The 116,550-nt window shown below is 37.7% G+C and overlaps 2 protein-coding genes across 3 annotated transcripts; both read right to left on the reverse strand.

Annotated features, from left to right (window-relative positions):
• Positions 1–14,488: 14,488 nt before the first annotated feature.
• Positions 14,489–53,675, reverse strand: klhl4 (kelch-like family member 4). 2 transcript variants are annotated; one of them, XM_066648890.1, is made up of 11 exons: positions 53,484–53,675; positions 31,526–31,693; positions 30,852–30,988; positions 30,159–30,355; positions 28,158–28,370; positions 27,686–27,872; positions 23,861–24,085; positions 21,376–21,538; positions 19,273–19,485; positions 17,124–17,295; positions 14,489–15,705 (listed from the first exon to the last, which is right to left on the reverse strand). In XM_066648890.1, exons 2-11 carry the CDS (start codon positions 31,666–31,668, stop codon positions 15,646–15,648), a joined length of 1,710 nt encoding a protein of 569 aa, XP_066504987.1. In that variant the 5' UTR covers positions 31,669–31,693; positions 53,484–53,675; the 3' UTR covers positions 14,489–15,645. The 2 variants fall into 2 exon arrangements, with proteins under 2 accessions (XP_066504987.1, XP_066504986.1); XM_066648889.1 differs by lacking the exon at positions 53,484–53,675 and adding an exon at positions 49,321–50,083.
• Positions 53,676–53,947: 272 nt separating this feature from the next.
• On the reverse strand, positions 53,948–92,708 carry ahnak (AHNAK nucleoprotein). Its single transcript, XM_066648908.1, has 6 exons — positions 92,447–92,708; positions 83,293–83,348; positions 78,561–78,624; positions 77,831–77,987; positions 77,495–77,700; positions 53,948–76,565 (listed from the first exon to the last, which is right to left on the reverse strand). The coding sequence occupies exons 4-6, from the start codon at positions 77,985–77,987 to the stop codon at positions 55,074–55,076; spliced, it is 21,855 nt and encodes a 7,284-aa protein (XP_066505005.1). The 5' UTR covers positions 78,561–78,624; positions 83,293–83,348; positions 92,447–92,708; the 3' UTR covers positions 53,948–55,073.
• Between the last annotated feature and the right edge of the window lie 23,842 nt (positions 92,709–116,550).

Genomic DNA, 116,550 nt, shown 5'->3' on the forward strand with positions numbered 1-116,550 from the left:
ATTAAAACTTAATGAAACCTTTTTGATCATTCTGAGAATTTCTCTTGGTCTGCCTTCTGTGAAATCTTCTACCCTAAACCTAGCTCTGTGAATGTGTTTAAATGATGCAGAATGAGACAGCTGAGTTCTCTGGAAATCAAACCTGTTATAGCTAGAGTACAATGTCCTGTTTTCTGTCTTATAATTTTGCTCCTGAATATTACAGTGCTGTTGGCCTAGGCTCAAATTAAAGCTGCACAGAGTAGAACAATGTTGTAACTGCACATTCTTTTTTTCCCTCACAATGTGTGTGGTTTTGTCCTCTCTCTGCACTGGAAGAAAACGATTGTGACAACATGTACAGGATCAGAATATGAATCAATGTTGCCATCTTGTGGAATGCTAATATCAGACATGGCCAGGGCTCCAGTGTATGATATGTCCCACATATATTCACAATGACAGATAAATATGTTTGAAAATCCAGCATAATGCATTGTTTGATAATGATGATGATGATGATACAACAGTAGTATGTATTTAGCTAAAACCTAAAACATAATCCATAGTGCATTGTTTCTTTGCAGATAAAGATAAAGAAAGAAATGCCTATAGAAACCATAGGTTGCAAAATGTACAGAGCAAATATATATGTAAAGATAAATTTAACAATTATGTCATCTGTCATCTCATTACTGATGGTGTGTGTGTGTGTTTTATATATATTATATATATATATATATATTCCTGTCACCACTTTTGTGAGTTTTTGTGACCTGAACATTTATTTTAAGCTTCTTTTTAAATCTTTAGCACACATACTAAAGACATTAGCTATTAAATTATACTATTTTCTAAATTACTGTATTTAATAGCATGATGTAGTCAAGCTTATGACCTGACCTGGCCTTCTAAACCTGCTAAACAAAGTACTAATAATTTTACCAGCCCAATTCCCATCACTCTAAATAGACATAAATATGCCTCATATAAGTGTGTTGTAAAATCTTAAGCAGACAAGTGGTCCTGATTATTTCTGCTGAATTTTTGAGGGGGGAATTCAAGCATCAGTCCTATTTATAGCAGCAGATTTTGTTTTGTCCTGTTTGTGAATCTTGCTCTTATCTTGAGAGAAGTGGCCAGAATTGCTCATGGGAATCCCACGCATTTTCACGTTGAAAGAAGGCATTTTTTTCTGTAGCTGTAAAGCAACATTGTTCAAAAAATAAAAATAGTAAGAATAAAAAAAAAACAACTGCTAGATTGTGGAAGTAGTTCCAAGTAATGCTGGCTATTGTCGATCCCATTTTAAAACTTTCAGTGCATGAGATGCTTGCACTGCTTTTGGCTGCTTCTGCTCTGAAGTCTTCTGATCACTTTCAGAGCTGCTGTGTGTTGGCTGTACAGAGAGTGTGTAAAGCTTCTGTTATCATAGTCAAACAGTATTTAGTTTCTCGCTGGAGATTTAGGGTGGTGTGCATTGTCTTGTGGATGATGCACAGTAATCAGCTCCTTTGAGTCTCTCCTTCTGAAAGCTGCTGCACCAACTTGTTGTGTCTTTATGTTACATCATTCTCCACATGGCACTTTATTAAGCTTTTGGGAGCAGACTGGAAGAAAGCCTCGTCTTCAGATTTGTCTTTGCACTAAGCTAATATTGTTACAAGAGCAGATGAATCACAGGCTGACCAGCCCAGCATATGCTGGGGGAAGCTAATTTATGCCTGGCTTTGGAGCACAGAGCACGTTCTTAGCATTGACAAGCCTTGCATCGCTGTGATGTTTCCCTTTTGCATGTCATATTAATGATGGTAGGGTTTGTTTTGTCAGGGACATGGCTTTCCAAACAGAACAAAAGCAGCAGAACGGTGCCTGGTGCCAAAGGCTTCGCAATCACTGCTCCAAGGCGGCCGCCTGAAATTCCAAACAGGTGTGATGTCATGGTGATACTTAGTTATGTGCCGGTATTTAGAAGGGCCACTGTGGAAGATTACAATTACTTAACATGCTGTACTGGCCTCTCTTGTGGTTTTCTTAGTCCACCATTCAGCTGAGCTGAGCACGGACACGATGCCACTCCTGCAAACGGTGTGAAGGACATGTTTAGGGAGGCTTAGTGCTGAACACACAATGAAAGTGGCTTTTGTATCATAGAGGCTGCTGCTCACTATTGGTCCCCTCCCTGTGACAGGACTGGGACTTCAAAGCTCTGGCAGAAGACACTGGTGCTGTGGAAAAAAAAAACTCCCATTGGCAGTCACAGCATGCCTTATTCCTGCTCTGCAGCATCACATCCAATACATCTGATCGAGACTAATTGCATCTTCTAATACAGGCTTGTTTAAAGGATTCTGTGTTTGGAATGATTACATTCAATACGCCACTATATATAGTGCTGAGTTAAAATCAGAGACCACCTGTCCATTTGTGCCATGTCCAGTCAAATTAGCCACAACCACAAAGGAGGGAAAAAAAGAAGGATACTGAAAATAACATAAAAGCCCCTAGTATAAATATAGCATCAAATCCATCAGTATTTGTTAATCCTTTTGTGCACCCCACTGCCACTTTAACTCTTCCTTCCTTACAATCCTAAAAAGCTCTGAGATATAGCTGTGTCCTCTCAACATAAACTGTTAACAATAGAGTGTCAACTTACATTATGTTCCACTAATGGTTACACAGCTACTCAACAACTACCCAAACACACCTCAGCTGCCATGCATAACTTAAACTACCAGAATATCTAAGATGAGGAGAAGGGTTTTATTAACTGATGACTGTAAAATGTGTGTGACACAGAGGTACAACAGGTCACATTAGTGACACATAGCTCCAGGGTCTCAGGGTCCTTGGTGTTATTTTTGCCTGAGATAACTAACTGTCAAGTTTGGAGTGTTCTTCCTGTGTCTGTGTGGGTTTCTTCCAGGTGCTGAGGTTTCCTCCCACAATCCAGAAACACACATTGTTAGATGGACTGGCTGTGTGAATGGTGAATGGTCAGTTTGAGATATGCTGTGATTGACTGGAAACCGTGTTGTGTTCCTTGTGTTCCTTACTAGCACACAGTGATTCCATGTAGGCTATGAACCCTCTGTGACCGTGATCAGAACAAATCAGTTGTCTTGGGGGCTTCTGTTCATTTTCTGATGCTGAAAAATGAAAAATATTTGGCTTTTACATCCATTTCCAGGAAGTGGGGCATATGTTGTGAAGAAAATGTTGAAGTTATATGTTTGAAGTCTAGACAGTGATCTCCAATGTAATATGAATTCATAACTTATTAAAACTCATATATTCTGTTTTCTTCTGCAGCAGACTCAATACACGTTTTTGTAAGTGTTGGCCATATTAATACCACATAGTAGGGCAGCCTACTAATTACTATTTCAAAGGTTCAAGTTTGTTGCCCTTGAACAATTCACCACATACTTTGTCATGTTCAGAACGTCTCTTTCGATTTATAGGCCTTGAGAAAACTCTTAAGTTGTGGTGGGCAAAAGATTAATGTGTACACATGTTTGTTCTTTGCCAAGGGCAATGTGCAGGTTAAGGTCATGGAGACTCAAGCAGTGAGATGCCTTATGAAGGACATGGCAACTAAGGGGCACTTTACGTTCAAGGACATGGATGTTTCTTATTACAGGGTTCAGACTACACAGAGATGTTCTGGGATTATTTTCTTCTATTCATCACTGAGGTTACAAACCCAACTTCAATTAGCTTGATATTGGTTTGATATTTGGAAAACATATATAGTTTCTATGTAATTTTAATGAAATTTCAGTACAAATTGGTGACTCTTAGTGCATAATATCTTGTGATGAATGATGCTCTGTCCAATGTGTGTTCCTGCCTTGCACTCAGTGATGCTGAGTAAGCTCCTGATCAACCTCAACCCTTATCAAGATGAAACACTTTCAGAAAATGAAGGAATAAATCAATGGATGAATAAAATATAGAATGTATAAATGAATGAACAGATGAATGAATGATGCAATAAGGTGATAGTAACTTCATAGATTGCATTACATTCTAAACATAAGGTTGCTATTAAACTCACTTAGCTGCATCATGCAGACGTTATATCAGTGTGGCACGTATTATAGCTCAGACACTAAGTATTTTTTTACCGCTTTACTGTGTCTAAAATATTGAATGAGAATATTCCCTAACCATTACTAAGATTATGATATTGTTTTTAAACTGAATAATCATAATGATTTAAATATGAATGTAGAAGAAACAAGAGAAAGTAAAACTTTGTATGACCTCAACTGAAAATATAAACTCTACTTTGTCTTCTTAAACCACACAACTTTGTTGTAAAACCTTTCTTACTAAATGGTTTGAAGCTTGTTAGGACTAAGGAATGATTTTGGAGAGAAGCTCCGAGCTAGAATTTTTAAAAGAGGACCTGCCTTGCGAAGCTGAACATTGCCGAGTGCCAACTTAAACCAAGTGCAGAGGCTCTGAGGCTAAAAGAATGGTAAGATCAAATTAATCTTTTGAGGTTGTTAACTGGGATAGGAAGAAATCCACACTGGGAGCACTATCAGGATCAGGCCAGCATAGAGTTTGATGCTTGGGGCAGGGCTGCTGGCATTGTGCTGTGGTTACAGCCTTCTTCTCTGGAAAGCTGTTCCACATGGTGGAGCCACCTACAAAGTGCTGCACTACAAAGTGATTAAATTAACGAAGGATGCTGTAGTGCAGATGTCCTCTCCCTGGCAGCTATGGAACATGACCTTGGCTTTAAAACATTGTCACCTCTGCCCTGCTTGCAGTGTTTATTCTCGTAATATTCTGGGAAATAGTCTGGCAAAAATAACGGCAACCTCCAAGCTTGCTTGCAGCAGAACATTGTAAGGTCATCTGGTTGTTTGTTTTATTTTCTTAAAACATTTGAAAATATCAGCAACCCTTTCTACTGTGTGCACAATTCATCATGATTGAATCAACAGAAATGATCCAACATTCTTAAAGTCTTGTTACATTTACTTACATTAAAATTAAGTGTTTTTTTTTTCTTCCTACTATAGTGTTATCATTTTTGGAGCTACAGGGTTTCATTGAGACAATTATTTTTCGGAATTGCTAAAACTCTTAACTCTATTAGACACACAATTTTGAGTCATCAATCCACCTTCCAACATGTGTTTTTTTGGACCATGGGAGGAAACCCACAGAGACACAGGGAGAACACAACTAACTCCTCACAGACAGTGGGACTCGAACCCCCAACCCCAGATTCCCAGAGCTGTGTGACAGCAACACTACCTGTTGTGCCACCGTGCCCCAGAATTTCAGGACTTCTTTTTTTCATCATTCTTTTTTAAAGTACATCACTCACAGTAAATGTATGTACTGTAAACTTACATAAAATGTGTATGTTTGCTCCATTTAAAAGATGTATTATCTTATTTTTACTTAGAATGTCACTAAAATGTGTATAAATATGTGCTATGCAGATGAGTTTTAAATGTGTATATAATATTGCTCATATTTGTAGATTAAACTCTGCATTTTTAGTGCATGTGGTGCTTCATGGCCAGGCCTTGGTTTAAATGGTTTGTTGTTGGAAGCACTTATACTTGAAAAGGGCCCCAATTTCACAAGGAATTGGACAAACTCATCCTGAGCTTTTTTCTTTTTAAGGCAGTTAGGCATTAAGGGGAAGCTCTATTCAGGCAGAGTAATGGTCTGGAACTTTAATTGTCATGGGTAGTTCATCTTCACTAACAAAAGCAGCTAACAATAAGGTCTCGGAAGAAAGCCCACCTTTTCGACAACACCAGTGATTAAGCTTTCTTGACTTTTTCCAGGAGAATGCTGTACAGGGCACAGCAATTCCCCAGAGAGCTGCACATGTTAGTCCATCAGCTGCTGCAATTGTCCCAGTCCACCTTTAATCTGTCTGTAATCTCTGCTCCATTTAACTTTGAGTGACTTTGATCACGAACTAATTCTGTTGGTTTATTAAACAACATGTTATTCACTGTTAAAACACAACCCACTTGGAAGTAAAGTAGAACTAGAACTTTATGGAATGTTGCCTGAGGTCTGTTTTTCTTTTGGATCGTTTAGTGCTTTTGTACAGGAAAAAAAATTATATATATATATATATATATATATATATATATATATATATATATATATATATATATATATATATAGTTTGTTTGTCTCTTTTTCAAGGCTTTCTATTTTTATCTTCTATCTTTAAACCTGAGAGGCATTATCTTTCACCAACTGTGTTTGTGTTCCTTAGACCAGACATCAAAACCAGTTAAAGCAAAAAGGTTATTCAATTAATCAAAGCTCTTTTTTCCCCCCACACTGTCTGCAACCTGCAGGGAAATTTTGATGTAATTGTGTTATTTACCTGCATGAAACACAAAGCTGTCAGCTCTGTGAAGCTGAGGTGTGAGATTTTGAATCAGATGGGCTCGTGTTATCTTTAGAGATTCAGATGATGAAAAACATCAAGTGGGAATCTTTTTTGCTGGGTTCAGTTTTTATGTATTTTTGCTTTTTTTTTTGTTTTTTTTCTCAGTTGCCACTATTTCTAAGAGACTGGGGATGTTTCACCTGACAGACTAATATTTGTATTGAAACAATAAAAATATAATTAGCTTCTGTCTTTTAACTTTGTATCCAAAATACAGGTTTGATTTTGTTAAAATGAGGTGGGTGACTGTGTCTCATTTGAACCAAAAAGTCTTTCAAGTGAAAACAAATGTTACTGAGAGTAATTAACTTCCGTTGCATTATTCCATTTGTGTCATTTCTTGACATACTTTAGCGATCAAAGTGGGTGAAAAAGTCTGACAGGATGAGGGCAACAGAGATTAAGAATTTATTATATATATATATATATTAGATTATGGTACTAAACTTAGTCCTAATTTGTCAGCAGATTAAAACGGTTTGGACATATAAACATGTTTTCCTCTCTGTAGGAGAGCTTTTATGAGCTGGAGACTTTGTTTAGTCTAAGTAATATACTATGACATTGTATATATTTTACAGCACTTCTGTAAAGCATTCCTTTAGGACTAGGAATTACACAAACAAACATTCAAACAAGTATTTTTCATACATTCTTTTATCCAGTGTATTCTCACTGAATATGTTCAGATATGCATATGTTTATTCTGCATAGAGAACTGTTCCTCATCCTCCTGGGCCATATACGATATCATAATTATAAAATGTCAAAGCTTGTGCTGAAAGGTGGCTGGGAATATAAACTTACCACAGTCTGAAATTTCTAAACAATCCAAGGCTCTGTGAAGGTGGAACTTATAGTAAGAGGCAATGGACATCCCTGTGGATGTAATGAAACCTTTTCAAATGTAATCCTAAAAAAAAATGTGACCAACAATGTACACACTGTGTTGTGTGCTCCAAGAACACACTGTGGTAAAAGAAAATATTATGTCATGTAAAATAAAACATTTCGGTTAGCTAGCGTATAGCACTCCATGAGCTGGATTGTGTTTGAAATTGTATCTGGATGTTCAAAGAGCACAGAGTAAAGACATTTTAGGCGGGACACCTTCCCTTGTTTTTGGATAATAACTGAATTCAACACAGGAATTTACAGCAAATGTACATTGTAATTAGATCATGTCTGACCCCTGCTGAATACCTGTTCCAAAACTTTTGTCTCAGTAGAAAGAAAGAGCACCATCTACTGGATCGGAACAGAAGAGCAATTGTTTATCTGATAGTCTATCAGTAGGCTTAATAGATGTAAAAATATTCATAATTAAACATAATTTTGATACTTGGTCTTCTGTGTGATATGGTTTTGAGCCTGAAATGGCAAAATTATATTGTATCAATTTCCCGACCCTCACATATGATATAAATGAAATGTCGTTCTGTCAAGATCCTGGTGATGAGCTTGGCTCTGTCACTTGTTCAGTGAAAGCTGATGTTCTTCTGTGTCTGAAGCAGTGACTCAATGCCTGTAGTCTCCAAATGATAAGATGTCTCCTATGAAAACTGAGGCCCATTAAAATGATAGATTGCATTGTGTCATAGTTTATGCCGAGGGACAGTTTACACCCACAAAGCAGCCTAATTGCATTCATTCTGGTGAAGAGTCCACAAACGATTCTGTGAAGCTGCTATGACTTGGCAGCAGTCTGCGTGACAGGAGAGGACTGCCTTTGAGGAAGAGGAACGCTAATGTAAATCCCAACAAACAAAAAAACAAGCAGTGTCCAAGTCATCTGTCGCCTGGTGACAGACCCACTATGCATAATTTCAAAGGCAGTACAAGCAATCAATGGCCAGGCTCGTTTTCATCTTAGAGGCTTGTTGATCTGTGCGTCGCACTCATCGTATCTTGTTAAAATGTATGGTAATCAGTGGATCATTTCAAGCTCTGAGATTCAGTTTTTAGCCTTGTCACAGAGTACATCTAAAGCTGTAGCTTGTATTCTTCAGTGGTGCGGCATGTCTTGCATGGTTATTACAGGAAATGTCTGTGATTCTTTGTGATAGTCTGTTTGAGCTACAGTTAAGGAAGAAAAAAAAAATCCTCCAAACAGCAATGATAGTTGCACTGGGAACTAAAGTTTTACCCTTTTCTTACATCTTCGTCTTCTTCTTTCTTATGACATCCTTTATGTTCTCAATTTTTGTCAGAATCATTATATTTGGAGAAATGTGATACCGAACTGCTGCAGTTTGCTTTATGCTTATAATAATAAGGCGGATAATAGAGAAGGTGTATAATAGAGACGTATCTCAGAAACTGTAACAACCTCTGTAAGGTAAAAGTGGGATATTTAAAGAAAATAAAACGAAAAAAAAAAAAAAAAAGATTTTTGGCTCATTTTCACTGGATCACAATTGGCTGAATGGGATTTGTGGCACTTAATAAAGAAGACTGATAATAGAGAAGGCTTATACTAGAGAAAAAGAATAATAATAAGAAAAGCAAAAAGCCAGAGTCAAAAAAGGCCAGAAAAAGTGCTCCAACATTTTGTGTTTTCAGTTCAATGCAATATTATTCCGTTTTCACTGCTTGGGTGAGATATTTATTCTGTATTTCAGCATATGCTGTGGATTATCTTAATAATGCATCCTTTAAACCATATGTGACCAAGATATGCATAATATAATATTAAGATAACATGTTAATATAAATTAGAACATTTAGAATTATAAATATATAACACAAATGGAGTCAAACGCTGGCATTCACAGCACAAATGTGAGTTAATGCTGATCCAGGACCTGTTTTTGAGGATAAGGTCAAGATTAAATTGGAAAGATTCTGATTCTATCGTATTTGCAGCACTCAGAGGTGCTTTGTGTATACCAGCTCAAGCCCTGTACTTGAATGTATCCCCACCCTCTCTCTCTCTCTCTCTCTCTCTCTCTGTCTTCTTAAGCTTAAAGGAAACCGAGAAGAAAGCAGAAGAAACCCATTTTCTCTTTTGAGACATAGCACTCCAGCGACTTTGTGGGTACAGTGGGCGCATCTAATCTTTGACACTGAGTGTTTTGGGACTGGCGCTATGGTGAAGTACTCTTAGCTGCATTTTGATCCTCCCACTCTGCCTGATATTGTAAGATCAATTCCTTTGCTCTTCGATTTCTCAGACACTCACTCAGTTTGCCCCTTCAGCAAACCTGGGTGAACCTAATCCATGGATAGTTCTAGCACTGTGATGCTCAAATACATTTAAAAAAAAGGCTGCTCATAGTTGCACATTGGGGAAATGCATGGATTAGCCGCTCAGATGAGAGATGTCCTACTGAGATTCAGGTTCAAATCCCAGCTGTGTAATGTGCAGTCCATGGTCAAGCATCTTTGGAAAGTAAGCCTTGTTCTCATCTCATTTAGCCTCATTTCCATTTCGTGTTCTGGGAGCACTGAGGTGGTTGATGATGATGCTGCATGACCATGAAGACATTAAACCTGATGCATTTTGTTCTCTGCCAAGAGAGTTTGCAGTGCCTCTCAGGGATGGGTATTGAAACTCTGCTTCTGCTTTTATGGAATCAACTGAATTCATTCAATACCAAATAGTATGAATAAACCCTGATCGATTGAATACTGAATTTCAGTACCTAGGCAGTGGGCCTTATCTGCCTCAATGAGCCATATGTATCTTACTATAACCTGATGCTATAACCTGTTAGAGAAAAATAAGGGGAAATACAAAAAGCAGTGGTATTGTGACTACAGTCGTCCAAATCGTAAAAACTTTCCAAAATTATTTTTTAATATGGTTTGGAATTTGGAATAGAATAGTTGATAAAAATGCAACAATTAACATTTCAAAATTCCTGAACAATTAAAAAGTGTAATTAAAAGAAAGAGTAATGTGACCCATTGACAAATATTCTTTGTCCCAGCTTCTCTTAAATATGTTTTGGCAAAATGTTTCTTTGTCCTTTTGTCTGTTAAATAAAGGTATGAGTGAGTTAACAAATTACAGATTTTGGTTTTTGTTGAATTTATTTTGGAATTTGAGTTTTAAAAAATATTGTGGTGTTGAAAATTGATATTAAATATATATTACAAGAATAGATAGATAGACAGATATATATGGACCAACTAATATATATATATATATTAGTTGGTCCAGAATCAGACCCAGCTCTCTCTAAGGAAAAATGCTGAGCTGCCATGTCATCTCTAGAATGCCAATAAAATGTCTTTGCTCCGAAACACTCACCTTATTTTGACCTCTGTTCTCTCTCCTAGTAAGGATAGCTAGCAAATTACAGTTGTTTAAATGAACAGGACAGTGATGTTTGCATGTTCAGAGACTGAAGGCGTAATACAGACAACATAATCTCTGGATTTCAAAGAAGAAGAAATACATTTTATCAGAAAGTTTAGCCTAGAAATATAGAAATACATGGCAATAGCATGCAGTTACCCCTCCACATCATTCTATTGGCCTTTTAAACTCTTAAATTGACACCATTCATGTAGGAGAAAAAGTGAAGAAGAATAAAACCAGAATTGTTTAATTTTTGACCGCCACCTCATTAAGAAAACTATTGCAACATCTTAAAAACATAATTAATGTATCTTGTTTTAAGTGATTTTATGTAGAAAATGTGTGTCATCCCAGATGCAGATCATTTTGCTTGGTTCAAGCATATTTTCTTTAAAAACACAACAAAATCACCCAAAATATTCCTTGGAATAAAAAAAGACACCAAAACTAGTAATATTATATCTCAATAATAAACAGATATTGATTTGATATTTAAAGACTACATAAATGGGGGTTTCCACGTGCTAAGATATCAAATATTGATTAATATCTTTGTGTAAAACACCAAGTATAAATGTGCAGTGCAACAACACATTTTATGAGGTCGAATACTAAGGTCCAGGCCTTCACAGTGACAGCTTTGTCTGGTTAACTGTACAAAGCACAGCATTAATGTTACATTGTTGTCTCAACATCACCAAGCCCAATAAACTGGATCTTGATCAGACTATAGTCGGATGTGTACCTCTGGCTAGATGTCAGCAGGGGGGATTCTATGCATAATATTTCTGCATATTTCATCAGCATGGCCCAATAATTATGCAGGATTATTAGCTCAATTATTTGTCCTTGACCAGCTGACGCTGGTTGACATTTATTGTTCCCAGCAAGAAAGGCTGGCTTTTGGTTTTTCATCTTTTTTCACTTTCCTTTTTGCCTGGTGTTGACAAGACTGCTGAAGTGCAACATCGCCATCTACCGCCAGGCCTCAGAAAAGCTTCCTCAAAACACCATCATCATCATCATCATCATCATCTTCTTCATTTCCGCTTAATCCGTTTCAGGGTCAAAACATGAGGTCAGATATTTTGAAATAGTCTACATGGAAATAAAATCGAGCTGACTGAACTCTTATTCATTTTGGTAACTGCTTGTTTTTGACTAAATTACCTTCTTTTTTGTCTTTATTCATAAAATGTAAAATGATTCAATAAATAAGTCAATGTTTTTTTTTAAAACTAATAATACACATTGTCTTACAGTTTTAAGGGTTGTATTTCAGATAAAAAAATAAACAACAGACACATTAACTAGTTTATTGTGAGTTGGTAAACTATGAATAGAACATAGGTAATTAATGCTATTTGATGCAATGGTGAATACGTCTTCATCCTAATAAATTCTAATTTTGTTTCTACATCGTTATAATATTCATACCTTTTTTGCATTTAACATTATCAAATGTAAAATATATATTTTTTGTACTTCTTTCAAAAAGCACTCGAGGCTGAAACATTTATTATTTAAGCATAAATAAGTGTGTGTACCCTGTGATGCAGGCAAAGACATGGCATTTATATGGATATCAAAAACAAAAATAAATAAATAAACCAAGCCTGGGGTGAATTTTATGTGTACATTCTTCATCAGTGTTAATTCTGGAGGGTTGTGTGTTTTTATTTTATTTTATTTTATTTTATTTTGGTTGTTTGTTTGGATTTTTTTAAGAAATTGCAACTTTTTTTCCTGGATGTCATAGCCTGGGCACCAAATGAGGTATAACACGGAGGTAGATCATGGAGCAGGTCAAGCACATTTTAGCCAGACTTCAGAAGCTTCAGAAGACTACAAAGCAGGTCAATCAAGACTTAATGGACTGGGCCTAGCAGATTTTAATAGCACCAAGGAAACCTGCTGAATGGACACACCAAATTTTATTCACACCTGTGTAACTTGCAAAGCAGGCCAAACTAATTTTAATCACAAGTTTGCAGAGCAGAGCAAGTTAATTTATTTGTACTGGTGTAGCTCATGGAATGGGTAGAGCAGGTTTATAATTGCCCTGTGGTTGCACACAGAGCAGGCATAATTAGGTTTAATCATACCTGGGTAGTTTGCACAGCAGGCCAAGCAAGTTTTAATTCCCCCCGAGGTAGCTCACATTGCGGGCTAAGCTAGTTCCTAATGTAGCAAAGTAACTTGTGAAGCAGGCCAAGTGAGTTGCAGCCAAACTGTGTTTGCCTGTTGAGCAGGCCAAGTTAATCTGAATTGCACTGGTGTGGTTCACAGAGCTGACCAAGCAAATTATACTTCAACAGTGTCAGGAAAGTGTACGCTTCAAAGTAGGGGCTTGGGACTAGATGCATATGGAAGGGTTGTGACACCTGATGGTAGGGTTGCATAGAATGCCACTTATAGTTAGGGATAACAGGAAACAGCTGTGGGCATACAGGGAAAATAAATCATGACTCAGATGAAGCATGTGTAAGCAATCGCCCTTGTGAATTGAAAACATCACGTGATTATCAGAGACCCAGTAAATTGGTGGAACTGGCAATGGCTAAAATTGGGAGGAAAATTGAGTAACAGAAAAAAACTGAATAAACACATTAATGTCTAAAGATTTACCTTAGTTGTCAGGAAAGCTCATGTGTGTGACACATCGTTTTAATAAAGAGCTACCAAACATAGTGACACTTCTGCTTACATTTCATTATTTGTCCTGCTTTGAACAATGATAAGAATCTGTCATGTTCCATGTAGAAAATACACTGATAATTAATTCTCTATTAAAGTCTATATTAGTGTTCTTGTAGCAGCTATGATCTTTTGGCTTTTTTGCTAAATGTGAGTGTACTTTTATCTATTGTACAGTCCTCTTCTTGTTTCATCTGCTGTCTTAGTGAGGATTTTCAGGGCAGGTGGGGACTAGACTGAGTAGATGAAGCTGTCCACAAGGTCAGGAATTGGAGGGCAGGTATCTTCAGAGCTCCTTTCAAACACAGCCATCTCCATCGTCTACAGGATCCAAAACAACACCTGCACTCTTCCAGCCTTCTTTTGATGTGGTGCAAACATCACTCTTCATTTATAATCAATTTTAATCCCTTTGAAACCTCCTATCATTCTCTTCCCCTTGTTATCTTGGAGAACAAAGGCTACAACTGCAACACAGCCATCTTATCACATACAATCTTGCATGCCTTGGTCATCTCCCGGGGTATTTCAGTGGGTCAGTCACACCACTTTCATCTTCTGACATTTCAGAATATCAACAAATAAATCATTAAGTTTTTAAAGGTTAAGGTACAATTGCTTTGTTCTTTATTTTTCTCCCAAGTGAAGCCTAACAGAAATAAATTGTGATTATTAGAGCAGCCAAATAGTCAACAGCCTGAATGCAACATCAATAATTCTGGACTGCACAACTGACACTAGTTACAAAAATGATGCTAAATGATTGTATGATGTTATTGATTCCAAAAACAGTTTTAGAATACAATTCACAGTGAAATAAAATTAGGTTACAAGTAAACATGCATCCCACTGATATTTGGGCCCCTTTCACCAGTGTAAAATTTTTAATAATCATCTCATTCCATCAGTCCTACCTCTATGAAAATATGTCTCAAGTTACATGATACTGGCAAAATTGGTCTTGATGTATATCTGACAAATCACACCAAAGTTGAGTAAACCAAGTGATGAAAATCTACCATTCCTCAAGAAAATAATCATATAGACACAGGTGAAAGTGGAAAAAAAATTTATTTATGTTTGCATGCTATATAAAATAATGAACTTTGAAATATCTTTAATATATGAATCTCGCTTACTACAAAACTTCACTTGCAAAATTCATTTAGTCTCCATAAAGTTCTAATTCATAAATTTCAGGTGTCAGTGTTACTGTTGAAATGCTAATCTACACGGCAAAGGAAAAAAATTCAAAACATGAAAAATCCCAGAATTTAAATAATATAACAGTGCCGACTTCCGTAAATGGATTTCGAGTTTTGATGGCTTCAGAAAACATTACAGAACAGCATTCAATTATACTGAAGCAGCATGCTGAAAATATGATCCTAAATTACATTTAACACAGATCCAGGAAATATGTACATGATTTAATTACAAAAAGCTATACAGCAATGTGAAATATCAATATGATATATTTGTATATTCACTATTTTGTAAACGTTGAAAGTCATGACAACTATAACGTGGTAATTACTTTGGTGTTTTGCAGCTACTTTAGAGACAGCTTCTTAAAAATGTCCATTGAGTATTTTCGTGCTATACCTAGTCTTATTATAAAAGTCTATTTAAATGACATTTGTGAATGAACAATTTCAAAAAGGTTTAATTGGCAAGCTCACAACTGGTTGTACTCACAGTGGTTTTTAAAAATGGTTTTTATCCCCACAAAAGACACAAAAAACTTGAAATAAAAGAGTTTGTAGCTGTTCTATACTTTAACATACATTTCATTTTAGGTCATTGAAAGTTAGTAGCACATGATAATACTGACCTCAAATTGTATGATGAGGTAAACATTATAATATATGATGAGGTAAACAGGATATGAAAACTAATACTTCTGGTAAAAGTGACTTTTGGTGCACATTTTCCTTGAATTCTCTCGCTGAGATACTTTTCAGAAAAATTCTTATTTCCAAAAGTCAAATGGAAAATGTGGTGCGCAGTGATGTAATAAATCACATTGCTTTTCTCTGTCTACTGTAGCAACACTCTACTATTAGGCCTCTCACAAGCTTGTCATCCAAGCGAGAGAAAGAATGAGCACAAAAGAACATTCCAAGTGTTGACATCAAGAGTTTTTTCTTCTTTTTGTTTCTCTACTGCTGGTGTGTCTGCTGTAAGAGCATGGCTCAGAAAGCTTGAGTGCTCAAGGCAATTTCACCACCACCACACAAGCCCCAGCTCTGCCGATGTTCAGAGGGACCTCCTAGAACAGTGAGAGAGACAGAGGTTAATGGCCAATGTCTATAAGCCTGACCCCACCAAATGCACTCTTGTGCCTCGCTTCCATTCAGCATGCAGACGAATACTCCTTGGACAGATTATCCTGCCCTACAGCAAGTCTTTATTAGAGAGACTATGTGTGCAGGGGGGAGGGGTCCACATACAGATGAATTGCTAGTGTTATAGTAAAACAATGTCACTCCGATTAGGAAATACAATTTTTTGTTTGTATGCGTCTAATTAATTGTTACACCACTTGAAAATTGACTAGTACAATTTGTGAATATTTCATGATGATTGGACCAGTGAAAATGATCCTCATTTCTTTAAAGGGTATTTTCAGCTACAGTGAGAGGAAACATGTATTTAAATATTTATACTTTTGTCTTGTTTAGAGGAAAAAGTATTGCACATATAAGCATAATAACGCATAGCCCACAGTGAACGGGCTGTTTCTCTACAAACAGCACTGGGACAACCCACATCATTGAAGCAAACATTAATGGAGTACTTTACCAAGACAAATTACAGGAGAAAAGAACCTAATTGGCATAGAGTCCAGAAAGAGCATACTGCAAAAATATCTTTTCCAGTTTGGATTCTAAAACTAAATGTGAAGTTGCTTGAATGGCTTGGCAATTTCCAGACTTCAGTGCCACAAAGAAATAAAATTAAAATAAAATTAAATAAATAAATAATATACTTTCATATTCATGACTTGACAGCTGACATAAACCTGCCTATACTTAAAATAAATAAATAAATACCCCCCCCACAAAAAAAAAAAAATAACAAGTGTGAAGTTTATAGGATACTTTAGCTGACTAAACTAATAATGGTGTGCTAACTATCAATGGTTATTTTCAGCTACAACTAACATTTGTTGAAATAAGCCATTATAGGGGTTTACATAGGTTGTCATGTAGGGATTATATAAGTGTCACTTAGCCTTATGAACAATGACCTACAGTAAAGTATTACCATTTTGGACTTTTTCTTATCCTTTCAGAAATGCAAGGTTTTGTTATAATAGAAACAGAATGCTTGCAGGACGAATGGGTAGTTAGTACACTATGTTTGCTGAATCGGAAAAAGGTGTTAACTCTGTGTCATGTACTTGGTATTGTGGCAAAGTGGAAAAAGAGATGAATAGTAGGAAACGCTTTGACTTCCTCTTTGTAGTTGCTTAGGGAATTCACAAAGAATACTGTGCTTCATAGCTTTCCACACTCTAACTCTTTAATACCAAGATTGTTACATAAAAATACACATAAAAAGTGCTATCTGAACCCACGGCCATTAAAATTTCCAAAATTTAGAACAATATGCTAAACAGGTGCGCAACATCAAAAACTGGGCATAAGTTGTCCATGCATGAATTTTAAGAGTGGTAATAGTCACCTCAGTCCACTCATTGTTTTGTGCATCGTAGGACTCCACACTGTTTAGGTATGATTGACCATCATAGCCACCAACTGCATACAGCCTGTCCCCAAGCAAACACACTCCCACTGCATCACGAGGCACACTGAGGGAAGACACCGTGGTCCATGTGTCTGTTTTTGGGTCATACCTGCAACAGCAGTTCATAGAGACAGAAGCAGAAACTCACTTCCAAGCTACTATTAAAAAAAAAAAAAAAAAAAACGGTAGCAATTATTTGCTTCACTTTAGGGTAGCTCTGTATGGAGCTATAATAGGGTCAAAAGTTTTGTTCATTTAAAAAAAAAAAAATCTGAAAGACTTGAGATTGAATTTTGAAAAATGCAACAATGTATTCAAAATTAAAATAAGTGTAGGATGAATTTTTCAGTTTAAATAGAATTTAGATTCAATTATTTAATTTTGAATAAATAATTTATTTTTAATTTTCACTTTCCTATATATTTTGATATTTGAAGTCTTATATTTTTTAATTGCAGATTTTATGTTTTCAGATTCAAATCTTTATTGTTTTTCATTTCATACCTTTTTTACCTTCAGATCTTTTTTTCAGTTTCAAATCCTTTTTTTCAGTTTCATACCTCTGACGCTTTTGTAAAGTGGGAGGCGGGACATCAGTGGAGAGGGGCATGGTATATACACTGACAGCACAGCAATGAAGGAGGAACTTCATCAGTGTTAACAATGAGAACTATCATGGTATATGCAATATCCAGTGTAAAACATTGACTCTAGTGACAAAGTCCTTTACTGTGAGCTCTTTTAGACAACATTTGGTACCTATCGCAGTAAAAGAGCTATTAACTCTGTCAGAGTGCGTAGTTCCACAGCCACACTTTAGTTTCCCAGCACTTTGCTGGCGATGGCGTCCACTCCGTCAGGACAAAGCTGCAGCGAGCCGGTAACGAACCTGAATAAGCTTCTTATTCCCCAGGTTCTTAGTCTGATGTTCCGTTCCACCTTAAATTGTGCTTTAATCTAAACTGGTTCTGTTGCTGTGCTGGCAGCTTTATCCTGAAAAAATATTTTGCTTTTGAATACATTATTGTATTTTTCAAAGTTCAATCTCAAGATTTTTGTTTTCAAATGAACAAATCTTTTGACCCTAATACAGCTCCATAGATCTGCCTGTTAAAATGTTTTTTATTTTTTGAACAGAAAGTAAATTAACACATCTTTCACAAGGAACGGACTTGCCATTGTCTGTATCTGGCATTTTTCTGAACATAGTTGTTGTCTGAGTTTTACATGCTGGAATGAAATAAACATAAAATATAGTTTGGCATGACTTATTCACAGGCTTTCAGACTACATATTATGTTCTACTTATTCTGTTATACACAGTTCTGCTAAACAATCAGTAATGGTTTATTTAAGTTTGCAGATGCTTACAGAGAACATGCACTTAAACAACAAAACATCAAAATATCAATTAAAATATTCACACTAAAACAGCAAAAGCACTCCAGAAAAAAGTGACTCCAAAAATTCATCAATAGTGTGCATTCATTAAAATCACTGCTTAATTGATTGGGCTTATATGTTTGTGAAGCATGATGCCAGCACCTGCTGAGCAATATCACAGTGCATGAATAAACTGCAGCTTTCTTTTCAGTCATTTTTATGACTGTCTCAAATGACCATCTGCTGGGTGTAAATTTGATTAATTTACTGCAGTATTTTACAGCAGGTGCAAAGAAACAAGCAGTTCAATAAATAATGCCCTACCTCCCCCTGCAGCATACTGGGCTAGCTCACTATTGTTCATTCTTTCATTATATTTTATATTAGCTGGGTTTAATTCATCCAGTATTCTGCCACGCTGTTTAATTCAAGCCTACCACTGAGATCAACATGCTGCAGGTGAAGGCTGCTGTTGCCTGTAAGCATCAGCAGGGGGTGTGTGAAGCCAGATTATGAGTTTGTGTGCTGAAAAACACATTCCACAGTGGTAATGTAACTGCGGTTTCACTGAAAAAGGTGTGCCTAGTCGTGTAGGCTGAAAAACCTTTCGTGAACTGCAGCCCTGTTGATGCCTAAGACATCAGGGCATGGAAAGCACAGCAAAGAGCTGTTCTAGAGAGATTATTTTCCCTCTCATTCTTACCTCTCCACACAGTCAGAGAGTCGAGAGCAGTGGTTTGAAGCTGGTGCGTCATGGCCACCGACTGCATAGAGGAAACTGTTGTATGTGGCCACGCCTACACCTCCTCTCCGCTTTGCCATTGGTGCACACATACTCCATTTGTTTGTATGGGGATCAAAACACTCCATCGACCGCAGGCAGGAGCTGCCATCACGACCCCCCACAGCAAACAATCTGAAACAATGCATTGCAGATAACACGTTTATATATCACAGCAGAGATCACATTTTGTACACAAATAGAGCATAAAAACAATACATGAATAGACTACAGTCATTCTAATTAGCTAAACAAACAATACATCACTGTGCAAAGGTCAGAGACCACCTTCCTTTACTGCCTAGAACAGGCATTTTTGCTTTTCACTTTCTCTTACTGGAGATAAACCTATACAAAAAAATGTACTATTAAAAATTGACAAGCATTCTGAACCTGAAACATAGAAGGCTGAGAGTTTTGTTCCTCTCTCATGTACATAGTTAAACAAGCTGTATTTACACTGAACACAAACCTAATTGTAATTCCTTAAATCAGCAAAACTATGCAGGTGTTAATACGTCCAAATCCTGCTGAAAGCTTCAAAATGAATTGCCTTTCCAATTTACAAACACACGAGGTCACACACAACTACAACTTTGTAATCCTTTGTTTCATTTACTAAATCTGACCTACATTATTCCATACCACATTATCACATTATAATACAACAACACACATAAACAAAGACATTGATATAAAGCACCAAAGCTTCTCAAGGACTTCTAATAAGAAGAGTGCCTTCCCAATATTGAAGCACCTATATGATGGCAGCCAATTGCAGTCTGACAAAATTTGAGTTTTATGATATAAATTTATAAAAAGAAATTTTGTGTCAAAAATGTTAACTTTAAAATGTAACATTTTGAAGCTTCTGAACTTTTCTTAAAAACTGAAAGGATATTCTGTTCACACCTCCAAAGTTGAGTGTTACAAGTAGCCTGCATTTTTTTTCTCAGCTACAGCTACAAATTCTTTCAGTCTCATAGCATTCAGTTGTCTGTCAGATCTGAGACAAAACTCTCTCATAATGAAAGCCCTAAATTTTATGGTGCATGATGATCTGATTGTGACAATTTTGGTGCTTGACTGCGTTCTGTGTGATTGTTAGGAGTTGTATATTCTGTTTATCTTTTCCTAATATGTAAAACTCCAGTAATCTAGCCTTCCTTTGACTTTTCCTTGCCTTATACAAGAGGATTATCTTTTGAACTCCTCAAATATATCAACTCTTGCAAAAAGTAATTATTTGTATAAAAAGGATATCTGGCTGAATATGACGTAAACTAAGGACATGCACTGAGTTACATGTTGAACATGACAAAACGCGTACTGTTCACGTGCTGTTTTAACATGCCCGATTGGTAAATCCACTCAATGAATCACTTTGAGAAGTAGGACACGGGGCTTGAATAAACATAAAGGTTGTGTTTTTGAACTGAATTTGGAAATACTTCAGGGTGTGTCAGTGAATGCTCTCAGTAAGACGTACAGCTGGCCTCTGTTTTCATTGGATAGGACAAACACTAGCGCAGCCTCTGTCAGTTTTCCAAACACTGAAGTAACTATAATGTAAAAGGCACTGGAGATTTGCTGGTTTCAGAGCCCATTATTTCCCTGGCCAGATATTTCAGGGCAACACTGCATATTCAAGGCAGAACCTATAGCACGGTTTGCTATTAGGAGAAGGCCTGGGAGACATCAATAAACCAAAAAGTGCAATTCATAAATTCATCCCTGTGGGTGATCTTCTCCTTTCCCATATCATTACATAATTAAGTGTGTACAAATTTAAATCAATAAATATATGAATGTCCTGGTTAATCTCAGTTGGCCACTGCTGTAGTGTGTGGGGTCTCTAAATGTAGTACCAATAAATATGTACTATGATTCGTAACATACTTTGTTCATTATTATTCTATATCACAAACGACAGCAAACAGAGTTATCTTTAAAATGTATTATATCATATTACATACATATAATTTTTGTGCAAGTGCAGAAGCTACAGAAGAGAAAACCCCTTACTTTCCATTGAGAGCAGTTACTCCCACAGTGCTGCGAGGAGTGGACATACTAGCCACATAATTCCACTGCCTGGCCTGGGGGTCCCACCTCTCCACTGTGTTCAGATAGCTCCATCCATCATGACCTCCCACCGCATACATTGGACCCTCCAGCACGGCAATCCCTTATCAAATGAAAGGGGGGGAAAAAGACCATGAGCTTTTGTCCAAAGTAATGATATGTATCTGCAAAGGCTTAGAATTATCTCTCAGAAGATGCCTTTTGTTGTGTGTAGAGCTACAAAAAAAAATCCAAATTTAAATGACACTGACATTTGAATTAATTGAGATGAAAATCAAAAGGGCTTTCCCTTAAACAAAGAACAAGAGCTGAATAAATTTACCAGTGGCCGGACCCTGAGGACAGAACCACAGAGACACTACCATGTATTATGTATTCATGCAGCATCTCGCTGCTACCTCTGCAGAAAAGGTTATAAATCTCAGGCTGTTGCTTTTTGGCTCTCGACGTATAAATTGCCCCTTGACCGACATTCTGAAATGACTCTTATATTGCAATGTTGTGCAGGCCTCATGCTGCACCTCTGAGTGCTGGTTTTATGAAGGTACTGTATATTACGCAGAAAAACGCTGCAGTTAATTTTCTTTATGTTAGGTATAAAATTGAGTGCCATGTACAGTACTGTACAAATATGAAAGATCACCCTTATTATATTTTCTGTCAAAAATGTCATTATGTTCACATTATTCTTTTTTTTTTTGCCTCAATAGCAATAAAAAAAGAAAAATGTACAGATATTTCAACTTTTTTTAACTGTATTTAGTGTGTTAAGATTTTACCAATACTTCCATTTTAACAGAAGATTTGCTTTTCAAATAAATCCGCAGGGAATATTTCTGAAAGCCGGTTGTATTTTCTCTTTCTCACAATCCAAGTTACCGCAAACACATTCACTAATGCTAAGGTATCAGTCCTGGCCAGTCTATTGTCCTAAGACCACAGAGCATTATTGGTTTTGTTTGTGCATATACATGAAAAATCCAAACACTTTCCTCAGTAACAGCTTCTTAACATTTTAGAACAATATTGTTGATTATAGGTTTTCCAGCAGGGGAAGAATGGACAGAAATTTGAATTTATTTATAATCTGAAACAAGATTGGAGCTGGATTTTCTCCTTTCACTCAAAGATGCATTTAGTACTGTTTATCTGTAGGTGATAGTTTGTGATCTACCAGGATTTCACCTTTGTTAGGAGTGCAATTTCTCTATATATTTGAATACTTCCTTGAACACTTTTTTTTTTACTGTGACTTTCATTTCCTTGCACAGATAAACTATATTAATCTCCACAGAAACATCTTCTGAATATATTTTTCTTTTCTTTTTTTTTTTAATGCAAATTGAACAAATGTGTGGCTGTATTTATCACAGTTGTGTACTTTACTTTTTTATTTATTCCACAGTATTACAAACTGATATCTGATTATGCCAATATTTGGTTCACTTATAGCATCACAAGGCTTTCTATCCATGGAAGATAATCGAGTTGTCTGAACTGTACTCCATTAGCTCCAAATGCAATTACAGAAAAAACATATAAATAAGTTTGCTATTAGTACATTTTTATTCTTGTTATTTTGTACATGGTACACGCAAATAGCCTTTGGGTAATCAATGTATGTTTTCTTCACAGGCTCTGTCAGTTTAATCTTTGGAGAACTGAAATGGATACTGACATTTTTGGCTCAGGGTCCAAGGTTTAATTATTACAATTACACTTTTAAAGCGCATGACAAACACATTTCATGCTCCTTTAAACTGCTTTATCTTATATAACCTAGATTAGAACATTGTACAATGACTGCTAAATAATTCCTTATGCAGAGCCAATCTTCTGTGCTTCAAATCTTTGTAATATTTGGTATGTTTTTACAGTCAATTTAATGCATTACTCCCGAATGTTATTTACAAACATGAAATTGCCTCAAGCAATGTATTTCTGGGAAATGCTTTGTCTCTACTTGTAGAAGTAACATTTTTATTATTATTATTTATACCTTTCTTGTATAAACATTTCTTGTCTTCTGGAGCGGGCCATTTTTTCATAAACCAACCCATGTGCTAGCTTTGGACATAACTGTTGAAGCACATTTTGAATGAGTCATCTGTGTTTTATGGACAAGCCTGAGTGGGCTAACAGGTGGGCACTTAATGCTGAGGGTGATTCCTGGTACTGCAGTGATAAGGGTAAAATACAGTGTTTCCTGCCCACAAAGACACTCTGTAATGCTGCTTAAACTGCATATTTTCTTTACCCTGTGAGTCAGCTACAGCAATCTTTCATTCCCCAAGAGAAAGAAATCATGCTCTGTAGTCCTGGTAATGAGTCCATTGAGTGAGTCAAGGTTTTGTCCCACAATAGTGAGCAATATAAATATGTGTCAACAGATATTAAGGTAATAATCAACAAATACAAATCATACCAAGTCCATGTCGGTGGGTTGACATGGGTGGCATGGTGCACCACACTTTAGTTATTGGGTCATAGCACTCCACCATGTTGGATGTCTTGAGGCCATCCCTTCCCCCAACAACATAGAGCTTGTTATCAATGACTGCCACACCAAACTGAAGCCTCCGGCCATTCATGACTCCAACTTGGATCCAAGTGTCAGTGCGAAGATCATACTTCTCTATTGTTGTGGAACCTGAAATCACAGGGAGGTTTTGATTAATGTTTCATCTGTTGAAATTTAGATACATTTTTTTTTCTCAAATCAAATGACTAGTTTAGAAACATACAATATGTTACTGTTAGCTGCTCTGATATAATTCAGTGAAAGCAGTTATTGCATTTTGAAACTAGGACACGTGTCTTTGAAAGTACCCCACAGTGGAGTAGTTCCTAAACATGAGTGAGTATGTATGTATGTATATGAGTGAGTGAGTGTTTCACTACTAATAAAAGCATGTTTCAACCAACAATACATTTTACACTACTTTTCCTTTACACTAATTAACATTTGGGTTAAATAAGCCCATAACATACAATACAGAACAACCCAGGCATTATTATTTCCAAAATCTGTAAATGTACATGAAAATGTCCATTCCACTAATATTATCAATAATTTAAATAATTATTTTCTTATTAAAGTTTTATGTTTTAGAGCATGAGAGAGCTTTGGTTGGCAGCTGCCTTAATTTCTGCAGTGGTCAGCTCTACTGACTAATAACATTTTGCTCAAAATGCTTTTATATTCTTGATTTGATAGTTGCCATCACATGCAATGCACATTACCTTCAGCTGCTGTGTGCTTGAATTTTGACATGGGAGTAGTTCTGACAGTTTTGAGGGCTAAAGGCCATTTCTGTCACATATTGCTGTTGGCTGATGAGCTCCTGTTTGAGATATAATTTGCAGGGTTGCAGCTGGTTCCTACAGTACTGGTTTCGTGACTGACCCTACATTATGTCAAAAAGAATACTGGGGGAGACAAAAAATAAACCCCCTGCATGCGTTTTGAAAGAATATCCACCTGGTTTGCCAGCATTTTAATAAAACATTTAAAATAACTTAAACCAACAAAAGGTGATAAATACAATGCATTTTCTTCTGGGCAAATTGCTTGTCTCAAATGTGACCTTCATTCATTTTTGGACTGCCCTGGAGAAAGGTGAATTTTGAAGTTGGAGCTACAACCTCTACAACGTTCACTGTAAAATAAAAAAACTGGTTCTGTAAATAATTTGAACTAAAAGCTAAGCTGAGACTTAAAAAAATATCTTCAGTAAACACAGTTGTTATGCACATATTATTATGTAAATAGCTTCGAATAAATGTCTCTGAACGCAAACAACCCTGGTAAAAAATATAATGAGTTAAATAACCAGAGGAAAGGTTAAAATTTGAAACAGAGTTGAACCTAAGTAAAGTGATCTAGGCGCCCCCTCCAGGGTGTACTCCTGCCTTGGGCCCAATGATTCCAGGTAGGCTCTGGACCCACCGCGACCCTGAACTGGATAAGGGTTACAGATAATGAATGAATGAATGAATAAAGTGATATATTTTACGGAATAATGTGATACAATTTTAATGACATGTCCCTTTTAATCAAAAAACAGTTTATAAAACTTCTGAGGATATATCCTCAGCATTTGCTAGCTCTCCTGTCAGTTTGCACGCTGTACAATTTTGTATGAAAAAAAAAAATTTGCTCCCTCTGGTATGGCTGTGTGTGTTTGTCTCGAGAAACGGTACCAAGAGGCGGAGAGCATTTTGAACTTTGAAAAAGCATGAAAAAGAGACAAGAATGTTGATGCATGCCTTTGTAGGTGTCGTATTTTGCTGCATTTATCACATTATTTGAAATGACTTCAAATTCAGGAGGTCACTATGGAGAGAGATTAGTCTCTAAATACTTGATTAATGTGTAAATTTTAGTTCACATATTAAACACAAATATGTTTCACAAATAAATATAACCTAATGTGTCACGGTCTGCAATTTGTACAAATACACAAATACAGTTACATTCATAAATACATGTTTTAGTTTTCATATATCATAGTTTTATGCGAAAATAAATACAGTTGTTTACATTTACATTGCATATATTTGTAAAGTCACAGCTAGTCTCAAATTTAAAAAAATATTTATAAAGTGTTGAATCAAGTTACTCGCCTGTTTTCTGTATCGTATTTTTGCTCATTTCCTCTCGCGGGTTGGATTTTGAGAATTTCCTTTCGCATTTCACTCGATCCACACACAAATGCAGTCTTATCCACAAATGTGGCCAACATGCGACCAAGTCGCCTCATTGGTTATCACTTTAATTTAGCCAATCAGCAGCCAGATTTAGCTGTCCATCACTTTCAGCGGCAGCCAATGGAGTCACGGTCCCGCCTACGGGGGATCGTTTTGCGGCGGTCCTGAGAGCAGCAGGTCAGTCCTGAAACACTGGGGAGAGACAGCAGTGCCACCTAGCGCTGGCTTGTTCGCCTGTTGGCCACAATTGTGAACGAGGTTGTATCTGTGTGTGGATCGAGTGAAAGGCGAGTAACTTGATCATCAAATGCAGATTCAACACTTTATAAATACATTTTTAATTCAAGACTATGACTTTACAAATATATGCAATGTAAATTTAAACACATTTGTTTATAATATCTGTGAAAACCATAGCTAAACGTGTATTCACGAATTTAACTGTTTTTGTACCAATTGCACACCGTGAGATACAGATTTTGATATATTTATTTGTCTGTAGTGAAAAATATTTGTGATTTGTGTTTAATTTGTGGACTAACATTTACGCGTTTTTCAAGTATTTTGAGACAAACCGCTCTCTATAAATATAAAAACTCGCTGTAAACCGACGGTAAATCCACAGAACTGAACTGAAAAACTACGATACAGAGCCAAGTTTACTTAAGACTTCATTTGGCCTTTCATTCGCTCAGTTTCTTTTTATTCAAAACAAACGCAAATTTCAGTGACGAAAAAGAAAGACGAAGAAAAACCTGAGCCAGAAGACGAGGATAGGAATACACTAATAATTAATGCTGAAAATAGGCTAACGTTAATAACATGTAGAATTTCAGATGATAGAGATATGTCGTATTTATTTAAGGGCTAAAAATAAAAGAACAAAAGCGGATGAATGCTATTGGTGTAATGGCATAGCAGCACCTACATTATTAATTAATGCAGACACCGTTCAGACATTTTTATGCGTTATGCTTTAATGTTGTTATACAAAATATAATGTCCCTAATCTCCAGCACGAAACTAAAGAAACACATTGCTTACGTAAAACTTGTGGCTTCGTTTGAGGTAAACAGAAAAAAAAAACATAAGCGTAGTTTTTGTTTAAACCTTTTATTAATGGATGTTTTAATGTTCATGGATATTTGCAGTCACACAGCTCCAGGGACCTGGAGGTTGTGGGTTCGATTCCCGCTCCGGGTGACTGTCTGTGAGGAGTTGGTGTGTTCTCCCCGTGTCCGCATGGGTTTCCTCCGGGTGCTCCGGTTTACTCCCACAGTCCAAAAACACACGTTGCATGTGGATTGGTGACTCAAAAGTGTCTGTAGGTGTGTGTTGCCATGTGAAGGACTGGCGCCCCCTCCAGGGTGTATTCCCGCCTTGCGCCCAATGATTCCAGGTAGGCTCTGGACCCACCGCGAACCTGAACTGGATAAGCGCTTTCAGATAATGAATGAATGAAGTCTTATTGTAAATCATGATGTTTTGCAGAGGTTCACTGTAAAAGCAGTAGTAGGCAATGACCAAATAATCATCCTACCTTTTGAGGCATCCATTCCTCCTACAGCATAGAGGGCCCCGACTGTGGATTTCCGTGGTTTGGTTCTCGGGCTCTGTAGCATTGGTCTGCGTTCCGGTAGCAAATGGTATTTCATGGCCTCCATCAGTAGCTTCTGGCATTCCAGATCTTCAGAAAACATTTTATTGTTTTCCAAATCAGCAAGAAGCTACAACATAATGAATAATATCATCATTCAACAGGAAATCTCTTGTATTGGAGATCAATTTATATTATGGTTCAGCTGTCCATTACTATTTTATTTTGCCATTCAACCCTAGAGAATATTTAGCAGAATATTTTATGTCAGAAGCCATTAAAGCCATTTAAAAGCAACAGAAGCTTCAAACATTTAAGTTTTCATTAATGTCCTTTGTTCCCCAGCCTTGAGTTATTGCATTAAGTTGCATCAAATGCTTCGTCTCTGTGAACGGTGTGTCTGTCCTGAGCAAACCTGAGGTGGCAGAAGGGGTAGGCGGATATATGCAAGCAGCACTCCTAGATCCCGCTGTCGGTGTTGCACATCATAGCGCACCCACATCATCAGTGCTTGGAAAATAGTCTCTTCATCTGGAACGTTGATGTCATCACTGGCCAATAGTTTCACTATTTCCATTGTAGGAAGTAGGAGAAACTCTTGGTTCTGAATGACTTCTAGAAAGTGTTCCTGAAAGATCAATGCAGTCTAATTATATTCAATCACTAAAGTCTTGTATAAGCTGCAGTATGCAGTTTACAGGATTTGCCTCATGAATATATATGTTTTACCAAACCTCAGTAAGTCATTATTTATCCTTATCTGATCGCCAATCTGTGTCTGTAGCTGTACTTTCTAATACAGATATCTCCCTTATATCTGCAGGGAATCGTCCTTTCACATATCTCTATTAGTTTTTACTTATGCCCTTCGGTGTAATGATTTGCTTAGTTGTCACATCAAGGACATTTGTGATTGACCACTAAAACACTTCTTTGTAATGTTCCATGGGTAAGATTTAAAGCAGTAATTTCTAAATATGCTTCTTCATTACTTACATTACTCAAAGTATTTACTTTTTGCATCCATTGTGATTGATTTTATTGGATTATGCTATGAATACGCTGCAGACACTGTATTGATCATGAATCTGATTCAAGTAGCCATGTATCATCTAAAGCCATCGGCAGGGTTTGAGTGCTTAGCTAAGAAGTGGAATTAAATTAACAAGATTAATTGATTATATTTTTCTAGCCACTCCTAAATATGGATTTTGTTTTTTCTTTCTTTATGGAATGACATTTATGTAGATTTATTATTTGCAATTATTAGCACACTCCTATTTACAATTAATAAACACATGTATTCTGCTTAACTACAAACATTGGCTTAAGATCCTCTTATGGAAGCACTTGGTGATATGTTAAGTGGGTTTTTGCAACATGAATTTGAAAAAGGTTTAATCTGAAAGACACCCTGCTGAGACAATCAAGTGACTGGAGTGGCGGGTTTAACATGAGGTGTTTATTTATTTTTGTGATGTCAGCTCTGAACTCATAAATAAGTGGTCTCTAAATTTCTCTGGCTTCTTTGCTCTTTGCAGGCACCTAGCAAACATTCTGACATTTTCAAAGTCATCCCCACTCTGAAGGAGTTAAAGCCAACAATATCTTTAACACTGAGATCCAGCAGCAAAGTGCTTAAACTACAGACACTCTGCAGTGTCTGTAGGGATGTCAGGATTTCACAGAGAAAAATGGAAAAACAGCTTTATCAAAATATAACTTTTTAATCTGGACACAGCGGATGGTAGACCAGGAAATTCTGCTCGCCCTGTGTCCATTACTGAAGTGATTGAAAAGGAAGTTTCCCTGCTTGTGCTCTCTGATTAGATTAACCTCACAGATCTGGGAAGCTCTATGTAAACAGCCTGTGCAGATGTCCTTCAGGAGATAACAGCCATCTTCCTCAGTTGTTTCCGCTCTTTGGCAGAGGCATGTCATCTGACAAACGTGTGCAGTAGATCCTGAAGCCCCAGAGAATACTTAATGTATTGACCCTTTTGGCCAACTTTGGTTTTGCTACATTTCTCACGCAACAAGAAATCTGCTCAGACACCCACAAATCAGTCACTTAATGTGGATGCATAAATAATTTTAAATACAATAAACATTGGTAGGGATGTCAAAGTATGCTGAATTAATAATGCTGGCATTTTTAAAAACAATGTTAAAGCCTTTCCCTTATTTGACCTTTCAAATCATAGTAGCACCAGTCCTGCTCCTTGCAAGCTTCAAACTGTGATTATAGAATACAGACTTTGAAACCACTAGTTTAAACTCAGCTTTTACATGGCAAAGTAAAAAATAAATAAATAACAGCAAAATTATGTTGTATAAGTCGCAGAAAGCTAAGAATCTTTTGCCAATGATTTAATTATTGTTATTAAGACTGTTTAAAGTACAGCAGCAGTCCTACCATTGTGTAGGTATGGGCCACATTCAGCAGATCCATGCACCCTTGAGCATCAGCAAATGAGCGGATCCCCAGGCAGTTTGACGGGTGCAGTTGTTTCATTAGAAAATTGCAGCAGACCTCAATAACTTGTGAGAGCTGGAGAAGACAGGCTGCAGCTAATAGGCTCTCGATCGTCTCTTCCTTCAGCTCAAGGACACCTGTGAAGTCAGAGGAGAAAAAAGTGGAACATCTCAGCTACCCTGTTAACACTCTGTGCTGAAGAGGATTGTTGACTGAAAAAAAATTCTAGCAGCTGTGTCGGAGATACTACACCCAGCAGAGAAAGCATAGAAAGACAGATGTGAAATAAGTCCTGCAATTTCCTTTTGTTAGAAGTTAGTGACAGAAACTTAATAGATCAAAAAGGAAATATGCTGGAGTGAAATAGAGGATTTCTTGCTGTAGACTATAAGAAATATTGGTAAACCTCATATTGATGCATTAAAAAGGATTATAGGAAGTAATACATATATAAAAATGCCCAGTTATATATACATTTATTAGCATAATGATAATAATACTTTTATAGGATAATGTTGCCTAAACAGCATGGCACACATGAAATTAACCATTAAATAAATAGAGGTTTTAAGCATTTAAATTTCACTTTATGTTGCCAGTGGTTATACATTGTGTACATGCATAGGTACTAACCAGTGTATGCAAAATTAACTAACGATCTCAGTGCCTCTGGATCAACACCTTCCATTTTGATTTCTTCTTGTTTGGCCTCCCGCACATCATTGGTGAACATGGCCGCAAAGTAGTCGGACACTGCGCTTAAGACAAGTCTGCAAAAATGAAAAAGAAACAACATAAAGCTCAGTAGAGAACTACATGCAGGTCTTTATAAAGGTGTTTTTTCCTCATTAACAAGTTCTCTTTTAGAGGGAGCAGCATTAATTACACCTTAGAGTGTGGTGCAGCACTTATTGTCACCAGGCTAAATCATGTAGAGTGGAACAGACCTTGATTGAGCTCAGTGCCACATTGAGGTATTCAGTGAGGCTTGACTACCAAGAGCTTTCTCCTACTGAATAACATTAAAACACAGGAGCTAATTGTAAACAAGGGAGAACACTTACAAGCAAAAATCCTAACTGTTGCTGTGGTTGGTTGATGCCCCATCTGCAGAGCATTACATTTTTATTGCATGAGCTCAAACAGCGAAGTACAGAAGTAAAGAAGTATTGCATATATGCATAAGGCTTTTAAAAAATTAAACGATGCTCAGGGTAAATATTCCCACTTTCAGTTCCACATCTGTTTTGCTTTCAGCTGGAAGAGCTGGGAGTGAAACCTTATGATTTGGATGGGAGTATACCAACCTGTGTGCAGGGATTTTGTGATCTCCAGCTATCAAAAGCACGTCACACAGCTGCTTGTGCTGCAGGTAAGTCTCCATCTTGCGAAAGGTCTGTTCTGCATGGTTTGTGGCCTGGAAAAACTCGTCTGAGCAGTTGGAGCTCATCCTAGAGTAACTGCTCAAAATCAACCTGAGAACAGACAGACAGACAGCGTGTTTGGTCTCAGTACATTAGAGGTCACACTAGTCGAACTAGATGTAGGAGTAAATCTGTATGCTGTATAGCTATTCGGTTGGATGTGTAAGAAATGTTTGTGAGGACTCTGGAAGGTTGTTATATCTTTCAGTGACTTTATTATTTTACAGCTTGGGTTCCCAGAGGCCTTTTAAGATTTTAAAATGAATTAAAATTTAAAAATTCTGTCATTGGCAACATTAAATTCTAACATCAGGCCAAAGAATGATTATTTAATAACTGCTTAAACTATACTGCAATTAGCTCTTGGCGAAACTGAAACTGGCCACTGATGAATGTGAATAGCTAGAGGGCATATTCTACATAAACAATATCTCAAATTTTCCTGTGAGTATATAATTTATATATTAATTATATATTATATAACCATTATAATTTGATTGTCATATGCAAAATATTAAGCATAAACTCTGTGTGACTGATCACTTGTTTAAATCTATTCTCTGTCCTGAGTGACATCAGAGCCTTAGAATGTAGTGGAAAGAAAATGTCCAGTTAACTGCAGGGCCTGTAGCTTCATAGGTGTGTACCACACCACCTTATAAACAGTTTTGTGCTTTAGCCACATATCAGTTTTGTCATGTTATTTGATGAAATGTTTTAGAAAGTGTGCAATGCTGTGCAAGGAAGAGATGCAATAACATGTTTGTTTGACACAGCCCAGTTGGAAATGTGTGATACTCCATATCTCTTTCCTTCACACTTGTCAGGGCTCAAATTAAAACCATTAGAACTAAACTCCGTAAATAAGTGGATTGAGGACCAGAGTATTCCAAAGGGGGCAGCTTACCATAATTTTTTTTTACCAACTTTCCTCTCTTTTTTTCAATAGACATGGACTTTACACTGTATCTGGCTTCTTCCCAGCGCTCTGATAATTTTAATTCTGAGCTACTCTCCCTGCAGACCGGTAGATTACATGCTATTGTGTAGCATCGCAGTAATCCCTCAGACCCATGGCAAACAATCGAAAACTGTTATTTTGGTGCCCTTCACGGAGCAAATCCACTGCTGACATTTAACTTGTTAAAAGTCTGGTCCCTGTTCTACAAAGTCCTGTTGTTTGGGAGAACATTGTGGTGAATCAGATTTCTCACAACTTTAGAGCACTGCAAATTTCAAGCAATCCTGCAAAAGTAGTTTATTAAATTAATGTGAATCCATGTGTACATCAACACAATTACTGCCAAAGTACTGTGAAAAGGACAAAGTTTTACAAGAAAATGAAAAAAGCCTCAACAACAAATAAATATAATATCAAAATATTCAAAATTTAGTCTGATATTTGCATTTAATACAGCTTTTACACTTCTTAAAGTTTAATCCCTGATTTGGGCTCTGGCACATCAACAAGTCCAGTGTTCAAACAACACAGTATGCTTTTGACTTCTTGGTAGGGAAATACACATCCTTTCAGACCCACAGTGTTGTCTTCTCACAATGGAAGGATCAACCGAAACACCAGTGGATTGTTCAGATATGAAGCAAGAGAGGATATTGATTTTTCTTTTATCTCTCTAAGTTGAAAGCATTAAAAACCTTTAATCTGATGCTCTGTTTTAGGTCTTAAAATATAAAATTTTCTCAACATTGTATACTCTAGTTAAAAATAGAGTACACATTTGAAAGTACATTCAGTGTAGTTGGATTTCCACTCTATAAAAAGTGATTTCTTGAAAGTCAGTGTTAGATTTGTTTTTATTATAGTTTGCGAATAACTGGGTAGACACAAATTAGTATTACATTTTAATTTAGCGGGTTAATTTTATGGTTTAATTTAGCTATTGTTTGTTGTAAAACACAATAATATGTGCTTACTTTAAGTACCACTTTCAGTGTGTTATTAACAGCTGCATCTGCTAAATTTAAACTCTTCAATAAAACACAGGAGCACTGTCTCAGGATTGTGCTTGGGTACTAAATGTGTAATTACTTAGTAAATCTCACTGAAGGCTGTGATAGTGCCATCAGAGGCCTCAGGAACACAGTCCATCCAGAAAAACAGCATGTGAAGCACTCCTTGTGCCCATCCTCATGTCCTAGCCTCAGAGGGCAAACGTGCATTGCTACCATAAGTCAGGTCTGAGCATACGGCAGTTCAAATTAGATTAATTACAGAGCTCACACTCTCGCTATTTTTAGCAGAGGAGAATTATTCCCTGTGATCTGCTCTGTTTACAGGTTCATGGTATATAGAAAGATGAAAATATGCCATGTGAGTTCAGCAAACTGATTCTCATACAGAATGCATTATCATATCTCTCTGGGCAGCTGTCAAGGGCAGGTGATCATGCTGATATTTTCAAGCTGCAAGGATCACATACAGATATATGAAAGAGTCCAGAGGTGGCTCTGATGTTTTGACACGGACATCATAAAGTATGAGCTAACTCCTCAGATACAAGCAAAACACATATTACCTCTGACCAAAATACAAATGTATCTCTATTTATTCCCATTTTTATTTTCCTTATAATTTCAATGCAGAATGTTTTGTAATTTTGTAACTAGACATGGTCCAAAATCCCAAAATATTTTGTTTTCTGTTGTAGAGTTACCATCTTGTAGTTATCTTTTATGTGGGCAGCTGAGACAATTTCTTGCTCAAAAAAGCCCTTTATGACATAGCGTACATTTCCCTTTCTCTTTAATTAAACATAACCTACAACATGAGGTCCTTCCACTCTAAGAGGGGGGGGGGGGGTGATAAGGGCCAGTGGGGCTTTGCTTTAGTTATGGAGGAACATATCAGAGCTTCTTCACCCGAATATTTAATCTGTGTAGCTCTGATCACTTGAGAATGTTACATGATCTGCATATGTGATTAACTACATGCACCGGGGTCCTGAAGTCATTAATATTTAAAGGCGAATAGTTGCTGAAGATAAAGAAGCCATTCATAAGTTTAAATTACAATTACATGTATGTAAATTATATTACAATGTACTATGTATTCTTTATTTAACTGGCATGTACTACCCTCAATTTATCCAGTACCAAATCTTGATTGTTTGGCTTGTACAACTTGCCCTTCTCTGACCTGATATAGTCTTTCGTTTGCTGTTTATTTTTGCATTAAATAGCTGGATAATTTATCGTCCTGCCACTATAACGGGTCTCAGGCACAGTGTTGGGTGTGCTGAATAAGAAATAAGGTACGGTAAGAGGGGTTGTAAAGATGAGATGCATTACTTCTCTATCAGCTCCAAGGTATGCCAGAAGAGCTTTATATGTCAGCCACACTGTGAGGACCTAATTGCTTTTGTATGACTCTCGCAAAGGCTGTAAACTTGCTAAAAATGTTTAGGGACATTATTACTCCCTATAGAACTGACTTTGTTTTATGAAAGGCAAAGTGGGTTCTTAGAAGCAAAGCATGCGTTTGGGTGGTGGTGGTCAATTCAAAGAGGACTTTTGGAGACAAATTATTTCAGCAGTTACTTAGAATCACTTACAGTACTCTATAAAAATCAAAGAGCACCCTTCTTATTTTTATTCTCGAAAACATTGCTCCCTAAAAAAGAATAACTTGTACCTAACAGCTATTTTGAATGAATTTGAACAACTTTAGAATTTTGCACATTATGTTTCTGACAACCGCGACCCTGAAATGGAGAAGCGGAAAAGAAAATGAATGAATGTTTCTGACATACATTTCTGGATTATGAGACAAGGTAGACTCTTAAATGGGTGCTGGCTTATTTTTTCATTCTAGGAAAACCCCTTGATTATGAAAATCTATAATATTATAAGGACATTCTTTAAACTTTATACACGAAAGTTACATACACATGAAAAATTGTTATAAAACAGTTTTCTTTTAAAAGTCATCCATAGGACAATTAATTTATCATTTTTAGGACAAGTTAGGAAGCCCATGTATTATTTTTGCTCTTCTGGTATGGCTCAACAACATTTTGGCATGATATAAAGTGAAGTTAAACCTAAAATTCACCATTATTTTGAATAATGAAAGAATAATGTTGCAGGTTAGATTCTGTTCTGTGGAGTGCTGAACAATATCCTCCCACACATGGTAAATGCAGTAGCCTGCTCTCCACTCCACGTTAGCTTTGATGCTTTCTCCAGAGAGGATTCCTATAAATACTTTACAGTTTTAAGATTTAAATCTGACATGAGACAGATATTCATTGCCCAAACATACTAGGTTTTAATATTATTTTTCTTAGCTTATAGATGATCTGTTACATAATACATATTGGAAGACCCTTAAATGTTCTACTGCCTGGACAAACCAAACAGATCCATTAGTTGTGTTAAAGAATGAGTAATGCAGCTTATTATATCTCCATATCAGAGTGATGTCTCTGCAGCTATTGGATTTGCACAATTTAATCGATCAATAGCCAGTGGGAGGTGGTTGCAGTTGCCTGAGTGCTGGTTGTACAAATCGTACAAGCCTTGAAAGGCTGTGAGTATGTTAAGTGTACCAGAGTATGACCTATATTTTAAGAGAGGTTTGCTTTGTGGGATACCACATTGACCAGTGATTTGTTGAGTTTTATGAGGTTAAATATTATGGTGAAAATATGTATGACATAATTACATTAATCTGGTTTTGAAACTGCAAATTTTTCCATTCTTCGGGTTAATTCTTCGGTCAAATATGCAACTGTGTAGGGTGTTCAGTTTCATATTTCATAATATGTGACACATTTTCAGTGTTAGTCAGGACTGGGCAATAGGCAGTCCAGTGTATTTCCTACACCCTGTGATCATGTGACTTGACTTGTCAGGTTTAAATAAGCATGGGCATCCTAAAATAGGTGTAATATAAAATGCAGCATTTCTCCAAATTGTATGAATATCTTCTTCTATATATATTATAATTCATACTCAAATCTTTGTAACACACTTTGTTTTACTTTATTAAATGTGTTGTGATGTTTTAAATGTTTTGAGGATAGTATTCATCAGCTTATGAGCTCTCTTGCATCTCACTTTAACTAAAATAATATTGTGTTGTCCTGCTATATTCACCCCCACATTTTTGTGCAGTGTGCAGCAGTGGTTAGTGAGAGCATATTCTCTTTGCCTGCAGACAGGACTCTGCTGTGTAATTCAAGGTTCTCATATCAGAATTTGTGTCAGCGTCACTGCACACATCTTCTGCACTGAGCATGGAAATGCTTGACCTTTCAAGAAATAGCCAGTGGCAAGTTCCAATCACACACTGATGTAGCCCAGAGCTATTTTATTTGGCAGGATTTTATTCCTCGTAGAATCAACAGTATGCCTAAGCCTCATTTTTTGAAACGGGCTCTACGTTCCTAGATGCATATTGAACAGATTTTGTCAGAACAGGGAGTGCCCTTGGAATTTGGATTGTTCTCCCAACCATAATGTTAGATACACGCCCCAAAGCTCAGTCAATATATTATCATTTTTATTTGGTTAGAAAGGTAGAAAGGCTTAATCATGAATTATACAATGGCATAAAAAACCTGGAAGCATAGATGATGTAATTCATACTAAATCACTGTGCCTATTACATGGAATATGACTTTACCTATTTATATTTTCTTTCAATGTCTTTGCAAGTAGGCATCTTTATGTTCAAAACATAACATAAAACTAATAATTTATTTTGTCTATCCAACAAAAAAAATTCCAAATCCCGTGCACTACTACCCCCCCCACACACACACACATAAAAAGAAAAAAAAAAAACCTGAAAGAAGATGAATGAACTCTACTTTTAAAGAGGATTACAGATACCCATGGTCCCTCATGACTATGTGTTGCAGAAAATCTTTATCACCCAAACAGCTTGACTGGGTACATATTCCTCCAGATCATTTTCCTGCTGTCCTTTAAAGTCAGATGTATTGGGTATAGAGGGGCTTGAGCTACTCTTTAGACCAAATCTGTATTCATGTAATCCCAGGATTTGTGCTCAAAGAATTATTTTCATTCGGTTCAGTCACTCCATTCCAACAATCAAACAGCCAGTCTGTTTTGAAGATAAATTTCCAGTCATCAACATTCAGAGAAAGCTCCATGTTCCTGGAGGCATTTATCATTCTCTCTGTCCGTCAACATGGTTTGAAATAAACAGATTAAATATTCTTTGAAGAAAGCATAAAAGAAAGCATAAAAAACGGTGCAAAAAATGCATGTATATATCACTTCAACCATATGTATTTTCACTTAGAAAGCTTGTTATGCATGTGCACATTAATGTTTGGATCAATTAATCTATCTATAATTAAGATTTAACATTAGACACAGCATAGATATACCTGACTTATAACCTTTATTTCGTGCAATAAGCAATTGGTTGAAATTAGATGCATACAAAAATAATAAGAAAATTTAATAATATTTTTGCAATGTTATTTTAAATATACTGCTGCTATTCTAATTTATTTTGATGAGAGTTGAAGATTAAGGTCAGTAAATTTAAATTAAACAACCTCTTTAAACTATTAGCTACAACCCTTAGTTTCTCTTACTACTCTAAGATGACTGCATCTAGCTAGTGGAGGAACCGGGTATGGCCCTGTTATACCTGAGAGCAAATGAAAATTGCTGCTGCTATAGTAATGGAAATAACATACTGCCTCAACAAGACTTCTGGCTGTTTATGAATCCCACTTGTCGTAATGGAATTGTATATAAGTATAATTTCTGACTTGACTGAATAGCAGTTCAAAAGTATTGCTAGTCTGAAATTGATTCATTTTCCAATATTAAAGGCTATATCAGGAGACAAAATAGCCATTTTTATGTCTGTACCCAGGATATACTGTAGCCTGCTGAGACCTAGCAGTTGTATTTTCACTTGAGTCAAGCTTCATATCACATTTAGATGAGAGGTGAAGATGGGGTCTGTATAAGGAGATTAAACTGGCAAATTGTGCGGTAAGGGGATTCGCAGGGTCTGCAGCTTCTGCTTTGGTATTCTCTGCTCTACTGTGTTGCTGTATGTTGCTCCACAGGAATCAAGAAACTGCTGTACCTGAGATTACACTGAGCTGCTAACACTCAGGGTGCTATATCACTGTGCTGAAGCTGCTGTTTTTGCAATTTTTTTCTTGAAGATGATAAGTTTGTTGCTTGCTTAAAATGTAGAATTAACTGATCTTTCTAGCTGCCAATACTAGTGTTTAATAATGCATTGTGATATTGTAAAGCAGAACTGTGACAGTGTGTATCATTGTCTTTCTTGTTATTCATTGTTTAAAGAAAACGTTTACAAAACATCAACATGTAAACTCATGGGCCCAGTTTTTTGAATGTAGTCATATCTTGGACAGTACTTTAAAAACCAACCTATTACTAATACTGTTATCTAAATTGAAGGGTATATGTCACAATACAATAATGTCTTTTGTAGTAGTATAACATTTTGTATGGTACATTAGATACTGTCCCCTCCAGGGTGTGTTCCTGTCTCACTCCCAGTGATTCCGGGTAGGCTCTGGACCCACTGTGACCCTGATTTGGATAAGCGGTTACAGACAATGAATGAATGAATGCATGAGCATTAGATACTACATCGATTGTTGTAGCAGTTGTTTTTTTATTAGGCAAGTAAATTTGGTCTCTCTGTTTTTACAAATGTCACAGTTATGTGTGTTAATGTTTATGATTACTGACAGTATTCACTACTGTATTTTAAACACCAAATCCCATGAACCTTCTCTGCTGGTTTAGTAATGGTAGTAAACCTGTCTATTAAACAAAGTCCAACATAATAAGAGTATTATAAACAATACAAGTAAAAATATTATAAGTGCATCAGTAAATCCAACTATGATTAGACCACATGGTGGTTACTATTTTACTGAGCCTGATGAGACAACTATCTTAACAATACATCTACTTGTACTTGAATTGAGGAGTGAAAAGTTATTTTATTCTGTTAGACTGCACTGCACACATTTTCAAACAAACCCCAAAGAATCCCACCAGCCAAAACCTTGTGCCAAAAGCATACAAATGATGAAAGGGATTTTCAGGGTATCTAGCTATCGAGCCCTGGCTGTCACTCTTGTTCTTGCTGCCTTATTCAACTGGGAATAAGCAATACTACTATGCTTTCTTTGAGTGCTTGGCTCTATCATCTATTGTCTCTTTGCATTATGCACTGTTCATCTGCTCAAATCTCTGTGTAATTACTGAGTAAGGCAAAAGACATGAAAAGACAACTCCAGTACATCTGGTGTCAAACAGGGCAAAACTAAATTATTGTAATTATTTTTATTATTATTGTGATTAACATTGGAAGAAAGGAAGATTGTAATTGTAGTTCTAAGCTCTTACTGTAACATCAGTCTGATTTCCCTAATATATCCTCCAAAGCAAATTAAGTCAGATATTTATGATGTGCATACATCATGTTTTTTCCTATAATACGGCCTCAACAGCTGCCAGTTAAGGGCTGCTACCAATAAGGCTGAGGCTAATGGGCATGTGAAAAAGCAGAATTATAATTTGATTGGATGTTAAGCTCCCCACAGCGTTAGCAGGCTTTAATGCTTGGCTTTACTATGTTCAAATTCAAATGACAAGGAATCATGACACATCAATAATTCTGGTAACAACTACATTTCAGGCAGCAACTGATAACTTCAGCAATATATTAAACTTTGCTCCTCAAAATGAATATGCATATGCATGCCTTTTCAGGGCGGCATGGTGGCGCAACAGGTAGTGTGTCACTGTCACACATCTCCAGGGCCCTGGGATTGTGGGTTTGAGCCCCACTTTGTTGTTTTCTCCCTGTGTTTGTGTGGGTTTCTTCCGGGTGCTCCGGTTTCCTCCCATGGTCCAAAAACAGGTGGATTGGCTATTCAGAAGTGTCCATAGTTGTGAGTGGGTTTCCTCCGGATCCACATTATGAGTGTGTGTTGCCCTGTGAAGGATTGGTGCCCCCTCCAGGGTGTGTTCCTGCCTTGCGCCCAGTGATTCCGGCCAGGCTCTGAATCCACCGCGACCCTGAACTGGATAAGCATTTTCAGACAATGAATGAATGTGAAACAGATTCATCTGGACGTCTACACAGAATCATTGGGTGCAAAAGCAGTGGATGAAAAACTAGAGGAGAGCGAACACAAATAGTAGAGCTACTCTCTCAGACTTTCTCAGATTCTCAGAGAATTTCTCAGACTCATCTTTATTGTGAAGCATCATGGTAGGTGTGCCATTTTTAAAAAAAACTCCAGTAGCAATGCTTTGTCTGATCCTCTGATATAATGCAGCCCTAACATGCTACCCCCACATCAATATAACTGAAGTGCTGAGAATGATCCACCACATAAATCATTCCTTCTCTGCGGTGGAACTTTGCATAATGTGAACTTATATGGTAAGTGAAGTTGATAAAACACGTGTAGACACAAGAGGGTCATTTTAATGTTATGATTGGTTGATGCATTTGTTCATTTAGATGTCTGTTGTATCATATCTACACTCACTGTACTCTTTACAACTTGTGGTGGCAGGGATTTATGCCTATAATCAGGACTGTATATAAAATCTAAATGAGGTCAAATGATTGATGACAATTCACATTTTGAATGGAGCAATCATTTACAAACATTCGTAATTTTGGGGCATTTTAGGCAGGGTTACCATTTGCTGTTTTTCTGTGAATGCATTCAGGTTTTTCCTAAGCACCTGGTTAGTCATCAAGTCATCTATAAGCTCCAGATCTGAAGCACGCTTGGCAGGAATCAGGCTGAAAAAAGCCTGTTTTCAGTTGGAAACTTGAAAAATGGTTCATTATAATAATTTCCCTGTTTGAGTTTTTTGGATTTGTTGAAATTTCAACCAGGGTGCAAGGCTGTTGTATCACATCACTCATGTGGAGTGCTTTTCTTCTCACAAACAGCAGGAATCATTCATATTTCTGCCATGTTAAAACACTTTCTGAATATAGCTGTCTAGCCGTGTTTTGCATACTCTTGTATGGTCAGTGGATCTGAAAGAATGGCAGTGAGTATAGAAACAAGATGGTCCTGATGTTATGGTTGACCAGTGTATAACCAAGTGGAGAACCTGTGTTCTATCGTTAAATATAGCACGGGCAAAAACATTCATATATTTATGTATTTAATATATTTACTGTTACCATTCCTCTCATAGTATACATACTACTCTGACATCCCCTCTTCATGTAAATGTAATTTCACCGAACCTGGACAATGACTTTCATGGTGTCAACATTTTATGAACACATAAACCATGAATCTCTTCTTGAAATGAAGCTCAGAGATCACATATGATTTACTGCTCCCACTGGGACAAGATAGTGTCATTATTTTCCAAGGCAATTGAGAGGGAATTGAGATATCATTCACAGTAACAGCTGCTGACTCAAACCTCTACTGTTCTCCTTATTAAAGGGTCAGGGCCAAAACTCCTCTCACGTACAGTGCTTCATCAAAAGGAGAGAAAGAGGTTTTGTCGGTAAGGGCAACTCGGTAGAGGACTTAAAACTAAAGAGGTTTCAGTTTCAGCGCAGTAACAGTACCACACAAATGAGTCTATTATTCAGTGGATGGTTCAGCAAAAATGCCAGTGACACTTAACCTATAATAATTAAGGAAAACATTACTTGTGCGCAACAAATTATGTTCATGGGTTTTGGGTAAAAACATCATCCATCTACATTATATGTGATCTGTTCTATATTTTCTGAAAGATTAACTGTCCCCCAAATGAAGGCAATTCAATTTCATGATTGTCCTGTAAACATCCATTGATAATGCAGTATTCCTTTTGTACTGTCTCAGACCTTCCAGTTTTCTCCCGTTCCAGTCTTTCAGTTTTCTGCTCAAGGGAACTTATCTCACTGTGATTCCATTTCATCACAGTTTGTACTTTGATCCATGCAACCAGTAAAGTCAGATATCACTGTTCATTTTCAACTAGATAGCAAAAGAGACCTTAAATTTTGACATTTTCCATTCTGCAAAATTGAAAACCAATGAACTGAGTTTAATGCCAATGATTAGCAAAATATAATAAGTAAAATGGTTCCATAAAACACATTTTAGCAGTGTCTTATTCAATTGCACTTATTTCATTTAATGCCCTACCATTCAAATGTATACACTGCATTTTTTTTTATTTCTTCCTAATTTATTTATTATTATGTAAACATAGTCATTTGGAATTGTGTTAGGAAATGGCCAATTAAAAAGAATTCCATCAAGTTGAATTATTCCAAATGGCCACCAGATATGGTTTCAAATACATTGCCAATTGTTTTACATTAGTTCTGAGATCTTATTTTTGCTGATTTTTTTTCTGCAAAATACATTCATAAAAAGGAGGTATTTAAAGGCATTTGTGAAGGCAAACTAGCTCAACACAAACACATATAGTGGAGTTGAGAGAATGGGCAGTGAGTCTAGACCAAGGAGGTGGTTATATTCTAATGGCTGATGGTGATGGATGTGAGTATATATTAGATTTAGAGACCCAAAGTTTCTGTTGCCACACAACAAACCATTGTTAGTGACTTTGCTCACATCTCAGTGACTGAAAATAAATTCAGTGGAAGTCCCCTTTAAGCACTTCTGGAAGGGTGGTACCAGCACTGAGGACATTTTTGATTGCTCTGTGATTTCATAAGTGAGCTCAAGATGAGATATTGTGTTTGCTGATGTTGCTGTAGTCCGTGTGACACTGTTGCTAGTCAACCTGCTGTCAGCCCCGTAAAACAGATAACTCTCACAGGTATAGGGGCTGTGAACTCCATATATTGTCATATATTTTGCCTATAAATTCCATATATTTTTCAAGGAAAGTGTGGAAATCATATTGCATACTCCCGGTGGTCATGTTCTTTAAAAAGAGCTGAAATATACATTTCACTGGAGTAGGCGCTTGATGTCACTACTGAAGACATGCCAAGGTGTCAGATTATGAATAGTATGTCTCTTGAGTGCTTGTGTAGTTTGAGGATCAAGATGAGATCTCTAGTATATTGTGGCTTTCCACATTCATACAATAAAAATGTAGAACAGCAGCAACCATGTAATACACTGGACAACAAGTACAGAATCTTTAGAACATATCTGATTCCATTGCTTAATGGAATGCCTCAGAGTATAATATCAAATTCTCAGTTTTGTCACATAGCAGCAGGGAAAAGACAAACCCTGCCATCTTTTCCTCTGGGATCCAGCTACAGACAGTACATAGAACAGCTGGAACCTTATCCTCAAACTCAGTTGCAGACTTCACCTCTGTCCTTCCAAGCACTGCTTTTAACGGATGCACACTGAGGGGTACTTCGGGGGCATTTTGAGAGTGAACAGTGCTCATCAGCATGAAAAGAAGAGAAAATTTATCATGTCTCCTACTGAGACTGGTGTTCTGGATTATGACAAATTATGCATTTCCACTTTATGATGTGGAATTTAATGGGAAAACCCAGCTGGCACAGCAAATTGGTGTGAATCTCTTTATCAAGACCACATCTGCTCAGCAGCCATGGAACATGCATCTAAAGATTCATCATATGCTACTGCCCTGAACTCCATCCAAATTAAGTCATTTACCATAACTAAAAAAAAAGCTGATTGTGCAACTCATAAAGCTTTCTTTAACAGATGCCCCATGATGGATGCATTGCAGTTAAAGCAGCTTCATAAATAAAAAGACCGGGTTTCTCAATGATCATTGCTTAAGAATGTTCAAATCTGTAGCTAGATTGACAATGGTGAGAAAAGGCAAAATGTCTTTCAGATCACATTTTTTAGTTAATTTGTATTGATCTAGGAGTAAATCACTTAATAGGTACTCATACACAATGACAGGATTTCAGTTATCCAGTTAAAATGTCAAATCAATAACTAGATAATCAGATCTACATTCCACCAACTTCACCAGCAGGTGAGAGTCAACGTCTAGTACATTTTGCCCTGAAGCTGATCAGTCCCACTCCCTCCATCTTCTGTCATATTAGCATTTGCAGTGCATTCACCCTCTTTTTCTATCTGCCTCTAAAAAAGAAATATAGAAATAAAAACTTTGAACAATTTATGCTGAATAATTCACGAAGCCCAGGCCTGAACCCTGGCAGAGATATTATAAATGTTCAAAAGTAATACTTTCATATTGTATGAATTTCTATGGTGATATTCTTTCTGTTTGGAATCCAAATTGATTTCTGCAACAAAATATTTTATTTATTATATGATGCTTCACAACCAATTCAAGCCAATTTAAATCATAAATTTGCTGAAAACCCTTTAGCTGACCTATCATTTATACAATGTATTCAGACTTATATAATCTTCCTATTCACCTTCATGTTCAGATCACTGCTGGAAAACCCACAGCAGGTAACAGCCTGGTTGGCTTTGATATTCAGGAATAACAATATTACCAAACTAATACACACTGTGAACTCATCCCTGCTTCTAGAAGGACATTTATTGTTGTTTTTTTAAACAGTCAAAGCCACATAGGGAGTAGCTGAAAAATTAAACAGGGAATAATGTATTTGGTAAATGGCTCTCAAGTGCTCAACAAAAATAATTTATTTCCTCTAGCCTTTAGGTACAAGTTTAATTTATTTTTGGGTAATATTTCTGAGATGAGATGTAAGATAATCTAGTTGAATACAGAATTTAAAAAACAAATGAGTCAACTGAATGGTAGTGGTTTGAAAGAATGTGTAAGTGCCAAGAAGCCATTCCTGAGAAAATACATTTTAAAAAATTAAATAAATAAGCTACAGTTGTTTTTAGAATTATGGACTTGCCACTCCAGAAACTCAACTTCACTGAATGTGTTTTTGAATGCTGGGGTCATGAGTAGCAATACATTAAACAGATAGAAAAATTGAAGATTCTGTGTAATGTTCTGCTAATGATTTCTGTTCCCTGAAACTGAGCATGTACTCAATGACCATTGTGACTTGGAATCAAATAAATAAAGAATATTCTGATTTTGCACAGTACTGTACTGTAGAAATCTAGCACTACCACCATCCCCTTCTCTGCAAATAAGTATTTGCAAATAAGTATTTAAAAAAAGGATTTGTTTTACTCCATTGAATGAATCTAGCATGAATTTGATAGGATAGACATTTATTTATATTTTTATTATAAGCCTTTTGTGCTATGACTTCCCAAAAGTCAAGAAAATGTCATAACTTTTTATGCAGCATTTCATGCAGGACTGCTATTCATATGTGTGGTCTCCACATATTGAACAGTAGGTTGAGATTACTATCTCACTGCAGTACATTTTACAGAAAGCATCAGCCCTATTTACCTTCAGTTCCAAAATGTATCAATGCACTAAAGCCTCCTTCTCAATTAGCTTTCACACACTAGCATTTAATGTTACAGGAACACAATAAAATGCATTTCACTTCCTGCTTATTTCAGCAAAGCCTCAGTGGGCTGTTATTTTCAGCCTCTTGGTGAAAAAGTGTGGAGAGGGACCTGATGGTCATGCATTAGTTAATAAATCACACACTTGTGCATAGCTACATCACTGTGCTGAAGAGACATTAAATCACCTTTGTGGCCTCATTTCCATTACGGTGTACAGTGAAAACAACAACTTAAAAACATTGACTTTAAACAAGCTTAACTTCAGTAGACTAGTTTTACATAACATATAAAATATATATATATATATATACATATATATACATTTGTGAGGTAATGTTTGAAAATAAAACAATATTTGATTTGATTAGTTTTAACATTGGCAAACAGTTCTCGCCTCTCCTCTTCTCTAATACTGAAGTTCTCTAAGTACTGAAGCTTTTCAGGATGCTGGTTTTAATAACACTGATGTAATGTCATTTGCTCTGCTGAGGTTCACAAGGCCATATCAGTCAACATTGAAGGCCATTAACACCATGTAGGCTTTTAGGCCATTGTAGTAATTGCCATGTGCTTTTAGAGGGTCAAGCCATCATAATGGCAAAGAGCTTTACTGGTAAATAAATATAAGTGAGAAGTGGATCACTAAATGTTTAAATAATCTTGCCAGTTTGCCTGCTGTATTTGATTGGCCTTGACCTGACTTGCCTCTTTTCCTATTAATAATATCACTGTAAAATTGCAAGCTATTTAAGTATAGAAAGGTATATTAGAAATATTGATTTGAGATTTCCCTGGATGAGCCCTTGGAAGTTGCCTTATCGTAGTGATATGCATGCAGTTTTTAGTGGTCTACTGGCAAGTATGCTAATGGAAATGGTTAAAATAATAAAATAAAATCATGTTATTCAGGGAGAAGGCAGTAGCTAGCAATAATTGCACCACCTGGCACAATGATCACATTAAAAAAAAGAATCACATTACAACAAAGCTTCAACAGTTACTAGCTTCCATATTTAAAATGCTGGTTATTGTATTTGTAAAACATGTGCTTGATGCTTATGCTGATATTTGACCACTGACCACAGAGCTCATTAATATAATTAATTTTATATGTGACCATTGACCTCTTTTATACTGTGCACAGCAAGGCACTTTGAATTTCTACTTGCACATTCTGTTATGATCCTGAGGTTTGTCTGTCAATGAATCAAAGGCAACATGTATAAATGATGTACACTCTGTTAATGTTTGCTTTTATGTCAATATAAGTGACCTACTGATGAACTGCAACAAATCTACAGTACCATTGAACATATTTTAATAAGGACTATGCAGAGGTATTGTGCCTATATCAGTGAGCATCAATCTATTGTACAGTGTGTGCAAAAATTACAAGCCTATGACAAAGCAAAATTTCAGCTAACATTGATCATTATGCTATTGCTGTTGTATTTATGTTTATTCCAGATAGTGGATTTTAATATATATTTATAAATGAATGAGTGTATGGTTTTTTCATTATTGTTTAATATTATGCATTTAAAGCTTTCTTTATGAGCTTATTCTGTTAAATTATTATAAACGACTACAGAAATATATTTCCAGGTCAGCCATGTCTTTTTCCTCTTCCTCTTGGGGAGAATGTGTTTACATCCTGCCAAAGCATGCAGTGACCTCACACTAGACACAGTGCATTAGAGTTGCTAACAGAGGGAAAAATAAGCAGGTATTTTCTCCTGAGGACAAGGCACTTAAGGGATGAACATTAGCAGCAGTATAAGCGTTGCTTTATAATCTCATAAATTTCTATTGCTACAGTAAAGGAAAATATAACAGGTTTTTTTTCTGAACAACACTGATACATAAATATCATCCTCTGTATAGATAATTCATGCTTTTGCCCTTCACAGTTTTATAGCTCTAGCACTAGCAGTCTCTGGTGTAATAGTGCTTTCTCTGCAACATTTAAAACTCTGAGCATGAATGCATTAACATGCGCCAAAATATTCGTGCTGCAGGTTATGAAAATGCAGACATGTAACGAACAGGCCAAAACTCCCTGTGAATGATGCTGTATCTTACAGTATTTGTTATCTTTGTGATAAAAGCTTGAGCCTGGGCTGCCTCTGCGGCTGCCAGTGAGATGTCTGCCTAATGAATAATTTATCCTGGGATATTTCAGAGAGCTGTGTTTCTACGCCGCGTGTGCCATGTGAATGAACTATCCCCAGGTGAGCAGTGGTGGCAGCTGCATGGTGGACTTGATTGGAAAATGATATTGTCTGAGGACAAAGCCAGCATGTTAGCAGTGCTGGTGAGTAGTAAACACAGTGAATGAAAATAAAACAAACCTTCTGATTAGTGGATTGGTATGAGTAGCATAATCAGCTTGAGGGAAGTGGTGGTTAAATTCTGTAGTCTCTACATAATGCTGGTTAAACCACTCAAAGCTGACACTCCATCAGGCTTACTGTAAATCCACATGGTGCTATAATAATAGCTCTGTGGTACATCTCTGCTCAGCACAGACAGTCAGTTCATTATGGTGTGCAATACATTTTGGCTTTTTTGTAGGGAATACTGCACCTGTGCTTCATGCATAAAAGTAATATATCCAAATTAAATCCCTATCATGAATGTGTATGCTGTAATAATATACCTGGTCTACTGCTCGTAATTAAGAAATACTAATCAATTGCTTGCTCCATTAAAATAGCAAAATTGTCTGTGTCAAAATATTTTGACCTTTGATGTGTATTGTGAAAATATCCCAATTGTGATATAATATTTTTGCCATTTTTCCCACTGAAAGAAAAAAGGTATTAATCTGTCACTGGAATGGTACCCCTTAAATACCTGCAATGATAACCTAAATATTACTGCCAGTGAGTTGTACTATATTGCATTGCAGATATATTTTTAAGTTGACTCCAATAGCCTCATCTTCGCTCCAGACTCATAATATTTCCATTAAAAAGGGTTCAGTTATGAAAAGGTATAATATACAGCATTGTCCACTGGACAGTAAAATTTAGTGTACATTTAAGGTACACAAATGAACATTAAGACCATTGTTTGTACATAGATGAATCAAAAATATACTCATGCAGTATCTTTTTCTGACATTGTTTCACCAGCCATAACTTAAAAGCTTCCTCTCTCAGGTTAGCTTGACAGCTGTGGTTGCATCTTCACATGTATGTTTCTATTTCTGCTTCATGCTATTTTTTTTACCTGTCTGTGGCTTCCTCCTCGGAGGGCTCTTCTGGGTTGTTCTTCACATGCTCTTGGCTGCTCTTGCCATCCTCTTTCCTGGCACTGGTGGGTGATGTGTTCTTCGGAGAGTCCTCGCTGGCTCGGAGGTGCTGGATGATGTTCTGCTGGTGCCATGATTGATTGCCCGGCCTTACGTAGACAGGTGTGGGGCCAGGGGTGGGAGCCAATATGCTGTGCACTGGGCTGTTGCTTTTGCGAAGTCCTCCTCTGTCCCGGGAGTGACTCTTCAGGCGGCTCTGGACCGGTGTTCCTCTGTGATCGAAGCCCTCCTGCTGGATGTAGCTCCCATTCCCAGCCGACGTCTGTGAGGAATGACTGAACCAGCGCCAGCGAAGCCTGAGGATCTGCTTCACGTCAAACTCCTTCTTCCCTGACACAGACATCCTCTTTGCCCTCAGTGCGATGCCCCGCGGTTCATGGAATCCTGGCAGAAAATGAGGCGAACAGCCTAAGCCCTGGCTTCAGTTTTTGCTCAGCTTTCCTTCTTTTGTCTTTTGTTACTGCTTGTGGTCAGAGAGAGAACAGTCTGCAGCTTTTGTCTGAGCTTACTCTCTCTCCCCCCACCTCTCTTCAACTCCCGTCTGCTGCTCCTGGTGCTCAGCTATAGCACATGCATGATGTACTCTGCTTCTATCGCCTTCTTTCCCTCACTCTGAGGCTCTTTGGGTGCACCGAAAAGAAGACGAAAGGAGCACCTCCAGAAGCCCTGCCCACTTTCCAGCTGTGGATAATGCTGAAGCAGAGGTCAAATTTCAGTGAAGTAAATCATGTAACATAGGAAGGAAAAGCAGCACAAGCGCTATCTTCTTCCAGAAGCAGCATCCTCTTCCCTCTAGCTTATACTTGGCTTGTCGCTTTTATTCTTGCACACATGCACACCCACACTTGCGCTATCTCTTTCTCTCTCTCTCTCTCTCTCTCTCTCTCTCTCTCTCTCTCTAGCTCTCTCTCACACACACAGTCATCACACACATACACACAGACACACACACATACATGTGCTGCACAGACTCCTCATCTGGTGAAGTCCCATTGGAGACAGGCTCAATCTCTCAGTGCTGGAAACCGTGCAGAAAAAATTACTGCCAACCTTAAGCCAAAGTGATAACTAAATATTAGGTTCAAATGTCAGAAGAGACTTTAAAAACACATATATATATATATATATATATATATATATTCAATTATTATTTTTTCAAAATAATACCCCTTTAGACTAGGGTGTTCATAAGGTTTCATGACCACTGACATAAACCTGCTTAAACACATAAACATTTCAAGTAGGTATCAACTGTCATAAAGGTTATATATGACAATTTTGCTGTCATGTTAATGTCGGTAAGTGACATTGATTTTTCTTTCTGACATGATGTTGTCATGGCCCTTTCTAGAATCAACCTAACCTACCATATTATAACAGAACCAGTTACCTAATGCTGATGATGGGAGATGTAGCATTATTAGAGAATTATATCACTGTATCATACACTGTTCTATTAAATATGTTGTCATAACCTGCTGTGTAATGACAGATAATGGATAATGGATAGGTACATATTTATGTAGGACTTTGTAGTTGTCATGAACAGCTTATGTAGGTGTCTTTTCACCTCTGAGCTGAACTCTACCCTACAGGAAACTACATTTTTTAGTAGTATACACCAATCAACCACACATGGTCCATTCTCTCAGCTCCACTGACCATACAGGATCACTTTGTAGATGTACAAATGCAGATTTTAGTTCCATTATTGCACTCCTAATATTCAATTCACTATGAAGCCCTGTATCGATAGGTAGGTATGGGTTCTGCTCATGCTGGTTTCAATATAGTGATAGTGTGTGTGTATTTAACGACTCTCTCTCTCTCTCTCTCTCTCTCTCTCTCTCTCTCTCTCTCTCTCTCTCTCTCTCTATATATATATATATATATATATATATATATATATATATATATATATATATATATATATATATATATATATATATATATAAAATGCAAAATATGTCTATGGTATTGTTGTATATCTTGGAGCAGTCTGAATGCATCAGTGTAGTGAGTGTTAAACACGCCCGTTTCCCTAAAAATTCTACAACAATTCCAGGATGCAGTCTCAGGTTGCATCAGTGCTAGATTTTTTCCAAACTTTAAGGTTTAACATTAAGAACTTCCATTGCAGACTAGATATGGCCACATACAAACTAAAAGAAGTTGTGCAAACATCCTGTGTCTCCTGTGTGTGACATCTCAGTAGCTTGATGTATTATTTAAGATAATTTATACAGGGAACAGCAGGGAGTAGGGGGCACATGTCTGGGATAGATGGATTTACTTTTGTTTGGATCTATTCAGTTATGACTATAGGCTTATATGAAGAATTTATATTGCTTATTTCCGTGATGATTGCCTGCTGCACCTCCATTTTTTGTTTGGTATTTTTATGTATTTCACAGTCATGCAGGGAAAATACAAATTAATCATGTTCTTCAAACAATTTATTCCTACTAGTTTGAAAATGTTATGAAATTGATTGTGTTCCTTTAAACAGCCAACAAATAAAAGTGCCATCTCACTTAGTATGGTAAATTATTTATGTTTTTATCGTTACACTTATAAAGCGACTTTCTAGATATCCAAGGACACTTTACAGTCAACACTGGTCAGAATGCCATTCCATTCAACACTCAATTCACACACACATGGGCGAGAAGCGACAGCCAAACGCGCACAGCATACTCTTAACCAGGAACGACTGTTCACCTGGAGGACTGCATCGGGCACTAGGGTTTCACCCAGGACAGAGCGCCAATCCATATCTGTGCACACACACATTCACTTACAAATACAGACATTCATTCACATACACACTCATTCACTCACACCAGGACAGTTATTTCAGAAACCTCCAATTCAGCTAACCTCCATGTTTTTTGTTTTTTTTTTGTTGTTTTTTTTTGGACCGTTATGTGATGTATACGTATGAATTTACAGTATATTATACTCTGTGCACAGTAGTATAGTAAAATATCACATTCAGTGTTTTTTGTATTTATGTTTTTATATTTTTACATTTTATATTTATATATATATATATATTTATATATATATATATATATATATATATATATATATATATATATATATATATATTATATATTGTTTTTTTTTTCACGTGTCTGTTTTTTTTTTTTGTTTGTTTTTTTCACATGTCTGTAGAACCATAGGTGAAGCATGAATAATATTATTAGCTTCTCCAGGAAAATAAATAAAAACTGCATAACCAAAAATGAACTGCAAAGATAAAATATTTGTATACCAGCTTGGACACCTCTGTTAAGGTTTTATTGATTTTTTATATGAAAATAAGTCCAGTCATTATCTACAGAGAATACACATCACATATGCATTTTTCTGTAATGTTTAATATGCTGATTCTGTTTATCTCCTGAAATTAATATATGTACAAGAGACACATTTTTTTCGGTATATCAGATTGAGCAAGTGAAAAATTTTGCATTAAATTGCCTAGAAGTTTTTTTTTCTGTAGAGGCGGCTTACTTTTTCACTTGGAAAAATTAGCGAAACATTTAATTTGATCAGTGGCACCCGAAAGTTGCATACTAATATCCATATTGTCACTAATAATCCACTGGAATAAAGAGATCTAAATGAGGTCTAAAAGTCTAAGCATACCATAAAAGTAACTAGCAAAGAATGCTGGCAAGTTTATTTACATAGGTTTTCTTTGTAATCTCCATATTTCTCAAATTTGTAAGAATGTGATGTAAAGTTATCTTAGCTTGTGCAGAGCTGATAAAGTAAGTTATACCATATATATATATATATATATATATGTGTGTTTGAAAGATATTTGCTTGAATTTAAAAGGATGGAAACCTGACAAATATCAGGTCTCAATAAATCTAATACAGCAAATTTAAAGTTATGTACAAGTAAAAATAAATATATTCATTTTAGAAGCATGCTCATATTCATTGTACTACAATATGATTACTTGGTTGGTTTGCAGTATAAATGTTAGCCTATATTACTGTCTCTGCAATGACTAATTTCAGACGTATTATGCATGACCAGTTAAGAGCGAAAAATGAAGTCTTACCTTAAAATGTTACAATACAATGGGTCTGTTTATAAAAAGTATTTCTTGTTATAAATAGCACAGAATAAACTAGGCACGGTCTAACTCTGACTGGCTTGCATAGTTTTAAGAAAATCTAGAGAGTTCTCTCCTTTGCTCTGCATTTCTCCGCTCTACGGACAATCTGCAAGCTACAAACTATAATGTTAGCATGTTAGAAAGGAAATCTGCGCCTTCCTCAGCGCTGACCTCAATGGCTGGGTTTGAACAACCAGGAAATCTGGCATCATTTCCTGTTTTCTTGGCTCTTGTCTCCTGTACCATGAAAAAAAAAAAAACAACTAGCTAACTTTGGACTGTAGCAAATTCCTCACACACAGGACTGAAATCTGATGACTGATTTATTGAAAACATTCATTAAGTGAACCTTGTTATAACAGCATAAATATTTAACTTCAAATTTGTATATAATGAATGCACACATATTCGTAATCAAACACTTTATTTGGTTTTTTTGCAGCTGACACAGGAAACAAAGTAACAGTTCTGAAATTTGTCATAAATGTCCCACATGAGCATTGCCCAATTCTATAAGTCACTCCTCCACATTTCAACAGCTTTTCACTGAGTGAAAATTTGTTGGAATGGAAAGAGAGAGAGAGAGAGAGAGTGAGAGAGAGAGAGAGAGATTCCACTGAACATAAAATGTGTGAGATATATCAGTTGTTGTCATTAAAACAGTAATAGCTGATAAACCATTTTGGACATTTGGACATATGATCATGAACTGATGGTGGCTGACCTTTTCTTTTATGTATGATAGACTTATATGAATATAAATACCTTGGGACCTGATCTTTGTGTAAACTGCATCCTGATAAAATACACAATTCCTATGTGCATTTTACTTGGGACTAAAAGTCATGCCACATTATGTGGTTTATTATATCAGCAGCTTATTTACACTTTTTACATCTTTTATATAAAATGGCAGTTGATTGGACTGACACTTTTAAATTTGCTAATAAATTTGTTTAAGTAATATACAGCACTGGTTATTTATCTAAAAGCTTACAAAATAATAACATTTCAAATATAAATTTTCCATTAAAATTTTAAATGTGAACAGGCATTTTTGTAAGTAGGAAATACGTCACTATTAATGACAGATGATTGCAGAACCATTACCACTCAAAGGTTGAAAAATACAAAAATATAATATCACAAAATGTTTTAAACCAGATGCAGATATATCATTTCAACTAGTCATCTGTTGTGGTATTGAATTTATAATGAGATAGTAAGCAGAATTTCTTGTCTATTTACAAGTGTCTTTTAAAATTACAATACAAATTTCTCTTATTTACATTTAAATTTTGAGTTCAAAAGACATGACCTGTACCCCAGCAACACCAAAAAAATAATAATAACAATAAAAATGGGAGGAATTGTTGTAAAGAAATTAAACCAACAATAAGCATCTGTTTGTGACAGTGCACTGTATTTAAATGAGGCATAAAAATGTAGCTGTCTATTTTAAAACAAATGAATATCAACAGGTAGTACAAAGAATGGACAGAACATTAGTGCTTTTAACTGTATCACAATGCACTATTTCTTTGGTGAAACAGCAATTTCAACTCTTGGGAAGCGAAAACCACCCTTTGAACCACTATCACTACTAGATGATGATGAAACTCTCTTTTTCTTAGAAGGAAGAACACTGCCACTAGCTCCTTCTACCTTGGCTTCACTGTCATCTCCAAGTGTTACTTCATAAGAACCCTTGGATTTTGAGCCAAATCCACCAAATGTGCCAAATTTCAACTTTCCTTTTTTGCCTTTCATTTTGGCATCTCCTAGATCCACTGAAATGTTACCACCCTCTGTCTGCAAATGCCCTTCAATAGAAGTGGGGGAAGCTAGTTCTCCTTCATCACTCAGTGAGGAAGAACGATGCCTTGATTTCTTGTAAAGGTCAAGTGAAGCAGATTTACTCTTAGGTGAAATTTTCAAGCCAGAAGCACCCTCTACCATCTTGCCACCTATCAGTTCCCCTGAACTCAAACTTAACTCTTTAGACACCTTTGCACTACCCTCACTTGTAAATGCAATTTCAGGCTCCTGAATAGTAAGATCAGCAGCACTTCCACCCTTAGTTTTAGATTTGCCAAAGAATCGTGGCTTCTTAACTTTAATTTTTCCACCACTGCTTTTCAGTTCTGGACTTTGCATCTCTAGACTTTGGGAACTAATGTTAGCCCTAGCAGTTAATTCTCCTGAACCTGCATCAACTCCCATCTCCCTTCCCTCTACTTGAGGCAACGCAACTCCAAACTTTGGCACTTTCATTTTAGGAAAGGTTAAATTACCCTCAGGATATTCCATCTTACCAGAATCTCCAGTACTTACTATTATTTCCCCCTTTTTCTGCTCTGAAACAACTCCATGGGGTGCTTTGACCTTTACAACTGGCATCTTGAACTCTACATCCTGATTTCCTGCTTCTATTTTAACACCTTCAGCATCAATTGTGTGATCCTTAACTCTACCTTCAAAGCTTCCTTTTCCCGTACCAGACACTGATTTTGAAATTCCAGACACTGAGCCACCACCTTTTACTTTTGGGGACTTGATGTCAAATTCCACCCCAGGAAAATGTATTTTTCCAAATAGTGGCTTCTTTACTTTCGGCCCCTTGAGGTGTATATCAGGTGACTCTACATCTAACTCAGCACTTTCAGTTTTAGTATCTATGTCAATGTTTGTTTTCATCTTCCCTTTCACCTTTGGCTTTTTTAATTTATCTTTCCTCCCTTTCACATTCATTTCAACATCAGGGCCTTCTAGATTGCTATCGATATCAAGGCCCTTGCCACTGATCTTAGGTCCCTTGATATCAATGTGGGGCCCTTTAATGTCCACCTCAGCTTTAGAAAGATTTGCATCCACATCAGGACCCTCCACTGTTGGACCCTTAATTCCAAATTTTGGCATTTTTAATTTAGGGATTTTAAAACCCTCTTGTCCTTCTATATTAACAGCAGGCCCTTCGATGTCAAGTTTTGGTGTTCTGACATCACCTTTTATCTCTGGAACACCCTTCAATTTTGGACCCTTAAGATTTATATCAATATCAGGCACAGAGATATTAGGGCCAGATAGGGATGGCATTTTCAGTTTAGCTCCTTTTATTTTTCCATCAGGTCCCTCAACATCAATGTCTACACCTTCAATGTCTACTTTAGGAGCTTTAATATCACCTTCAATTTTAGGAACTGAGGCATTTACATCTCCCTTTACTTTTGGTCCTTTCAGATTTAGGTTTACATCAGGCATAGAAATGTTTGGACCAGATATTGTAGGCATTTTGAATTTGGGGCCCTTGATGTTTCCTTCTGGTCCTTCAATTTCAATATCTGGGCTTTTAACATCAATCTTCGTGCCTTTAATGTCAAGATCAGCCTTTGGCAATTTTACATCAATATCAGTGCCCTCGAGTTTCGGACCTTTAAATCCAAAGGATGGCATTTTCATTTTTGGCATCTTCAAGCCTCCCTCTGGTCCCTCTACATCAATTTCAGGTCCTTCAATATCTACTTTAGGTGCTTTAATGTCACCCTCAATCTTTGGAACTGAAACACCTATGTCTCCCTTTATTTTAGGTCCTTTAACATTGAAGTCTACATCAGGCATGGAAATCTTTGGACCTGTTAGGGAGGGAATGTTGAATTTGGGGCCTTTGATTTTTCCTTCTGGTCCTTCAATGTCAAAATCTGGACCTTTAAAATCACCCTTTGGCAGACTTGCATCCATATCCGGGCCCTCCAGTTTCGGTCCTTTAAATTCAAATGATGGCATTTTGATTTTGGGCATCTTGAAACCTCCATCTGGTCCTTCCACATTCATTTCTGGACCTTCAATATCCACTTTTGGTGCTTTAATATCACCCTCAATTTTTGGAACTGATACATTCACATCTCCCTTTACTTTAGGCCCTTTAACATTGAAGTCTACATCAGGCATGGAAATCTTTGGACCTGATACGGTGGGCATTTTAAATTTGGGGCCTTTAATTTTGCCTTCTGGACCTTCAATGTCAACAGCTGGGCTTTTAACATCAATGTTGGGGGCTTTAATGTCAATATTAGCCTTTGGCAGATTTACGTCTACATCAGGCCCTTCCAGTTTGGGCCCTTTAAATCCAAATGATGGCATTTTGAATTTGGGCCCTTTGATCTTTCCTTCTGGACCTTCAATGTCAACATTTGGGCTTTTCACATCAATTTTGGGGGCTTTAATGTCAATATCAGCCTTTGGCAGATTTACATCTACATCAGGGCCTTCCAGTTTGGGTCCTTTAAATCCAAATGATGGCATTTTGAATTTTGGCATTTTGAGACGTCCTTCTGGTCCCTCCACATCAAATTCTGGACCTTCAATGTCTACTTTGGGTGCTTTAATATCACCCTCAATTTTTGGAACTGATATATCCATATCTCCTTTTATTTTAGGGCCTTTAACATTGAAGTCTACATCAGGCATGGAGACCTTTGGACCTGATAAAGAGGGCATTTTGAATTTGGGCCCTTTAATTTTTCCTTCTGGACCTTCAATGTCAACATCTGGGCTTTTCACATCAATTTTGGGGCCTTTAATGTCAATATCAGCCTTTGGCATATTTATATCTACATCAGGGCCTTCCAGTTTGGGTCCTTTGAATCCAAATGATGGCATTTTGAATTTTGGCATCTTGAGACCTCCTTCTAGTCCCTCCACATCAAATTCTGGACCTTCAATGTCTACTTTGGGTGCTTTAATATCACCCTCAATCTTTGGAACCGAGACATCCATATCTCCCTTTACTCTAGGTCCTTTAACATTGAAGTCTACATCAGGCATAGAGATCTTTGGTCCTGATATGGATGGCATTTTGAATTTGGGCCCTTTGATTTTGCCTTCTGGTCCTTCAATGTCCATCCCAGGGGATTTCATATCAAGCTTAGGGCCTTTAATGTCAATATCAGCCTTTGGCAGATTTAAATCAACATCAGGGCCTTCTAGTTTGGGTCCTTTAAGTCCAAATGATGGCAGTTTGAATTTTGGCATCTTGAGACCTCCCTCTGGTCCCTCCACGTCAATTTCTGGACCTTCAATGTCTACTTTGGGTGCTTTAATGTCACCCTCAATCTTTGGAACTGAGACATCCACATCTCCTTTGATTTTAGGGCCTTTAAGATTGAGGTCTATGTCAGGCATAGAGATCTTTGGACCTGATATGGATGGCATTTTGAATTTGGGACCCTTGATTTTTCCCTCTGGTCCTTCAATGTCAACATCTGGGCTTTTAACATCAATCTTGGGGCCTTTAATGTCAACATCAGCCTTAGGCAGATTTACATCAACTTCAGGGCCTTCAACTTTTGGTCCTTTAAATCCAAATGATGGCATTTTGATTTTGGGCATCTTGAAACCTCCCTCTGGTCCCTCCACATCAATTTCTGGACCTTCAATGTCTAATTTGGGTGCTTTAATATCACCCTCAATCTTTGGAACAGAGACATCCATATCTCCCTTTACTCTAGGTCCTTTAACATTGAAGTCTACATCAGGCATCGAGATCTTTGGACCTGATATGGAGGGCATTTTGAATTTGGGGCCCTTGATTTTTCCCTCTGGTCCTTCAATATCAAAATCTGGACTTTTAACATTAATCTTCGGACATTTGACATCTATGTCAGCCTTCGGCAGATTTACATCAACATCAGGCCCTTCCAGTTTGGGTCCTTTAAATCCAAATGATGGCATTTTGAATTTTGGCATCTTGAGACCTCCCTCTGGTCCCTCAACATCAATTTCTGGACCTTCAATGTCTAATTTGGGTGCTTTAATGTCACCCTCAATCTTTGGAACTGAGACATCCACATCTCCTTTGATTTTAGGGCCTTTAAGATTGAGGTCTACATCAGGCATAGAGATCTTTGGACCTGATATGGAGGGCATTTTGAATTTGGGACCCTTGATTTTTCCCTCTGGTCCTTCAATATCAACATCTGGGCTTTTAACATCAATCTTTGGGCCTTTAATGTCTATATCAGCCTTAGGCAGATTTACATCAAATTCAGGGCCCTCAACTTTAGGTCCCTTAAATCCAAATGATGGCATTTTGATTTTGGGCATCTTGAAACCTCCCTCTGGTCCCTCCACATCAACATGAGGACCTTCAATGTCTACTTTAGGTGCTTTAATATCACCCTCAATCTTTGGAACTGAGACATTCACATCTCCCTTTACTTTAGGTCCTTTAACATTAAAGTCTACATCAGGCATGGAGATCTTTGGTCCTGATATGGAGGGCATTTTGAATTTGGGACCCTTGATTTTTCCCTCTGGTCCTTCAATGTCAACATCTGGGCTTTTAACATCAATCTTTGGGGATTTAATGTCAATATCAGACTGAGGCAGATTAGCATCTATATCAGGGCCTTCCAGTTTGGGTCCTTTAAATCCAAATGATGGCATTTTGAATTTTGGCATCTTGAGACCTCCTTCTGGTCCCTCCACATCAAATTCTGGACCTTCAATGTCTACTTTGGGTGCTTTAATGTCACCCTCGATCTTTGGAACAGAGACATCCATATCTCCCTTTACTTTAGGTCCTTTAACATTGAAGTCTACATCAGGCATAGAGATCTTTGGTCCTGATATGGATGGCATTTTGAATTTGGGCCCTTTGATTTTGCCTTCTGGTCCTTCAATGTCCATCCCAGGGGATTTCATATCAAGCTTGGGGCCTTTAATGTCAATATCAGCCTTTGGCAGATTTAAATCAACATCAGGGCCTTCCAGTTTGGGTCCTTTAAATCCAAATGATGGCATTTTGAATTTTGGCATCTTAAGACCTCCTTCTGGTCCCTCCACATCGACTTCTGGACCTTCAATGTCTACTTTGGGTGCTTTAATGTCACCCTCAATCTTTGGAACTGAGACATCCATATCTCCTTTGATTTTAGGGCCTTTCAAATTGAGGTCTACATCCGGCATTGAGATCTTTGGACCTGATATGGAGGGCATTTTGAATTTGGGGCCCTTGATTTTTCCCTCTGGTCCTTCAATATCAAAATCTGGACTTTTAACATCAATCTTCGGACATTTGACATCTATGTCAGCCTTCGGCAGATTTACATCAACATCAGGCCCTTCCAGTTTGGGTCCTTTAAATCCAAATGATGGCATTTTGAATTTTGGCATTTTAAGACCTCCCTCTGGTCCCTCCACATCAAATTCTGGACCTTCAATGTCTACTTTGGGTGCTTTAATATCACCCTCAATCTTTGGAACAGAGACGTCCATATCTCCCTTTGCTCTAGGTCCTTTAACATTGAAGTCTACATCAGGCATAGAGATCTTTGGACCTGATATGGATGGCATTTTGAATTTGGGCCCTTTGAGTTTGCCTTCTGGTCCTTCAATGTCCATCCCAGGAGATTTCATATCAAGCTTGGGGCCTTTAATATCAATATCAGCCTTTGGCAAATTTACATCTACATCAGGGCCTTCCAGTTTGGGTCCTTTAAATCCAAATGATGGCATTTTGAATTTTGGCATCTTGAGACCTCCCTCTGGTCCCTCCACATCAATTTCTGGACCTTCAATGTCTACTTTGGGTGCTTTAATGTCACCCTCAATCTTTGGAACTGAAACATCAACATCTCCCTTGATCTTAGGACCTTTAAGATTGAGGTCTACATCAGGCATGGAAATCTTTGGACCTGATATGGTGGGCATTTTGAATTTGGGCCCTTTGATTTTGCCTTCTGGCCCTTCAATGTCCATGCCAGGGGATTTGACATCAATCTTGGGGGCTTTAATGTCTATGTCAGCTTTAGGTAGATTAACATCAACTTCAGGACCCTCAAGCTTTTGTCCTTTGAATCCAAATGATGGCATTTTGAATTTTGGCATCTTTAAACCTCCCTCTGGTCCCTCAACATCAATTTCTGGACATTCAATGTCTACTTTGGGTGCTTTAATATCACCCTCAATTTTTGGAACTGAGACATCCATATCTCCTTTGATTTTAGGGCCTTTCAAATTGAAGTCTACATCCGGCATTGAGATCTTTGGACCTGATATGGAGGGCATTTTGAATTTGGGGCCCTTAATTTTTCCCTCTGGTCCTTCAATATCAAAATCTGGACTTTTAACATCAATCTTCGGGCCTTTGACATCTATGTCAGCCTTCGGCAGATTTACATCCAATTCAGGGCCCTCACCTTTAGGTCCTTTAAATCCAAATGATGGCATTTTGATTTTGGGCATTTTGATACCTCCCTCTGGTCCCTCCACTTCAAATTCTGGACCTTCAATGTCTACTTTGGGTGCTTTAATTTCTCCCTTAATCTTTGGAACTGAGACATCCATATCTCCTTTGACTTTAGGACCTTTAAGATTGAAGTCTACATCAGGCATGGATATCTTTGGACCTGATATGGATGGCATTTTGAACTTGGGACCCCTGAGTTTTCCTTCTGGTCCTTCAATGTCAATCTCAGGGGATTTCACATCAATCTTGGGGCCTTTAATGTCAATGTCAGCTTTAGGTAGATTAGCATCAACTTCAGGAACCTCAACATTTGGTCCTTTAAATCCAAATGATGGCATTTTGATTTTTGGCATCTTGAGACCTCCCTCTGGTCCCTCCACATCAATTTCTGGACCTTCAATATCAACTTTTGGTGCTTTAATGTCGCCCTCAATTTTTGGAACTGAGACATCCACATCTCCTTTGATTTTAGGGCCTTTAAGATTGAAGTCTACATCAGGCATTGAGATCTTTGGACCTGATATGGAGGGCATTTTGAATTTGGGACCCTTGATTTTTCCTTCTGGCCCTTCAATGTCAAAATCTGGGCTTTTCACATCAATATTGGGCCCTTTAATGTCAATATCTGCCTTTGGCAGATTTACATCAAATTCAGGGCCTTCAACTTTAGGTCCCTTAAATCCAAATGATGGCATTTTGATTTTGGGCATCTTGAAACCTCCATCTGGTCCCTCCACATCAACATGAGGACCTTCAATGTCTACTTTGGGTGCTTTAATCTCACCCTCAATTTTCGGAACAGAGACATCCACATCTCCCTTGATTTTAGGACCTTTAAGATTGAGGTCTACGTCAGGCATAGAAATCTTTGGACCTGATATGGAGGGCATTTTGAATTTAGGACTCTTGATTTTTCCCTCTGGTCCTTCAATATCAACATCTGGACTTTTCAAATCAATCTTTGGGCCTTTAATGTTAATATCCGCCTTTGGTAGATTTGCATCAACATCAGGGCCCTCAACTTTCGGTCCTTTAAATCCAAGTGATGGCATTTTAATTTTGGGCATCTTGAAACCTCCATCTGGTCCTTCCATGTCAATTTCTGGACCTTCAATTTCCATTTTTGGTGCTTTAATATCTCCCTCAATCTTTGGAACTGAGATATCCATATCTCCTTTGATTTTAGGACCTTTAAGATTGAAGTCTACATCAGGCATCGAGATTTTTGGCCCAGAGACAGTAGGCATTTTAATTTTGGGATCTTTTATCTTCCCTTCTTTGAACTCAAGGTCAGCTGATGGTACTTTAATATCAATATCTGCTTCGGGCCCAGTTACATCAACGCTAGGCACATCTGCCTTAGCAGATTTAAATCCAAATTTTGGCATTTTGAATTTTGGCATTTTAAACTTTGACTTCTTCAAACCAGCTTCGGGAACATCTAAATCAACTTTGGGTCCTTCAATGTCTACTTTAGGAACAGATATATCTCCTTCAATTGTTGGACCAGACATATCTATATCACCTTTTACTTTGCTACCTTTGAGGTTAAAATCCACATCTGGCATAGACAGCTTTGGGCCTGAAATAGATGGCATCTTGAATTTCGGACTCTTGACTTTTCCATCTGGTCCCTCAATGTCAATATCTGGTGCACTGATGTCTAATGAGGGTCCTTTTATATCCACTTCAGCTTTGGGCAGGCTTACATCAACATCAGGTCCCTCCACCTTTGGCCCTTTAACACCAAATGTTGGCATTTTGATTTTTGGCATTTTGAATCCTCCTTCAGGTCCTTCAATATCAAACTCTGGGCCTTTTATGTCAACCTTTGGTGCCTTAATGTCTCCTTCTAACTTAGGCACTGACACATCAACATCTCCTTTGATTTTAGGGCCTCTCAGGTTGAAATCAACATCTGGCATAGAGATTTTAGGACCAGAGATGGATGGCATCTTGAATTTAGGACCTTTCACTTTACCCTCTGGTCCTTCAATGTCAACATCTGGTGCACTGATGTCTATTGAGGGTCCTTTTATATCCACTTCAGCTTTGGGCAGGCTTACATCAACATCAGGTCCCTCCACCTTTGGCCCTTTAACACCAAATGTTGGCATTTTGATTTTTGGCATTTTGAATCCTCCTTCAGGTCCTTCAATATCAAACTCTGGGCCTTTTATGTCAACCTTTGGTGCCTTAATGTCTCCTTCTAACTTAGGCACTGACACATCAACATCTCCTTTGACTTTAGGGCCTTTCAGGTTGAAATCAACATCTGGCATAGAGATCTTAGGACCAGAGATGGATGGCATCTTGAACTTAGGACCTTTCACTTTACCCTCTGGTCCTTCAAGGTCAACATCTGGTGCATTAATATCTAACGAGGGTCCTTTAATATCAACTTCAGCTTTGGGCAGGCTTACATCTACATCAGGTCCCTCCACCTTTGGCCCTTTACCACCAAATGATGGCATTTTGATTTTTGGCATTTTGAATCCTCCTTCAGGGCCTTCAATGTCAACTTCAGGGCCTTTTATGTCAACCTTTGGTGCCTTAAGGTCTCCTTCTAACTTAGGCACTGACACATCAACATCTCCTTTGATTTTTGGGCCTTTCAGATTAAAATCTACATCTGGCATAGATATTTTAGGACCAGAGATGGATGGCATCTTGAATTTGGGACCTTTCACTTTACCCTCTGGTCCTTCAATGTCAACATCTGGTGCACTGATATCCAACGATGGTCCTTTTATATCCACTTCAGCTTTGGGCAGGTTTACATCAACATCAGGTCCCTCCACCTTTGGCCCTTTACCACCAAATGATGGCATTTTGATTTTTGGCATTTTGAATCCTCCTTCAGGGCCTTCAATGTCAACTTCAGGGCCTTTTATGTCAACCTTTGGTGCCTTAAGGTCTCCTTCTATCTTAGGCACTGACACATCAACATCTCCTTTGATTTTAGGGCCTCTCAGGTTGAAATCAACATCTGGCATAGAGATTTTAGGACCAGAGATGGATGGCATCTTGAATTTAGGACCTTTCACTTTACCCTCTGGTCCTTCAATGTCAACATCTGGTGCACTGATGTCTATTGAGGGTCCTTTTATATCCACTTCAGCTTTGGGCAGGTTTACATCAATATCAGGTCCCTCCACCTTTGGCCCTTTACCACCAAATGATGGCATTTTGATTTTTGGCATTTTGAATCCTCCTTCAGGGCCTTCAATGTCAACTTCAGGGCCTTTTATGTCAACCTTTGGTGCCTTAAGGTCTCCTTCTATCTTAGGCACTGACACATCAACATCTCCTTTGATTTTAGGGCCTTTCAGGTTGAAATCAACATCTGGCATAGAGATTTTAGGACCAGAGATGGATGGCATCTTGAATTTAGGACCTTTCACTTTACCCTCTGGTCCTTCAATGTCAACATCTGGTGCACTGATGTCTATTGAGGGTCCTTTTATATCCACATCAGCTTTAGGCAGGCTTACATCAACATCAGGTCCCTCCACCTTTGGCCCTTTACTACCAAATGATGGCATTTTGAATTTTGGCATTTTGAATCCTCCTTCAGAGCCTTCGATATCAACTTCTGGTGCTTTAATGTCACCCTCAATCTTTGGAACTGAGACATCCATATCTCCTTTGATTTTAGGGCCTTTAAGATTGAAGTCTACATCAGGCATTGAGATCTTTGGACCTGATATGGAGGGCATTTTGAATTTGGAACCCTTGATTTTTCCTTCTGGCCCTTCAATGTCAAAATCTGGGCTTTTCACATCAATATTGGGCCCTTTAATGTCAATATCTGCCTTTGGCAGATTTACATCAAATTCAGGGCCTTCAACTTTAGGTCCCTTAAATCCAAATGATGGCATTTTGATTTTGGGCATCTTGAAACCTCCATCTGGTCCCTCCACATCAACATGAGGACCTTCAATGTCTACTTTGGGTGCTTTAATCTCACCCTCAATTTTCGGAACAGAGACATCCACATCTCCCTTGATTTTAGGACCTTTAAGATTGAGGTCTACGTCAGGCATAGAAATCTTTGGACCTGATATGGAGGGCATTTTGAATTTAGGACTCTTGATTTTTCCCTCTGGTCCTTCAATGTCAACATCTGGACTTTTCAAATCAATCTTTGGGCCTTTAATGTTAATATCTGTCTTTGGTAGATTTACATCAACATCAGGTCCCTCCACCTTTGGCCCTTTACCACCAAATGATGGCATTTTGATTTTTGGCATTTTGAATCCTCCTTCAGAGCCTTCAATGTCAACTTCAGGTCCTTTTATGTCTACCTTTGGTGTCTTAATCTCTCCTTCTAACTTAGGCACTGACACATCAACATCTCCTTTAATTTTTGGGCCTTTCAGATTAAAATCAACATCTGGCATAGAGATCTTAGGACCAGAGATGGATGGCATCTTGAACTTGGGACCTTTCACTTTACCCTCAGGTCCTTCAATGTCAACATCTGGTGCACTGATATCCAACGATGGTCCTTTTATATCCACTTCTGCTTTGGGCAGGCTTACATCAACATCAGGTCCCTCCACCTTTACCCCTTTACCACCAAAAGATGGCATTTTGATTTTTGGCATTTTGAATCCTCCTTCAGAGCCTTCGATGTCAATTTCAGGGCCTTTTATGTCTACCTTTGGTGTCTTAATCTCTCCTTCTATCTTAGGCACTGACACATCAACATCTCCTTTAATTTTTGGACCTTTCAGATTAAAATCAACATCTGGCATAGAGATTTTAGGACCAGAGATCGAAGGCATCTTGAATTTGGGACCTTTTACTTTACCCTCTGGTCCTTCAATGTCAACTTCTGGTGCACTGATATCCAATGAGGGTCCTTTTATATCCACTTTAGCTTTGGGCAGGCGTACATCAACATCAGGTCCCTCCACCTTTGGCCCTTTACCACCAAATGATGGCATTTTGAATTTTGGCATTTTGAATCCTCCTTCAGAGCCTTCAATGTCAACTTCAGGGCCTTTTATGTCAACCTTTGGTGCCTTAATGTCTCCTTCTAACATAGGCACTGACACATCAACATCTCCTTTGACTTTAGGGCCTTTCAGGTTGAAATCAACATCTGGCATAGAGATCTTAGGACCAGAGATGGATGGCATCTTGAATTTGGGACCTTTCACTTTACCCTCAGGTCCTTCAATGTCAACATCTGGTGCATTAATATCAAATGAGGGTCCTTTTATATCCACTTCAGCTTTGGGCAGGTTTACATCAATATCAGGTCCCTCCACCTTTGGCCCTTTACCACCAAATGATGGCATTTTGATTTTTGGCATTTTGAATCCTCCTTCAGAGCCTTCAATGTCAACTTCAGGCCCTTTTATGTCAACCTTTGGTGCCTTAATGTCTCCTTCTAACTTAGGCACTGACACATCAACATCTCCTTTGACTTTAGGGCCTTTCAGGTTGAAATCAACATCTGGCATAGAGATCTTAGGACCAGAGATGGATGGCATCTTGAATTTGGGACCTTTCACTTTACCCTCAGGACCTTCAATGTCAACATCTGGTGCACTGATATCCAACGATGGTCCTTTTATATCCACTTCAGCTTTGGGCAGGTTTACATCAACATCAAGTCCTTGCACCTTTGGCCCTTTACCACCAAATGATGGCATTTTGAATTTTGGCATTTTGAATCCTCCTTCAGAGCCTTCAATGTCAACTTCAGGGCCTTTTATGTCAACCTTTGGTGCCTTAATATCTCCTTCTAACTTAGGCACTGACACATCAACATCTCCTTTGACTTTAGGGCCTTTCAGGTTGAAATCAACATCTGGCATAGAGATCTTAGGACCAGAGATGGATGGCATTTTGAATTTGGGACCTTTCACTTTACCCTCAGGTCCTTCAATATCAACATCTGGTGCATTGATATCAAACGAGGGTCCTTTAATATCCACTTCAGCTTTGGGCAGACTTACATCAACATCAGGTCCCTCCACCTTTGGCCCTTTACCACCAAATGTTGGCATTTTGATTTTTGGCATTTTGAATCCTCCTTCAGAGCCTTCAATGTCAACTTCAGGGCCTTTTATGTCAACCTTTGGTGCCTTGAGGTCTCCTTCTATCTTAGGCACTGACACATCAACATCTCCTTTGACTTTAGGGCCTTTCAGGTTGAAATCAACATCTGGCATAGAGATCTTAGGACCTGATATGGATGGCATCTTGAATTTGGGACCTTTCACTTTACCCTCAGGTCCTTCAATGTCAACATCTGGTGCACTGATATCCAACGATGGTCCTTTTATATCCACTTCTCCTTTGGGCAGGTTTACATCAACATCAGGTCCCTCCACCTTTGGCCCTTTACCACCAAATGATGGCATTTTTAATTTTGGCATTTTGAATCCTCCTTCAGAGCCTTCAATGTCAACTTCAGGTCCTTTTATGTCAACCTTTGGTGCCTTAATGTCTCCTTCTAACTTAGGCACTGACACATCAACATCTCCTTTGATTTTAGGGCCTTTCAGGTTGAAATCAACATCTGGCATAGAGATCTTAGGACCAGAGATGGATGGCATCTTGAATTTGGGACCTTTCACTTTACCCTCAGGTCCTTCAATGTCAACATCTGGTGCATTAATATCAAACGATGGTCCTTTGATATCCACTTCTGCTTTGGGCAGGCTTACATCAACATCAGGTCCCTCCACCTTTGGCCCTTTACCACCAAATGATGGCATTTTGAATTTTGGCATTTTGAATCCTCCTTCAGAGCCTTCAATGTCAACTTCAGGGCCTTTTATGTCAACCTTTGGTGCCTTGAGGTCTCCTTCTATCTTAGGCACTGACACATCAACATCTCCTTTGACTTTAGGGCCTTTCAGGTTGAAATCAACATCTGGCATAGAGATCTTAGGACCAGAGATGGATGGCATCTTGAATTTGGGACCTTTCACTTTACCCTCAGGTCCTTCAATGTCAACATCTGGTGCACTGATATCCAACGAGGGTCCTTTTATATCCACTTCTGCTTTGGGCAGGTTTACATCAACATCAGGTCCCTCTACCTTTGGCCCTTTACCACCAAATGATGGCATTTTGATTTTTGGCATTTTGAATCCTCCTTCAGAGCCTTCAATGTCAACTTCAGGGCCTTTTATGTCAACCTTTGGTGCCTTAATGTCTCCTCCTATCTTAGGTACTGACACATCAACATCTCCTTTGATTTTAGGGCCTTTCAGGTTGAAATCAACATCTGGCATAGAGATCTTAGGACCAGAGATGGATGGCATCTTGAATTTGGGACCTTTCACTTTACCCTCAGGACCTTCAAGGTCAACATCTGGTGCACTGATATCCAACGAGGGTCCTTTAATATCCACTTCAGCTTTGGGCAGGTTTACATCTACATCAGGTCCCTCCACCTTTGGCCCTTTACCACCAAATGATGGCATTTTGAATTTTGGCATTTTGAATCCTCCTTCAGAGCCTTCAATGTCAACTTCAGGGCCTTTTATGTCAACCTTTGGTGCCTTAATATCTCCTTCTAACTTAGGCACTGACACATCAACATCTCCTTTGATTTTAGGGCTTTTCAGGTTGAAATCAACATCTGGCATAGAGATCTTAGGACCAGAGATAGATGGCATCTTGAATTTGGGACCTTTCACTTTACCTTCAGGTCCTTCAATGTCAACATCTGATGCACTGATATCCAATGAGGGTCCTTTTATATCCACTTCAGCTTTGGGCAGGCTTACATCAACATCAGGTCCCTGCACCTTTGGCCCTTTACCACCAAATGATGGCATTTTGATTTTTGGCATTTTGAATCCTCCTTCAGAGCCTTCGATATCAAATTCAGGGCCTTTTATGTCAACCTTTGGTGCCTTAATGTCTCCTTCTAACTTAGGCACTGACACATCAACATCTCCTTTGACTTTAGGGCCTTTCAGGTTGAAATCAACATCTGGCATAGAGATCTTAGGACCAGAGATGGATGGCATCTTGAATTTGGGACCTTTCACTTTACCCTCAGGTAGATCAATGTCAACATCTGGTGCACTGATATCCAACGATGGTCCTTTTATATCCACTTCAGCTTTGGGCAGGTTTACATCAACATCAGGTCCCTCTACCTTTGGCCCTTTACCACCAAATGATGGCATTTTGAATTTTGGCATTTTGAATCCTCCTTCAGAGCCTTCAATGTCAACTTCAGGGCCTTTTATGTCAACCTTTGGTGCCTTAAGGTCGCCTTCTAACTTAGGCACTGACACATCAACATCTCCTTTGACTTTAGGGCCTTTCAGGTTGAAATCAACATCTGGCATAGAGATCTTAGGACCAGAGATGGATGGCATCTTGAATTTGGGACCTTTCACTTTACCCTCAGGTCCTTCAATGTCAACATCTGGTGCATTAATATCAAATGAGGGTCCTTTTATATCCACTTCAGCTTTGGGCAGGTTTACATCAATATCAGGTCCCTCCACCTTTGGCCCTTTACCACCAAATGATGGCATTTTGATTTTTGGCATTTTGAATCCTCCTTCAGAGCCTTCAATGTCAACTTCAGGGCCTTTTATGTCAACCTTTGGTGCCTTAATATCTCCTTCTAACTTAGGCACTGACACATCAACATCTCCTTTGATTTTAGGGCCTTTCAGGTTGAAATCAACATCTGGCATAGAGATCTTAGGACCAGAGATGGATGGCATCTTGAACTTAGGACCTTTCACTTTACCCTCAGGTCCTTCAATGTCAACATCTGGTGCATTAATATCAAACGAGGGTCCTTTAATATCAACTTCAGCTTTGGGCAGGCTTACATCAACATCAGGTCCCTCCACCTTTGGCCCTTTACCACCAAATGATGGCATTTTGATTTTTGGCATTTTGAATCCTCCTTCAGAGCCTTCGATGTCAACTTCAGGGCCTTTTATGTCAACCTTTGGTGCCTTAATGTCTCCTTCTAACTTAGGCACTGACACATCAACATCTCCTTTGACTTTAGGGCCTTTCAGGTTGAAATCAACATCTGGCATAGAGATCTTAGGACCAGAGATGGATGGCATCTTGAATTTGGGACCTTTCACTTTACCCTCAGGTAGATCAATGTCAACATCTGGTGCACTGATATCCAACGATGGTCCTTTTATATCCACTTCTGCTTTGGGCAGGTTTACATCAACATCAGGTCCCTCCACCTTTGGCCCTTTACCACCAAATGATGGCATTTTGAATTTTGGCATTTTGAATCCTCCTTCAGAGCCTTCAATGTCAACTTCAGGGCCTTTTATGTCAACCTTTGGTGCCTTAATGTCTCCTTCTAACTTAGGCACTGACACATCAACATCTCCTTTGACTTTAGGGCCTTTCAGGTTGAAATCAACATCTGGCATAGAGATCTTAGGACCAGAGATGGATGGCATCTTGAATTTGGGACCTTTCACTTTACCCTCAGGTCCTTCAATGTCAACATCTGGTGCATTAATATCAAATGAGGGTCCTTTTATATCCACTTCAGCTTTGGGCAGGTTTACATCAATATCAGGTCCCTCCACCTTTGGCCCTTTACCACCAAATGATGGCATTTTGATTTTTGGCATTTTGAATCCTCCTTCAGAGCCTTCGATGTCAACTTCAGGGCCTTTTATGTCAACCTTTGGTGCCTTAATCTCTCCTTCTAACTTAGACACTGACACATCAACATCTCCTTTGACTTTAGGGCCTTTCAGGTTGAAATCAACATCTGGCATAGAGATCTTAGGACCAGAGATGGATGGCATCTTGAATTTGGGACCTTTCACTTTACCCTCAGGTAGATCAATGTCAACATCTGGTGCACTGATATCCAACGATGGTCCTTTTATATCCACTTCTGCTTTGGGCAGGTTTACATCAACATCAGGTCCCTCCACCTTTGGCCCTTTACCACCAAATGATGGCATTTTGAATTTTGGCATTTTGAATCCTCCTTCAGAGCCTTCAATGTCAACTTCAGGGCCTTTTATGTCAACCTTTGGTGCCTTAATGTCTCCTTCTAACTTAGGCACTGACACATCAACATCTCCTTTGACTTTAGGGCCTTTCAGGTTGAAATCAACATCTGGCATAGAGATCTTAGGACCAGAGATGGATGGCATCTTGAATTTGGGACCTTTCACTTTACCCTCAGGTCCTTCAATGTCAACATCTGGTGCATTAATATCAAATGAGGGTCCTTTTATATCCACTTCAGCTTTGGGCAGGTTTACATCAATATCAGGTCCCTCCACCTTTGGCCCTTTACCACCAAATGATGGCATTTTGATTTTTGGCATTTTGAATCCTCCTTCAGAGCCTTCAATGTCAACTTCAGGCCCTTTTATGTCAACCTTTGGTGCCTTAATGTCTCCTTCTAACTTAGGCACTGACACATCAACATCTCCTTTGATTTTAGGGCCTTTCAGGTTGAAATCAGCATCTGGCATAGAGATCTTAGGACCAGAGATGGATGGCATCTTGAACTTAGGACCTTTCACTTTACCCTCTGGTCCTTCAATGTCAACATCTGGTGCATTGATATCAAACGAGGGTCCTTTAATATCAACTTCAGCTTTGGGCAGGCTTACATCAACATCAGGTCCCTCTACCTTTGGCCCTTTACCACCAAATGATGGCATTTTGATTTTTGGCATTTTGAATCCTCCTTCAGAGCCTTCAATGTCAACTTTAGGGCCTTTTATGTCTACCTTTGGTGTCTTAACATCTCCTTCTAACTTAGGCACTGACACATCAACATCTCCTTTGACTTTAGGGCCTTTCAGGTTGAAATCAACATCTGGCATAGAGATCTTAGGACCAGAGATGGATGGCATCTTGAGTTTGGGACCTTTCACTTTACCCTCAGGTCCTTCAATGTCAACATCTGGTGCACTGATATCCATTGAGGGTCCTTTTATGTCAACTTCAGCTTTGGGCAGGCTTACATCAATATCAGGTCCCTCCACCTTTGGCCCTTTACCACCAAATGATGGTATTTTGATTTTTGGCATTTTGAATCCTCCTTCAGTGCCTTCAATGTCAACTTCAGGGCCTTTTATGTCAACCTTTGGTGCCTTAAGGTCTCCTTCTATCTTAGGCACTGACACATCAACATTTCCTTTGATTTTAGGGCCTTTCAGGTTGAAATCAACATCTGGCATAGACATCTTAGGACCAGAGATGGATGGCATCTTGAATTTGGAACCTTTAACTTTACCCTCAGGTCCTTCAATGTCAACATCTGGTGCACTGATGTCTATTGAGGGTCCTTTTACATCAACTTCAGCTTTGGGCAGGCTTACATCAATATCAGGTCCCTCCATCTTCGGCACTCTAACACCAAATGATGGTATTTTGATTTTTGGCATTTTGAATCCTCCTTCAGATCCTTCAATATCAAACTCGGGGCCTTTTATATCAACCTTTGGCGCCTTAACACCTCCTTCTAACTTAGGTACTGACACATCAACATCTCCTTTGACTTTAGGGCCTTTCAGGTTGAAATCCACATCTGGCTTAGGGATCTTTGGACCAGAGATGGATGGCATCTTGAACTTAGGACCTTTCACTTTACCCTCAGGTCCTTCAATGTCAACATCTGGTGCATTAATATCAAACGAGGGTCCTTTAATATCAACTTCAGCTTTGGGCAGGCTTACATCAACATCAGGTCCCTCCACCTTTGGAACTTTACCACCAAATGATGGCATTTTGATTTTTGGCATTTTGAATCCTCCTTCAGAGCCTTCAATGTCAACTTTAGGGCCTTTTATGTCTACCTTTGGTGCCTTAATATCTCCTTCTAACTTAGGCACTGACACATCAACATCTCCTTTGACTTTAGGGCCTTTCAGGTTGAAATCCACATCTGGCATAGGGATCTTAGGACCAGAGATGGATGGCATCTTGAATTTGGGACCTTTCACTTTACCCTCTGGTCCTTCAATGTCAACATCTGGTGCACTGATGTCCATTGAGGGTCCTTTTACATCAACTTCAGCTTTGGGCAGGCTTACATCAATATCAGGTCCCTCCACCTTTGGCTCTCTAACACCAAATGATGGTATTTTGATTTTTGGCATTTTGAATCCTCCTTCAGATCCTTCAATATCAAACTCGGGGCCTTTTATATCAACCTTTGGCGCCTTAACACCTCCTTCTAAATTAGGTACTGACACATCAACATCTCCTTTGACTTTAGGGCCTTTCAGGTTGAAATCCACATCTGGCATAGGGATCTTAGGACCAGAGATGGATGGCATCTTGATCTTAGGACCCTTCACTTTACCCTCTGGTCCTTCAATGTCAACATCTGGTGCATTCATTTCTAACGAGGGTCCTTTAATATCAACTTCAGCTTTGGGCAGGCTTACATCAACATCAGGTCCCTCTACCTTTGGCCTTTTACCACCAAATGATGGCATTTTGATTTTTGGCATTTTGAATCCTCCTTCAGAGCCTTCAATGTCAACTTTAGGGCCTTTTATGTCTACCTTTGGTGTCTTCACATCTCCTTCTAACTTAGGTACTGACACATCAACATCTCCTTTGACTTTAGGGCCTTTCAGGTTGAAATCCACATCTGGCATAGGGATCTTAGGACCAGAGATGGATGGCATCTTGAACTTAGGACCTTTCACTTTACCCTCTGGTCCTTCAATGTCAACATCTGGTGCACTGATGTCCATTGAGGGTACTTTTATGTCAACTTCAGCTTTGGGCAGGCTTACATCAACATCAGGTCCCTGCACCTTTGGCTCTTTAACACCAAATGATGGTATTTTGATTTTTGGCATTTTGAATCCTCCTTCAGATCCTTCAATATCAAACTCGGGGCCTTTTATATCAACCTTTGGCGCTTTAACACCTCCTTCTAAATTAGGTACTGACACATCAACATCTCCTTTGACTTTAGGGCCTTTCAGGTTGAAATCCACATCTGGCATAGGGATCTTAGGACCAGAGATGGATGGCATCTTGAACTTAGGACCTTTCACTTTACCCTCTGGTCCTTCAATGTCAACATCTGGTGCACTGATGTCCATTGAGGGTACTTTTATATCAACTTCAGCTTTGGGCAGGCTTACATCAATATCAGGTCCCTCCACCTTTGTCTCTTTAACACCAAATGATGGTATTTTGATTTTTGGCATTTTGAATCCTCCTTCAGCGACTTCAATGTCAACCTCAGGTCCTTTTATGTCTACCTTTGGTGCCTTAATGTCACCTTCTAACTTAGGCACTGACACGTCAACATTCCCTTTGATTTTAGGACCTTTCAGGTTCAAGTCCACATCTGGCATAGAGATTTTTGGATCAGTAATTTTTGGCACCCTAAATTTAGGATCTTCAATTTTTCTGTCAGGTCCCTCAATTTCAACATTAGTTGTTTTCACTTCTGTACTAACTGTTTTTATTTTACCATCTATTTTGGGAAGATCTACATGAACTTCTGGACCTTCCACTTTGGGACTTTTAACAGCAAATGATGGCACCTTGAATCCTACTTCAGTTGGCATTTTGACTTTTGATGTCTGTTCAACTCCTCCTGTGCCCGCAAAATTAGGTAATGGGCCTTTAATATCTATTTTGGGCCCTTCGATTTCTCCTTTTGCAACAGAGACATCAATATCTCCTTGGATTTTGGAGCCCTTTATTATTATATCACGCCTGGAAACAGATGGAATATCAGTTTTTGTCTCGTCTCCTCTCAGTTTTGTACCACCGAAGCTCAAATCCACCTCTTGCGTAGAAGTTTTTGGCCCAGTGAGAAATTGCAGTTTGTTTCCCCCATTTTCAATTTCTGGCTTCACTATACCTTCTACTTTAAACCCCTTTACATCTGTGCTAGGTTTTGGTAGCTTTCTTTCACTGGAAGATGAAATGTCTGTGCCTTTCCATGATATTTTGCTGTCTTGTGATCCCATTTTCATGGTAATGCCTGAAACAAACTCTGTTCCACTACTTGCTTTTGAAATTTTCATCCCAGATTCTGTGTCTGGCTTGGAAACCACCATTTTATGCTCTATTAAATGTGGAGTTATTGCATCTTCTGTGTTCACACGGATGCTCAATCCTTGTTCCTTTCCACTTGTTTTCAAACTGTCATTACTAAAGCTTACATTACCTATATTTTTATCTACATCCTTGCCTACTTCACATGAGACACCCACATTACCTGTACCTGTGTCTGAAGTGGCTGAACCTCTGCTTATACCACTAATTTCATGCTTAATCCACTCAGAATGTCCCACTTCCCCTTTTGCCATTGCTCCTGACAGTCCAGTGTCAGACAAATTCAATTTAAAATCTTTCCCACTCCCCTCTACACCTCTTGTAATTGTTGTTTTGACATGTGCTGTACTCCAGTGCGTCTCTGATGATCTAGTGTCCTCTGGATCTCTGAGTTTCACTTCCCCCACATCTACATTCTCTTGAACACCAACTTTGCTTGTAAAAGAGCCCTGTGGTAATCTAATCTGAGTTGGGCTACCTTGTGACTGCTCATGTTGAGAAACATGAAATTTTAACTCTGGGCTTGAAATATCAATCTGTTGCTGACCAGATGCCCCTGGTATGTCGACAGTGTATGTAGTGATACGGCGGGTAATCGTTGTGATAGTGCTGCCATCACTGCTGGTGCTGCTGTGACGCTCGGTACGTACATCTACACCCTCTGCAAGGTCCTCGGACTTCAGTCTGGGCTTAATTTTCTTAGTATAGATTCTCTTGTAGTCCTCATCATCTCCACTCTGGATGAATAAAAATATCAGGAACAATATTATAAATTGATATGTCTATATGAAATTATATAACATCCTGGCTGTTAGATGCAACTTTTAGCAGGCCTTTATAATAGAATATAAAGCAGGATATTTAAATTAATTGATATAAATTAAGAATAAATTATTTATTTACATTTACCCAAGTACAAATTGTATTTTTTTTGTATATTTGTATATGTGTTTGGAAGATGTGGCTATCTGTTCACTAGCTTAATTTGGAAATTTCCCATTCCACCTTAAATTGCTAATTGATAAGTCCAAATACAGGCTGTCGAATATAAGATAGGAAGTTAAATATTGTCAAAGTTGACATTTTTTTTAACTTATTAAGTTCTGTTTTCATATTTTTTAAATAATGTGTATTCATGACACTTTATAGCATAGTACCACCTTTGTTTAGTTCTTCATTCTCTGTGTTTTCCAAATGTACTATGTTTTTTCTATTCTAGAGAACTGCATGCTGAATGGAATTTTCTTGTACAGCATTTAACAAGACATCAGTATTTGCTTTATCAGATACTAATACATTTGTAGTACTTTAATATCTACAAGATATCAAGAATTAATGGATCACATTTTAATTCATTATGGTAGCAATAATAAGCAATAATATTCTTGGTTATAATGTGTACTGTAATTTTCTAAACTACATCATTCAAATGTGTCATAGACTGTTAGGAATGTGTAAATATTGTATTTTGTATTTTTTATTCATGGAAATTCTTTTGGAATGTTTCAGCCACGCTAACTTATATCAGTTTGCTGACAATACATATGTTGTCTTTTTCCGATTGGTTGACCATCACCCCAAAGCTGAATTTCGTGTTTATGAGGCATTTAATTACAAATCTAATACATGCTCTTTGAAAAGTCTCAGTACCAAATGATTATCTTACTAGAATGATGTCTGGACTAGATCCTCCAAATCCACCTCGTCCTTCCCATGACAGTGTGCCCTTGGGAGACCGACAAGGTGACTTGTCACCTGGCTTGTGCTGTAGTTTTAATCCAACCTTGTGTCGGTTAAGAGTCTTGAGTAACTCAGCTGTTTCTTCTGAGCTCATGTTCTCAAAGTAAATGGTGGCACCAACAATTTGATCACCTGTGGGAGAGTTGTATTAGGTAAGTCAAACAACAAATACATGCTGTCTCTGGAAACATGAAAATCTTGTTTATAATGGATGAGATATATTTATTTGCATTATTATAATATCAGTCAGCCCATTTTTTACCTTCATATACTTTCCCTGTGTGAGCAGCAGCGGACTCTTCTTTCACTTCTTTAATGAAGATCTCTCCTTGTGCTTTTTGCTCTATGGTAAGTCCAAGTTTATCAGTACCCTCCCACTGTGGGAAAAGCACCTCCCTTGTGTCTTCCTCCTCTGCCATCTTCACAAAAAATTGAAAGAATTGGTAAATGAATGAATGCTTCATTATGTTTAATCATGTGTGCTGATGATTTAACAAATCCAAAATATCAAGGAAACTTTGTTCTTCACACTACTTTACTCATGTTTTTGTTTATTGTAGTTATATACTGTCCCTGTCCAACATGTATCTGCATTTTTGCTGAACCCAACAGCTGAACTTCACATTGTGTGAACATGTGATGGTGAATGGACCAATCAAAATGGTCCAAAATTACTTGGAATAGAATCTTTTTAGATTCTCTTCCATTGAAAGGCTATTTTGGGTGATACATGTTTTTAATTGGAAAATGACAATATATAACTTTGTCCAAGCACCAGAAAAACCACAGGGCAAAGATGTAAAAAGACTAATAATGGTACAGGCAATATCAGCTGCAGTTCTTTACTGACATCTGGTGGTATAAAATTACAATGATTTTATCTGAAAAACTGTCAAACATAAATGCTCTCAGTATTTAACAGTACAAGCTAGTGTCCCACATTTGTTGCTGATGAAAGTGTAACAGAACATATACTCAGCAAATATGCTTACTTCAAATCCTCTTTCTCTTTGACCTGCCCCCTGAAATGGACTGTATCAGTCCTTGTTTCACTCCCTGAAATCAAACAACATAGAAGACTGTTGACATTAATATGAAAAGAATTGCTTAATCAATAACAGCAGGATATTATTGCATGAGCAAACACTGCAAACGTGAAGGGGTTCATAGTTTCATTAAATATCTTTTATTTAAAAAAATTATAATAAAAATACAATAAAACAATAAGACTGCCAACTACCAGAAAGGAAGTTCTAGCAGTGTACCACTAGATGGCATTAAAATATCTGTCTAAACCAGAGTAAAGTATCTGTCGAAATTGGAAGGACAGATGTACACCACACCCAAATCTTCAGAAAAAAAAAACAGTTCGGAAGTCATATCTAATATCAGTACAAAAGACAATGCTGTATACAGCTACCTAACTCAACTAAAATCTGCTGTAGTAGGTTCTTTAGGAGCAAATTTTGAAATCAATATCTATGCAATTAGCAAAATATCTGTGTTTCAGATATTTACATGGTTAAATCAAATCAGACTGAAGCAAATTTTAATTGCTGTAAAATTATTCAATATATAAAATGTCATATATTTATTTGTAATATTAACTTCACAGTCATGTCATTTCAGTTTAGCATAAAGTCTTGGCATATTACTCTCCAAGCCTTTCAGAAAAAATGGATTGTCATAATGGGCAGCTTCTGTGAGATAAATAGCTCTCTAGTCAGCCCAGAAAACATGTGGGTCTGTCATTCCAGATTCAAACACAGACATCTCATTGTTTTGTTAATGCCACCCCCTCGACCATCTACACAGCCATTAGATAAGACTTTTTGTTACATATACACCTACATGCATATTTTATACTGCAGTGTCAAATCAAGACTCCTGATTGTGATATACATTGACAAAGTACTGATAAACACTGCATTAAAATCTAAAAGAAGAACAAACAAAAAGAGGGGGGGGTCCCAAAATTATGTTGGTTTATATTTACCACACTATACCATACTGTTTAGATCACTGTAGAGATAACTGCTTCTAAATGTTTCATTAAAATCTTATTTTTCTGTTTTTATATAATGGAAATCTGCATCAAAAAGCTACACAGTACCAACATAAGTACAAAAATATTCAAGATGTCATGCAGGAGAAAGCTTCTTAGAGCAATAGAAAAAAAAACCTTTTTAGAAAATAAAAAAGCATATGCATTCATTTAATAATCTAGAAAATTATCATCTAGACAGTTATTAACACATATTTCCAATATTGTCACTGATCAACTTGCTTGTATTTTTGTAAATTAACAAAAAAAAATTACATGTATGTTAAATTACATTTGAAATGTGTTGAGGATACATTTGAAAATGGAATTTTTACCTACTCCTGCTTGAACAAACCTTCAGCTGCTCAGTAGCATGTGGTAAACTAGTCTGATTTCTATTTCATGATGAGCCACAGGAGGCAAATCTTGACTGCAGACAGGCCAGTCAAGCACACACTCTGTGTGAATCTACAAAGCCATGATGTTGCAGCACATGCATAATAGGGCATGGTAATATTTTTCTGAAATAACCTTGGAATTCCCATAAAATACGCCTTTCTAAAATCCCAAAATACAACTCCATATCAAAACTATGTTTTTTAAGTATTCCCAAACCCATGTGGCTATATTCATGACAGTTTCTAATGCAGTGCTGTGTGAGGGCTTGAAGGTCAAGCACATTCTAGTGGATTTCATGCCCTACACAGGCTGAGGCCTCTCCCTGAACCTTTTCACCATATAATGTAAGGTAGCTGGAAAAAACTTGCATTGAGAAGTGGACTGTTAGACAATTCTCTTATTATGTGGGGAACCACAATCCATCTTTGCTGCAGAGACTGAGGCATTTATGGATGTTTTCCTATACATTTTATTGATCTATTTATTGTAGAATATTTCAAAATTGTATTTTCAATTTTCTAAAAAATCTTTCACTCTGGTTTTGCCTTGTCACAATGTTTTTGGAGCATATGAAAGGCATCGAATTTCAAAAGGTATATTTATATATAACACAAATTGTTGGTCAGACAAATCATGGATTTGTATATTTTTATTTGTAAAGTATTCAAGAATACTAAAGACTACATGTTGCTAGAATTAAATGTTTTAATGTAACTCAGAGAATTAATGTTTTAGACAGTAAATACCTGTGACATCTGGCTCCGTTCATCTCCATTTGAACAATTCTAAATGTGTTTCTCTATAGCAGAAGATCCCATACCAAACAAATCAGTGTAAACCCTAAATCTATATTTCTATAGATTTGTTTATAATAAGCACTGAAATTCCCCTTTAAATGTCATTAAAGTTTAGTATAACATTAAATACTTTTGATTAAAGAACATTAATTCGCCATCATCTAATTTATTTACAGAGAAAGAAATTTAAACTTGGAGTTGGTTTAAAAAATGAAAATATCTATTTCCATTTGATTGTGTTTTCGTCTATTATATGACTCTATATTCTATGATTCTATTCTATGACAATAGAGTAATAATTCTGTTTGTTATACTTAATGACCTCTAAATGCTTTTTGAAATGCTTTACTCCATAATCTATTTATTGAGAAACGAACACACACATTAAGTTGTATCCTCCAACTCTGCCACAAGGATCATTGTTATTCTTGGATGACACAGGTATTTACAAAAGCAGTAGGAGGGGGAAACTAACAACGATTTTCAGCGACTCCCAACAAGTGGGGGAATGGCCTGTTATTCCTTTCCCTGCATCACATTTGTTTTAAAATTTACCATGAAGCCCAACCCTCTTTCTTCTGCTTCTTTAACAGGGACAGAACACACCCTTCACCTTCATGCCCATCATCCCTACATATTTTTTTTCCTTTTTCTCTACCCCCCCTCCAGCCTTAGGACGAGGAGGACTGTTTGGGCAATGCCTGTCCTCAAAGCTTTGACAGATTTCTGGCAGCTGTTAGAGGAATTGCAAGAGGGAACAGTGAGAGAGACACTGTGCCTGTGTTCCCTGAGCATATAAACATATTTTACTGCAGTTTGTCAGAATTTTACCTTATGCAGTAAAGCTGATAAATTCACTGCAGTCTCAGGAAAATGAGAATTGAGAGCGAAACATAGAAACACTATTTATCCATGGTTTGAAACATTACATAGGACACAATCAAGCATGCCAAAGAGAGAAAAATGTAAAATGCTATGCTTTGTGAAATGCTATCCAATGCTATAAACTTTAAAAAGGAAGTGTATATCATTAATATCAGAACAAAATACCTCCAAAAGAAGTAACTTTACAATAGAAAGAAAAAATGTTACAAGAATGTTACATGCCATGGACTATTATTTGAACTACTTCTACTAGTCCAATGCTCTTGAAAGTTTGACATAGAGTAAATTAAATTTGATCTTATAGTGATGAAATGTAATCCATGTTGGCCATCCTCTAGTGACCTGGTTTACTGAAAGGAAGACCCTGGGTATATAATGAAGCCAGTGAGTGCATTTAAAGGGAACATATGGGGATCTGGAGAATAGGAACAAGCAACCTGTGAAATCAGATATCTCAGGTAAGTTTTCTGTAGGCTTCTTGTCAGAAAACACAGGAATTAACAAGACATTCTGATTTTGCTTCCTTTCTAACATAACAGTTAATAATTAGATTTATACCACCCTCTCATCTGAAAATCTCCCATCACAACCCAGTTGTGACATGTTTTATGTGAGAATATTCAGGCAAGAGTAGACCACATAAAACAGACAAGAAGCAGAGATACAGAAAATAAGATATATGAAATTAACAGGGCTGCTCATTCTGTGCTGGTATGAGTTTTTGCTCATTTTCATTTAAGGTAACAGGATATTAAACTTTTAATTTTGTTTTAATGTTATTTGATCCTTGTGTTTTTGAATAAAGCTTGTAACAGACAGCTCATTTAGACCCAAGAAATTGTGAACAAAGTTTTCTCCGCATTTCGTTTTTTCATTAAGTAATTTTGAAACCAAGCAATCTTGAATCTTCATCGTGAGAATAGTTCTGCAGCTGCCTTTAAATCAGCTGCTGTTGTGCACTGGGTAGTCTTGAAATGCCAAGCAACAGCATGGGGAAATGAACAGGTGGCTAGGCAAAATTACGAGAGGGCAAACACACTGCCCATGTAGTGTCAAATTTCTCAGTGCAGGCCTTTGCTCTGACCTTCCCGAAGTCCAGCGTGAATTTCTTACAAACATTCCATAAGCACTTTGCAGTTTCACTTCAGTCTCTGGTTTAATCATTTATCCAGTCATGTCCAAGAGTGATGTCCTTCAGTCTAGATCCTAACACTATGTCTGTACTGTTGTATCTTTTAAGTGTTTAAGGGGGTGGTCATGCTACAATAACAAATGTGTGTCTAAAATGGCAAATAGTATTATAATATTCATAAAATATAACTTTTTACGAATATTTGCACCTTAGGTTTACACTTTAACTGTAACTGTTCTCTGTCATTTGACTGGGGTTCCTTAGATTTTTTTATATAGGGCATCTAGTGAGGTTTATTCTGTTCTTGCTTCATTTTAAAGAATATAATATTTAAAAAAAAACAGAAACTGGAAGATGTAGTGTTATACATTTTGGCCAGTAGCTGCAAATATATAAACATTGACAAATCTCCATATCACTAATTGCTTTTATTGTGTTCATAGAAAGAAAATAAATAAGGAACTTACCTTGTGCTCAAGCACAAACTGACACCCTTTGTGCCACCACTGTTTTACTTTGTTTCCTGAAAAAAAGCAAATGAAACAACAGCATATTAGAACCTTTATGTGGGCTTTGTGAACTTCTTCCAATAAAATACAAACACCATTTACAATTTTAAAAAAAGTTGGGTTCCTGTCTCAAATGTAGATAAAAACTAAATGTGCAAAACTTTTAAACCCTATATTTAATAGAAACCATGGCAGTAGTTTTAAAAGTGAAATATTTGCCCTTTTTGATTCATATAAGATTTCATCTGCTCAAAAACACAATGTCAATACAATGACTTTTTCGTATAATAGTGCACCAGTGGTTTTCAGTGGGTTTGGTCTGAACCAATTTAGCCCCTGGACACTGCTTTCTCAATACCTGCAACATATGATTTGGCATCGGTCTGTATGGAAGGATTTTATGGCAGTATATATATCATTGAGCATTACTAGTGCCTTCACAGATGTGCATGTCACCCATGCAATGCACAATAATGCACCCCATGCCATTACATTTGCTGACTTTTGAATTGTGCACATATAACAAGCTGGATGTCCTGCTGTCTTTTCACAGAGGATACAAACTCAATGATTTCTAAAAATCATTACCAATTTTAGTTTTTCAGACCACAGGACACTTTTCAGTCCATCATAAATGAGCTTGAGCGCAGAGAAAGTGTCAACATTTCTGGATCCTGTTTTTATATATTCATTTATTTGCATGACGTCTTCATACTTGAATTTATTTATGCAGAATGAACTGTGCTCACAGACATAGTTTATGGAAAGTGTTCCTGAGCCCATGCACTTGTTTCCCTTAAAGAAACATGTCAGTTGTTATTTCAGTGCCACCTGAGAGCCTGAAGATCGCAACCAGCCAATACTGCTTTTGGGCCTTGCCCCTTGCTTAGAGTTTTCTGTAGATTCCCTTAATAATTCTCTGTGTAGTCTTGCACAGAATGGTGAAGCCTTATTTCTAAAAAGATGTTTTGTTTTTTTAAAGATACCCTTTTTAAAACCTAATCATGTACCTGACCTATTGCCCATTAAACTAATTTATTTTTGTTGCATTATGCAACTTTACTGAGCCTTTTCTGTCCCATGCCTTATTATTGGTGTGGATGGCATCAGATTCAAAATGGGCAAAATATTTAAAAAAAATACAATTTCAACATTTAAAATGCTGTCGTGTTATTTTTCCCAATGAAATACATGGTTCCATTGTATTGTATATTATTGCATTCTGCTTTTATACACACATTGCACAACATCACAACTTTTCTGGAAAAGATTTTGTACAACCCAACCATGGCTCTCCATATTTTCTTCATTACCCTCAGAGGGCAACAGCAACTGCAACACATTAAGCCTGAACACACAAAATGTGTGCTTTTTACTGTTGCAAAGTGTCTGTTGAGCTATTGTTGATTTAAAACCCACATATAAGTGGATTGGATGAATTATTAAGCTGAAAGATGCAGTTTAAAGGTGCATCCCCTGAAAATATACACATATGCCTACGGCTCTGGATCATGTCAGAATATTTTGTCTGGGCTTTTAAAAAGCAATAAAGCAAATTTCAGATCACAATATATCAAAGAGTACAATTCAAAGCTCCTGTGTGCCTGTGTGCTTATCATGGAAAAAAGGCCTCAGCCCCAGCAGCTATAATTTTACCATGATTCTGTCAGGTATTTCAAGACAAAATGCAAAACAGAGGCCCTTTAAAATTTCCCACAGGGAATCAAATATACAAACGTGCAAATCTTCTTGTCCTACACTATATCACCATTGCTACATTAAACAAAATGCCCTATCTTGCTTGAACATGACAGTGCCACATCATGATCATTTGGTTTCCTCACTGGTCCATAGTGTTTGCTTTAGTACTCTACTACTCATTCTGTATTGGAATCAATGCCAGTGTCAGCAGTTAGTCAAAGCAAACCTTATCGGCTTCAGTTTCTTTGAGAGTGTGTCACGGTCTACATTTATGCATGGCCTATCTACCTCAATAAATACACAGCTGCTGAAATGTAGTAGTGGATCAACTGATGGGTGTAACCATAATGCTACAGAGTCAGAGGACACCCTTTGTTTAATTAATTTTCAATTATAGCAATCATTATTCATTTTTAGCATCAAATAACAAACAGTAAAAAATACACAGTAGTCTTAGGATAGATATATATTTTTTTGGAATTTTGTCTAAAAAACAATGTCCATTCTGACAGAAAATAAACTACTGTATTGTATGTACTGTTTAGCAACTGGAAATTGAGATTTATATACAATACCCTGTTGAACATATATTCAACATGCATTGTGACTTTTCTTATGTTTTTTTATTTGTTTTTTTACTTATCTCTATGCACTTTGTTCTGCACTACTGTGTGTAACAATTTACCATTTGGAGAAGACTTTCATAAGTTGAAGAAGAGTTAACAGAACAAAAGAATGTCTGTTTTATGAGTGTCACCCTGTGGCAGAAAAATGTAAAGAATGTGTGAGTCTTTTAGATGTTCCTTTCAGGGTAAGAAATAATGCTTCAGAGGATATGATGCAAGAAAATAGGCATGCACACTAATGTCATTAAGATCACTTGACTGTGAATTAATTTAGTGCTAAATGATTCCACATGACTGACTTTTGGTGAATGTGAGTGGCAGATTTTTTAATGCAAACACGAATGTTTACAGATAACTTGTTATAGCTTTGTCCTTACTGTGTTATGGTCTTGATATAGTAATACTAAGTCAAATAAATTCTATTTGATAATGAAAAATACTGATATTTGCAATGTATTATCTGTAACCGCTTATCCAATTTAGGGTCACGGGGGGTCCAGAGCCTACCTGGAATCATTGGGCGCAAGGCGGGAATACACCCTGGAGGGGACGCCAGTCCTTCACAGGGCAACACAGACACATTCACTCACACCTACGGACACTTTCGAGTCGCCAATCCACCTGCAACGTGTGTTTTTGGACTGTGGGAGGAAACCGGAGCACCCGGAGGAAACCCACGCGGACACGGGGAGAACACACCAACTCCTCACAGACAGTCACCCGGAGCGGGAATCGAACCCACAACCTCCAGGCCCCTGGAGCTGTGTGACACTACCTGCTGCGCCACCGTGCCGCCCTAATATATTATCTAAAAAATCTAAAAGACAAGTGTATTCAAAAATAATAATTGAGTAAAGTTTAAGAGATATCTTCATGCCTTGTTGCACTTCCTTTTCCAAGATCAAGTTCTTCTCAACACAGTGTTTGGGGCAGCTGAAGTGTTAGGCTTGGGGCAGGGGGGGTTGCATTACTGACATTGAACAGAAATGCTGGAGTCAGTACTGACAGGTATCTGCCAGTGGAGACCTGCCCTAGAAAGTGTTGCAGAACAACTACAATTATGTCTCTTCAATGTGGTTTAACTTCAACTTTTAATGACCATTCAGAATTCAAAATAGCAATTTGCAGGAGCCCTGTAAATATGGTGATACCCAGTCTTCAAGGGGTGTACAATCACCTAATATGTAATCAATGTAAATGCTGATTAAGAATCAATCTCAAGGGTATTCAATGTACAAAACCTTAATTATCATAAATTATCTTGGCTAAAGAACTATAATTACACATTATTTGATAAGGAGCCTGTGTATTTCTGCAAATCTAAATCTCATTTAATATAGCTGAGGAAGGAGGAGGAGGCCTCCGCAAGTCAGTGTTAGTGGTATCAATAACAAGCAACAGCTCAGAAACAAAGTTCTTCTCAGCCACCCAAAGCTCATTATCAGCAACGGTTATAAAAACACAACAAGAACATCTCACTGTCATGTTGTTTCATTACACAGCTAGTTATTTCTGAGCTGTGACTGAAATAGACACTGACTTGTGCAATGAAAGCCAGGCTGGACGGGCTTGTCACTGTGTTTGCAGAGAAGGATGTGTGGCAGGGCAGCTGTGTACACTCCAGAGAGTGACAACCACAAGACTTCTGTTGATTTCTATTAATTCTCTTGTCACCTCACTGAAGAGTGACTTCCTTTTACATAAATATCACAAATGGATTTGAACTGGCCAGGTAGAAAGCAATGGTAAACACAATAGGTACTGTTCAATGAGAATAAGTAAGCATACATTTTAGAGTGAATAAACTTGGATTGATCTAGATTTTTAGTATATTTAATATCTGTTTTGCTCTGAAAAACATTTCAACATGAACTCATTATATGGTCACTTTTGGGGGTTTTTGTGTTCTTTTCTTTTCTTTTCTTTTGTCTTTTTTTTCAGGCCAATTTCAGCAACTGTAATTGTGTATCAAAATGTGCATACGTGTGTTCTTCACTAAAACATATCATTTGACCATGGCCACCCAAGTGTTTGCACACAGCAGTATGAAAAACAATGATTTCTATGATAAAACCCCACAAACCTAAACGATATGTCCTGCTCATCAAATACAAGATTTAAAGCACTGGACACACCCTGCACTGAATAAGAGAGCAACAGTGGGCACGCCATCTCTAAAACTCACAGAGCCTAGCACTCAGGGCCCCACCCTGGCCTCCAGTCACACACATTCTTTGATAAAGCCGTCAGGCCAACTGGAAGAGCGCCCAGACTCTCCTGCAGTGACTAACTCTAAAGCAATGTCCTACACGCTGCCCAATCTCTCTGCTCACCCACTGTGTTTGTACCACAAAAACAGAACACTCATTTTATTACTTTTCTCTGATTATTATCCACTGAATAAAAAAGGACTGGAGAGCTAATTTCCCCCACATTATAAATGCACCTAAACAACTTTCAGAAGAAGTCACTGACTCTGTGACCCGAAATAACACGGAAAGCACCCGAGGAATAAAACGGTTTTGGCCAGACATACATATTTTGCTGAGGTCTCCCACAGCACATCCATCATAATTAAACTCCATTCCCAATCCTCCTCCCACCGTCAAACAAAGACATAGGACTAGTTCATAACATGAGATATCAACGCTATGTCTTAATAGCCTGTTGTTTTAATTAAAATGTTGTAATGCTTAATTGGAGGAGTATGCACTTGGACAAGTTAGCCTTTAGACAACACAAAAAGTCACTAAATCATGTTATGGCCTCTGACAAGCACAAATGTCACTAGTACTTCCTTAATCACAGCACGTTTCAGGGTTATGCTGCAGCAGAACTCACTTATAAAAAGTGCTGACTAACTTAGGGGAAATTCAGGATAACTGCTACATGGTAAAATGTTCCATTTTCCCAACCAGATGGTCTCAATTGAAAACCTACATTTGATCCACTGTATTATTGTGCTGCTCTGGGGAGGCAGACAAAATTAGTGCAACAATTCAATCTCTGAATCTGGATCTCCCAGAAATGCTTAAAAAAACCTATGACGGAGTAATTTTACAACTGATAAATAAGTCAAACTTTGTCATTAACAGTTAGTGTCCACATGGAAGTTAATGGGAGTGAACAGCAAAAAAAAAAAAAAACTTACTGGCTGGACTGGTTTGGTGGAGTCTTTACTTTTGATAAAGCAAAGATTATATCATTATTAATAATAATTAATTAGAATTAAAGATCAAAAGTAAATAAAGCTATTGCAAATTCTGTCATGTGACCAGTCTTAAGTTGACATAGTCCTTCAGTCATCATCCATGGGTGAGGTAGTTTTGTCAAGATTCATTGCTTGCTCTGTAACGCCACAAAGCCTTTCAGAGAAGTGAAAAGGGTGTAGTCCAGAGCATTGAAATGATTAATTTCATTCTTAATTTGCTGGGGAAAAAAACAACTCACAAATTGCCCAAATATGTTAGTGTACACTTTTCTCAAAAATTGGTCACAGTTGCAACAACAACCAATTTAAACTCAATGTTAAAGGTTCAGATCACAACAACAGGTACAGATCAGTCGTTTAGAAAGACCAGACTAGACTACTTCATGCTTGCCACAGAGTGTGTTACTGCAACATTTAAAGCAGCCACAATGGGTGTGAAGAACAAAGAAAAGTTCTCCACATGTCAGGTCATGCCTAGTTGCACGCCATCCTATTGGTTTCTAAGAAGGGCGCTGTTATTTCTGCACATTCTTGTGGTCTTTTAAAAAAGAAAGCTTGAAACCCTTTTAAGATAAATGCCCATGAAAAAATAAACATGAGATTGGAGTCATAAGATCTTTTTACTTGGGTCTTCATGAGCACCAAATGCCTAAGGCAAAAATGCCAAAATCCTGAAGCGACAGTATTCTATATTTCACAACACTCATATACCAGCAATCAACACCTAATTTCTAAGGATCTGTGCATTTACTCGTAGGTAAAAGTAATTAAGCCGACTGTCACTGCAACCCAATAACATTTCTAAGCACAAAATAGTATTTTGGATGTTGCAGTAGTTCAGTCAATAATTAGGGCAGGTACCAATATCCAAGTTGAGAAAGCTCTCTTGTACTTCTGAGGATAAACTAGCACACAAATCTTGACTGAACATGTAGTGCTCAATGTTATTCTGATCCTTTTAGTCAAGTTTACTCTTGCAAAAGATAAACTCAGTATTGTATCCCTCTCATACATTTGCCACGCCCCATTGTACATAGCATTTAAAAAAAATACATGGACATTTAACAAACATGGTTTCGTTTGTGAGTTTTAAGAAGCTGTACAAGCTTGGAAATGAAGAACCATCAATAAGCAAATATTTATTTAAAGTAGTCATCAAGATTTTGCTAAACATTATCCATTATGTTGAATAATAATTTATTAAAGTTGTCCAATTATGTATGCCACATTTGTATGGCCAATAGAATCATGAATCTACCAGAAACTGAACTATAGTGAACTAAAAAAGATTCCAGTCACATGGAAAATGATGAAAAATCAACGTGTGGTTCTGAGTCACTAGGATGGGGGCAGGGGCTTGGCCTTTTGCTCAATTCTTCCAATCTTCCAAATCAGTATTTCTCAACCCTGGCTTAGTTTAAACAAGCTGAAACAGAGTGAAATAATGCAACAGTGGCAGAGGTTATATAAACCTGTAGGCATTTGGGGAATAAGATAATTGTGGGTCATTTTGCAGTGAAGTGCCTCATTGGAATCATTCTTTTTTTTATTGTTTTTTTTTTTGTATCAACATTTCCATTTCTTAGGTCCATTCTTATCTGTGATGGACAATCTAAACAAACAACTTCATAGAGATCTTCATCTAAATGCTCTCTTTCAGCTCATTGTCAAGAGGCTGCTTGAAAAGTAACAATGCAAACTACAGGTGAGAGAACACACAAACAATAACTATAACACTTGCTTAATAAGATGGTTATTGCTCCCAACTGTTCTCCACTTGGTGTAGATGGCAGCTCTATACAAGAGTGTAAGGAAATGACAGAGGAAGTGTGTGCACGTCCAAACTCTTTCCGTTTCACACTGGTAGAGCAAACTCCTCGGAGGCACCACTCCTATCTCCATTATCAACATTTAACAGGAGAAAGTGCCTCAGTATCAAACCAGTTCCTTTGGGCCATGATGCTTCAACACAGTGCACACATTAACATATACAGTAGACTTCATTCTTACTCTGCTGGTACTGCCCAGAAACACAAACATGCAACAACTTTTAGATTATCAAAGTTGAACCATAAGACATTGGTGGACCAAAGACCTTGACAGAACCTGATTATTGCTACTGCTGGCATTCAAATAGAAAAGAAAAACAGCCCAGTACTTAATGCCTGGGACACAATGTGCAAAACATCGGAAGGGTTTTTTCCTTATCTTCACATACTCCATCAGCACATCTTGTTGAAGTGGCATGTAGTGATACATTACAAAAAAGTGCGAGAAGGGTGTGGCAGGAGAGGGGGATGGGATCTAAATGCGCAGTTCCTCAGCTGCAAAGTGTATCCGTGTATAGAATCACAGATTCCAAATTTTAAAAACAAAAAGTTTTTGGGCGGGGGTTTTCTGTTTTTTTTTAACCTCTACAATTTCCAACTGGAGATTAATTACCTCTTTCTCTCTCTTTACATACATATTTTTTCATTATATTCTAGGAACATATTCAGGGTTTCCTCCATTTCTGAATAACCTGAAGTGGAGCATGTATAAAACATTTATTTTTCTCCTTCTAGCAAGCCGTACTTTTCCCTCTTGTGCTTCAGACCTGGTTTCAATTAGCAAGTCTTTCCAAACCACTACATTCCATCACCCCCAGCCCTCCCCAACACCATCCCCCTCTTTCTCACTCCCCACACCCTGGCAAGAGTCCCAGGTTAAGAAAATCGAGGGGAAAAACGGAGAATTACCAAACTCCACCCATTTCAGAAAATGTAAGCTTTGCTCTAGAAGACTCTATTCTGTTTCAACTCTACAACACACCTCAGCTTCACTATGACGAGAAGAAACCCTTCACAAAAGCCTTTTTACCTCCGTTTTAAAGTTCAGTGGGATATCTGCGGCCGTTTACCAAGTCCAAGGGCTGTGAACACATTTGGAAACGGTGTGGAATCTCACAAAATACAGAAAGATCTCAAGAAGCTTTCAACAAAGCAATGAACATTTATTATCGACATCTCTATAAAGAGTAGCTTCAAAAGCAGTTTCCGTGCGGGTGAAAAACTTTTGACGAAAAAGTTTTCGTGTGTTCCCAAACCAAGCTGCGCACACGCCCGCCCACACACACACACACACACACACATACGCACAGCATAATCCACGTTGCACGGCCAACCTCAACACAGCTCTGTGGGGTTTTTTCTACACACTGCAAGGGTGTGGGGCAACTTTCGCATGACATGCAAACATCAGGAGCATTGTCCACTCTCGTGCTATAACACATTGTGCAAGTTGGGCTCTCTGCGCTGTCCAGGCACTGTAGAATACGACTGTCAACTTTTCTACAAACCTGTCTACCAAAGTCTGTGGATAATGGCACGAAACCAAGACGAGACGTCAACTGTGCACACACACCCACCTTCACTCACGTTCTCGTAAAAACGTGTTGTCTTACACAGTTTTAATAAATGCGCATGACCTTACAGAGCCATACGACTTTTGCTCTTAAAACTGGAGCCAGTGACATTGGATTAGCTGTAAATCCTAACATGACTAACTTACAAGAACTGAGAAGAGTTGTTCTTACCTGGAGCAGTCCCTGCTTCCAACGATTTACCACCTCGGCATGAGCATCCTCAGCCACGTCTTTTCTGCCACAGCCCCGAAAAGTTTTCAAACACCCCACTACTGCCTGAACAAACTTGCGCTTAAAAATTACTTTCTTTCCCACTTTCTGTTTTTCCCACAAGGCTTAAAAGCCTTTCTGGCTTCTGTATTGCGTGCTCTCTCTCTCTCTCTTTTTCTCTGTCTCTCTTTAGAGGCTGTGTGGTTGTGGTCGTAACTTGGGGCTATGGAGAATGGCTGAGTCCTGGGCAGGGCAGGGATCTTCAGGAGGAAAAGTGAGGGGAGGGAGGGTGTAGCAAAGGGAGGCGTTGTTTTTTCTTTTTTTTTCACCACCCGTTTTGCGACAAACTACGCCCCTCAAGCGCAGGGCTTAGTCAAAAGTTCAAGCTGTTGTAACGCTTGGTATGAAGGTCTTACTCAAGCCCGGCGCCTGGGGGTGGGGCTTGCCAGAAAACTGGTGTCTTTTTTTAAGCAAAGCAGCAGGGAGTGGTCGTCTTCTGCTGAGCTTTAGCCCACCCACCTCTGTCGTGAGACGCCGAGAACGTGAGGGGCCTATACTTTCAAAGAATCTCAATGTACAGGCATGGGCAAATGTTGGAACAAACTTGCTCTAATGACATGCTTTGTTGAGTTTTTAAAAGGAACTATGTACACATGTGTTAGATGAACACACTACTGCAAGTTTTAATATGCCATTACTTTGCTATTGCTTAATTTTAAAACAATACTAGGTAGTATTCACCTTAAAATTACAGAAAATGACTTCAAAATTATAGTTATTCTTCAATGACCTGTAAAACAAAGGACAGAACTTGTGTCTCTGGTAGTCTGGACTCAGCACTGCAGAGACTGCACTATGTTACATTTCGACTTCGGGCAGGAATCCACCCCCACCACCACCACCTTGATTTCAGGACAGTGCAGTAAAAATGAATTAATTATTCATTATCTATCTTTCTTCATTATGGCGTCTATTATCTCATAATTAGACATCTGTAATGTGAAAATCACTCATAATTGCGTTTTTATTTTTAAAAAAAAAAAGTAATTTAACTCCACTAAGCAAATTACTGTGAGTGAGTTATGAACTATGTTAATTTTATTCAAGTTTTAAAGTTTATGTCCAAGGAAATACACATGTGCCATATTAAAAAATGTATTCATAGTGAAACATAATAAACAGAAGTAGGGCAGCACGGTGGCACAACCTGGAGGTTGTGGGTTTGATTCCCGCTCCGGGTGACTGTGTGTGAGGAGTGTGGTGTGTCTGCATGGGTTTCCTCCAGGTGATCCGGTTTCCTCCCACAGTCCAAAAACACACGTTGGTAGGTGAATTGGCGACTCTAAAGTGTCCGTAGGTGTGAGTGTTGCCCTGTGAAGTTCCTGCCTTGCACCCAATGATTCTAGGTAGGCTCTGGACCCACCGCCACCCTGAACTGGATAAGCGGTTACAGATAATGAATGAATGTATCACAAATTAAATACACATTCATAGATTTTTTTGTTGCAAAAATGTTTGAAGAAATTCACTAATAATTCACTTAACAGCAACGTTCAACTCTTAAACCTCTTATATGATTTTATTGTAGGCAATGCTCTACAATCAATTTGACACTATTTAGAGCTCATACACTGTCAGAAAAATGTGGTAGATTTTCAATGTGGTGGTACCTTTAAAGGAACCTAATTGTACCTTATTCTATAATAATTGTAGATTAGAAAGTTGTCTTGATTTCATAAGCATAAAAACAAAATCCTACCAATTAATCAGTAGTAAGATATAGTCTATGTTTTAGACTATATTAAAATTTGTAATTATTTAATTACAATAAATTGTGTCATAATGAATAATGTAAACACTTCAGACTTCTAACAGTGTACTAATACAGGTCATAGTGAAATAAAAGCTTATTGCATATTAAACTACATGCAATTTTCTAAAAAGGGCTTTATGAAACATAGGAGAAGACCTTGTTACACACCTAATATACATTATGTTCCTTTCAAGGAAGTGATACCATTTCTTACTGAAAGCAATATATTGGATAAATAAAATATACAAAGGTTATGGCACATTAAAAGAAATCAAATTTCTGGGGAAAAAATGCAGAAAATATTGTACATAATAAAAAAATTTAAGTAAATCATTTGACCATGAGTGTCCAAACTTAGGATACGCCCGTAGTTGTGCTAGTAATATTTAAACCAGTTAATGACTATGTTGACACATATTTATGTTCGTTTTACCCTGTAGTCACAGTTGCAGATGAATAACGGCAAAATGATGAATAGTCTTCACTCTAGATGGTGGTTCCTATGACTCACCATGGTTGAGACACTTCATCTTTCAGTAATGCGAAATAAAGAGTTGGCTTGTAACTATTTACATTTCACCAGCCCCATGTCCCATAGCAGTCCAGTTTTAAAAGCCCTTAACTGCAAAGCAGCACTTTTACTTAAATAATTAAAAAGCAATTTGGTGTGAGTTGCTGTTTAATGTTTCAAAAATGTTCCCCTCATTTCCTGTCTATAAAGTGTGTTTGACGATTGGATTGCTTTTGGAAAGATGCAGAAGAAAGCCAATCATAGTAAAGAGATTTTTAACATATACCATTCTTAAAAGGACACCAGCAATTTTCAGCATCCTGTTCAAATGTGGTAGGTTGTAAAATGAAAATGAAAAATTGAATTATAGTTGCTTTGTGTATATAAAACCAAGCATATATTATAGGTAAAGCTTGGTTGGCCCCTTTCTTGAATTTGAGCTTCGCTGAGTGAAATCATATTTTTGTTTGTATTTTTAATAATTCAAAGACACCTCTGCCCCCTCCAGGGTGTGTTCCTGCTGTGCACCCAGTGATTCCGGGTAGGCTCCCGGCCCACCGTGACCCTGAACTGGAGAAACGGTTACAGACAAAGAATGAAAAAAGACCCCTTCTGTGAAAAACAAGTATTTTAAACTTATTAACATATCAGTGTTGTGTTTTTTTAGAGGCTAGGAAATGTATTGTGAGCTAAATTATTAGTCAAGGTCATGGCTATGCACTTCAGCACTGAAACTGCAGATTGTCCAAAAACAACCTCATACTGGTAAATTCATAGTGCCAGGACTTTTTACTTCATAAACATAAACAGGTGGGGACTGCAAATTCATATATATATGCACATTCTATTATAGATTTAAAAGCCCCCAAAAATAGAGAAACCATCAGTTGTACGATGTTGTATTGTGTACTATGCAGACTCTAGCTGTACTCTGGAATTTGGCTGCAGATTTTCAATGGCACCTGAGCAGATTTTGGACCTGTTTTTTTATTTTTATTTTTCCTTCTATTGAAGACAGTTGTATACCTGGTAAATGTAACACTTAAATCATTTTTTGTTCAGTGTTTTAGTCTCTAACCATTTCTAGTGAAATATCACAATAGGAAACTGGCTGTAAATATGCAGCTGAGAACTTAATGATGTCATTACAGTAAGAGATGATGACAATGCACATTTAAATGACAGCATACTGTTATTGCTGATGCAGATCAGAACCATGAAATAATTATATACAGCTATGGCTAGAAGTCAGAATCCTGCTTCTGGAGAACCTGTTCTTCAAGTCACATGAACTCACATGTAATTCAACTGTCTTTATCTAGTGCAGGGGTGAGTTTCCCGATGCAAAATATCTGACCTGTTAAAGAAAGCACAAATAATACAGTATTTTTGCTATTCCATAGTCAGGTTAACAGAACAGTACACAGAGAATCTCAAAGTTTTTTGGTGCTGTTCTGTATAATAGTAAACTAATTGTAGCTAAACGTACTGAAAGGCTCTGTTTGTGTACTGTACTCTGCAAAGATCCAAGCCTAGCATCCATTTAAATTTCCATCAAAGCAGACATTAAGACCAAACAAATTATTCATTCATTGTCTGAAACCATTTATCCAATTCAGGGTCGCCGGGGCTGTGTGACTATGACACTACCTGCTGCGCCACCATGCTGCCCAACAAGTAAATCATCAGATAAAAATAATAACAAAAAACTGAATTTCTAATTGTGTTGTGCTGCTACGTATAACAGAACATTACACAGAAATGTTTCTTAAGGAAAAAGAAACTTGCAGGAATATTTTATTAAACTCCCACAGTTCATCCTTAACAGTTTTTATATTGTGTACTTCTCATGTTCCAAGTAAAAAACTTTGTTGAGGGTCTTGTGCTGTCATGCAGTTGATCTGAGGCCATTATTTAGAAATGTTCTTTTCCAAACATATAACAGTTGGTCTCAGTTGACATATGCACTATACCTTATCAGTATTTTGGTTTTAATGATGAACATGTTTAAAATTCTATTGGAAATTGAATGGGTATGGGTAATTTAAACTAGTTTAAAAAGTCAGTGAATTAGAACTAGTTGTTAAAAGGGCAATGAACCTTTGAACGAAGAGAAAGTAAAGAGAAAGTATGGAAAAGCCTAAACTTAACCTGCAGACACATCTGCCTGATTTACATTGCCGTTGTGCTACCTGACAGACCTGTAATGCTAATCAAATGTTCTGAGCTGCCTTTTCCACTGGCAATCTTTTAAGTCCTTCCTGTCTACAATTTCACTGCAAATACATGTAGAGTTTCAAATTGTGCCCTACAGCTACTGCCTAAGTTACCCACTGCTATCAAAACAGTCTTTCACCAAGGCCTCACTCTGTTTTCTCAAAAACCCAGATTCCTCCAATGTTTTGACTTTCCATGCCATACAAATACCTTTGTCTCATGATTATCTACATGTTGGCCATTAAAGCATTTTAACTGTGATAGTAATCAAGAATCTCCAAGTCATGTCACACAGGCTTAGTCATTGTTTTCCATCTCCTGAAGCCCAAACTGGTTAGTTAATAAAAATGTAGTGAATGGTGTTTGCATTTGCAAGTCCCATGGTTACATTAATTATATAGAGGACAGGTTGATTATGCATGTTCAAACATTTGCTTGCACTAAATTTACCTCATTTAAATTTCAACACTTCAATATTAATTCTATACTTTAATATTACAATCCTATGATTAAAATAATGAATAAAAATGTCCTGTTTTTATTGCATAATGTTAAGGCTGTCCAAAAAAAAACTTTTCTGTTTTTATTTTTCTACATTATTTGAACATGGCAGGTGTATTTTACATTGTGTAAAAAGTTCATGATGAACAGTAAAATAGGAATTGTCCAAACTGCCTTGGAAGAAATTCATTGGAAGTTAAGGACATTTTCACCTTCTGTAAAGTATCCATTATAGAGACTTTTTTTTGATTAACAGCAACAATATTCTGAGTTTGTTCTCAGTGATGCTTTGTGCTTTTCCACTACTTTTGTCTATTTACATTTGCAGCATGGTATGATGTTTTGCCTTAAAACAGATCTAATTTATCAGTGGTTGTCAAAACTGTTTTCTAGTTTTCCATAGCTTCGGGCCAAACAGCTTTCCAAAACGTTTTCCAGAAGATAATTATAGCTAGCATCATTGTGCTAATCCTGCATGTATACATATGTGAATCTTATTGAAAGCTTTATGGGCCGGCAACAATGTAACACAAAGGTAAATGTCATTAAAACATTTTCCATAAAAATGATCTCTAAACAAATAGCACTGGAAAATTTTCTTATAAATCCTGTACTCATAATACTTCCTAAATTCATTTTTAACTTATACAGAAATACAATGCATTAATTATCATAAAATATAGCATAGTTGTGGGGCGGCACGGTGGCACAACATGTAGTGTTGCTGTCACACAACTCCAGGGATCTGGAGGTTGTGGGTTTGAGTCCCACTCCAGGTGACTGTCTGTGAGGAGTTTGATGTGTTCTTCCCATGTCTGCGTGGATTTCCTTCGGGTGCTTCGGTTTTTCCTATGGTCCAAAGACACACATTGGTAGGTGGATTGGTGACTCAAAAGTGTCCATAGTATGTGTTGTCCTGTGAAGGACTAGTGCCCCCTCCAGGGTGTGTTCCTGCCTTGTGTCCAATGATTCCGGGTAGGCTCCGGACCCACTGCGACCCTGAACTGGGTAAGCGGTTACAGATAATTAAAGTATGAATGAAGAGTATAGTTGTTTATAAGTCATTGTAATTGCTTAACACTTTAGGACTTAAGAAGTGTAATTAACATACATCCTAAAGTTTGCTTTCATACCTTCCACTCAGAATAAGGACAATTGGATGTTCTAGTTGTGGAGAAATGAATTGCTGCCTTCTATGAGGAATCATACCATGTTATTTGCACAATAGTGTTTTGGACAAGCTCAACACTGGAGCCAATGGTTGGCCTGATTTCGTTACTGCGTTATTCAGGCTATAACAGACACAAACATACAGTACAGTATCATCCAGGTAAACATGAGGTGTGTGTCTGTTGCGAGTGTGTGTGTGACATTGAAACACTCCTTCAACAAATCCGTGTCACACCCATATTCAGTGCAGAGAAACAGCAGATGAATTCAGTAAACAGAGAAGGAGCTATTATACTGTCTGTATTTGCAGAGAACAGCAGGGTGTGGCAGGCCACTCTGGGTGAAGAAAGTGATTTTCGTGAAGAAATGCCGATGGCAGCCTACTCTTCATGCCTGAAAAACCTCAAGACAAAGAGAAAAGAAGAAAGATCATGTTCCACAAGCACAGGAACAGAAAAGCAGATGTTTTAGCAAAACTTCAGAGTATGTGTACATGCCTGATGTAGTAAAAGTCCCTAGCTAGTGTTGCCTTTACTGTGTTCTCTCTCAGAGATCTGCGTAGGAGTTGTGTCTCTGTGCTGCAATAAAGAGTCCAGATTACAAAGTGACCAAAAATGTCAAAGAACAAAGATCCACATTTTCATGGCTGATTTACTGGCAAGTCATGGCAATTGTGTGCATATATACATTTCAGATGTACACACATATTATGTATTCATAAGCATTAACAAATATATATTTAAAAAAACAAAACTGGGAAGATTTCAGCAGAAGTCATTATGATATTGAAGGGAAATAGGTTCAAAGACAGAGAAGAGAGAAGCCAACAGTCATTCAGAAAAGATTGCACAGACATTGTTTTTTCTTCACCGGAGACAAAAGACTGAAATAATAAGCACATGATTTGTACACAAGAAAATAAAAATCAATCCTGGGCAATATTTCTGTTTTTCATATTTGCAGAAACAGCTATACATAAATATGATTGCAAGAGCTACATATTAAAAGTTAGTTACAGAGGTGGCAGCAACATGATAAGAGGCTTCTTCTATGCAATTGGTATCCAGGAGACAGACGATAAACCATGAACCAGTACATAATACAGGGGAATTTAATCTCACTGCTCAAAATATCTAGGGAGAAGATTCCAAAAACAACAACTCCAACTTACTCCCATGACAACTCAAGACTAGTTTCTGTGTAAAAAAAAATTAAGGGCTTGCATGGCTTATATGATATTCTTTCTTAAATATGAGCAGTTATGGTGATATTTAAATTGAATGTCTCAGAAGAACCCTTGCAATCATGGGGAGCTAAAACGGTAGGGGCCAAAACATCTCTGCACAACACCAATTCTAGTTAACACTGAGGCCTGAATTATTTGCCAAAAGAAAAAAAAATTGCAGCTAAGGGATATTCATTTCACCTCATGAATTTAGTAACAGAATATATTAAATATGCAAATGTGATCAGATTATACTGTATGTATTTACTGCAACAACAGTTTATCAGTGTCTGAATGTGTTCCTTCTCACTATACAAAAGGCCATTTCAGTTTAAAGAAAGATTGGCACAACTGTAATTTGAAGCGCTCTGTGACTATGTTCATGGTAAAAGTGCCCTCTGTTCTTTTAGTTAGTGTAAACTGTGAGTGCCTGTGATGTGAAAGCCAGTCATGAAAAATAGAATGTCTCAATAGTTCAATAGTAGGATATGTGGGAACGGGCGTGTTTCCTGGAGAGTCGTGAATAGGTGTGTCTGCTTGTGTGCACTAGTGCAAATAACAAGAGTGAGGGCTGGTGTGTCAGGATGAGTCACGCCGTATGACTACAATGCTCGCTGTGCCACTCATGCAGGGAGCAGAGCAAAGGAAAAGAACAAGGAGGGGCCGTGGGGGCTGAATTCATTGGGTGTGTCCTGGGATCAGCTTCAGAGGATAAGAAGAGCGACTTTTTTCAAAGGTTAAACAAAAACAGAGTGGAGTAAAGCATGGCAAAGGAACACACTTAAAAAAAAACGTTCTCACTGGTACGGTGGTCAAGTTATACTATTGCCAATCAAAACAATCACATTCATTCTCCTTCAAGTTGAAGACCATCTGTTGAAAAGGCTCCTCTTGGATTGAAATGATGTTTACTATTAGCCAAACAAAAGCCTCAAATCAAATTTCTGAACACTCCAACAATGCAACCAGTGTGTTTGCAAGGGAGGAGCATGCACTGCTGTTTCATATCACAGATCATTTGATAAATCACGCGGTAGAGTCCATCCCAACATCCCCACTAGGCCTTTACTCAGTGCTGTGCTTCAAAACATGGCCTGCATATATTTTAGAGGTGGGTATACACAGTGGGACACTTTTCTAAATGATTTTGAGTTTACTAAAGGTTGGGAACCACTCAGAAAAGGGTGTGATCCAGTTTAGTCAAGCACAGCGTGTCATAACCAAATGCTTTTTAGATCATTCCATGTCATGTGGAAAGTTAGTTGCCTTTAAGAACTTTTCACAGTGATGTAACAGTTTAGCCAACGTTGTAGCCTATTATTGTGGGCACATGCGAATTTCATTAGCTGGTTGTTTTTCTGAGAACAACAGCAGAACTGTGGAATCATGCCATCGTATCCACTCTTGAACTAAACAACAACAACAAAAAAATCACCAAGCACATCCAGCAACTGCACACAACAAAAGATTCCTTTTTTGCAGTCGGTCAATTCAGGACATGCCAGTACAAGAGATTATGGTGATGATTACCTGTTTACAAGGTCTGTCTATTGTTAACTTCCAAAAACATACAGCCAACATTATCTACACAGTGTAGATTTCGAAGAACTGGCATGTAATTGCTGCATTTAAAAAATCTCTGAAATTTGATTCCACTGATGATTCCACTGATTGATTGTTTATTTATTTATTTATTTATTTATTTATTTATTTATTTATTTATTGTCTGCACAAATTATTTACAGGGCTGTGCAAATCTTACAAATTAGATTATTCCTTTTAATTAATTTCATGTGCAAATCTTACAAATAACCATATTCATTTATTTTCATTATTCACAAATAAAGAAGCCATATACATCAAAGCCTGTTGTGTTCTCAACACAGTGAACATCAGGTTCCACCTTAAATGAATGTTTGGACTTGCTTTGATCAAGAAAAGTTGATAATGCATCACACAAATAATTTAAGACACCGAAGATGTAATAAATGTATAACCTGGACACACTAAATACTGAAAATTAATTACATGTATTAGGTTAAGGTTTCTGCATTCATTTCTGTAGGTCCCATGAGTGATTTAGTTTGAAATACATAAAGGAAACCCAGGCAGAATTTCACAGTTTTGATATACTATGAAATCAATAACATAAAATGGGTATGAATACACTGCTGGTTTCATGGTGGCTTTGCACAAAATATTTCATATGCTTAAAGTTGTAAAGAAAATTTCAACAAAATCAACATGACATATGAAGCTCAGCAGACACATAGATGCATACGTTGATTTGGAACCCTTTTATAAAATAAGGTTCTCTTGAACCTTTATGTACATTATAAAAGGACAAAGGCAAATAAAAAATGTTTCCACTGACCTGCCTGAGGGCGGCACTCTGGCGCAGCAGGTAGTGTCGCAGTCACGCAGCTCCAGGGACCTGGAGGTTGTGGTTTCGATTCCCGCTCCGGGTGACTGTGAGAAGTTGGTGTGTTCTCCCCGTGTCCGCGTGGGTTTCCTCCGGGTGCTCCGGTTTCCTCCCACAGTCCAAAAACACACGTTAGTAGGTGGATTGGCGATTCAAAAGTGTCCGTAGGTGTGAGTGAATGTGCGAGTGTTGCCCTGTGAACGACTGGCAGGGTGTAATCCTGCCTTGCGCCCAATGATTCCTGGTAGGCTCTGGACCCACCACGACCCTGAATTGGATAAGCGGGTACAGATAATGAATGAATGAATGACCTGCTTGATTTTATTTAGTCAATATAAACTAATTTTTCATTTCACACATGCATAACACTTAAAAGAAATTGGGACAGAGAGCTGTTCAAACTCTGTTACATCACCTTTCCAACTGTTTGAGAATTGAGGATACTAATAGCTACAGATTTTCATGTGGAATTTTATTTCATTTTTGCTTGGTTCAAGACTTCAGCTGCTCAACAGTTAAAGTTTGCCACTGTCTGATTTTTCTCTTCATGATGCATTATAGGAGAAAGGTCTGGACTGCTGGCAGTCAATCACACACAAACAAAAATAAAAAATTTTAGCAAGTGTAAAATGAGGCCTCGAATAGCCTTGTAGGAATATCTATAGACTTACTAGACACCAACAGACATCTGGTGGCTGCATGTGTCCTCTCCACATAATACACCTATGACATCCATGCCATGATCTGAATCAGTCTTGTTGCTTTCAAACTCACACACTCCAAAACTGGGATCAGTGGCTCTAAATGAAAATGTTCCAAGATGGCCCCACCTCTTGAAGATGAACCCCACGAAGACTGAGAGGCTGTACATCCTGGAAAACTGTTCCCACAATAATCTCCTCATTTCCTTTGAGAAATCCCTGGTCACTCTGAAGCTGCACACAGCCTTCCTGTGACTTTGGATGATTAATCATCTCCTTTGATTCATTTTTCAAACATGAGTTGGTCATGTAGATTTCTCCTGTACAACTTACAAATCCAACACTTTTTCTATCAGGAGGTTACCCAGATGCTTGTTCAGTGTTCTGTCATCTTAAGGCTCAACTATTGCAACTTGCTCCTCTCTTGTCTTCCTCTATGGAACATTAGGCCCATCCTGCTTATCCAGAACGCAGCAGCACAACTGGCCTTCAATTTTCAAAAGTTCACTCATTACTCCACTGCTGAATATCCTTCACTGGCACCAGTAGCTCTTTGCATCAGATTTTAAACCCTGAAGTTCCAAGGTCCAGTAGTTACTGTTGTATGGTACATTTCTTTTGCATTTGACTCCTGCATCTAGTGGTAACTTTATTTAGATTTTAATGAAGTCAATAAAGGTTTTTATTGTGTCAGATATGAAAGGACTTTAGTATAATGCCATGGATGAGACCATCTGCTAAATGCAGAATATGTAAATGCAAATAAAGATCAGTATTTGTTTATTTTCACAAAATACTATGATTTCAATCAGCCAAAAGTTTTTTTTTTTTGGCTTTTGCCAGTTAAATAGACATTCCATACCAGCTTTTCTAGATAATACATTCATAATTTTAATAAACTGGTTACATTTCACTATGGTCCCTCATTCAATCAAAATATCCACTTTGTTTATATGTCAACAACTAAATTATGAAGAAATTTTGAAAAGAAAAACTATAGACATCTTGTTTTATCTTTAATACAGCTTACTGTGTATAGAATGTGGACTGGGTAATTAGACAATTCTATATATATATTTTTCAGGGTTTTCAAAATGAACAAGGTCAGCATTTTCAAAAAGTATAATACTATTTAAAAGAACATATTTAAAGACAAATTTAAGACATTATTAAGAGATTACTGCAATGGCAATAAAATGCTACAGTTGAGCCTTTCCGAAAAAGAAAAAAAAAACATATCAGCCACTTGTAACAGTGCTTGCTTGTGCAGTCTTAGAAAAAAAATCACATATATATATAGTTCTTCTTTGCCAAGGCTCAACTGTGTTTGACACCTTCTGAAGGGTTTGCCCCAGTTTTACCTATGAAAGCACATTCCAGTTTAACAGCTTCAGAGAATATTGGTTACTATACCACTGGCAGTGAAACTGCATGGAGGCAAAGTGAAAGAATGTATGTATGCGGATATGTTTCTTATTTACAACGTTTACTCTCCCTCTCTCTCTCTCTCTCTCTCTCTCTCTCTCTCTCTCTCTCTCTCTCTCTCTCTCTCTCTCTCTCTCTCTCATCATGCCATACATAAAAAGTAAGCATTTGGGTTGATGTGGGATACTAAACATCTGGCTGGTCTCTTATAACAGATAAGTTTATAAACCCTGGCAGTTGCTATGGCCACAGTGTTTTTGTGCCTTTATTGTCCTGGGGCTTCCCTCCGTTAGATCTTGTGATTCAGAGGCTATCCTGAACTTCCAGTAAGAAAAGAGGGAAGAGAGACGAATGCAGACTGTCAGAAGGACTGAATTGTGGTTTCCCCTGCAGATTATGACTCACCAACATGAGGGAGGGACGGACCAAAAAAGACTATTCTGGGATGGCTGCTATGGAAACATAATAAGCAAGGGGCAGGTTACTGCAGGGAGGTTGCCATAGCAATAGCCTGTGTGTGTATATAAATATGAGATGCCAAAAACCCTGGTGGAGAAATTCTAAACATCTGACGGTGAGTAGTCAGTCGGACAAGGCATTGCAATGACAAAGTGATGACACTCAAACAACTCTATGTCACAGTCTGCTTCTCCTAAACCAGATCTGTTTATTACATTCCACAGTCACAGGGCAAAGCCTGGATATCAAATCTATCAGTTTTTTATTTCAGCAAATGTTTTCCTACATGAAAATATGTTGACACATCCTCTATATGGAACACCCTTAAACATTCTGGGGGGCGGGGATAAGAATTGAAATCACATCATTGAAATTCAGCATGAAAAGTATTTAAATATTTTGATTAGATGTTCTAAAACATTTTGTAATATGTGATATATGTGATACTATTGCATTGTTTTTCAGAGATAAAATGTAGCATTAACAAAAGCTTTGGCCCTTTTAATATGGTTTCATATATATAAATATATATTCAGATTCAGATACAGCTTTATGTTTGTGATACTAGCAGCTTTAATGCCACTATAGACACATAGAGATCACGTTTACCACAGTGGCTTCGGACATAAAGCTCTGCTATTTATATCTGAGGCTTGTACTCAAATGTAATTTCTCTCAGTTGACCAAGAACTTTCACATCTCCAATTTTGCCTCGTTGCCACTAAACAATGCAGCACTTCTTCTGAGTAAGTGAGTTAAATCTGCACATTGCCCAACTGCTGCTCCACCTTACATTCCTTTAAATATCTGATAATCTGCTTGCAACTATCAGCCCCACTTTTAATCTCTGCTCCTATCCCAGTAGAGATATAAATACTCTTATCTTAAACATAGGCTATTATTAAAAAAAAAAAAAATATATATATATATATATATATATATATATATATATATATATATATATATATATATATATATATATATATATTTAATTACATCAGTATGAAATATTAGCAATTTCTCAGCTTTAATTTAATTTTGGCTACTGTTTTATGCACAGATTTCTTACTGTTTTCTTTTTTTTTTTTTTTTTTTTTATACAAAGGGTATTACATTCCACTCAAATTCCTTAAGTATTTCAACAGTCTTGCAAGTGGTATTTAGCCCTCAAGGGTTTTACAAGTTAACTCAGGAATCTTAAAAAAAATGCAATCTATCATCTGATATGTCCTAGATTAGAATAAAAACTCACACTCTCATCATCTTAATTCTGTAGTCACATAACTGGTGTTTTTGATGTCTTTCTGTTGGATCAGGCCTGATTTTGCATGACAAATATTTTATTTTTGTTCATGAATTAAAAAATAATAATAATCAAACAAGCTTACAAAATGTCATCTATGATCCTTCCCACACAATATACTCTGTAATCATTCAGTCAAAAAATAAATAATTAATTAAATAAATGTTAGCAGCCAATGGCAGCTGCAACTAACAAACCATCAATTGCTACAATTAGCTCCATTAGCTAACAGGCTGACCACAGCTGCCACTGACCAAATGCCATTGGTTGCTCCATCTTGCTGCCAGAAACAAATTAGAATTTGAATCCCAATTCTAACAAGACCAGTGCTTCAGAAAAAGTTGCAGTGATAATGTAGGTGCCTCCTCCCACCCAGTAAGATTCAACATAAATTGATACTGTATTTTTAATGCTAATATTTTAATAACAACATATATTGTACTGTTCTTTTTTTTTTACTGTTCTTTTCATTACTGATTTTCCTTTTTGTCATCTAACCACTCCAGTCACTGCACTTTGCCCTCCTAAAAAGAAAGCTGATGATCTTAACTGATACTTGATAGTCCTCAGCAATGTAAGCATGAGAAATATGTTTTACTAAATAGATATTAATGGTCCCTTATATTTTGAAGAACCATGATCAAACATCTTTGATATTTAAAGAATTCTGAAAGCTCTGATAAGAATCAAGGCAGAGTTAAAGAGTCTCAACTCAAACAGTTCTAAAGAAACTCTTTTCCTTGCCCTGAGGTTGATTTTTTAATTTAACACTAAAAAGTAATATATATAAAGGTCCGCTATAAACAATATTAAAAATATTCAACAATTAATCAAGGGACACCTCTTTCAGGCTGAAGAATCATGACAAAACAGCAATGAAATTTCAAGAATTCTGTGTGTTTAGAGCTGAGTGACAAGGTGGTAAATAGACACACCCATAACAGCAGTCTTCAGACTAGGGTTTCTACAGAAATAAACATCTAACCCTCTGAGTTCTGTCATTCCACATTTTAAAATATGAAAAGCCAGCATGAGACAATGGTTTGTTAGAGTTTATAGACTTGCCTAATGGTAAACAATGTCAATCATTGATTTAGAGTTTTAAAAAAAATCCCTTTAGAGCATGTGAGCCAAATTTGGTTATGTTAGATGTGACCCACTAGAAATAGACCGTAACCAACCTCCTCAAGCTTAAGAGAGCAATCCCATTGTTTCAATATAAAACTAAATTCATATTTTCCTCCTAAACTAGTATTTGTTCAGTATATTAAGAAAAAATATAGTGTAACATTATAACTGTTTATGGTGTTTTTAAAACAGGATTTGAAACCCCCCTGACCAAGCAAAGAAATTTGGACATCCTTACATCAAAGGGATAAGCTGAAAAAAAAAAAACTGAATGCTAACCAGAAACCAGAAACCAGATGGCACAAACCCGAAAAGCAGAAGTTGTTCTTATACTTTCAGATCTTGTTAATCAGACCCATTTGTGTGCAACTCGCACGCACACATGCGTTGAAACACCCACTAAGCACTGCCATCACCAATTTAATCATATCTGCACACAATCCACACAGAGGTAAAGAGGAAACACTTAATGTGACACTTTTTCTAAAAAGAATTCAAGGGGAATTCATGTAAATACAGTTTTGTTCTTTTTTTCATTTTAGAGGACAACTTTTTAGGTTCTGTCTTCAGTTTCCTATTTAAACGTTAGGCTTAACTCCTAAATGAAGTGACCTACATACATTATGTTTACTTCAATATCTACAGGCCTTTGTGTGATTTTTTTCCCACAAATTACATCTTATAACAGACCTTTCATACACATCCCAACCACAAAAATGTAAAATTCCCAGAATGTGTCTTTGCTGAAAGTTGGTAAAGACATAAGATCTGTTTATGCGTTAGGCTTTTATTATTCATTCATTTATTCCCTGCCTGAAAGTGCTTATCCTGTCCAAGGTTGTGGAGTGTCAGGAGCTTACTCTGAATCACTGGGGGCAAGGCAGGAACACACCCTGGAAGGGGCAGCAGTCCTTCACAAGGCGACACACACTCACACCTATGGACACCAGGACCCTGGAGCTGTGTGATATTGACACTACCTGTTTCTCCCTGTCTTGTATTATGAAATTGTTTCAAATTAATGCATATTATTACTTCCATAAAACAATTCAGTAAAATGAATGAAAGAAAGAAATGAACTCTTCTTAATGTTAACACTCGTGTTCTGAATAACTGTTAAGGTGTTAGAAGGAGAATGAGGTGTCCATAATAAGCAAAAGTGATACCATGATACATATCTCTCTGAGGCCTGTGTTAATTAACCTGTGGAATGCTGCTGCCACCATGCTCTGCTTTCATAGAAGACAATGTGTACGACAAAACTCTTATGGGTTTGCTGGCACCATTGTTATGCTTTTTGTGTGAATGATAAGGTCATGGTGACATGCATAATGCCAAAGGACCTAATGTAATCCTATAGTATTTCAGTTTTTACAATACTGGTAGCAAGACGTCATTTGTGTCTTTGTTTACAAGTTTACTGCATGCTATTTCTGGTGGGACATTTCTAGCATGGTTTAAACCATTCTCCAACCTAACCTGGTTGTATAATGGTAATACAATACTTGAGGGAGTATGAACAGAAGCAGGCTGTAAAATGTACTCAGATATGGGGTGGGTGATAAATTAATCTGTTGTACTCGTGATAAAGACATTTCAAGTAACCTACTGACTAAAGCAGATAAACCTTCAAAAAAGTAAACATTTCAGCTGCAACAAGGCTTCTCCAAAGTTCTAGAGATTTGTAAAATACGCCTCCTTTGCATGACATTTCTAAGCATTGTAGTAGTGTTCTGGATGAGACAATCCATTCCTGGACTCCACCTCCCCCATTGGTAATCTGAGCCTGCAGAGTTATGTATGGGGTCTCAAATACAAAAGTACAGGGGCTGTCTGTTTCCCTCTCGCATACCTCTGATGCCTACACTAAAAAATCAACCACTTTCTTTTTATGGGCAAGCACTTAAGTAAACTTGCCAGGGCTGTGCTTAATATATTACAGTGATAGCAGCAGGCATGTTTTCAAGCTATCTGATTGGTAGCTGTTGCTGGTAACTCTCTTTGACAACGCCATCAACATTCTCCCCTTCGGCACCCTGACCTCCAACCCCGTGCAGGAATGTAGAAATGTTTCCCTGCACTTTGGAGAGAAAGGCAAAAAAAAAAAAAAAAAAAAAAACCACCATTACTCCTAAGATGCATCCGTGCAAATGCAAACATGTCCACACAGCTCACATTAAACAGCAGAGCAGCTACCCCCAATTTGATTTAAAACCCCTCCAGCATGTGGTCAGGTGGTCGACTGCTGTAGCTCACTGTAGGCAGCCTAGGTTAGCTATAGGGAGAAGTTCTTTGACGCAGAGCTTTGTTGAGCTGCTTCCAAACTAGCCTTGTTATTCTTTCCTGGCAGAACAGCATGGTGACTGACTCCAGGGGAAAATCCCAATATCAGCACAACGCAGCACAAACTACTTCCAGAGACGATAGAGTTCAATTTTTTTCTCTCTTGCCTGCAAACAAATAAGAGCCACACTCAATCTTAATCTTAATTTGAGCACTTTTCAAGCCATCTCATTTGACCAAATGAAATAAACAACAGCAGCCTCTCTGCATCACGCTCTCTGCCATGTAACAACTTGAGTAAACCACACTAAATACATGTGGAAGTTCTTCAGATGCACAAAAGACAGCCATACCCTCTTACACAGTTCTCTAGTGCGCTGTACTCCTTCCAGATGTGGGGAACAGATACTTAACTCCTGCATGGCTTACTGGTACATTTACACAGGACATATTAAATGTATATGTATGAAACATTTGGTACCTCTGTTAACACTATACTGTACCAGCCTAGTGTTAAAAAAGGGGCAGAACACAACAAATAGGAAACATATACACAGGGCTGGGGCAAGTGCACAAAGCCAGGAAAGCATAAGGGAGGTGCTGCTAGAAGGGCTTGTATGTGCGAGTGTTTTTGGAGGGGGGCCCTCGTTGGAAGCAAGGGAATTAGGATACAACAGCGTTGGTGTTGGCATTATGTAGGGTATTGTTCTCAAATCATGTTTGATTTGACCCTTTAACTCAGAACTTAATAAACAAATGAGGAAAGAAATAGGAGACCTCGCCTTACTAAACTCTCATGTTTAGCCAAATCTTCCATTACTCCCACTTTCTTTTTTATTTCACACTTTATTTCACTTTTAACAAGTTTTCAGCTGCACTCAGAATTTTAATCAGGCAGTATTCCAGTGATCTCCTAAATAGAAACACCCTACACATTACCTCTCCGAATGAGAAAATGCATGTAAAAAAGTTCCTTTCTTTTTAAATATTGTATATCTCCATGTCATTTTTTTTCTACAAATTCCATAAAGAGGAGGGGAGGTAATGTAGATGTGTCTGATGTAAAATATTATTAATAAGGTCTTGTAATAATATTTTAATATATAGAATTATGTTTACTCATCTTAAAGGTTTGTGCAAATTCCATTAACCCCACTGCCCACTGCCTTCAATTGAATTAGCTTAGGGAAAAAATATATTCAAAATTTGAGTAAAAAACGTAAAGATCTAGATGGAACTGTTAATGTGCAAAACATAGAGAGCCATCAAAGATAAACATCCAAATCAGAAAAACATTATATACAGCTTTCATCCAGAAGAAAATTAAGCTTAACCCTGATTTCAGATCTGAAAATATTCCACATCTATCTGTCCATTCAATGGAAACAGACAAAAAAGTAACACATTAGCTAACCAAACAAGGAAGCTGCAGGTGTTATGAGAATAGTGTACTGGTCACCAAAGTTCCTCAGATATCTGAACATCACTGAATATATTTAACGTTACTTGCATCAAAGCAAAACTGATAGCAAACTCCTGAAATGGATGGATGCTCTAATAAAAGCATCATGTGGACAAAATAAATAATGAAACATTTATAGGGACACAGCAGAGCTAGAGTTTGTGTTGCTGCCACACATCTCCAGGGTCCTGGGGTCCTGGCTTCCTGGCTTCAGTTCTTTCCCAGGGCACTGTGTGAGAAAAGTTTAGTGGGTTCCTCCCACAATCTAAAAACACACTTTTGTAGGTTGGTTAGCTGTCCACTAACCCATTTGTCCACAGAAGTGTGTGTGAAAAGTGATTGAGTGATTGTGTGATGCCATCTGGACTCATTGAGACCCTGATCAGGAACATACGTGTACAGAAAAGTAAATGAATGAACAAATGAATGAATGAATGAATGAATGAAAACATTTATATTGCTTTCAATTGTTGAGGCTTCTGTGTATATATGATTTAAAAAATTATCCTGAAACTGAAAAATGAACAACTTGTGCTTAACATCTTTGCACAAATTGCAAGGTCTCTGATTTTGCACAGTACTGTAAACCCAGTTATTATCCTTTGCAGTCTCCTGGCTTTTAAACTGGAACAAACTGGGTTTTTCTTGTAATCCCAATGGAGTGATTCAACTGCACTAATAAAATGGCAGTCACAGTGTGTCAGAAATTCTTTTGGTCTTGCTAAGCATGTAAATAATATGTGGTGAAGTAGCTACCTTTTAGAGAGCATACCACAGCTGATGAAACCTGGGCCCCTCCCTGTTCTCAGCTGGGTTGCGTAATGCTCTAGGTCATGAGAACTATATCACCACAGAACCAGAATAATGATTCTTTGTGATTACAGGTGCAGTACTAGAGATACATAACATCCCGACAATTTAATTGCTACAATATTTGTTCAGTAGCAGTCATGATGATTTTTAAACACAAAAGGAAACAGCTATTCTTAAAAATATGTTTTATTGACTAAGGTGGACACAATAAAATGTTAGGATTAACACTTATTAAAGGCTTTATTTACCAAAGTAACTTACCTGTACATGCCATATGTTAGTTTAGCTTCAAGTGCTGTATTCTGTTTGTTTGATTTTGTTCTATGACAAAGTTACTGCTAATTTGATGGTATTTAGCCTGTGAATATCAGTAAAGTTAGGCTAGCAGTCAGGAATGGGCAATAACACAGGGATTCCTATGATTTGCTAAACATATGCAGGGCTTTGTAGTGATAAGATGCCGATATAAAAAATAAAATACATTCAAAATAAAACTGTCTATTCAATATACTACATAACAAAAAAGTGTCAGCTACATCTGATATACTTACACATATTTTCTCAGATTAATATACAACTACTAAAGGATATAATTGCTCAACTATGTACAGTTATGATCCCATGTCTTTCCTGAGTTTAGCAGGATTTACAGCTTTCTTGTTTTGAATAGTAAACAAATGAATAAACATATCTTCAGCCACATAGTCCTGCTGAAGGTGTTGTTCAGAAAATAATTTTCTGCTTACCCTATTTGATAATTTGCCAGGCTGGAGGGTGTGTACTGCTATGCTAAAATACCTTTAGGCAAACTAATTTATATTCTAGAGAAAAAACAGGTAACAAGGCACACTGTGTACTAATGTTTTATGATTTTTATGTTACATTACGTCTGGCCTGAGCTCTTTCAGGATTACTTGCAAGATGCTTTCATCTGTAGTCAGTTCCTACTTTGTTTACTACAGGTGTACAAACTCCAGAGGATCCCAGCAAACAGTGAACATACATTTGTAACATTCACTGTAGAACGTTTCTAGGACTTTATGGATGTACACAACACATCTTATGCTAGAACTAATCGAACCTTCCCAAACATCCATTCCTGGAAGGTAAACCTCTGCATGTGTTCTTTAATGTTTGTGCATGGCATTCTTTCAGCTGGGAGTGGGCATGGTGATAGGCCACAGTAAAGTTAATTCAGCATTCATTATTCACCAGACATTCACGCAAGAATAACCTGGTTATTTTAAAAACAAAGTGTACACGCCAAATAATTTTTCAATGCAATTACTATAAGTATATTGTGAACTTATTCTCACACACTGGCATTCAATGTTTTTACTGCTACAAGATGTGAAAAGATTTACAGACGAGAATTATGGATGGTATTGCTGCCACGTATGATAAATAAAAAATCCTCAGTGTGACATAATTATGCCATAAGCATCTTGTTATTATGAAAGAGTATCTCATTATTATGAGTTAGTATCTTGTTTTTTACAAGATTTTCATCTTGTGTTACATGTCTTGTATAAGTTGTATCTCGTATCAGTCGGTCCAGTTGTGTCTACTTTGACGTCCATGTTAACACATTCATTTTTTCATTCATTCATTCAATTATTCATTATCTGTAACCGCTTATCCAGTTCAGGGCCGCAGTGGGTCCAGAGCCTACCTGAAATCATTGGGCGCAAGGCGGGAATACACCCTGGAGGGGGCGCCAGTCCTTCACAGGGCAACACACACATTCACTCACACACTCACACCTACAGACACCTTTGAGTCGCCAATCCATCTACCAACGTGTGTTTTTGGACTGTGGGAGGAAACCGGAGCACCCGGAGGAAACCCATGCAGACACGCCAGCAATTCCTGTTAGAGACGGGGGTTTTTCACATCACCAGCTCCATTTTTGGGGAGCCAGCAGAAATGCAACAAGCTTTAAGCGAGCCGAGCTGAGCCGAGCTGTGTCGAGTCGAGTAGTGTAGAGCTGGACCCATGCAGTGGAAAAGCATCATTATTCACAGACTTAAGTTAGCCCCTTATTTGCAGATGCAGATTCAGTGAGCCGTAGTGAACAAAAGTGAGTGTTCGATGTGCAAATCTTTACGATCAAATAAACAGAATTAACAGTGATTAAGTAAAGGAAGAAAGACAAGATCTGTATTTAGTGCTATTCATCACACTAAAGCATTAAAAGCAGTTTAAAATATTTTAAAGGATTTTAATGGACCACTTGCACAATGTACTGTAATGTATTTCCGCTTTCCAGATGTCTGTTTATTTCTGCAAAGCGCAACCTGTACCCATCGGATCTCGGATTTTGCACATAGTCTTTTTATCATTGTAGTGCATATTATGGCATTTGTTGTTGTATATATTGTTTTAAGTGATGATTGGTTAAGCTAACTCTAGTGCTACACTGAGTGAGCTGTCACTCTGGAAATGCAAATAAATATTCAAACAAGTAAAACAGTATCTTCGCTGTCCAATTAAAAACATGATTTATACCAATTATTCATTCATTCATTATCTGTAACCGCTTATCCAATTCAGGGTCGCAGTGGGTCCAGAGCATTGGGCGCAAGGCAGGGAATACACCCTGGAGGGGACGCCAGTCCTTCACAGGGCAACACAGACACACTCACACATTCACTCACACACTCACACCTACGGACACTTTGGAGTCACCAATCCACCTACCAACGTGTGTTTTCGGACCGTGGGAGGAAACCGGAGCACCCGGAGGAAACCCACGCGAACACGAGGAGAACACACCAACTCCTCTTATACCAGTTACAGCTTTGAAATTTAAAAATATCTGTACTGGGTTTTATATGCAAAACGGATTTGTGTGCATTGTAGACAGCCAATATTGACAAACGCCATGCCCACCTCTGTGTAACAAGTGCCTGCATTGTACTCTCCTAAAACATTGGCTATATGAATCCATGTTTTAGCGAAAGCAGAGTCTATCATTACTATAATTGATCGAAATCAGCATATTTAATCCTTATTGTGATTAATCATAGCCACACTGGTCTAACATCTCACGTGAGTAAGCATAAACAGTCGTTAAATTTAACACAGGCACTCAAACAGTAACTGGGAGAACAGTTGTTAAGAATACTTGTTAAAGGAACTGTGTGATTTTTCAGCTATTCATTGGCCATTCAGATATTAGCTGCTGTGAACAGATAAAGATTACTACCCACATTTAACACATGTAAAAAGGTGAAAATTAAAAATGGAGATATGTGTTTTTTTAATCAGACAACAATGACAAATGCTATAAAATAAACTACAGTAATAGTTCAGCAGCCTAGACTCTTGGATTCATGGATGACCAGAGGCAGCATTTTCTTATCATGCCCCAAAACTCTGGAATAAATTACCAGAATATCTAAGGCCTGAGGCACCTACTGGTCCACACAGAACCAGTGATGTATTCTGGCAACCACTCTGAGCACAGCTTAAGTCATGCAGGTAGAAGGCTCACCTAAACTGCAAATTCAAGTAACTTCAGCACCACGAACACTGAGAGAAAGCAACAAATGGGCCCACATACACATGTACTAAGATACAGTTTCCTATCAGATGATTAGGGTTCTCAATGGTGAAGAAGAAAAAAAACATCAGATATTTAAGAGAATTCTACTGTCTGTGTTATTCTAGAATTGAATCTAAATCCCTTAAGCACTCATATTTTTAAATAACAAATTATTTCAACCAGGCCAGGTAACCAGGAGGCTGCCAGAGGTCGCCTCAGCTTGCTCAGGGGGCCCTGGGATTCAGGGAATCCAATAGGGTTCTCAATGATGGTGAAAAAATCATCAGTCTGACACTAGTCTTCTTCCAGGGGACTGGTGGTGTGCTCAACTTTTTGTGTTTCTGACACCTCCCAAAAACACAAAAAAGCCTATGAAAAGATGTGTGGTGTGGTGGTCTTTCTGTTGGGGTACAGTATACTGTCTGACTCAGTAAATCCATAATTTGGTTTGAGAATTATGCTAATTCCTGAGATATTGGATATGTTTGTGTCTGAAATCAAGAGTTTTTCAAAAGCTCCTGTTATTGTGTTTTTTTATTCCTATTCAGTGCCTTGCCTTCTTCTAGAATTGAATCTGAAACTTTTAAAGACCTAAATATATTATATGTTCAGATTGAAGGCTCAATAGGCGGCACGGTGGCTTGGTGGTTAGCACGTTCGCCTCCCAGCACTGGGATCTTGGGTTCAAGTCCCATCTGGGTGGAGTTTCCATGTTCTCCCCGTGTCTGCGTGGGTTTCCTCCGGGGGCTCCGGTTTCCTCCCACAGTCCAAAAACATGGAGGGTAGGTGAATTGGCTTCTGTAATAACTGTCCTGGTTTGTGAGTTAATGAGTGTGAATGTGTGTGTGCCCAGATATAGATTGGCACTCTGTACTGGGTGAAATCCTAGTGCCCGATGCAGTCCTCCAGGTGGACGGTCGTTTCTGGTTGAGAGTACGCTGTGCACGTTTGGCTGCCGCTTCTCGCCAGTGTGTGTGTGTGAATTGAGTGTTCTGAGCAGTGTAGATTGTAAAGCGTCCTTGGGTGTCTAGAAAGGCGCTATATAAGTGTAACGATAATGATAATAATAATAAGAAAAAAATATT

This window comes from Hoplias malabaricus, chromosome 17 (assembly GCF_029633855.1).
Source record: "Hoplias malabaricus isolate fHopMal1 chromosome 17, fHopMal1.hap1, whole genome shotgun sequence".
In the NCBI taxonomy this organism is placed as follows: Eukaryota; Metazoa; Chordata; class Actinopteri; order Characiformes; family Erythrinidae; genus Hoplias; species Hoplias malabaricus.

Coding starts and splice junctions, on each gene's coding strand:
- klhl4 (XM_066648889.1), bottom strand. CDS start 49,745: ATGTCTGTGTCAGGGAAGAAGGAGTTTGACGTGAAGCAGATCCTCAGG. Junction 24,086..27,685: donor AGGAATGGATGCCTCAAAAG/GTAGGATGATTA, acceptor CTGTGATTTCAG/GTTCCACAACAATAGAGAAG. Junction 15,706..17,123: donor AAAACAATGAGTGGACTGAG/GTGACTATTACC, acceptor TCACTGTTCTAG/GAGGTCCCTCTGAACATCGG.
- ahnak (XM_066648908.1), bottom strand. CDS start 77,987: ATGGCAGAGGAGGAAGACACAAGGGAGGTGCTTTTCCCACAGTGGGAG. Junction 77,701..77,830: donor CACAGGGAAAGTATATGAAG/GTAAAAAATGGG, acceptor ACTCTCCCACAG/GTGATCAAATTGTTGGTGCC. Junction 76,566..77,494: donor CTAGTCCAGACATCATTCTA/GTAAGATAATCA, acceptor TTATTCATCCAG/AGTGGAGATGATGAGGACTA.